The 144179-nt window shown below is 40.8% G+C and overlaps 1 protein-coding gene and 2 long non-coding RNA genes across 13 annotated transcripts; 1 reads left to right on the forward strand and 2 right to left on the reverse strand.

Annotated features, from left to right (window-relative positions):
- Positions 1–8572: 8572 nt before the first annotated feature.
- NR2F2 (nuclear receptor subfamily 2 group F member 2) lies at positions 8573–21553 on the reverse strand. 3 transcript variants are annotated; one of them, XM_054041249.1, is made up of 3 exons: positions 20869–21553; positions 13012–13539; positions 8573–10189 (listed from the first exon to the last, which is right to left on the reverse strand). In XM_054041249.1, exons 1-3 carry the CDS (start codon positions 20909–20911, stop codon positions 9915–9917), a joined length of 846 nt encoding a protein of 281 aa, XP_053897224.1. In that variant the 5' UTR covers positions 20912–21553; the 3' UTR covers positions 8573–9914. The 3 variants fall into 3 exon arrangements, with proteins under 3 accessions (XP_053897224.1, XP_053897223.1, XP_053897222.1); XM_054041248.1 differs by lacking the exon at positions 20869–21553 and adding an exon at positions 15047–16243; XM_054041247.1 differs by lacking the exon at positions 20869–21553 and adding an exon at positions 15047–16243 and having other exon boundaries at positions 13012–13560.
- LOC128844013 (uncharacterized) lies at positions 20133–57112 on the forward strand. Of its 9 annotated transcripts, none has more exons than XR_008446419.1 (9): positions 20133–20280; positions 27775–27804; positions 41885–41967; positions 45795–45889; positions 46991–47233; positions 47714–47845; positions 49908–49987; positions 50797–50860; positions 53874–57112. It is a non-coding gene; the product is annotated as an uncharacterized LOC128844013 (long non-coding RNA). The 9 variants fall into 9 exon arrangements; XR_008446418.1 differs by lacking the exon at positions 53874–57112 and adding an exon at positions 52023–52543; XR_008446416.1 differs by having other exon boundaries at positions 49908–50860.
- An 8274-nt stretch (positions 57113–65386) lies between these two features.
- LOC128844015 (uncharacterized) lies at positions 65387–116038 on the reverse strand. Its single transcript, XR_008446420.1, has 3 exons — positions 115957–116038; positions 96945–97014; positions 65387–65401 (listed from the first exon to the last, which is right to left on the reverse strand). It is a non-coding gene; the product is annotated as an uncharacterized LOC128844015 (long non-coding RNA).
- Between the last annotated feature and the right edge of the window lie 28141 nt (positions 116039–144179).

The following is a 144179-nucleotide window of genomic DNA, read 5'->3' on the forward strand; positions in this document are numbered from 1 at the left end:
AAATGGAAGAATGAAAGGGGAAAAATAAATTAGAACTTAAACACAAAACGGTGAAGGAAGGGTAAAGTGTGAATGTATACAGAAATAATTGGGGGAAATGAATCTCTGAAAACTGGGCATCCAAATAGGAATAAATGCGAAGTTAGGGACATTGGAGAAATAACTCTCTGAATTCTGTATAGTTTCTATAGCAAGAATTAAAAAAAATAAAACATCTGGAGGAAAACTTGCATTGGCTGATCGTTTTTGCAGTTTGATTTTTTGCAACAAGTATCCCAAGATGTAAACTAATTGATTCTGGAGTTTCTTGGAATTTATCCAAAGAGCAATATAGTTTTAATTGTATGTTGCTTAAAACTCCATTTCTTGAACAGTGTGAAACAAGTCATAAAAGTCATAAAGCGTATCGCTGTTTTTCCCCCCCAACCATAAATACTCAACCGACACTTAGAAATCTTTCTTAATACTCCTAAGGGGTACAAAATAATTTCAAAGACATGTAACTACATCATAAAATTGGAAACCGTTAATCCGTTTTAACTGATTTAGAAGGCAGTTATGATTTTTTGAGGGGTGAAGATAAAACCTATTTTCAGTCTCCCACGAACAAGCGAGATTTCGAAATGTATTTGAAAACATGCATTCTCTTCGGATTCTCGCCTGCTGAAAAGGAAATAGATTCCCTCTTTACAAATCATCCAAGAGGCTCTAAAAAGTATTTGGATGGAGTTAAATACGTTTGAAAGTTTATACGCATGTTTCTGATCCCTGACTTACTAACCCCAGCCAGCAGCGATAACCGCTAACCAGCCAAAACCAACCTTAGGAAGCCAACTTTTCCAATTAAGAATAATATATTTTGATCATTAGAGGCAATGGTTATAAATAACAGAGTATTTCTTTTCAAAACACGATAGAGGATTCATTCCCTTTTCCCCCTACACGCCCACGCTTTTCGTGTCTAAAAGTAGCAGGAAAACTATGCACCGGATAGAAAGTGAAATGTGGCTAACACAGAGAATTCATTAATTATTGTAAAGGGTTTGGTTTGGGCATAGGAGGGAAAAGCAGCAAGCAGAGACCTAGTGCATCTTTGTAGATCACTTTGGCGTTTCAGAGAACGATTCAAGCTGGAAATCTGTAAAATCCACGTAAACCTTTCTCTTCTCACTACTAGCCCACCCTTTGACACAGCTGTATTGAAGTTTGGGGCTTGAAGGTCCTTGGAGGTCTCTGAGTGTGACAGTACTTAGAATAGCGGGTAGATGGCACAATTTTCTAACATTTAGAAAGAAGAACCCACGCTGGGAGCAATAAGTCCATTTAAAAGCCCTTTATTTAAAAGGAACAAAGATAACTGACAAGCAAAGTACAGAGACATCTCAATGAAATTTCTAGAGAAGAATAAAAACTCTCTGCAAAGGAAAATACAAGATCTCGGCTTTTTAAAATAAATGTACAATACAAAATAAAATCAAATAAAAAAGAACTCTCCTAACGCGTCGATGTGGTTCATCGAATGATGTATATTTAATTCGGGTGTCCAGAATAATTAAATATGAGCCGCTATGGTCAGAAAAGAAAGTAAGAAATTAAGGTTAAATGTTTCAGAATGAACACAGCTGTAGCAATTCCGTTGTTCAAACTCCACCAAATCAGCACAAACATCTTTCGGGGGAATCGGAGAAATATGGACATGGGGACAGAAGGGAACATCTGAGTTTATGATACAGCTTCTAGAAAGCGGAAAGAATCTGAAGTTTTAAAACGATGGAGAAAATTGTTCAGGATTTGACAGTTCCTGAATTAAGGTGGCTCTTTTTCTTTCTCTCTTTCACATTTGCAGGAATAGAGGCGTTCAGATAAAAGGTGGGGGTTGACTGAAGCAAGAGTTAAGCACATTGAAGTGGAAATTTAAACAGAGGTACACGAAATCTTTTTGAGGAGATCGGTTTCCTAAGAGCGGGTCGCAAATATTTAGGGAGAGATACATAGAAAATGGAAGGTTATTTTTGCCCCTCTTATCGTCCGTCTTGTAGTCGGAAACTCAACGACTTGTGATACCAAATACACACGTCACCGTCATTTTTGCTAAAGCAAAGGAAATAAGCAAAAGGGGGGGAAAGAGAAAGTGTAAAGCAAAGCATAATTACGCATCGAGATACAGTTTATTATAAGCTGCGAAACACCACTAACCATAGTCAGCGAAACATCTTCCAAAGCAGAGAAACAGAACTCGTGGCTCCGTTTATTCTGAAGAAAGAAAGAAAGAAAGAAAGAAAGAAAGAAAGAAAGAAAGAAAGAAAGAAAGAAAGAAAGAAAGAAAGAAAGACCGAATTTGGTTCAGAATATGTGGCGTTGTAAGAAATCAGTTTCCGTATAAATAATTGTATTTGGGTGGATGCTTTTCCGACTTATTTGTTGAGTAAATCTCTCTCACTGCGCTGAAGGCGAATCCCTGTTGATAAATCCATCATTATCGTTTGGAAACAGGGAGACAGCAGCGCCACTAAATTTATCTTACATTTGTAGCGCTTTAATAGACATTTATTAAATGCTTTTAGAGAGAGACATGGGGCGCCTGATTACATCCTAGTTATAGACAGAACATAAAGACACACGTTAACACCCCAATTTACTAGAAAAAGAAAAGAAAAGAGAAAAAGACAAAGTTTTGGAGTAAAACTACCACATAGTACTCATAAGCATTTTCACATATGACCTAAATACCATATTTTCCTGACCCGTCTCAGGATTCTAATAATGGCATTTATTTGTATGTATCAGACAAACCTATGTATATTTTTATTTCGGTCTATAACATCAGACGATATATGACCATTTGCAATAGACTCATCACACTCTTTCACACAAGCCCCCACCCGCCTTCCAGCTTTTAACTCTCATTTCAATCTTCTTCAACTGAAGAATCTCCAGGGACCTAGGCAAACTTGTGTAAAATAGTTAAACCAAGCGTGGTTCAAAGAGGATTGCTGAGTTCCTCTCACTGCCTTAATAAACCGAAGGGCCCACTTCAAAGAAAACACACTGGAATCCAAAATCAAAATATTGCAAAGGCTCACATATATGGCAGAGTTGAGACAATTTATTCCGTTTCACGCGTTGGTTGGGACGGAGTTGTAAACACTTCGCCCTTCTTTTTGTGGGAATCCTTCATTTTGCCTTGTGCCTTTACATTTCTTATTAGAAGATCCGTGTTTTACTAGCGTTCAGGTAGGTTTTAAAAGTCGCCTCTTCAGCTGTCCCCAGCTGAGATCTGATCAAATTCCGTTGGCATTGCTACCCTTCCACCACTCTGATCCCACGTATATTTCCTGATCTTTTTTTATTAGAAGATTACTGCGGATACTAACTCTCTCTGTGTGTATGTGTATAATATGTATTGGTAGGGATTCTAAATTCGATTCCCAAGAATTGAATACTCCAGTATAGAACAAGTGGCTATATTGACTAAAATTCACACACTAGATTGGAGTTTATCCTTCTTAACACACTGTGGGCTTCCTTTAACCAAAGACTTGAAGCCTAAAACACACCGCCGGTATCCGAATCTTAAGAAAATACTCAAAAAAGGCCCTCCTCCCCATATCCCCCCCCCCTTTAAAGAACACTTCCGCTACCTAAAAGTTTCCATAAGAAAATAAATACAAGTGACACTGTGCTGGGGGAAAGCTCATTAGTTCGTTGTCCAACCCTGATAAAAGAACAGAAGTGCAAATTATGGAGTCCAGCTTCACACTCTCTGTCAACTAAAATCAACCCAGTGCAAGCTTGATTCAAATTGCTGCTAACTTGGCCCGCAATTCTAACCCCCTTCTTCCCCTACCTCCTCCTAGTAGAAAGGATATTCGGTGGAAAAATATTGTTCCAAGGAGGGTAATGATCAAGCTTTACATTAGGAGGTCTGCGCAAACTCATTTCCCCAGCAGTAATCCCAATCATTTGAACTTGCTGCCGCAATGGAAGGGCTTGGGAAGGGGGTGGGGGAAGTGAAGAAGAGAACTCCTGAAATAACATATTCTTTCCAGCAAGGTAAAAGAAAAGCGGGCCTTTTGTTTTGATAATTAACTCAGCCCAAACTAGGAAAGCAGATGTGTTTGCTTAGCTAATCATAAGACACGTTTCTTTCAAAAAGAACTCTTTTTGGAGCTTGCAACTGGGGAGGAAAGAGAAGGGTTCCATTTTTGTCCTCACCCCTCCTAATATCATATAAACGCTTCCGAATACCTCGATGGGAAGAGTCAACAATAATTTTAATAATCAATCAATAATAAAAAAATATTGGAATCTCTCTCAAAACCAAGCCAGGCCCCTGAGCAAGCGGTCCTCCGAGCTACCACGCCAGAGCTGTTGACGTTTTACTTGGGGGGGGGGGGGCAGAGGGGAAAAAACCCACAAAGTTTTAATGACACGTATGACATATTAAATCGGGCAGTTTTACAATTGGGTTTGAATGCGATGCTAACTGATTACAAGTGCGTTATCAAAAGGACGATAAGATTTATAACTTCGGGAGCACAAGCCTCTTGCTTTAATGACAATAGATGTTCAATGGGAGAAATAGAAAGAGATTTTGTTGTCCCTGTATTTACATTGACGGTAGCATCCAAAATAGCTGGGACTTGGAAATCCATAGGCCAAAAATACCTTTATGGTCACCTATTAACTAGTGTGTTATTGACACTTTTCCTGGTGCTTCTTATTCAATCCCCCTGTCGCCTACGATTTAAAAGCACGTTTCCCCCTTTCCCCCGCTAGGTATTTTTGTTGTTGTTGTTGTTGTTGTTGTTGTTTTTTGCATATCTGCGCTACACAAAAAGCTGCTCCCCCATCCTCCCTAAACCAACACATTAAGCAAACTTAAAAAAAAAAAAAAAAAAAAAAAAACTAGGGTCCTATTACAAACCAACGCCCAGGACTAACTGCTTTAAAATTACTGCATAATTAGATTTAGCTGAATTTCACCATTAATTAGGCAGCCGCACTGCGGGGAGCCTTTGAAATCTGAGAAAATGGGAAAAATCATCTGAAGCACGTTTTTTAAACCCAACTTCAATAAATCATGACCAGGCCTGAATTTCTCCGAGTCTCTCTTGCCCCTGTACAAAGCGAAGTGAAGCAAAGGATGATTCGCAGGACCCAATAAAGTTTGAATTAAAAAAAAAAATCCATGTATATTTTTAAATCCTGCTTGCTGTCAGTGGCATATGACACGGGTTATGAAGGGTCTTGACTTTTTTTTTTCAAATGAACCTTCAAATGAACCTTCTTCAAATGAACCCCTCCCTTTCTCTGTGAAGAACAAGCCCTGATATAACACCCTGAAAAGATCTTATTTTATTTCAATGGCCATTGAGCTGAAGAAGAGCAAAAGCTTGTTTGGGAGAGATTCTTCCACAGGTAATTTATATTCAGCCTGTATACCATCTCTGGATGGAAGATCTCTCTGCCGATGTATTCATTTACCTACACGTGTCTGGCTAGAAGTCTTCTAATGCTCTGACCCCACCTATACTAAAGGATCTCTTTTAACTCCTTCACTAAACGCCAGGGTATGCAAATGTGCTACTACCTACAGCACATGAAAATACCAAACACAGTTCCTGTATGAATGAGAATTGATAGGGGACTGTCTTTGGTGCTGGGTTTCTTTCTTTCTTTCTTTCTTTTTTTTAATTTTATAAATTATTCTGCACCTCCCCGAACACACACACACACACACACACACACACACACACACACACACACACACACACACACACACATTTTCACTACACGATCCAGGCAGAGAGATCGGTTTCTGATACCGGCTTTCAAACCTGTTCGTTAGAAGGGGAGGGAGTGAAAAAAGCGTGCATTCAAATCCACTGTATGGGGAGGGGGGGATGGCTGGAGAGGGACGTTGTTTAGATCTGATTAGATCCCTGCTTGTTTAATTACAGAATCAGTTCGGACCTGCATTTACTTGCTTCGCTGGGGAGTTTTTTCAGGGCGGTTTTCTGGTTGCAGATGGAACGGCCCTTCGCTTTGCCTTTTGTTTTCTTGCTGCCTCTTTTATTTTTTGCACCCAATGTGTTTCCTATTACTAAAGCGCTGGCTTTGCTGAGTAGCTCAGCCCAGGCGCTTGCATTGCACTACTGGGAGACGCCATGTTGGCTGAGCGAATAGGACACCAAGTCCAAAGCAAGCTTAAAGGCATACTTCCACACGCTTCATCTCCCCTCCCAAACACTCCCCAAAATGCCACTTAGCGCGCCCATCCAGGGCCCGCAGCCTTAGAGGAACCGGTACCCCCGCGCTCTGTGGGGAGGGTGAATGTGGAATTATGCGCCGCGCCGGCGGTGCAGAGCACTTTGCAGCCAGCGTTTTCAACTAAAGTGCAAGCCCCCCGCTCGGTCTGGTACGATCCTCAATGTCTGTCCTTTAAACCGCTTTGTGTTAACTTTAGAGATAAACCTCCCCCTGCCCAGACATGGGGAGTGGAGCTAACTGGGAAAGGTTTGGAGGTAGGGGGTAGGGAGGGGGGGAAAAGTCCTTCTCGAGACACGTTTTGAAAAAAGTGTCTTAAAAGCAGCGATCGCCTCTTTGCTTTTACTATTGTTGTGGTTCGCGTGGGGCTGTTTGTTTCCCTTCCATCCCAAGCACTGGTGGAGGTGGGAGAAATAGCGAACTCAGATCAGATAAAAACCCCGCAAAGGGGGGGGGGGGGGATAGACACTTAAGAGGAAAGAGTCGCCATGTTTAGCAGTTTTTTTTTTTAAGATCTCGTCAATTTCACATAGCACAAGCCTCTCATTCTCAGCCCTCCTCTTTTGTCCAACTCAGTCGTTGGATAGGTCTTTTGTTCTAACTCAGCATGAAAAGAAAAACTTTCTTTAAATGCTATAAACTTAAACCTAATGCAAGTCCCTAAACAAATCCTCCTCTGAGCTTTCCAAACATATATACATGGGGTTTTTTGTTCAACCCTGGTGCATTTTCCGTTTACTCTTATTCTTTGTGAACCAAAGATACATAGATCTCTATATAGAGCTTACAGGCTTTCAAACATTAAAAAAAAAAAAACAGGGAATGTCTTTTGATTTAAAATCACAAATTATAATTTAATGCTAATAACAATGTACAGCAAACGGTTGCTTACAATAAACTAACACAAAACAAACAAGTAAAGATCCGTGGTCTTAGCTGGAATAAAAACTTCACACACACTCACTCACATGTAGAGCACTTGCAATAGAAAAAGCTAAATCTAGAGGTCAGCAATCCCCTTCAGTAACACACGCACACACCCACACTTTATATATTTATATATAATCAGCCGTGGTTCAGGTGTAAAACTGCTCAAATTCACAATTCTATATATAATTTTTCCCCGCTCCCCCTCTCCACAGTGGGTCTAACTGGAAGGAAGATCAGGGTTTAATCGACTTTACAGAATTGTCTCTCTCGCTTTTTTTTTTTTTTTTTTTTGAAACCACAACATGGTGTAGTAACTTGTGGTAGAGGGGGTGGGAAGCCTCACACAAGGACAAAATTGCAAGCTTTCATATACAAAGCATCTGCTATAGACCATAGGTGGGGGACGGGACACACACACACACACGCACACACACACACACACACACACACACAAAAGAAAGCAACCGCTTTCAAAATCAGAGCACCCTGCTTCGTGTCTTTCCTTCCTTCAAATTGTATTTGCGATGACAAGGGATAGGAAGTATTAAATACACAAATTGTGTATCCGATCCTGCAGCACTTACGCAGATAAAACTCCCACTGATCTGAATGGGACCTTTGCCGGCGCGAGTATTCCAATATAGGGCCCTGCAGATATATGTGTGTAAGCAGAGGTACACATACATTCACGTATCCCAAATGTAAAATATGTTGACGACCTCTGGTCAAGCTTTCACTGGCCAATTTTTTTTAATCCACTTGCTATTAAATATACATTAAAAACAGTCTCCTCAGTCCTACAAGCTAAGTCACTCCATCTGAAGACCTCTCAATGACAACGATAGATGGCAGTTACAGAGTATTATAAAAAATCACACATGCTTAAAGAAAACTCATTGCAAACAACTGACCTGTATTTACAATACTGCTATTACCTTGCTCCAGTGATCTTGTGCGTGTATGTCAGAAATTTACAAAAGATTTTTCCTCCCATTCTGATCATAAAATAGATACCGATCTTCAGATTTCTAATACTTTTTCACAACAATACCTTTCCTATGCAGGCACTTAAGTGTGACAAAAATAAGGGCCTTCTCTAGAAAATCCATTTTTAATTAACAGGAGGATTAGATGAATGGGGGGGGGGGGGTAATGGTTTACCATTTCAATATAGTACTTCCTAAACCAAAGATAAACCATGAATTTAAGTCCCCCAACCCCACTCCCGAATTAAACAGGTAAATACACTACTATAAGTCTGCTACAAACTTATTGTGATAAGTAAACAAATCAATTGCCTATGGATTTATAGGACTACAAACTATAGAGAAGTAATGTGGTTTCTGAAAGACATTTATGACAGCCAAACAAGTTTCAGATATCAAATAATATTTTAATTTCTGAATACTTTCAATTTTCCTTGGAATATAACACACAAAGACTCGACCAAACAGTTCAGTTATTATAACTTTTACAGTATACAGAAATGTTGCACTTAAAAAAAAACCTTCAGTTTTTTTAAACACAAAACTGTAAACTCTAAGATACTGAATCAATCACGTTATCTATAAGTGCCAACAGTGTTATTTTGTCATGCTGATTTCAATGATATTTTTTTTAAAAAGGGAAAATATCAACAATTATTATAATACAAAGGGCTTGCAAATATACAAACAGATAGAGGAGTTTAATAACAATTCATGAAGAACTATGTGGAACCCAATCCAAATTACAAAAGTTCACTTTGTTTTTTTTTTTTTGTTTTTTTTTTTTGTTTTTGTTTTTAGTTTTTTGTTTTTGTTTTTTTTAATCAAAACCATAATGTGTCTTGGACACAATTCATTCTACCTACAATAAATCCCCACAGTTCATTTTCTGTCTGAAAATATCAAAAACCTAGTTTTTGGGGTAGTTAAGTGACATGTGGTTCATTCGGGTCTATATAATTATAGCTCTCTCTCTCAGCTTCAAGCTAAATTTTGGGTCACCACCTCTAAGTGCGCTTCCATCATTGTGTTGTTGAGGGGTTTTTTCCTTTTCTTTTCCTTTCTTCCTATGATACTTTCGTGGACTTAGTTTTAATTCTTTCAGAACATATATTTTAAGGATACACATTTTTTTAAAGAAGCCAAGATTATATCAAAAATTATTATAGAACCACAGAATAAACTGGTTTGAAACCAGAAAAATACAAAAAAGAACAACTATAGGTACATAGACACATAGGACAATTAATAATTTGGAAAAAAAAGACTTACTTTTTTCCATTGCTAATTTTCTCCAAATTTCTTTTAAAAGCACTTTCAGCGAGATATTTTTCTTTAAAAAGTTTACCCCATAAAAGAAAAAAAAAAAAGAAAAGAAAAAAGAAAAACCCACCCTAATGTATTTCCTTCCTTCTTTCTTTTTTTCTTTTACTTTTCTTTTCCCTTTATTTTTTAAACAAAAGAAATGATAAGTAGCAAGTTTTTTTCTCTTAATGACACGGGAGTTTTTAATGCATTCTGTAAAAGTTCATTTGAGAGTCTTTTTTTTTTTAATTCACAGTCCATTATTTTTTTTCCTGTCTTCTTTTAGCAAACTTGTAACATCCTTTTACATCCTTAGCAGAAGGAAATATAAGCAACCACCAGAACCCAAATGTCATTTGCTTTCCTTTCCCTCTCTTTCATCTCCCTTCTCAATATATATATTTTAATTTTTTCTCCAATATTTTATTGAATGGACATATAAGGCCAGTTAAAACTGCTGCCAGACAGTAACATATCCCTGATTAGGGTTTCTATTGGGGTTTTACCTACCAAACGGACGAAAAACAATTGCTCTATGACAGAAGATGAGACAGTGCGCAGTGAGGGAAGACGTAGTAATAACTTCCCGAATCGCGTTGGTTGGTTGGGGTACTGGCTCCTAACATATTCTTCCAAAGCACACTGTGACTTCTCCTGTAAACTTTCAACATGGGCTACATCAGAGAGACCACAGGCATCTAGAAGAAAGTTAAAAAAAGACAGAAAGAAAGAAAACAATCAGTTTAAAGAAGATTGTTTTAAAAAACTGGTAAAATTAGGCGTAGATAGTGGTTGATCATGTCGCTCTCAGAGCTAAGCATGTTTTTAGCAAAAAGTGAATATATATATATATATATATATATATTCCACCCTTCGGAAGGGTCTACTCTAGAATCAAACCCAGCTTCAAGATCTAAGGGTTTAATTGCACTACTGACCCAGGCGTTAATACTGAGATGCTGGGAAAGTGTCATTTTATTATTAATTATTATTATTATTATTTGCAAAGGTTGAAAAGCATGCGGGGGAGAAGCCACTATTTTTCCCACTCGGAAAATAATTGTGAAGAGTCTCATCATATGGCTAGAAGGAATAATAATAATAATAATTATTAATAATAATTAATAATAAAACTGGCCCAGCAAAGAATAATGGCGCCCCGGTTCCAGCAATAGATTCTCCCCCAAAGAAGACAACGCGTTTTTCTTCAGTCTTTGAAACTGATTTAAGTGGCCCTTTAAAACTGATCTTGTCAGTTTAGCCTATTCAGAGGCAGCCATGCAAACTGTGATCTCTCTGTTCATTTGAGCTGTCTCTCTCTCCCCCCCCCCCCCACTTCTTTTTCTTTTTCTCACTTTTTCTTTTTTTTTTTCTTTTAAACCCAAATCCTCTACAAGACGAAAACTCCCTGATATGGTCTGGACATTTTTCTGATACGCTAAAATACAATCAGTTCCCTTTAAATCAGAGACGTCTGTACTGAAAGAGCACAGGTTGTGACCTGACCTCTCTGTGGCTTCTTAGGCTAACACATGCATATTCTGTGAGTCATTAGGACCCAGATTTTAAATAAAGAAAAAAAAAAGGGGGGGGGGATAAAAAAGCAAACATCATATGCATCTATGTGTGTGTGTTTTACATCATTGAGCGTTATTGGGGCGCCTGAGAAGCCGCATGCATAACCTTATATTTGCATGTGTGTATTTCCACAAAATCAGATAACAGAAACCTTTATCTAGTTGGGAGGCAATTTGCATGCCAGGCCTCACATTTTGCAAATAGTAATAAATTTAACAGTTACGACAGTGTCGGACGATTGTTTTCTTGAAAGGCTAAAAAGGTGCTCTTTAGAAATCCAGGATTTGAAATAAACTCATCAGGGTTGTGTTGGGGAGTGTGTGTGCTGGGGGTGGGGGAAAATCCTAGATGAAAATTTGAGCGAGGGATAAAATGCATCCTTGACAAATGACAGGGAAATAAAATAAGCATCCCACAAACAAACGGTAGATTCTGCTTTTCCTAGGGCTAGATGCTCCCTGCTAATTGATCACCTTAGGACTTTACCACGAGTAATTTGAAAAAAAAAAAAATTTTACGTGTAAAGCAATAATATATAAAAGGAAGTTTAGGTCACGACCCAGAACCTGGACAAAGTCCAGAAAATGACTTGGTTCCCCAGACCCCCTTTAACACAACAAGGAATGGATTGTGAGTCCTCCTCCCCCCACTCCACATAAACTACATTTTTTTTTCTGTTTCCTGATATCAGGCTTTAAAAAACTCCGATGAGTAATTATTTTACAAGTCCTGCTTCCATTCATATGTTTATCACGTGGCCACTTTCCCAAGCTTTCAAATTAGTTACAAAAGAAATCATTTAAGAAAACAAAACCACCTTAATCCAAAACTTCTAGAGGTCCAATACAGTGTGTCACCGGATGCCGCCTTAAAGTTAGCAGCCTCGACAAACGCAGTGCACAAATTAGAAAGCATATATTTAAATATATATATATATACATATATATATATACATATATATATAGCCTCCAGAGTTAAAATCAAGTCTATTACTCACACAGGTTAGACTACGGTGCAAGTTAATTAGATTTCACAATGCATTCAATTATTGTTTTATAACTCATATACTATTTATATGCTGAAAAAGTTGGCACGTATTTTCTACTTTTAATTATCTAAGAAACACCTTACTGCTTTGATTATTTCCTTCCAGAGAGAGGCATAGCTGTGTAACCATCGAATTAAATTTTTAAGCCCCAGCTAAGAATCCTCTCCTGTTACTTTTCATATTATTACTATGTATGTACTGGAGAATTATCTTTTACAAACCGCTACTTACTTTGGACCCTACAACTCCTGCTGGGTCTAACTGCAAACTTTCCCCCTTAGATCAAATGATACAGAACTGCTCATTGCCACATTCTCTTTAATTCAGAGACAGCTCTTTGGGAAATCTGATTTATTTTATTTTATGGGATAGAAACGAATGTATTTTAAATTCAGCTTTGCATGCTTAACTTTTTTTTAATTCACTTTTTAATCTCGCAGGACTGCTGTTGTTGTTGTTGTTTCGCGGTTGCCCATAAAATGATCCTTCTTTTTTTCAAGTGGTTTCAGGGATGGGAAGCCTTGCATTTAACAACATCAGACAGCTTGTGCTGCTGTTCGGATTGGTGTCGTTAAATGCCAGAGCTATACGGTTAAATCAAATATTTTCACTAGGGAAGGCAGAGGCTCACATGTCTTATTGGTGCTCAAAGGTCCCCCCCTCCGCCCCCGATCATTGTTAAAACTATTTGAAGGCTCCCTGTAAGGGTGCTTATAGGCCAGGCCTTCCTTGGAGAAACACATCCCATTTTTCTAAAAGGACACATGTAGCAATGATTCTAGTGGGGTTTCCAGCTTCTCACACTTTGCCAGAGTGAACCGATTTCAAAGGGGCGGCTGGGGAGGGGAAGGGAAGGGATGGGAGGAGGGAAGAGTGCAAATAAATGCTGCCTACCTGAGGTGAAGAGGACTATGGCCTTTAAACAGCTATATTCTGCAGAGTCGACATGCAATGCTTTCAGTTTTTCTACTTGCTCTTGGAAGATTCGTATGTGGTCCATAAAGGCGACCACTCGGTCAGCAGACATCGGCGAAGCGTGGAGGCCAGCAGCGGCCAGGAGAGGAGCTACGTGGAGGGGCATGGAGCATTGGGCAGCGTTGAGCACAAATAACTCGCTCCAGGTCAGCCTGAGGAGGGCCACCTGGTCTGTGATCTGGAGGTCTGGGAAGAAGGGGATATTCCTGGCCCACTCCACCGCACTGAAGAGCATCCTGGCTGCCAGTTCACAAATGTTCTCGATGCCCATGATGTTGTTGGGTTGCATGCATTGACTGCCAAAGCGGGAGGTTGGGTAAGGTTCTGCTCGCAGAAGAAGGGAGATATATCCGGATAGGTAGGAATGGCAGTTGAGAGGGTCCCCATTTGTCAAGGCGAACTGACCATGAGTTGGCTGTGTGGGTGGCATTCTGCCCCTCTGGACGGCTGCAGTAAATAAAGAAGAAACTACAGCAATTAATACCTGAATTGCTACGATCCTTTTCCAATCAAGTTCTGCTTTGTTTGTGACCCTGGGTAAAGGCATCTTCGGGGGGACATGCATTTCCCGGACAGAGTTCAGCCTGGGTCTGGTTTAGGGCTCTGCAGTTCCTGATTAAAGTAAAAGCAGCAATAAAAGCTAAACAAGGCTCTGTACATGCCTCAAGGCTGCTGCTCTGAACTGCTTTAAGGACACTACGGATCCTCAGTTCCTAAACACACAAGAATTCACCCCCCCTGCCCCCTCATATGTACCGAACGTCTGTGTGTATGTGTGTGTGTGTGTGTGTGTGGAGGGGGGGGGAATTCCTCTTCATTACAGCTGATATTGCTTATTGATTTAGGGCTGCAGGGCGGGGAGGGTGCAGACACCTTTCAAAACACAAAGTGCTCGTCCCAGACAGCATTTATTGACTATTCAACAATCCTTTAAAAAGGTAAAATCCCCCTGCAACAGAGACGGGTAGATACAGCCATGCGACGGGCGCGGGTTATTATTTAAAAGCACCTTTATCAGCTGCTCGTGGAAAGTGGGCCTTTCATTTTGTTCATAAATTTACATGGTGACAGCGAGAGAAAAGGAGAGGGAAAGGGAATAATAGCCAGAGATGGAGAAAGAAGGGAGAGTGGCTGAAATGTGCGGGGCTTCGATTTGTTATTTAGCAGATAACAAGGTTAGTGACTCTTGCAGACACACAAAGACAAGCCTGGCAGTCCAAAGCCCCCCTAACCCTTAACCTACATAGCAGCGTCCAGACACAGAACACGCCATTGCAAAACTGGAGGCTCAGATTTCTCGTCTAATTTTATATCACAAAGACTCGATTTGCACGGATCAAAAGCCCCTCAGCTACTTCTTTCTTTCTTCCATCTCCTGTCCCTTTTACCACATTCTCGCTGTCTCGCCTGGGGGGTGGGGGAGAGCATTACAATACTAAAAAGACGGGTTTATTTTTAAAAATCAGACTGAGAATCCATAGTGGAATGCAGAAGAACCCTGCAGTAATGCGAGTTACATTGCTACAGTAATTCGAACCTCCTGTGTAAGGGTGGGTGATGGGGGTAGGTATTCATCTATCTATCTATAAATTCACACACGCACGATTTGGGGGTAATGCTGAACATGCAGGAGGAAACATTAAAAAAGTAACCACGCCTCAGAATAATCATCTCCCTCCTTAAACAGCTGAACCTAAAATAGCCACTTCCAATGAACCTCCATCAGCCAAATCCCACACATCAATGAGGAGGGCAGGAGAAAGCAGGCAAGTCCCCCTCCCCTCAACATCTCTTTCTGAATTAAGGGAAAGTTTATCTCACTCGCTGTTTATTGTTGATTTGGCTTTTTTTTTTCCCTTAAAAAAAAAAACTAATTTGTTTGAAGGGGAGAAAAGAAAACCAGAAAAGCAAAATGCAGTGACTGAAAATTGGAAAACAAATGAAATCCCAATACCTTCCCGTCTCATGCCAACTTTGAGGCATTTTTTGAGCCGGCAGTACTGACACTGATTGCGGTGGTGTTGGTCAATGGGACAGTTCCTGTTGGCACGACACGTATAGCTCAGGTTCCGTCTAACACTCCGCTTGAAGAAACTCTTGCAACCCTCGCAGGTAAATTGGCCATAATGTTTGCCACTAGACTTGTCCCCACAAACCACACATTCAATGTGCTGCTGCTGTTGCTGCTTGTCTCCTCCTTGGCTCTGCTGGCTTGGCTGGTTGGTCTGGGCTGGAGTGCTGGGGGGCCCTCCTTGTCCCGGGGTTTGTGGTGTGTGAGGGGCCCCAGCTGGTGGTCCTTGCACTGGAGGGGGTTGAGCAGGTTGAGTTCCCTGAGCTCCGGGTACATCGTCCTGGGGGTCTCGCCACGCACCAACTACCATTGCCATATCTATTGGACACCGTTTCCAAACTTCCTGTTCCCCCTTTATTTTTAAAGTTTGTTTGCTTTGCTTTCAGATCAGCTTTGCAGCAGTTTTTTTCTCTCTCTTTTTTTCCCCTTAAAAAAGGAGAAAAGGGGGGGTGGGGGGGCAGAAAAAAATGCCAGCGAAGGCGGAGGACGAGGGGTGTTGGGGGGGGGCAGATTGCGAGTCGATTGTCTGGCTTAAAGACAGAAAAGTAAGGGGGTGGTAGGGGTAGGGGGGGAGAGAGAGAGAGAGGAAAAAATCTCTTCAAAGATCTCCCTCTCTCTCTCTCTTAAAGCTGATCTGCTGCAGAGGAGTTGAAGGAGGAGAGGCGAGTGTCGGGGGGCCAGGTCCAGGGAAGCTCACAATCAGCCATTCAGGAAAGCCATCAAAATAAGAATGGAGAAAAGGTTAAAGATTACACACAAGGCTTGCAAAGACAAAAAAAAAAAAATTGCCCCACTAAAAAGACTTTTCTCGGCGCAGAAAGCGGAGGGGTTCGCTGTAGTTTTTTGAAGTCCAGGTTGTGGAAACATCAACCGAGATCGGCTTCGCTTTTTTTCCCCTCTTTCTTTCCGCTGCTTCTTCCTCTCTCTCTCTTTTTTTTTCTTTTCTTTATTTTGCTGCTGCTTCTCCTCCTGCTGCCGCCGCTGTTGCTGCTGCTGCTGCTCGCTGCCTTGTGCCGCGTCTCCTTCTTTGCAACTGGGGCTCTTAGCGCAGTTGGTTCACACAACACATGGGGTGGAGGGGGGGGGGAGGGAGGGGGAAGGGGGAGGTGAAGGGAAAGAGTCAACTCTCCAGCTTAGAGCTCAGCCAGTGATAATGATAAAAGAGGAGAGCAGGAGGAGGAAGAGGAGGAGGGAAAGACGGATCACAACCTAGAACACAGCATCATTCTTCATGCAAAAAAAAAAAAAAAAAAAGCAAGACGAGAAGAGACACGGGAGGGACAATCACCCCCCCCCCCCGACCACCAAAAAAAAAAAAAAAAAAAAAAAAAAAGCAAAAGCAAAAGAACTGAGAATCAAAGTGATCAAATATGCTAAGAAGGGGGGTTAGGAAGTGAATGCGATTGATAGGAGCGGGGCTGGCAGAGTGGTGAGTGCTTTCTCTGCGATCAGCTCACTGAGCTCTCTATATAGTGAACTTTGACACGACTGCTGCAACTTAGCACACGTTACCATGGCGACCGCTCGCCTTATAAGGCAACAGACTGTGTTTGACTGGTCCAAAGCTCCCGGACCTCCCCTCGCCTCTCATTGGACCGCTCAGCCTTGTGCTGGCTGGCATGGCTGCCAAAGCAGGCTGCCCGGTCCTAAAGGGAGAGCGGTTCTCGGACAGCTTAGAACGGAGGTGGGGGATGATTTTTTTTTTTTAAATATGATCGTTATTATTATATCTTTGCACTTTCCCTTTGCCTGAGTTGCAGGGTCTTTCAAAAGACTGGGGGGAAATAAGGCTGGAGACCCAGATAAATATCCATGGCAAAGTGAGACTGAAATAGGCTTTGTAGATCTCAGACTTTATTAACTCTTTGATCAGGCACGAGAAAAAAAAAATCTGATCTTATCATCACCTGTAAGCCAGAGAGTTACATTACATGTTCCTGTCCCCTATTGTGGTGATAATGTCATAAAATAAATTCCTAATGGATTTTTTTCGGGGGGCGGGGGGTGGGTGGGTAAAAATAACAACTTCTGGGTTAAATAAGGTGATCGGATGCAATTCTTATAAATCAAAAATTGGGGAAGGAGTGCTTTCAGAATTGATATTCTTCAGTGACTACCTTCTCCTTTTTAGGGTTAAAGTTTCGCAGGTATGTAGATTTAACTTTTTAATTGCTCAATCCGCGAAGAGGATGCTGACAAAAAGATAACTGTGTCATTCAGATGCTGCAGTTAAAAGACATTATCATGAACCTTATTCAACATCATTAAAAAACCCCTCTAAAATGGAGTTAGCTGTAAACTATAATTTCAGTATATGCAACCCTAGCTAATTATTGTCAATGATTATTTGCAAAGGTAGAGATACCTGTATTCATACCATACACATTAGTGAAATGTCTGTGTGTATGCTACATATATATTAGATATACATCTATCAATATATATAGACAGAGACATCAGTGAATATGGTACTTGATCACAGAATAGTTGAGTATAGACTTCATTGTTTCTTGACTGCGCTGGCATTTCAAGAACCATTCTTTTCATCAAACACCCAAACATAAATTGGAAATAATTAGCATACAAATACACACCACACATGTCTGAATATCTATATATCTGAACACATACCCACACATTTATTCTGAGTTGCATAGTGTTTACAGCAATAGCAATGATTTAATCAAGTACAGCATATCCTACATTCATTGAGTATGTTGGAAAAATTCAGTGCTGTTTTCCAGAATATGAATTTCTTTTCTTTGACCAGAAACCCAGGCGGGTTGGTCATAACGCAATGCATTTCTAGCTATTCAACTTTATTCTTTTTGTTTTAGGCTAAGCAGAAATTCACGGATAACATACAGGGATGCGGTAGCATTGTGACTCGGTAGCACAATCCCTGTACTATATATGGAGCAACTCTAAATAGGTAACCGATCTAAGTACACAGGGACAATTGTTTATATCCTATTGAACCTGGGTACTAAACACCATAACGGAGATAGTTAGTTTATTTCCCATTGAATAGCTGCAGCAAGCACCAGAACAGGCAAACGCATGGATAGCTAGCAATTAATTTTAAAATACATAGATAAATGGACAGGCAGACAGTTACTTCTATACAAATATACACATACATATAGACACAAGTCTGAGATAGGGACTTATACACATATAGTCAAACTAAGTAGAAACATGGGGACCCAGATGCACACAAACTATATACAGGATTCATTGCTGCAGCTTTCCCCCTCCACACACACTTTTTCATGTTGCCACATGCACACCCCTTCTGCCGCAGAAATAATATATGTCTCTAAAGCCGCAGGTGCTGAGATGATTGGAAAGTTGTAAAAAGCACCTAGATTTGACACTGTCCTGTTTATAAACCTGGAATATAATAAGATTCCACCAACAAAGATGCGCGCCTGGTCAATTTCAAAGGCAGGCTGTAGAATTCCAATTGATCATGATGTAGCAATATAAACCCTTAACTTAAATAGTGATCGAGGGGGAGATAGAAAGAAAGGGGTTGGGGGAAGGGACCTTTTACGGTTAAAATGTGGAGAGCTGCCTTATGATTTCCAAATAACTCAGACATTAGGGGTCACACATTTTAGTTGAGAATATAAAACATAGTTGTTGACTGTAGTTTATGTGGCATGTCTTGGAAAAGGTTTCCTCTCTCAAATCTTATAAAGTGTACAGGGATAATTCATCATCTAAAAACATGAACATCTTAACAAATGCAGAAAGAGCGTTTATTTTTTTTAACAGCGTCCACATTATGAATAGTTTGAATATGTGATCTACCTATATATTCTTAACAGCTCCAGTATATTCGGATTACTCAAACCATAATGAAGAATGCCCCAGCTTAACTATTTGCTCTTCGAGGGATACAACAATACAACTGTCTATTAGGTGGTTTCCTATTTATTTGAAAACACCTCTGCGATATAGGCTGATGTAGAATAGATGAATATAATGATGAACTACAGCTAATTTTGCTGGATAATATTTGAAAAATGAGCGTATCGCTGATAGATGAAGATTCTAAAATGTCCTTATGGGAGCTGAGTCACAACAGAACAGTCATATTTGGAAAGTAGGATTGTATTATTAATTATTACTGATTATTATTATTATTATTTACAAAAAGAATAAATCCCTCCTGCCATTTTACTGCAGATGTAAATGTATTTTAATGAGCGGGGGGCGGAAAGCTTTATTTTATTAAAATAAAGTTTGGGATAGCGTCCGTGTAAATCTTTAGGAAAGAGGGGGAGATCTGTTTTTCTGGCAGAAACTTGCCTAATAGTCCTCTAATTCTGTATAGATTAAATCGCAATAGGAATACAGCATCGAACAAATACCGAGTTTCACTCTGAACTCAGTGGAAAGCAGTTACGTCTAACAGAATGCAATGAATTCCTCTTCTCCCTGAATGTAGTATGTGTGTGTTTTTCTCTTCCACCACACTGAAGTTCCATGAATAGGGAAAGTGGCTCCTATTGTGTGACTCTGAACTTCCAAGTCAATGCAATTTTTAACCACTGGCTTGTGGTACTTTGAAAATCACCAGGAGCTGTCAGAGTTGGGTCCTCTGAAAAATTTACAGTGCTAAATCAGAGCATATGCTGTGAGAGAGGGAAAAAAAATTGCTTAAGATTGGAGCAAGTACAGTATCTGTCTGCCCCCTAGTGTAAGTCTCTTATCTGCCTAAAATTCAACTTTAAAAGAAAAGGATCTCTTAAAGGGAAACGACTTTTGGCTCACGTATGCATACGAGAATGAAACTTCTGTGCATTTTAATCTGATTAATTCCTAAGGATTTAAAATTAATTGGCTTGGACACTCCTAGACGGACAGTTAGATTTCTGCATCAGGGTTTCTCCAAGCCCTGTGTTGAATAGGTATTTTTAAGCGGAGGGGGGGGGGGGGGGGACGGGACTGGTTTGTGATTTTTTTTTAAATGAGAAGCCATGCCTCTCATGCTTTTGTCAGAATAGAGCAGTTTTGCTGCTTAAAGTCAGATCTGCACCTTTTGCAATAAAGAAGGATAAATCTTTGCCTTAAAGCTGCAGACCAGCTGCCAACCGCACCTTCCGATGGTGAGTATATATTCCTGCTTCTTACCATTGTACTTGCTTAAACAGAAATTGTTCCTGGTGGGAGAAAGATGGGTTCTCAGCGCTACACATTCAACCTTTCTCAAAATAATAATAATAGTAATAATAATAATTAATAAAAAATGCTGCCAACTTCCCACGATTACAAAATTCCGTGCAGAATTCCTAGCACTAAAGTAGGAGACTTGGTTCCCCTGCATCCTTAATAATCAGTTACTATAACAAAGTAGAATTAGTCGGTTACTATAACAAAGTCCCCTTTCAGAAGGGCTATTCGTTCTTCACTCTTGTTTGAAATGACTTTGATGCACGTTTGTATATTAGCTTTTGAATCTGATTTGGGTCGTTTTGTTTATTTTTACTAAAGGACGTGATAACTGATGGTGCTGTAATTGCAGACACTGGGTCTCTTCCCTCTCCTCCCCCCACCCCTTCGAGCAACCCACGTAACCTTAGAAACGATAGTTTAATACGTAAGTTATCTAACAATTGTTTTTTAAAGAGAAACACAAGATCACAACACATTAAAAAAAAGAGTGAAAAAGAAGAAGAAACTATAAGTAAACATACCAAAACCATATTTGCCTTGTTCAAGGTCCCAAATCGCTTGCATCTTCTTTTTCTACCTCTCCTTTAGTTTGGCAGGTGAAACAAACAACCAAAAAAACCGCTGTTTGCCCCCCTGAAAAGATGTGCGTTGGGTAATTAAAGAGAATCGCCTTCTTGGTGTTTACCTAAGCGATTGTGCAAACTGATAAAAAAAAAGTAAATAAATAAATAAAAGAAAAAGAGGCTACAACCTTCGGGGGGTAGGGGGAGAGAAAGAAGCGAGTTGAAGGGAATAGATCTCCCCCAGCCTAAAGGGAAGTGCTTTCCGTGTGTTATTAGCGTTCAGCCTTGGGGGGGAAAAAACAACAACTGAACACTCACTCTAACTTTGCACAGACAGGGTTTGAGGGAGAGCTTTGTACATAGCTGCTTAGGAATGTGCGCCTCGCCTTTAAGAAGAAAAAAAAAATCCACCCAAACCCAAGGTAGGAGATGTCTTTGAGTGATCCTTGTCTCTCATCTCATTCCTTAGAAGGAAGAGCGTCTTGCTACACCTTGTTTGGAGCTGAAAAGACCCGAGACTTAAAAACCAAACCAAAACAAAGGGGAAAAAAATCCCCAAAACCCACAGCCCCCCTCGTCCATCCGGAAACAATATAGATAAATAAGAGTGAAATCTCCTAACTTAGTGAGTGTTGTGGTCGGATGTGTGCACCCGATTTCAAACCCGCCAAGAGAAAAACCGCAAACAACTGCAGGCGAGCGAGCAACACATGCACAGAAAGGGGATTGGGGCGGGGGGAGGACGAAGAGATAGTGTCCTGTTTAGGGTCGGTAGGGAACGCAAGCACATGCTAAAGCAAGCTGGAAAAGAGTCGGAGCTAACCGGGAATCCCTCTTTCTCTCTGCCCCTGAGATCCCAGCTAGAAGGAGTTACTCCACAATTTTTTTTTTCATTTTAAAATAAATAAGTCCATCCATAAAACCCGCTGGAATGATCATCGCTGTGCTAATTAACCCCCCTAGAAAGACATTTCCCCAGCCCGTCACAAACAGGGCAACTTTAGAAATGCAAAGCGCGGCTTGGGGGGTTTAATTTGTTCATTTTTTAAAATTTAAGGATCCTGTTGCGAACCTGCTATTACGCCCATCCCCGACCCACTAAAACAGTCCTTCCTCCTTTCCTAATGAACGAGACGCTAGCGCAGGGAGAGTTTGGGACAATTTGGAATACATTATGCTGCGATTGGCAGTCTGGTACAGTTTTAAACTTAATGGATTCCTGCTTCTTCCTTTTTGTTTTAAGAAAAGAATGAGGGGGGAGGGGGAGTAAAGGGGGAGGGGCACACACGGACCTTTTATTTTAGGAAGCTGTTATGGTAAGAAGTGTGTCAAACTTGACAAATGGAACAAACATTCTTCCACTCTTACTTGTCTTTGCCTTAAAACAGGAATTAAGTTAACCACAGTTCTGAATGTTAATTGCATGTTTACTGAGCTAATGAAAATTACAAATGGGTTTTAGCACCTCAAACAATGATGAAAAAACGATGAAGGCAACCATCATCACAGCCTGGGGGGGGGGGGGAAGGGGGAAGGGAGCGGGAAGGAATAAACGCACAATATTGACCAGAAGGGTAAATCTTTTAACTGATCATTAATACCCTAACTCTGGTCTACACAAGTTTCCACTCCTGTTAAGTCTGATCAGTACATGGGAGATGGAGACACAGTTCAGTTGAATGAATTTTTATTATTGCCATAGGGACATTCAGATTGCCCCCCCATGCTGTCCTCCCTCCTCCGCAAAATAAACCCCTTACGGGTGAGAATTCCTAAGGTGTGCTGACAAGCATATGATACATAGTAAAGTAATTTCCTCTCTTAGCCCACGCCTCCCCCTCCCCACACACTATCTTCCCCAAATGTTCCTTTTCTATCAATCCCAAAGCTGGGAGGGAGAGGGGCAGAGGAAGGGAGAATTAACCCTCCCCCCCGGTTTATCCTTGCAATCCAAGGAGGAAAGGATGACCTAATAATTCAGTTTTATGATAACAATTTTCATGCTTGAAAACAAACTGCCCAATGAAACCTAAAGGAAACAAGGAAGAGAGAGATAGATTGTGGACTATACCTTTAAGGATTCTCCCCCCCACCCCAAGGTGCTGTATGGAGGGGATTTAATTAAATCGGCTAAAGATGTTTTAAATCTAAAATAAAAAAATATTTCCAGGGAGACGTTTTCCCTCTGGTGTGCAGCTCAGCGTTTGAAAACTTTGGCCCAAGTTGTAGTGATAGCCGCAACTCTGCTCTCCCGGGGTCAGAGGTGAGGGCTATTTTAACCCTAAAAGCCTGCGAATGACCAAGGTTGAAACTAGGCTTGCAATACTAATAGCCATAATTACCTCCACTCATTCCAGGGGCATTCCTGCAGAAGAAATGTTAGACGCTGGGTAAGAATATCTTGGGGTTGATCATTTTTTTAAAAATAACAGCAATATCAAGGAATTTCTCAAAGTGCTCCATTTGCTTGTGGGATTGGAGCCTTCTTTTATTTTTTTTTTTGCAAGCATTCCCAAGGCGCTAGGTCTTTGTCTTAGAAGGAATGGAGTGTCTGAATGGTGTGAAAGGGACAGAGAGGGTCGCTTCAAATCGATTTTACTTGTCCTCTCTGTCTTTTCGGATCAACGCCCTTCAATGGACACATAGGTGCTCTTTCAACCAAAAACTTGTGCAACATTTTCTGCCTGTATTGGTGCTAAATACAATAAATGCTGGGCAGATTTTTTCTTCTTCTTTCCAAAGCAGAAAGCACCCTAATTAAATTGTTTTATATGGACAGTCAAGACAGACCAATTAAGTATGCATTAGTATAAAGATATATTCTGGAGATAATCGCTCTATACAAGATGTGTAAAGATTCTCCGGCAGAGAGGGTGTAACACCTTTCGATATGGATCCCCCCTCTCACCCCCAGTCGTCTCCTTTACCTGAATAAGGCACTGGATAAATTAGTTAAAAGCCATTAGGTAAAGTGGTTTATAAACAAAGTTAACAGGTGGATGTACTCGTTTGTATAGTAGAATATTTAATTGTAGTACACATACGTAATATACAGCTATATATTCATGTTATATATATTAATATATAACTCTATATTATATATGTGCAGTAGGTGTACTGCAATTATATATATATAAATGCAGGTAATATTCAGCTAATATAGAGACAGATGACTAAATACACACATATAATAAAATATATAGCTGTGTATAAAATATGGATCATATAAACACACATGCTAAATATAATACATGAATACGTATATATAATTATGTATTCATGTATTATATTTTATACACACGTGCATACACATACACCTATCTATACACCAGTATAAACACTGACACATATTACATACTGATTTAATCATTTACAATAGAAAATATTTCACATTCCAGGCACGGGCTTTCCCTGGGAAGAAATAAGAGATCAGAAGAAGCACTCATGAACTCCTCTTTCTGGCCATTTTAGTACCTTAGAGAAAGCTCTCTAACGTGGATAGTTATAGAAAAATAGGGTTTAAGATCTAGTCCGTTGTTAATTGTTTTAAAGGCAGTTTCCATATTCCAGCCTTCACTCATTTTAACCTATTAAAGGGGGTTGGGGGAACATAGCCTCAGATTGCTAGGAGAAGAAGCGTATGGATGGATGTGAAGTTCTTGAAGCACCTTGTATTCCCAGGCACTTCCGAACAAACACGCTGAGCATGACTTTGCTAGAGAGTGAAACCCTTATAGCAAGAGATCCTGATTCCTGCACAAGTGGGACTGAGGAAACAGACCCCCTCACCTACGTTCCCCCCTCACTCGACATTGCATTGTAAAGCGAGGAGAGAGAAAAAAGAGGGGGTACAGAATGGCAGATGGAGTGTGTCTGGTGGCTTGCTCGAGATTCATTTTACAGCTGCACTTTGAAAGGGTTTAGAACATCACAGGGAGATAGGAGATATGGTGATGCGTAGGTAGTTTAATGTCAAAGTAAACCGGTTGAGAACAGACAATTTAAAACCCTGTATTTCTCTCTTTACTGGGTACATTCGAGGACAAATCATAACATACTGTAGGAGAGGCAAAGACCTCATCTAAAGGAGCTCTCAGCAAGTCTCCTCCCGGACAAAAGTCCACCTCCTGTTGGGCTGGGTATTGATCAGGAGAGGAGCTGAAGATGTCACCACACTAAATATTTACTGATCACACACAAATAGCCGGGACTTGAACGATTTTCTCCTGTGAGGAGAGTAGAGAGAGAAGGGTAAATCATTTTATTAGTGTGTATAAAGCAAAGAGCACACTCTGGCTTGGAGTGTTTTAAGATGTGTCTTCAGCTGGATGAAAGGAGTTAGGGAAATCGATATCAAGTGATTAGGCGACCCAGTAGTGTCAAAGAGAGAGGCTGTGAATTTCATGGATTTGGTTATACCGGGATGGGGAAAAGAGAAAAAAGAAATCGGGAGATTAAAGGGAGGAATCCATTGTAGCAGAACCAATGAAAAAATAATACCTAATCAGCCCGAAGAACGTAAGAAGAAGAATAAAGACCCACATTTCTAAAATGATGCCATCAGCTAGGCAGTGGAATCAGGAACACCCATGAAATAGACGAATAGGAGGAGAAAAGAAATTCTATAAGGAACATACAATTAGGAGAAGGACATAAAAGTTTTCCCCACCCACATGTAAAGCAATGACTAAAACACTGAGAAAATGGTGACAAAAGACATACAGCGAGAATAAAAAGGAGAGGGCTGGAGTAAATGATGGTCAGATTTTGAGATCAAGTTGAAGGGACTTCAGTTCTCTATCTCCACCAGGCAGGAATGTCTTTAATAACAGCAGCTACAGGAAATTCATCTCTGTTGTGAGATTTTAAATCAAGTTTGTTTCCACCCCCTAAAATAAACGTGGTGAATAAAATAGATTTTAGTGTTTAACCACATCGTGTTATGCTGTAATAACAGCTCTTCTAGTATATAATCTACAGATTACTGCTTTTCTAAGGTAACCACAAATGGCATCAAAAGCAGTACTTCTGAAAAATGACAACATGATTAAACTCCGCTCTACACGTAGTATTTTAATTTGGATGGGGATTTTAATGCAGGATCTTCAATTTCAGCAGTTTTTAAAGGACTATTCAATTCTGTCTCAGGTATAAGTATCAATTTATGCGTGGTGGTAGGTTATATACAACTCTGCTTCAGACAGACGTGGTAAACAGCAAAGTATACAAAGCTAGAAATCGACAATGACTCTGCCAATCAACCTTAAGGTAGACTATTTAAAGAGCCCGGTGAATTTTTGCTTAGAATAAATGGTATTTTCGCGATATTAAAGGAACTAGCTGCAGCGTCTATCTTTTCTTTGGGGGGAAAACCCAAATAGGGTGTCACTGAATAGAACTAAGTCAATACGACCGAGGGAAAGTTTTAGAAGCCGCTCGAATGATGCTATTTTCTGAGAAGGATGAAGGGATCTTAAACTAGGAATCTAAGAGCAGGACTGATGGGAAAATGGCTTTTCACTTCTCCAAGTGCTAATTTTGCAAGCACTGAAGTTAGACACAGCTACAAATAGGCAACTGGTTACTAACATCAAAGAAGTGGCCGAGAATATGGCTTTTCATTTCTTTGTATGCCCTTAAACGAAACGCTACTTTCGCCCTAAATAAATGACTGCTGTTGTTATAGGTCTTGGGGAGTGGGATGGGAGAAAGGGGCGGGGGAGAGAGAGAGGGGTATATTAGATGAATTTCATGTAAGGCTATGGGGTTCATACTGCCCTGTTGGATCACTAATGCAACAGGAAACCCCAGGATAGACACAGCCTAATTAACAGTTTTCCATAGCTGAAGCGATTTTTAAGAATCCCAGTGGATTAGACCAATATGTTCAGGTGTGAGGCCAGGAGGGCCTATAACGCCTCCCACTATAATCTTATAACCTCTTTACCTAATTCCTTAGATTGCAGATAGGAAGAGCCTGACCCTCGAGGTCGTAAAGAGCTTGGTTTCATTAACCCTTCCCGCTCCAGCACAGAACCAAGGTTAACTACGCTAATCTAGAGGGTGTATGTGTGTGTGTGTGTGTGTGTGTGTGTGTGTGAGAGAGAGAGAGAGATGCTAGGGAAGAAAGGAGATTGCATTAGATGCAGTGTGGCTGCAAGGTTTAAGAACTCTGTTCCCTCCTATTCCTTTTTTCTCTAATACGAAGGAAAATGGAAATGGAAAGAGAACTGTCTTGCCTGCTTATGTATACATATATACATATGCTATACATACACATGCATAAAACTTATAAATATATGCACACTTTTGTAAAACAATATTTTTGATTGACTTCATTGCAGATTTTCTTTTCCACTACTTTTAAAATGTGGAGTAAATGAAAATATTCTAAAAATGTCAGATATTGCAAAAAGTATACTTACCAGCCCCCAAACCATCACTTTAGACTCCTCTCCACAGTCAAATTATAACTTTTAAAGAAGAAATTTAGAAATAATTCTCAAAATATATTTGCCTGCTAGCACACCTGGCTGATATTTTAATAGGTAGTTGCAGTGTATTGATTCAAGATGAATCATTGATGTTGAAAGTTAATAACTCTCAAATTATATCTACATGCCTATATATATATATATATACACACAGAATAACACTGTAGAAATTTGTATTTTTGCTTCACATTCTCTGTTCTTAAATCTTTTTAACATGATATTGAATTGTATCTTTGAATGCTATCAAACTACTTTTTAAGCAATTAAATTGTTTGCAGGTTTCTATGTATTTCACACAATATTTGTCATATACAAATCTTCACCTATACATTTGAATTGTTTGTTTGTTTGCTTGTTTTCTTTTTCCCAGTATGAAGATAGAAATATGTTAACTATTGAGGTAGGTGGCAACATTTTTGGTGAGTATGTTTAACTATGATCTCTGCGTACATTTATTTTATTTTCAAATTAACAAGATAACTGGAATAGCAAAGAATATGAATGATAACTGTAATATGTTCCGGTCTATTTAACAAGCTCTGATTTTAGAATATAACTATATTTTAATCCATCATTCTGCTAAACAAAAATAAAAAAATGTAACCGCCCCCCCAATAATAGTAATCATTACCTTCGATTTTTACTTGTCTTCCTTTCAACAGACCTAATAACGAAGACTTTCTAGTGGCTTGTGATTTTTAAGAGACAAGTCCAAAAATAATTAGCAGAATCTTAGGCAGTTGAAAGTATGAAATCATATACATTTTAAATATGCAGCTTTAAAAATAACATTCATATCAAATATAAAAAGGAAACCTGAGCTACATTAATTTTTATTTATAAAAATTCTAAGGTTTTTTTAGGGTTTTGGTTTTTTTTTTAAAGCAGAAACAGATTATTTAGGGAAGCAGCTACTACATTCTAGGGCCTGCATTAGGCATTACATAAATAGAAATACAGCTATCAGAAATATCCAATAAGCCTAGACAAGGACAGAAGATGTACACACATAAGCACAGCTGAACAACATAACATGAATTTAGGAGATTTTTTTATCAATTGCATATTTATAGCCTCTTAATTAAAACTCCCCCTCCTCTTAAAGACTGAAGCTTTCTTGGAAATATTTTGAATGCATATTTTAGACTGTGTTCTGAACTGAATTAAGATGAGCTATTTTACACAATAGTGAAATCCTTCTCTGTACTGAGTGTTTAAGAATCAACTGCCTATCAATCTAGGTATACATTTCTTCACATTTCCTCCCTTATTTTTGCAGACACTATTTAAAATGGTGCTCGTTTTGTATGAAAATATAATTACTATTTATAAGAAATTAATTAGTCATATAAAAAAAATCCTATGTGTTTGAGGTAAATTGGACGAGATTTTGTCATGCTAAAGAATTAAACTAAACTGAAAATATTAAAGCAAGGGGATACTAGCAAACAGTGAAAAATGGAAGGTGTGGCCTTTCGTGACAAGCTTGCCTTATATCTAGTGCCAGGAAGAACAAATTTTAAAAACTAGGACCAGTTTTAGGTTTTAATAGGAAACAATTACATACAACTTTATTTCCAGCTACAGTATTTAATTTGATCTAAGTATTGTCTGATAATGAAATAACCCTATTTTGGATTTTAAATATATTGGTGCTTATAAAAATGTTATGGTTTCAATCATATCCTAATCTTTGATATACTTAAGTATTCAACCTTCTTCGGACACAGACCAGGTAGCTGAAGCCAGTGGAGTTATTTCAGTCCCTATATTTACCCCTTTATATTATAGTATATTTTGTTACTAAATCTAAGACGTCTTGCTACAGAGAGGGAAAATAAATTCATAAATCGAGTGAGATCATTTTCAACACTAGCAATTTTTTGTTATGCCAAATACAGTTATTTACTTCAGCCATTCTTTACACTTATATTCAGCAAACATCTCTGAGAGTGACTTGCAAATGCCATTTTGGCACTTTTAAACCTTGTGAAGTTCTTCACCTAAAAATTAATCATTTTGACCGACACTGATCAGTTAACCTCTCCTATGTGTTTCAGATCCAGTTGTAGTGCTTCATAGGGAGATGAAATTGTCATCCCAAACAGTAGAATCTGAGAACTGGGTTGCTTTAGAATGAGAGGGGATTCTTTTTTTTAAAAACCCACCCATAATAGTATGGCATGTCATACACCAATAAAACAGTTTTGATAACATTGCTCATGGGCTTCTCTATTACATAAAGTTTTCTTAATAATAAACAAGAAACTTTATCCCAGCTAAATTAAAATAGGGCAGATGTTGGGTATGGTTCAGATTATCCAGCCTTTCACCTCTTTGCCTTTGGCACAAAGGTGTCTGACTTTGTCTTCATACTACGTCTGTTTCTAACTCTAAAGTATTATTCCTTCCCTAGCTTTCTACTTTTATTTTATGTTATTTTACTGTCTAAAATTCAAAGTATTAATTCAATAACAAACATTCTACTCTTTGGATGGCTAGACCCAGTTAGTGAGGATAAAAGTAATGGATCTGTCGCTTAAAAGAAAAGTAGGAGCGGTAGAAGCTGTTAGATAGCTCAGTTCTGGATTGGTGGTAGATAACGTTATATTATGATGATAGTGGCTTCAGTACAACTGGCTTCCAAGGCCTGAGACCTTTAAATTGTTCCCCTGCAGCATGTGTTCTAAAGGTTACAAATGCAAAAGGTCCCATCACTAGAGATATTTAAAACTAGATTAGACAAAGCCCGAAGAAATATAGTTTAGTAGACAATCCTGAACAGACAGGGGTGGGGACTAGATTATCAAACAAGCCTTTTCCATCAACTGTTTACAAATCATGACTATTAAATTTCAATGCCAGTACAATGTTCTGAAGAAAGGGTACCGTTTTGTCCATTTGAAATAACTAAGTTTAGGCTGATATAAGGCACAAATGGAGAGAGTTGCCAAAGTTGATGTTTGGTATAGTTTTGCATGTTAGAGTTTATAAAGGCTTGGCACTATATGAAAAACTCTCAGTGCTTTGCAGCTGATGATGACTTGACACTCAGCTTAGTAAACAACTGTTGAAGGTTAATCAGGATTCTTTTCTGAACTGGATATTTAGAAGCAGGAAAAGTGAAAGCTGTTTCTTCCCTGGCCCCCCTTCTCTTTTCCAAGGCATTGCTAACTTTTATGATTTTTTTCCTCCTCTTTTACTATCTGTCTTTGTGCCTCAGGGCCAGTGAAAGAACACTGCAGATTCTAGATTGCTTTCAGAGTTTGCCTTTGCTGATGATGGATTACCATGTCAATTTAAACGGCATAGGATTAATTTGTTTCAATGATTTCTCTTTAGGCTGAATGCCAGGCTTTTTTCTATCTCTCCCCTTGCTCTTCAGAATGATAATAATAATAAAACCTTTAAAACAAAACAAAACAAAAAAACCCTATCCATATCCCACTTTAAAGAGACAATAATAGAAATAGACAAGTTAGGTGTAATGTTGCAACAGAGTTATAGGTTTGAGTGTTTTTATCTCATTCTAAAAGGCTGAAGTATACAGTCAGTCACATTAAAATGAAATTGGATCCAACGTTTATTCAATAAATACTTGTCTTGTAGGTAATCCAGAGCAGAGTGCTTTTGACACATAAGGACTTAATTTGTCTTGGATAACAAGTTATTAATATGGCACATTTAAACTTGCCACCTACAATAAGGTCATTTAGATCTATAACATGACTCACAGGATGGTTTTAGAGAACTTCATAGAAGCGGGAAACAAAGTCTGAGACTCTGTCTTAGTTCTAGAATGCCGCTACACATTTATTCATTTTACTCATTGTTTGGCTCTTTTAAGGAGAAAGTTCACTACAAGATTTTTGTGGAAACTGAAGCAGCTACTTAGAGATCAATATGATACATCAAAATTAGGAAAGTATCTCCAGCTTTTCTTTTAAAACACAACTGAAATGTCCAGGTGGAGTAAGTTTTTTTAAATGAATAATCTTTAAAGCTATGCTGCCTCTGCTAACAAACTCATTGCAGGTTTGAAAGTGAAGCTAATGACATTCGGTTCTGAGGGGAAATTCACATACATTTTGCATATACTTTGTCCATGTGGTTTGCAAATTACTTTTCTTTTAATAACAAGCAAGGAAGAGTGAGCATAATCCACCCATAAATGTTATTGCTCTAATTTGACTGTGCAATGTTTGTTCATGTATTAGCTGTACATGTAAAGAGAGGTGTGCTATATGGTTGTGATCTGTACATAGCTGAGCACACACGGATGCTTTTGGGATTGTATAGATTTCAAAACCAAAGTGCTGTGCACTGAACTGTTTAAAAAATTGGTAACCTGGAAAAAGAATAAACTCAATTTCACTCCTTCCTTTCTCCAGGCCTAATAATGCCTGTAAGAGTTGCATTATGACAGACATATTTTGCCTTGTGGGCATGCTATACAGAAGACACGTTTTCAGCCAGTATCTCTAGTTCCACAGTAACTGTGAACTGTATTATGCTGTTTTAAAAGTTAAAGTTTTTGGTTGCTCTCAACATAGTATATTTTGTTTCTATAAGAAATAAAATCTCCGTTTAAGCTCTTTGTGGGAAAAAGGATATTACACATACGTTGAAAAATGCAGGCAAGAAAGGCTAATTGAATGAAAAGAGAGAATTAGGGTAAAAAATAGAGTGCAATCTAGTATCACATTTTCACTAGTGTAACCTGAAATGAAGGTGTCTCAAAGTCCCTAGTGATGCCAGAGTGTTTAGATGTTGGGCACAGATGGAGACACCTATTGAAATGTGTCTGAAGAAGATTAATAGGACTTGTCAGTGTTGGGAAAGCACTGCTTTGCTGTAAATTTCTACTAGCACAAGATGAATTACCGATGAATGCTCAGTTATCAACCCCATCACTATCATTCGACACTAAATCAAATTGAGCAGTTATCTACAATCAGAAAATTTCTTTTAAAAATAGGCATATACCTTTAGGCTGGAACTCTTTAATAAAAGCACCCCGTAAGACAATACTCTCTGTGTTTTGTGTGTCTCTTCACTAAAGGATATATTTTTAAGTTCTCACACAAAAGGCTTCTTTTAAATAATGAACTCCAAGTGCTGTGTAAAATTGGGCTTGTCAAATAACAGAAGAAGGTATTCATAAAATATCAGCTTCATCATATAACATCTTTACTAAGGGCCTGATCCAAAATCTACTAAAGTTAATGGGAGTCTTTCTATTAAGTTCAGTAGGCTTTGGAGCAGGTCCTGTATTTCTGACACAAGGATTTTTTTTCCTGGTGATAATACATAAGTTCCCCTACCTTGGAAGACCATGTATCCTAACCAATTTTAATGCAGAATAGTGATCAAGACTCAGAATATAATAAATAATAATGATAAGAATTAATAAGATAATTAATGATAATAAAGAACATATTTAGGAAATGGCAGCGTAATACAATGAAATGCGTGTTGAATGACTGAAAAGCATTTTGAGTAAGAATTTTCCTTCCATCCTTTACTGAAGGGATAACTATAATGAAAATTTACCAGCAAAGGGACCAAATCTACTAGATCTGCCTTTACCATCTTGATTATTATAATTAAACAATATATTTTTGATTCAGTTCTGAAAAATTTCTTCCCTTTACCCAGGGATAGTAATAATTTTGCCCAGCTGATTTATTCTAACATGTTTCTAAAAAGTCAGCTCCCCCTGGCACCTTTTCATTATTATTATAGATAAGAAGAGTCACTTGTGTTTAGGGTGGAATGCCAAGGAATTTTCCCACATCTGATCTATGTTCCCAAACAAGGGCATAATTCCCATTATGCAGAATCAGGACCTACCTATGCAAATTTTAATAATCATCCAATAACTTCTCAGCCAAGGCATATATCCCTCTTTCCCCTGTCACCTTATCTTACCTGTAGTTTACATCACCTTTTACTAAACATATTACATGCTGTTTACCATGGGCTGCAGCTGGAAAGCCTTCGTGTTTCCCACCCCAAAGCCCCTCACTGACCACCTACAAAATTAATTGGATAAGTAGTAATAGTGGTTTACTTGTTTATGTTCAAATTCTGATTTTCATGAACTTAAGGCCAGATCCTCAATTAGTGTAAATTGGTGACTTTTAATGGAGTTAGTAGCTGATTTACAGCATCTGTTTCTTCTAATTAAACCCTTTAAAAATGATTCCCTGAAATTAGTGGGAGGGGAAGATCCTTTAAATAGGTTGGTATTATGTACAGTATCATTGCAATCTTTAACTTTTCAGCAGGAAACAGGCAAAGAGAATATTAATAAAGTTCAGTGCAGTGAGAAGCTAGCTAGAGTGCAGCATTGGAGAATTATGAACTACTGAGCATAATCCATAAACTCCATTTGGTTACTATAATGCTCCAATCTGTATTTATTACCAACCCACTCTGATGCTTATACAACTAAATTTGCTAGATTTATACACTCTAATGGTTCCACAATGGGAAAAACCTGTGTTCTTTATCTTTCCTTTCCTGTCCCAAATAACTCCTTCCATATACATTCTAGGCTTTTCTAGACCCTGTCTGGGTTTAATCACAGGCTGCGGGACACAATGTGCATTATTAAGAAATATAAATATTTTCAGAAGCAATCAAAGGGTTGAAAGATTGATTCGGCATGTAGATTGGATTTAATTCGAAGCAGCTTTGTTCTAATGAGGACTACTGGGATACAAAGACAGCAGCCGGTTATGGCCACCAATTGGGAACTTTGATTCATTACAATAACCTGTCAAGAATTTCAGCTAATCGCTAGGTACTAAGAAACACAGTTCTGGGGTAGCTGGAGGTCTTTTGTTTTCAACCTCACCCTCCAGAGAACAGATTTACATTTCATATTATCTGTTTTACAGCAATGACAATTATGTCTAATTTCTTGCTGCATATGGGGCCAAATCCTGCAGTCTCTTACGCAGGCAAAACTCCTGTTGATTTCAATCTGAGTTTTGCCTAAGTATGGAAAGACTTGGCCATCAATGAGAACTGAGTCAGTCATAAATCAGCATAACTACATTGAATTAAATGGATCTGCACCAATTTATACTGTCTGAGGATCGGGCCTGGTTAGTTTAACAGTGACTTTCATAGCAGCCTTTTGGGCCAAATTCTGCTACCCTTAACTCATGTAAGCAAATGGGACTATTCAAGGAGGAAGGTGCTACTCAATGTGAGTAAGAGTGGAGAGATCTAGCTCTTTGTTGGCCTAGAAGCTTGTGTATTATTATTTCTGTCCCAACAGAAATTAAACGCCAACAGGGGAAACATAGAAAACCCAGTAAAAATTGATAAGAACCATCATTAACAAATTTATTGCTTTTCCTTTAGACTTCAAAATATATTAGGAAAACTCCTTTGGTGCACAGGGGTAATATGTCACAGGGACTATTCATTTGGGGAATGCAGGACTCTGACAGCTTTACTAAATGTAGTGCATACAGTTAGAATCACAATACATACAGGATCAAACACTGACTAGTTCTTCCCCCCACCATCACTTTGTCCACGCAGGCTGAGAAAGCTTGATTTCTCTGAACTGTTTCACCCATCCACAGCTGGAATTCCAAAGTGAAATGAAAATGGCTTTAAAATCAACACTACATGGGAGCCTGAGAGAACAAGTTTTCCTTTGTTGTAGGGTATAGTATTATTTGCTGTAGGTTTTTGATATACATTCTAAATTAGGCCTGCAAAGGCATGCTTCATCTTTAATTCATCACTCTCAGCTGAAAGAGATTAGCAATGTCTAGCACGCACCCTTCGCATGGTGCTGACCTCATCAAGTATGGCCTGAAATTAATTAGCCTCATTCATTCCAAATGGAAAAGGATAATGGAACGGCATTTTAGAGATGACCATCACAAATTGTTTGCAGCATATTTAAAAGCCCCCTCTCTTTTAAAACTATGTAGATTAAAATTCTTTCCAGCACTTGCAATTCAGAGTTATCAACGCACCAGGAGCAGGAACGGCTCAGTCTTATTTGTGGAACTGGACGTCACATGGTGTGTGTGTACGTGTTGTGTGGCTGTAAAAGAAAGAAGTTTGTCAGTGGCAGAACATCTGGAATTAATTTGATATTTCCAGGTGCTCTGGCATAGCTGGGCATCAAGCACATGATGTTTAAACAGTCTTTTGCTGGATCATTTAAATCAATATGAAATCAGTGTTTCTTTGTCATTCATACATGCAAAGTGCTAACGCAAATTCCAGGTTGGCTTTACAGTCCTACATCGTTCATTATCTAATTAGAAATCAGAGCAGACCTGAAACAGCATTCCTTTGAAGCATCCTGGGCAGCAGCTTGGGATACTTTTATTGTGTGACCCACATCATGTTGCACTCTCCAATAATCTACGGGCTAGATTTTAAAGGTCGTTAGGTGCCTAAAGATGGAGATAGGCACCTGAGTGTTTTTGAAAACCCCACTAGGTGCTTACCCTCATATTTAGGTGCCTAAATACCTTTAAACATCTGGCCCTGTGTCCCTTTCCAGACACTCCAATAGTATTTTAAACGATTGCTGCTGACTCTGTTTAATCACGGAAATACACTGTTTCCCCTCTAAGACTAGTTCCCACGCCACTAACGGGGGATGGATCAAGACAGGCCAAGATTCTGAATATTAAATTTGCTCTCTTACCTAGCCAAATATTTTATTAGGAGACTCAGGGCTCCAAGACTGGTTGTGTAAAACTGTTTTTTAGGGATAAGAGCTCGGTGCCCATGATTTTAATCAGGCCTGGTCTAAATTTTATAATTTCTGCCACTCCCAGTAGCAGTAAGGGAAGAAAAAATCCCTAAATGCAGAACTGGAAATAGCTAAATACTGATCTGATACATCAGGTTGAACTATAAGTCCATTAATTTCAGTGTTCTGGCTCTAACAGTGTCCTGGGCCCGATACACCAGAGGAAGGAGAATATCTTCATAATGCACAAGGCCAGTGCTGAACATGGGGGGAAAACACTTTGTGACATCTGCTATGGCCACCTAATGCCCCAAAACAAGAGATTTAATTACTGATCCTTTAGCACATATAATACAAATATTTGTCCTGCTAATGTTCCCACTGAAGTCCTAGTGAATTCAAGATTGGGCTTATTATTGTTGGTCATAAATGAGCTTGTATGTTGGCCAGCTGTACCCAGAATGAAACCACTCAGCTCCTTGAGCTTCCAAGTTAAGGTTAGCCCAGTAAAATAAAAATAGATGTCAGAAACAGAAAAAGAAGAAATCAGACCGTACGTATAAAGCTAGGGGAAACACAGGCTAGATTAAATTGTTATGTTAGCCGGTGTAGTGATTTAGTGTCAGGTTTTTTTTGTAGATTTTATCTCAGCTCAGAACTGTTTCCTCCTAAATTAAACAAAATGTTGAAGACATGAGAAGTGAATTAACTCAAAGGTGCACCAATCTGGATTCCCCAATCGTCTCATCCCTAATCCACCAACTGCAACAACCTGTCATTTTGGAATATTAAATGTTCCTCATAGCGTTCATCTTTCCAAAGTTCATGTCACAGCCTCTGAGCTGGACACTTGGCATTTACTTTCCTTTTTGGTTTCTCTGTTAAGATCAAGAGACTTCTGATTGTGCAATGAGGTCAGCTTGAGTGGACCCAGGCACTCAAATGGAGTCCCAGAGGCTGGACAGATTTGATGATGAATTTTAGCAGACAGAATCCCTGCCCTCTGCAGGTACCTTCTCTCTCGCTGTCCCCTCTCCCAACTCTCCAGGGACCAAAAAGAAAATGGTGTTTTGTTTAGTTTTTATCATTTGTGGACATTTCATTGGCATCCAGTTATGTGATGTGGCCCCTGGGTGACAAGAGATCCAGTATAAAAATGATCTGGATACATGCTTTTAGGAATAAGTAAGTTTCCAAATAAACTCATTTTTTCAATCCAGCCTTTACTATATTAGTACTGTAAATTAATATACGCTACATTCAGAGATTCAGATGTTTGATTTGTCATAATTAAGTATTGTCTTCTTTCTTGCATAACAGTTAAACAAAAGGGCCTACTTGTGACACAAAACTATTCTCAAATAGGAGCGACCTACTAGTTTTTGATTCCAATCATTCAAGATACAAATTAGCCAGTGATTTTAAAAAAACTAACTCATGATGGTTATTACAATGGATGGCCCATTTTATCTCTGGTGTAACGCCACAGACGACAATGGAAGTGCACTACAGATAAATTTCACTTGTTCTTTTTAATATAGACATCTTGTAATCATCAGATTACTTTTAAGTAATACAATAGGATTACCCAGCTGGATTAAAAAAAACAGTTTTGCATGTACACAAATCATTTGATTCACAAATACAGGAAAACTCAACAACTGTTTTACAGTGGATAGCAACATTAGACTATAATTTAGAACAGTAAGAAAGAAAGGAACCTCCCTCCTTCCCACCACACACATATTCTGCTGTTAGGCAGAATGTAATTACCAACACTGGAATTTGGCCACAACACTATGAGTACACCAAGCAAATTTTTGCCCATTAAAGCAACAATTTACTCACTTTCAATAACAGCATTCATGAGGCATTGCAACAGATGGCTTACATCAGTGGGTAACCTTATGTATGCCTGCTGGCTGCCCTATTCTAGGCACAATGTTGTGAGTTCAAGATGGAGGATCATCCTTGACTCTGAATGCTCTTTTGTGGGTTTAAGACAGCTCTTTAGCCTAGGCAAGGATTTAGGGGGAAATTTTGTTAATGCATACGACTAGAAAAAAAATCTTTTTACTGTATCAGGATCAAAGAGTTATTTGTACTCTCGCTACAAGTCCCGAAAACAAAGCTTATAGGGGACATTTTTAAAAGTACAAAGATCAGTTAGGCATCCAAATCCCGATGAAAGTCAGTGAGAGTTTGGTGCCTAATGACCATGAGTTTGGAAATCTCCCTTTACGGTGATGTAGTGCTATGTCAGGCCTTTTTGGGCTTTGACTCATGGCCTGTTTGTACTTGGCACTAGAATCAGTGACGTGCTGTGGGTTCTCCTTCGTCACTTGTGGCATTACTGAGCCACTCATATCTAGCAAGCATGCACACTGACACAGAAAATATGTTGCTTAAGAGTAGCCATTGTGTGAAGCAGTCCTTTACCACACTTAATTTTCTTTTCTTTATAACACCAACTATTACTCCTTGGGAGTAATTACCAACATTTCTGTCAGTGACAGTGCTAGAAGACCACAGCCAGTACTTAGGGTGACCATAGAATCATAGAATATCAGGGTTGGAAGGGACCTCAGGAGGTCATCTAGTCCAATCCCCTGCTCAAAGCAGGACCAATTCCCAACTAAATCATCCCAGCCAGGGCTTTGTCAAGCCGGGCCTTAAAAACCTCCAAGGAAGGAGACTCCACCACCTCCCTAGGTAACGCATTCCAGTGTTTCACCACCCTCCTAGTGATATAGTTTTTCCTAATATCCAACCTGGACCTCCCCCACTGCAACTTGAGACCATTGCTCCTTGTTCTGTCATCTGCCACCACTGAGAACAGCCGAGCTCCATCCTCTTTGGAACCCCCCCTTCAGGTAGTTGAAGGCTGCTATCAAATCCCCCCTCATTCTTCTCTTCTGGAGACTAAACAATCCCAGTTCCCTGAGCCTCTCCTCATAAGTCATGTGCTCCAGACCCCTAATCATTTTTGTTGCCCTCCGCTGGACTCTTTCCAATTTTTCCACATCCTTCTTGTAGTGTGCGGCCCAAAACTGGACACAGGACCAGATGTCCTGATTTTATAGGGAAAGTCCTGATTTTGGGGTCTTTTTATTATACAGACTCTTATTACCCTCCACCCCCTGTCCTGATTTTTCACACTTGCTGTCTGGTCACCCTACTAGTACTTCCGGCTCCTCTGGCTCTTTTCTATCCTGAAACTAGGCAAACTAATTCGAATGCTTCTAAGTCAAAGATCTGGCTTTGAAGGCTAACTTTATATAAGATGCCTCTCTTGCCAATTAGAGCCCTGCTTATGCAGAGGCCTCACACGCAGCCCAGGGAATTGAAATTACAGGGGCTGTTTGAATTAGGGGGATGGAGGAAAGTTGGAAAATGACTAAATTGGCAACACTGCAACTGTTGACTGATGGGGGAGTTCGGGTGTTTGTGTGTGTGTAGGGAATCCCTGGCCCAGGCAACAGTTGTAGTGCCATAAGCCTAGTTGTACATGGGGCTTCATGTGTTACTTCATGTAGGACTCTATAAGACCTAGACCTAAATCCTTAACTAACAGTACTAGTGAGCTCCCATGTAATAAAAATATGGGCTGAATTCTGCCCATGCCATCCCTTTGAAGTCAAGGGGACAGATTCCTGGCCTACCCTAAGTTCTCCTTTGCACTGCTCCAGCACAAGCCCAGCGTCATGGTGTGCCAATAGGGCAGTTAGGGGTTCTTTTGATGCAGGAGAATCCCTCTGCGTTATGAAGCTGGTTTATCAGTCTTTACACCACCTGTTCCCCTACCGTAGAATGGGAGTGTTCAGGTTTGGGCTGGTGATCAGAAGGGTCTGTGACAGGGACTGGCGGGTGTGGGGCCAGGACATACAAGGCCAAAGGAACTGTCATTCCAGCTACTGCTATAACTTTTGCCAGGTGATGATTCAGCTCCCTGATGACACAAAGGACCAGGGGTGGCAGAAATGTGCCTTAAACTACCTTTGCCTCCTCTCCCCATCTGCCCTTAGTGTGAGCCCAGTGAGGCTGAGGCAGAAGGTGGTCCATTGACTGGATATAAGTTGGGTCTTGTAAGGTACAGTATGAACCAAATAGTTCCTGCAAAAATTAGTATGCTGGGCAGGCTACATCTAACAAATAGGTTTAATATTAGAGATGGGCAAGCCATTTCAGAAAAAATAAGGCTTCACCTGAGCCTCCACCTGTTTCTCAAACTAAACTCAATCTGTTCCTTTTCTATCCATTTTCTGGAGGAAGAAAGCAATGTAGTGGTGTTGCACCATAATGAATCCAGCTTCAAAACTGAAAAGTGCAAGGGGCGCGTGCTTAATGGACTGAAAAATAAACAAATACACCTTTACCCTGCTATAACGTGACCCGATATAACACAAATTCTGATATAACATGGTAAAGCAGTGCTCCGGGGGGGAGGGAGGGAACGGGGCTGCGCACTCCAGCGGATCAAAGCAAGTTCGATATAACGCGGTAAGATTTTTTGGCTCCCGAGGACAGCGTTATATCGGGGTAGAGGTGTACCAGTAAATGGAAAGTGAGTGGCCCATATTTTACACTGAATGTTAACGGATGTGCATGTGCACGTGCATGGAAGACTACTGTGGTCAGAGACTGCTGGAATAAAACTGAAATAAGTCATCGGATAAAATAAAATGTTCTCAGTGACAATCTTAGGGGAACATGCTCCTACCTAAAAATAACACTGGAATTACACACAGAAACACTCCCTGGGATCTGGCAAGCACTTCTAAGTGGGTTGTGCAGTCTGCTCCGTTCTTACAGTAACTGTGCATGTTAAGTAAACACACAGCAGTCACAGAATGTCAGCACAAACAATGGACTGATTAACAGCATAAAATTATGTGGAATAATTTAAACTTTACATATTCCATTTTATATATATTAATGGGCTTCCCCTCCGCCACAAGCTGAGTTGTACGTGGGAACGGTTTGAAAGAGAGGTTGGGAGAATGAGAATTGAAACACGGGTCTACCTGTGACTAGCTCCATAGAGGATGCTGGTATTGCTGTGTGATAGCTCTAGATGCATTAACATTTGTTGTGTTTTCTGACAATGTGACGTCACCTCATTCAATGAGTGTTGGCAAGGGCCAGAACCTCCGCTGGTGTAAATGGATGTAGCTCTAATGGAGCTGTGCTAGTTTATACCAGTTAAGGATCTGGTCCTACTTTTGCTTCTTTTACTCGGTCAGAACACTGCACTGAAATTGGTGGAATAAGAACGGCAGGATTGGGCCCTGAACGAGTGGCTGAGTTAGAAAGCAAATGAATTCCTGCCAAAAAGTTCAGCAATGTTTCAGAAGTATATAAAGTGTCTGCTTTGAAAAGTGTCAAGTCGCATTTGTGACCAATTATCCCAGATGAAGAGGGGCAGACTTATGTTTACACATACTAATCTGCAGACAAAGTTTGAAAATTACAATTCATGAACTTGTATCAATTTTTTCCCCCAGGCCTGGCACTTATGCATGTGCACATTTCCTTATGATTAAAACATTGTTACAAACGTGCACACACGCACGCACACACAGAGAAAAGAAGAGTAAAGCAAACTGCCATATAGCAGCAAAATAATTAAATATTCCAGGATACCAAAAAGATCATGGATCATTGTATGAGTAAAATAGCTTTATCAGCTGGGCTGAAAAATTATGCGTAATGTGTCTGGATTTGTTATTTTTTTCCCCAGCTGTGAAGCCCTTGGAAATAATCCACACAAAAGAATTTCGGAAATGAAAGCTGTCTTTGCCATCTTCTGTTTAATTAACACAGGTATACCAGTTTAACCCCATTTATCAAGATATTATAGATGAAACAGTAACTAATAGATGAGAATGTTATCATTAGGGCTGCAAAGCATGGTTCGAAACTAATCGTGGTGACTATTGCATTGTGGGCAAGATCAGGCTTCTTGACTTTCTGGCCAGGACTCACAGGTTTGAATGAGTTTGTGATTCAAATTTAGGTATGGTTTATTTTTCAATCGATAAAGGTTTATTGGGCCTTATCCCCCCCCTCCAACCTTAACCCTGAGAATGGCAACAGCTTTAAAAACTATCCATCTTTCTTTCTAACAGGTTCCTGATGTTAAGGGCCTGACCTTAAAAAGAGTGGTGCACAGGTCAGGCTACAAGGGAGGATATGGGAGTAAGCTACCCCTGACCTGCAACCCTACCAAAAGCAGCTATTTTAATAGCCCGTGCAGTGTTTTCCTGATCAGCACCTGAAGAGATGCCTTCTAGCTAATTCCCAACATATTAACTCTATGGGCGCTGAATGATATACTGTATCATATATATTTAATTTCCAGCATGGCTGGAAATACTTGATACCGTAAGAGCTAAAATTGCCTTTTAAAGCACCCAAATAAAAGTTCACAGACGCTGCATCTCTTCAGCTCCCACTGACTTCACTGACATTTATGGGTGCTCTGCACATATGAAAACCAGGCCACTTACATCTAGGTGTCTAAATATAGATTTAGGAGCCTAATATCAGCCAGCCAGGTTTGAAAACTTCTGATTTTAAATTCCCTATTAAGGGAAAAGGAGCAGCATGGTTTGCAGGCGTGCAAGCGTCTTTGTCCAGGTGCCTCAAATCTTGACCTAATGAGACTCATCACTGTGGATGAGTGGGTGGCTCAGTCTTCATGGCTCACCCATGTCCTTAACCTCTCTCCTAAGACAGTCAAAAATGGGTGATCACTGTGTCACTTTTTATGGTGAAGTTGGCACTTGTCTATCAGTAAACAGACAGAGATGGCCTAACTCATTTCACACTGGTCACCAAATAACCTCTGGATAGTAATGGCTTTTGGACCCTTACCAGCTGTGCTGGATTTGAACTCATGAGCTAGAAATGAAAGGCAATTCAGCGTGTTGCAAAGCCCGTGGGCCACCCAGTCCCCTGAACAGACACTTCATTAAGATAAATAAACAAACGCTTCCAGGCAGTGGTAAGCAAGGAGTTAAAAAAAAAGAGGAAACATCTGCAATTGTGAATGCTTATTTGTAGCAGCTGCCTTAAAGCAACACTGCAGCTGGCTGCAGCAATGTTGCAGTGGCTGCCCTAGAACGCTTAAAAGCCAGCATGATTTTCTGAGAATTAAAAAACACCAGCAACGTCCATTACATTACCTTTGGCGTTCCCTTCTCGGCACCATTCTGTTCCCGCACATCTCCTCAGGAGGCATATCTGTAAAGCACACAAACCTTAAGAGTGCAGCTAACTAGTGAATTATAAGAAACTAGGTGTTCTAACAGCGTCAAAGAGACCCTGCACCTTGTGCCATCCCCATTTTCCAGGATGAGAGGAGCAATGTGCTGTTGCATTACAACACACGACCTCGTGCCTGAAAAATAATTGCAATCAGTGCTCCAGTTCCCAAACAAGCTCAATGTTTTATAGGGAGGAGAGGCAAGACTATGTAAAAAGAAGAACAGGAGTACTTGTGGCACCTTAGAGACTAACAAATTTATTAGAGCATAAGCTTTCGTGGACTACAGCCCACTTCTTCGGATGCATCCGAAGAAGTGGGCTGTAGTCCACGAAAGCTTATGCTCTAATAAATTTGTTAGTCTCTAAGGTGCCACAAGTACTCCTGTTCTTCTTTTTGCGGATACAGACTAACACGGCTGTTACTCTGAAGACTATGTAAGATGTTCTCAAAATAGTATCTATTATTCTTCTACTTATGTCTGATGAAGCTGTGCTTGGGGCATAATTTGAGTGATGGGTGCAAGGAGAAGATGGATCTAAGTCATTTTTACTCTCCCTCAGGGCATCTCAAGGTCAGTTTAGCCTGTGGAGTAATTTAGAGCGGCTTCAGAGATGCTCTAAAGCAGTGTATCCCAAACTTGGGACTCTGCTTGTGTAGGGAAAGCCCCTGTTGGGCCGGGCTTGTTTGTTTACCTGCCGCGTCCACAGATTCGGTGGATTGCGGCTCGCTGTTCCAAGCCAATGGGAGCTGCTGGAAGCGGTGCAGGCCGAGGGACGTACTGGTCGCAGCTTCCCGCATCTCCCATTGGTCTGGAGCGGTGAACTGCGGTCAGTGGGAGCCACAATCGGTCGGACCTGCGGGCATGGCAGGTAAACAAACCGGCCTAGCCTGCCAGGGGCTTTCCCTACACAAGCAGCGTCCCAAGTTTGGGAAACACTTCTCTAAAGTACACCAGAAACAACATCTTTCTAGGGCAGAGGACTGGACTCGTGACCTCTTGAGGTCCCTTCCAGTCCTAGAATCTATGAATAGGGGTCACTGAGCTGGGCAGGATTACTGAAGCACAATGTGCTCTGGATATGCTCCCTCAGTCCCTACCATGTACATGACACCAACATACATGGCACCTGTAGGACAAGGAGTAATTGGCTTCATCTGCAGCACGGGAGATTTAGGTTAGATATTAGGAAAAATGTTTATAAAGATAGTTGCATACTGGAAAGGGTTAGCAAGGGAGATTCTGTAATACCCATCATTGGAGGTATTTAAGAACAGGCTAGACAAACACCTGTCAGGGATGATCTAGGTATGATGATCTGAAGCAAGAAGGGATGAGCTCTCTAGGTCGCTTCCAGCCCTATATTTCAATGATTCTATGACACACATTGTGAAGAGAGGGCTCTGCCAGCTATATGATGCCCAAGGATTCCCCCTGTGCAAAGAGAATCCCCAGCTGTCCACAAACTGAGCAGCACAAGGTGCTTTTGGGGGATGAGGGAAACTGACAATTTCTTTAAGACACTGTTTTGTTCTTGTTGTCTAACCTTTAGGAAAAGAAAAACACCCCAAATTGCCAGTGTGTAGTTCTCTTATTTGTATGTTATGTGTATAATGCAATACAGTCCAGAAAGCAACTTAGTACCAGTTGTTGGGGAGGAGGAGCAATCTTGCATCCTACCTTCCATTGAAAGGGAGAGAAGTAGAGATACAATGGAAATGTGTACGTTTTTGGTCTGTGTGTCTATGTTGTATACACCCATGGCTATGCCTGAGTCATTTAACAACAAAAGACTTGCAGTCAAAAATACACCTTAAAATGCTGATATCATCCTTGTCTAGATGTTCACAATCAGGCATTGTCACAAGGGATCAAGGGATAACACAGTAAAAATCCAGATAAGATATCCATACAAATGGAAGATGCTGGGTGGACAATAAATGGCATTCAAAGTTCCTTTACTTTACAGAGGAAGAAGGTGGGGGATAAGACAACAGTAACATAAATGCTTTGTGATATATTAGAGAGGCAATGAGAAACCCATGCAACGTTTGTATTGTTATATTGAAGAGAATCCACCTCTGTTGCTTGAATGTACTGAGAACTGGAAACGGATGGGCCTAACCAGGTCACATCCGATAATTTTCCTACAGTCTCACAAGCCAGCACCAATCCAAATTAATTGGAATTGGTCTGGCTTGAATGAACCTGTATTCTCAGACTCAGTCAGAAAGACTCCCCATCACTTTTTCTCTTCTCTGTTTCTGACTGAGAGACATGAGACTCTCTTTGAAGTTTGCATTTGCTCTTTGCGTGATACTTTTATAACACTATGATAGCAACAGCTTTTGAATCACAAAGACTCTTGCTTTCCATTTTCAGCCAATAAGGTGCAAGTTCTTGTTGCCCAATCCCCACCTTCATCCAAGGAACAGGTCTGAGTAATCTATTGAAAGGAGAAAATTAATGATTAGAAGGTAAGCAAGGACTGAAGTAAAACAGGCATATTCATGTGGCAGGAACTGATTAATTTTTATACCAAAAGAAGATTTCAGATGGGAGTTCTCACCGTCTTGGAATTATCACAATGGCTGATGCTTGATTCACTGCAAAGACAAGTACATAATTTATTCACTGTTTAGTATTATTATTAGTTCACTCTGGGATCAAATGGGAAAAAAAGTTGGGTTCTCAAGGAGAAAGCCCCAAATTTAGACACAATTAGAGCAAGAGTAAAATATCAGGGCAAGTGGATTCATGTTCAAGTTGGATTTTCCCCAGTGCAAAAGTTTATCTTTAATCCCCAGCCCAGCCACAAAGCTTTACTTGACCATTTCTTGTTCTATTCAATAAAGCATATATTGTTACCATAGCAACAGCTGCATCATTTATACATCAAATTATTTTATCAGTTCAACCCCTTGAGATTTAGCATTTCACTTGTAAGGGATCCTATAATACACATTAGTTATGCTACCTCTACCTTCTGATGGGTTGAGTAATTTTTTTATGCTATTCGTATTTTACAGTGCATTGAAACATCTCCTTGCATTTTATTTGAATATTTTAGGATGTTGCAAGGCAATAACACAAAGATGCAAAAATAGTTCTTGGCATGTAATATGGACACAACTTACATGCATTACAATCTTTTCTTTGGCAGCTGTCATTCCAGTCTAGATTGTGAGATCCTCACTCACGTCAGTCTCATACCTGTGCTGGCCCATCAAAATCAAGAAGCAAGAAATGGCATAACTAACGTGTACTATAGAAATCAATGGAACTGCTTGGGAGCACAGTTCTACTCAATGTGAGTTAAGGTTGCACAATTTAGACCTCTAGTAAGTGTTACTACTATTGCTACTTTGAACAAACTTTATTAAGTAGTTTTGACTTATTTAAATGCATTCTTTGAAATGGCAATACTACTATTAATATAATTCATTCTTTCTTTGACTATGTGATTTGTCCTATCCTGGGTATCATGAAGGGTTACTCTTGCCCCAGCTAGCATTCATTCAGATACTCAGTTAAATCTTCCAATGGAGATCCTCAGATTTCACTTTATGTGTCTGCAGGTAATACACAGAGGGCTTCCCAGATAATGACAAAGTTGTATGTAGATAGAGATAGCAACAAAACTAGATCTATGCATCAAGACTCAAAGCCTTTCTAACTTCTGGATGGTTTGATGCATTCACTGAAGTCTGGCCAACATGACCTGAGGGTATTTGCATTGATGAGAAGCTTCCAAACATTCTGCCTCCCTTTCCTTCCTCTATCCTCAACAAGTCCTGGAACTACCTCTGAAGACATTTAAGGTAAGAAAGGGAGCATTAATTTTTGTTGTGGGCAATAAGTTAATCTATTTAGTTATATCTAGGATGTAGTATCTAGTATTGTAGCACCGGAGCACAAAACACAGTCATTTTGCAAAGAGATTTCTATAGGAAATCTACCTCTTCCTTAGAGAAGCTTTGCCCCTGTCTCTCTCTTTTTTTCTTTCATTTTTGCTATTCTCATTCCTTGTCTTTGGTTATTGCTAAAAAGCTTTTATAAAACCTGAGTATGGAGAATGGTTTGTTTGGATTCAGTCTTATCCCTTCCAGTACTTTTGTTCCACAGTTGAGGACACAGAAACCAAGAACGCCTTAGCTCTGGCTCCTGTGTGTTTTGTCTAGCCGCCTGCAGGTGCATCATCCCAGAGAAGCACAGCTGTTGCTAGAGGACACTCTCTGATGTAGCCGGGTCTCAGCCCATTTGTGTCATATGATATTTTCTCTCTGTCTTTTCCTGCTCAGAAGGAAAGCTGCTGCATTCTGCATGAGTGAGTTTAGTAACTTCCATCTTCAACTCTGGATACTGAGAACTGCTAAGGCCCAGCCTAGAAATGATGAACACACAGATCATTGTGGCCAGATCCTCATCTAAGAGTAAGTAGTGTAGTTTCCTGTCAAACTATCGGAGGAGGAAATAATTCTTGCCACTGTTGCTTCCTTGATATCCAAGATCAGTGGTGAGTCCAACAAGACCCAAAGGCTTTGTGACTGATGTTCAAGTTCAGTGAAAAACAAATGCAGGGTTTAGTTAGTAAATTCCTTCACACACTAAGACATGCAGGGTTTGTACTGTCTAAAACTACATGGAACTCACCTGTCTCCAGATTTCATCACAAACCCCAAACTCAGAGTAGGTTCACTGAAATATTCACTGATGTTCATAAATCTTTCAAATGAACTGAAGCCGAACCATCACCCACGGTAGATTCTTATGGTTTTGACATTAAGATCAGGCAAAATACACAGCAGATTTTAGAATGAGTTAGGCTCTGAGATATAGGGTACGTCTGATCTATCGGGGATCGATTTATCGCGTCTAGTGTAGATGTGATAAAATCGATCCCCGATCGCTCTGCCGTTGACTCCAGAACTCCACCGTGGTGAGAGGCGGAAGCGGAGTCGACGGCGGTGGGCAGCGGTCGACTCGCCGCCATCCTCACGGCCAGGTAAATCGACCTAAGATACGCCGACTTCAGCTATGCTATTTGCGTAACTGAAGTTGCGTATCTTAGGTTGACCCCCCACCCCAGTGTAGATCTAGCCATAGAGTCCATTCTAAACATGAAAATCGGAGTAAAATGGGGAAGAGTGTGATCCTCATGCATAGAAACCAAAGATAATGTGTTTCAGAAATTTGAAGGCTAGAAGACACCATTATGATCATCTAGTCTGAACTCTTGCACATCTTGGAAAACAGAAATACAACCAGTAATTTCTGCATCAAGCACATAACTTCTGGTGGAGTTATTAGCTCATCTCTTTTAGAAAGATATTTACTCTTGAGTCATAGATCCCTGTGAACATCAAGTTTCACATTTTTCCAGGTTCAAGTAAGTGTGTTTGGAGGCTAACCTTAGAGATTTAAATGTCAATGTGGGAAATCTGTCCTTGCATATGGCTGATGTAGGTATGCAACTGAGGAGAAAGCCAACAGTAGATTGAGACAGAGAAAATCTTATGGTATCCTCAGCAAAATGTCTCGCATTTGTGTCCGGGGCTTTCATGGGGATTGTTTTTACTGTTGTTCTTTTGTGCTTTTGGAGCCACTATTTGGTTTATCTGTAGACTCAGTTAACTGGTGCAGATTCCAGTGGGAAAGACTTTAGGGGCAGATTCTTCACTGGGGATGATTAGGCTGGTGGGCACCTGTGACTACTGAGACCACTGTTGTGGCTAATTTGTGCACACAAACCTGTCCCATTGAAATGAATGTTACTTATGCTCTTAAGTCATTTAGGTGTTTATGAAAATTATACTCTTAGAAACCTAAATGTGGACTTAGGAGAGACTAACTTTAGGCTCCTATTTTTGACAATTTTGGATTGTGTGTTTTCTGGGGCAGGGACTGTCTTATTTGTTGGTACAGTGCCTACGCCGGTAAGCCCTGATCCCTGATTGGGGTCCTTAGGCACTACTTCAATAGAAATAGTAAATAATAATGGAGCTAATTGGCAGAGCTTTGTTAACTTCAGATGCCAATTCACACCAGTTGAGATTCTGGCCCTGTGTTTTTATTCGTCATCTGGCATGATGATCTCACTAAAACTTGTAGATGTGAAGTAATGGAATGAAGGAATGAAATGTGACTTGGGAGATGGTGTTGCCTAGTGGACAGAGCACTGTAGTGGGATTCAGCAGATCTGAGGTCTATTCATGGCTTCGCCACTTGTGTGTTGGCTGACCTGAGACCAGTCACTTTAATCTCTCTGTGCCTCAGTTTTCACATCTGTAAAGTGGGGATAAATGATACTTACCTCTTTGGTAAAGGGTTTTGAGATCGACTAATGAAAAGTGCTATAAAAGAGGTCAATATTATTATTGCAATCCTTAGAGCATGAAGAGGATGGGCTTCTGATGGGGATGATGCATTTAAACAATGGGGATATACATGCGTGTGGGTACACAGACATGGATCTCTATTTGCTTTTGTTTCCAGAGACTGGAGTCCAGGTTTGCTGTCGTGGAGACCAGAGAAGAAGTAACCAAAGAAAGGAAAAGAAACACTGGAGAATAAAAGTACATTTGAAATGGAAGAAATCTACATTTCAATGAAAATACTTTTAAGCCATTTCAGATGACTGAGTGAAATAATTACAAAGTTTGGAAATAGAGAACAGTAGCTTTGATATCTTTTTCTTCTGTGAAGCAATTAAAATAAGCAATTTTTCAAATACTAAGCAGAAAATTGCTAATGGTTGAACCCAAAAGCTTTCATTTCGTTCTTGGGGTCTTTTTTCTTCTAAAAAAAGACCAAAAAATATTAAGGTGGTTTTCTAGATAGATTAATGCATAAAGCAGTTGTTAGTTGGATGTCATAAAAACTACAGCAGCACAGAATAGCCGAGATTAAGAGCCAGATTTAAATCATGCAACAGTCCAGTTAATATCAATGTATAATTAAGAAAAGCATCAGAAGTCTGTAATGGTGATTTGATGGAAAAAACCTCTAATAGGGTTTCTTTTGGAATTTTCCATTTCAATCACTCTTGTAGATATTTAATGGATTTTCTACCCTGTCTTTGGCATTCGCGGGAATTATCTAAAAGTTAAAATCAAGCCCTAAAATGGAACACAGGTAGACAAATAAGCCCATCTGGAGAGCAGTCTTTATAGAATGACAATGTGATCTCACGCTGAAAATTTAGTACAAATGTCTTAAATCTGGTGTGAAAACCCTATTTGCCATATAATCTTAAGCAATGTAATACTAACCCATTTCCTCACCTTTCTAATCCTGCTGAAATTCCCAGCAATTCAGAAATACTAAACTATGGGCTTTTGGCAGGGGCATCCTCACCAATGAATCACATTTCTCCCCACTTTAGGTAACCAGTGGGCCCAAGCCATGCTGAAAAATCTGATCTTTTCTCCTAGGCTGTGTGTGAACAGGTAGGTGTGGTGGGTAAAGATCCTTTTAAATGGTTGCTCAAGACAGAGCATTGGTGATGCTCAGCGCAGCTTTCAATGTAGTTATGCAATTCTTTGAAACAAAGTCAGTTAACTGAGTCTTTTCTAGCAACTGTTCCTAACAGAGGTAAGCTATACTGATAAAACGTGCAAAAGGGGCTTCCAAACTTGTCCGACACACATGGCAGATAGACCCCAAATGGGTGAGGAAACTTTCTCCACTCCTACATAAAAGCCATTCATCTTTAGAGCTCACTATAATTGTGTTCCAGCCCTCTCACATGGAACCCAAATGAGAAGACTGAAATACACCAATACATCAGTTACCTAAGTTTAACATATACATAGAAAAGATAGCATTTCCTTTACTAAAGTCCATTGCAATTGAAATTGCTTGAAGATGAGTAGGTGGACCAGGGGATAGATAATGGGATACAGATTTTCTCATTTCTAGGTCTCTAATCAAGTGCAGCTAGACAGTGATGCAAAAAGTAATTATCTATCTGATGAAAGGGAGAGGTAACACTGTTGGACATATGGGTATGCCCTTGGATGTGAAATCTGAGAGTTGAATGGAAATATCTGTCAAGAGACCTGCAAGGCCTAGTTTGGGTATAAGAGGGAAGAAAAAGCATTTTAACATTAGGTAAATTTAGTGCCATGAAAGATCCTAGGGACAATGGGAGTGAAGTCCTCTATCTTATGATAAACTATTCAGATCTGTCCTATCTGACTGCCTCCTGCTGTCTTCCTCCCATTATCCCTCCCCTTTGTTCCCTCCCCACCTCTTCCCTTTATGTATATTGTCCTTGCCTCTTCTACTCCTGTGCCTCCAATTCCTTTTAGCATCATATACCCTCCCACACTCAAGTATAGACAATATTTTTTGCAACACACGTCTCCATTTCCATTTTTGTATACACGTATATGCAGTAGACTGCAAAAGGCAGTGAAGAATCAGACCCAATATACATCTATGCATCTGTCTCTTGATACATATATACAGATCTTGAAGGTTCCACTACATGGAATATGTAGTGGAACCTTCAAGATGAATGTAACAACAACTAAGCATCCATGCTCACCGTATGCCCAGCTCATCATTTGTTTTTGCCTCTCATTGCACCGTTTGTCTATATTTCAGACTCCTCAGGGCAAGGACCGTCTCTTACAATGTGTTGGTATAGCACTTAGCCCAATGGGGTCCTGGTCCATGAAATGGGACTCCGATCCTGACTGGGGGCTTTGGGTGCCCTCATAATAGAAATAAATAATATGATTGGTAAAGGGGATCTCTCCATTTCCTTTGGCGGGAGAGCCTATAGACTGGAGTTTGTGTAATTGGAAATTTGAATAAAAATATCAATACAAATTTTTAAAAGCACCTGTTGAAATTTCGGGAGGCACCTGCTAAATTGAAAACCAAAATAAATAAAAACCGAATATCTACAGAATAAGCTCAGCAATATAATCTTCCAGCTTCACCCCACCAATGCTCCTCTATATTGTCCTGGAGAAACCAACTTAAGGGATGAAGGTAAAATTCCATTTCCACGTCCTGGGAGAAATTATCCCCATCATCAACATTGGCACCCTCGCTGGTTCTCTTGGCGAGATGTTAGGTTCACCTACGTCATTTTACCTTTTAGAAAAAGGATAGAATAGCCCTACCAGTTTCAGCTTCCATCTGGGAATACTCCTATGCAACTTCTACTCCATAGTCCCAGGCCGGCTGGAGTGATTGCCACCACATGATCACTGTACAGCTGGCAGGAAGAGATGAAACTGCTCATTTCCATCTGTGACATTTCTCAGCCAGGAAGAAAGCTACAAGGCCTCAAACTGTAGGCTGAGAGGCATCAGTGCGGCCACCTGTTAGAGATACTGATAAAGAGAAAACTTGGTAAAATGTAGAGCTGTGAAGAACTGCTAGGAATAAAATAAACTGATAAAGAGGAAGTGATGGTGCCTCCTTACCACCAACCACCATTTACAGCTCCCATCTCAGGTCAGAACCCAGGAGGATAGAAACAAATACAAGCCTCTATGTGAAACAGATTACAAGAGACACATTGGAGGTGTGGATAGCACAGATCAGCTGCTAGAGGCATAGGACACAATATCTTGTATGTTAAAAATGGTGGGGGAAAATGGAAATCCATATGGCCCAATTAGCAGTGCACAATGCTTTTGCTATAAACCAGCACCTGAAAGGCTGTTGTCATTTCTGGACTTGCAAACATATGTCATTTGCAGCCTGATATCTGTAAGTGCAGGCCTCCCTGACTTTGAGGGGGAAAGTCACAGAACATTGAGTTTGCTACAAGGAAATCACATTTCCCGCCACATAATGTCGTAAATAGCAAGAGTCTGCCAAACCCAGATTCAAAGAGAAGGTGGAAAAATTCTTAGTTGATATAAGCCATCATAGCTCTATTGACTGGGGGCAAGGGGGAAAGAACAATTTCCAGCAGCTGAGGATCTGCCCCTGGAACTTAGACTAGTTTCTGTGGAGCTCCATGACATTGGCTCAAATATTTGCCAACATAGGTTAAAGTTGAATAGGTGCCCAGTTTTTCCCCGAGCAACATATTTGCCAGAGGAAAAGAGACTCCAGGAGGTAAGTTCCTCTTTTAATGTGCCTATGTAACTTACAGGAATGGGAACTGTATCAAGTGGAGAATCTATTCCTTGGGTACTTATTTCTTCCAGATTAAAGCAGATTTGTGGCTAATAAATTGTTGAGGTGTGAAGTGGATTTGCACCTCTCCCAAGATGTAGCTGGTCCAAGTGCCAGGGTATCACTTTTCCTTTTAATGTTCAATAAAGTGTTCACAGGCCTGGCGTTAGCTATGGGTATGAAATGCAAATTTATTTCACAGTTTTCTTGTTGCCTGCATGGAAGTGAAGTAAGCATATAAAGGGCCTGATTTTCAGCCCTGATGTCATTGCATGTGTTTGTGCGTCCATCTGCTCACCTACGTTGTCCACACAGCACCGCATATGTGTGCAAGTCTCCAATGACTGGGCATCCAGCCACATCTATGAAATTGTGGAATTTGTGCTCATGCACAGATGTGCACCAACGCCATGCCAGGCCTCAGACCAGAGCACTCAGAATCCTGACGCTTGCGGAAGAAACTGATGGTTCAAGCAATATTCAAGTCATTCTATGGTGCTGATGATTCTCACAAACCATGATACATTTGAGAGATAGCATGATTAGTACCCAGGGCACAAGACTGGGACTTGGGATATGTGGATGCTATTCCCAGCTCTGCCCCTACCCTGCTGTATGCCCAGGGTAAGTCACTTCATCTCTCTCGGCCTCTGATTCTCCTCCTACCCTTTGCCTGTCTTATCTATTGAGGGTGAGATTTTGAAAAGTACTGAGTGAGTTAAGAGTCAGTGTGGCTTGTGCTCTTAATTCATCCAAGCACGTTTACCTCACTCTGTGTGTTACATCTATTGAGATGGCAAGTTCCTTAGTACAAGGACGTGTTTGACTTTATACAATGCCTAGCACAATGACCATTCTGAGATGGGACCTCTAGGTTCTAGTGTAATACAAATATTACTTTTTTTTAAAAAGTAGATTATATTTGGGTAGAATTTTATGACATCTACCATAATGACAGCTAAGGAACTTAATTCTTCATGCCTATATGCAGTACTTTATTATTCCATAACATGGACTGTTTTGCCAGTATTTATTCTGGTGGTGTGTGTACACTACAATTTTAAAAAAGGGTTAAGATGTCTCATATTATAGTATAATAATGGAGTTATACATTCAAATTCCTTATATTTTAAAAAACATACAGTAGGAATAGCTACTCTGAAAAGGCCACTGATTCATTTAATTTGTTAACCTGACTCTGGAAGTTGCCAATACTTGTGCCTCATTACTGGTAACACCTAGATTAATAGAGTTTAAGGTCTGAAGAGACTATCAGCTCATCTAGTCTGACATGTATAACACAGACCAGAGAATTGCATCATGACTGGAGCATATCCTTCCAGCAAAGCATCCAATTTTGATTTGAAGACTTCATAAGATGGAGAATCCACCACTTCCCTTGGTAGTTTTTTCCCTCACTGGTAAAAATTTGTGTCTTATTTCTAATATGCATTTGTCTGGATATAATTCTAGCCATTGGTTCTTATTATGATTGTCTCCACTAGATTAAATACCCCTTAATACCCAGTATTTTCTCCCTGAGGAGGCATGTATACCTTCCACACTACATAATGTAGTAGGATGAATTATGCAATTCTACTGCACCGAGGAACACATTTAGTGCTAACCCAATGCTAGAACAACGTATGCTCCAAATGATGGGATTTGATATCCATGTAATTTTTTAATCTATACAGTGATATAGTACTTATATAAATACGTAACCCTTCCTTGAACACCTCTAAACTACTATTCTCTTCAATAGTTTCCCACAGGAGTGAATCCCATAGGTTGTTCGCATGCTGATATGGCTTTTTAAACTATTCTTGTCTATCCATTTTAAATATATGCCCTTATAATTTCTCAAATTTCCAGCTGTTTTGAACTTGTAGGACATTTTGAAGCGATGTAGCCAATCAGCGTTCATCACTATCATGTTACATTGCTCTATTAACTCTCTTCTTTGTTCAGGACTAGATCATTTTAGGCTTAATTTCTATACACATAGAATATCAACCCCCCAGCCACAAAGCTCTTTCCTGTATCGTATATGTTGTTTTGGGGCTGCAGGGATAAAATGATCAAAACCGAAAGAGTATTTGAAGTGTAGATTCCCATCAAAATGTTTGGGCTAAGTCAGTGGAACTATGCTGATTTATTCCTTCTGAGGATCAGGTCCCAAAATGCCATCAATGTTTTTGATATTGTTCAAATATGCCAAAGCAGCTTCCTTCCAACCCTTTTTAATTGAGACTTTGCTGTTGCTTTTCTTGAGACCAAACAGGAATGTGCATCCAGTATGTTTACCGTTAACGCTAATAGTGGTTTTAATTCACTTTATTTGAAGATAAATATTCTGATATATCCTAAAGTTTTCAGCTTGCGATGCCGCAGTTTTGTTTGAATGTAATTCAGATCTAGCATCTTATGTGGTGAGTTCATTCCAGACAAATGGTTAAACAAATCCAGTGTGTCAGAACTTCAGGCATTGTACTCTGGGGAAAGTCACTGGCAGAATGCATACTTTGGAGCATTTTTCCATTATCACATGGGATTCTTAGCCCTGAGATTGTTCTGCTTGAAACACGCATCTCCTTGGATATTGCATAATAGAGAGATCAGATTTCCAGTACTCTTAGGAATGATTTTCACAAGGATAGGAAGAAACATATTTCCCATTTTGGGAAATAGAAGAAGCCACTCTCAACAGAAAGAAAAGTTTAAGATTGCAAAAGAAACATCAGGTTGGAATGTTATGGAAGTTATATATATCTGTAGCAATCAATGTGGTTTGTACAGAATATCAGTGTAAGTGGCTATTGAATTAAGAGATGTCTTTCCCCTGTAATTTACACTACAAATTCAGTGTAAAAATTCTGCTGTTTCATTGGACTAATTCCATTACCTTACTGAGTGATAGAAATTACATTTGTTTTCTTTAGGCTCTAAAATACAGACATAATAAACCAATAGAAAGAAAAGGAAAAAAAAAAGAGCGATACTGATGTTTTTTTTTAGGGATGAGAGAACCCAGAATATTTGGGTTAGGAAATCAGCTGAATATTTGTTATGGAATTTTGAAGAAAGCCAAACTTTTTGAAGTCTGTGTTCTGGGTTAGACTTCTGTTTGCAGTTCTGAGTTGTGTAATTAAAAGAAACATACAGAGAACTCACATGAATTTTAGTTTCTGCCAAAAGATGCATTGTTCATGATTGTTTTACTAATTTTTGCTTTAACCCATAAGATACTAATATTTTCCAGTCTGACAGCCAAACTAATGCTTAGGAAAGGTATGTATTTGTGGGTGTACATACATGCATTATGTCTGCCACATCTATCCCCAGTGAGACAATATGAGTAGTTGCTCAAATCTGGTCATTCTTTGAAGCCATGCATTAAAATCATCACACTTATATAGTACTCAGGTTACTAAAGCATTGAGAAAGAGTAGATTTTTCTACGAAATTGTTATTTAATATCTATTTGAAGTTTGAAGTATTTGAATCTCTCATTGAAAATGAAATTTATCCCAAATAAACCATTTTCACCTGTATTTAAACGTTCTTCATATCCATTTAAGTCACTGTCCTTTGTCCATACCAAGAGTAGTTTTTCATGATGAAATACAAGTTTAAGATTGATCATCCACTGAAGAAAATGAAACATACATCTCGGTCTCTCTCTTTTTCCTGGTTGTGATGCTTTGGGGTTCAACCCAGATCAGCATGGGGCTCTGTCACTCTGGGTACCTTACATGATATGCTGCAGGGCTCAAGGCCCTGACACCAACAGCCAACATACAAGCATGCAGGTCATCCCCGGCTTTCACCACCCGGCTACTTTTTTTCCAGAGTGACCCCAACACCTTCCCCATCCCAAATTTCCACAAAATTGTCTGCCAATGTGAAAATCTGCTGAGGTTCCCAAAACTGTTAGCTACTGTGACCTCTCTCAGCCTTGGCAAGTGAGTGCTTTGCTACTGCTAAGCTGGGTGGCAACTTCCGGACGCATCAGCTTGGCTGCCTTGTCAGCAAACTCTCCAGGACTCTGCCAGTCCACACCTTACCTTGTAGGTAACAAATAGTGAACCCCAACTCCTGAGTTCCCCCAAGACATCTCCCTGCAGCCCTCTCCTGGAACACGCACTGAAGTTCATTGCTCCTTTAAAGAGACAATACACCGCAGCTCATTAATTTAATTGGGGTTTGACAATACTCTTATTTCAATCATAGCACTTAATTGATTTGTAATAAAAGCAAAACAAGTGTATTTAAAAAAAGGACGTAGGAAGGACCAAGTATAAGGAGTAAAGATAGAAAGGGTTACAAGCCAATACAAGTAAAAATATGCTTCTAAGACTAAAACTTAATTGCAGCAAGTTACAGTCTGGGCCTGAGCAAGTTTCTCACCTCGACTCAGTTTCCAGAGACTTCAACTCTTGGCTGAAGGGGCCAGTGTGCTGTGATTTCAAAAGCTCTGTGCCCTTTAATCCCTCAAGCGATGGACAACTCAAATGTCTTCCCCCACCCCTTTATCACCCCAAAATTCATTCTCTCTATTTCAAGAACCAGGAAGGGTTCCTGCTGTTCTTCCCATCCTGTGACTTTCCCATCCTTCTGCTGATTTGTATGTAAATGGGGCTTCCATTGTTTTGCTTCTATAATGCACAAGTTACATTGAAGACAGGTAGAGAGCTGCTTTCTCTCCTGTCTGGGACAAAACCTGTTTCTCCCTGTGTTTGGTGACAGACTTTAAAGTATGTCAGTTAGTATCCATACTTCCTCACATAGTGTTAATACAGACATTTCACAATGACGTTAATCACCAGTGTGTCACAGGTTTTCATAAAAGACCTTACTTGATTCACTTTTATAATTCAGTAATACTGTAAAGTATCAGAGGGGTAGCCGTGTTAGTCTGTATCCACAAAAACAACGAGGAGTCCGGTGGCACCTTAAAGAATAACAGATTTATTTGGGCATTAGCTTTCGTGGGTAAAAACCCCCACTTTTTCAGATGCAGTAATATTGTAAACAAACAGGTGATTCAATTGCTTATCTTCTGAGGGTCAGACCCCTGTCTTTATAGCCGAGCAAACCTTTGAAATGTATTCTTTGAGAAGTAAGCCCAGATCAAAATTCTCTTTCTGAGAGATGCCATGCTGTCTTCTCCCCACTTGTTAGTTTGTTTACCATGGATTTAGATGTACCTTCATTGTCTCTTCCAGACGATTAGGTTGGTCAGACAAGCAAATACACATTCCTTTGTGTAAGGCAGATTGTGCTTATGCATTGCTTGCCAAACACTTTTTAAGAACATAATTCTAGTACATAACTCTTTGTGGCCACTCCATACATACATATTACACGAGAATATTAATGATCAGTGAGTTATTAGTTTTACAATGATATATTACATGACACCTTTTGGGTATACATCATGACAACCAGCTATTAGGTGTAATGAGTATGACAGGCCTGACAAGTGTTGCTGACACACAGTAAAGAACCACCCATGGGCCTCTGAGTCACACTGGTCATTATCTTTTAATTACTAGCAAAAATAATTTAGTGAAATGGTGTAAATTGTCCCAGCACCATTGTGATGCTGATTTCCATCATTTGAGGACCTACCGCTTGATCATTAAAACAAGAAAAAGGATCATATAAATGCAAAATATTTTATGTTAATTGGATATAGAATATTTTCGCTGTCTCTAATAGATATCCTTGATTAAATTGCTATTTTAAATACAAATAATATGGTCGTTTTGACTTCTGGCGCATGTTTCTTCTGCATAATATTCATTTACTGAACACGTAAAGACACCATGTCTAATCTTCTGAGTTAACCTGAAAATTTAAGGCACAATCCCATGCCCCCTGAACTCAATGGTAGTCTTTCCATCAATTTCAACAACAGTTGGGTCAGGTCAATAGTTCTGATGTATATACAGGCATTTTAAAGAATATGACATTAAAAATATCCCAGTAGAATAACAGTGTACCTTTCATTCAATCCATTACATGCTTGTTCAAATGCATTTTCAGTGGTTTCTTATCCAAAGCCCATTGAAGTCAACAGCAGTTTTTCCATTGATTCCAGTAGGGTTTGGATCATGCCATCTATTTTTTGTGACCTACTATGTTGTGGTAGCCAGGGTTTCTTATTCACTTGGAGGAGTAATTTATGTCTCTGAATTTGAGTAAAGATCTTCATGAACCACCTTTCTCAAGAGGACCAGCCACTGAGACTTAGTTTTAAGTCATTTTTATAGGAACAGCAATGGGGGTTAATGCCCAATAGAAACCAAGTCAGCTAAAGAGCTAAAATATGTTTTACTAGTAACATTGACCCAGAAATGAGAAATGAATTATGGAATGTTTGCTAATGAGTCATTAATTTCTTTATAATTGTTTCCACATTTGGGAGAGCTCTTTTTCTAAAGCATTTAGAGAACCACTGTGGTCACTGGGAGTTTGGATCAGGACCATACTATCTAATATGTCCTATAACAACTCCATGTATTATAAAGGATTTTGTTTTGTTTATTGAGTTACATTTATGGGGTTATTTTATGGTTCATTTAATTCCCCCTCTCCCCCCAAGCTATTCTCTCCTCCTCCACTACTCTTTAAGGTAAAATACTTAAGAAATGAACAAGGAATCTCTATCCACATCAGACCAGAAAGCAAACTAACCAAAATATAGTCAGAAAGGTTAGGTAAGGTCCATTTTAGATCCTCACTCAGGTCTCAGAGAATTGCAAACACTATTAAACTGTATATCTGTGTAGCTGCATAGCTCTCATGGAGTCAGCTGTCCATAACATATTCAGTGTTATTTAAATGCAAATTAAATAAAACTTTTAAAAATTGCTCCCATTAAAGTGCTCTGTTAACGTTTTAAGCCTTTAACGCTTATGGGGCATGACTCCAATTGCATGATTCTGCCACTGGTAGATCTTAAAGAGCTTCTTGATCTTCAGGATATTCACACCTTTGGGATTATTTTTCAGGAAAGGTTTATTTCAACCACTAGAAAAGTTGGCAGCAACTGTTGGGTTTTGGCTGTTTATTTTTAACATTCCTGATAAAACCAGAACAAAACAAATCACATTTTTTATCTGACCTGCAAACCAAAAAGTAAAACATATTGCTATGTGGAAGACTTATTCATTTCTCTGATCAGGAACTCTATGCAAAACCTAAGCTTACTGTTGACATTCTGAAAGGCAGCATGAAGGAAACAAGGGAATGAAGCTATCTATGATAGTGGTTTTCAACCTTTTTTTCATTTGGAGACCCCTGAAAAATTTCAAATGGCGGTGCGGACCGCTTTGGAAATCTTTGACGAAGTCTGCAGACCCCCTAGGGTCCACGGACCATAGATTGAAAACCACTGATCTATGATATTTCTTACTGGGGTGGTATTTCCATGTGGTCCAAGTTTCCTTCCCTAGTGTTGACCCACATGTATTGCATAGTGTCCGTGGTATGTGAAATGGGCCACTTATTTTTTTTTTGCACTTGCATGGTGCATGACCTTTGCCCATGTCAACAAATAAGAACACTGTTGATTAGGTACTAGGATTTTGTATCAGTTTGGATTAAAAAGCAAAGGCGAGTAAGGGTGAGCGTAATGGAATTTTAGACCAGGTGGGCAAGGCAAAGAGATCTGCAATAGCAATATAATTAAAACAGCAGGCAGTTTGTATAAGGGAATGTTTATGTTCAACTGCATAGAGGGTAAAGTATATGCCCCACTGCACACGCAGAACCAGACATAGCAGCACTAGTTAGAACCCCAAGACTTATCACCTGGCACAATCCCACTGTAGTGAATGTAAGAACTTCAGTCTGACCTGTGCAGAGCTTGCACCCAAGTTACATGGTTGCAGGTGACCACATCTTCCCCCTCCTCTGCTGACTGCTGTCACACTGTCAGCAGTGATGACAGAACAGTAGAAAACAAAAAAGGAGCAACCGTGGATGCCAAAACAGTTTGCTCTTTGTGTCTTTACAGTAGCTGTTTCTCTGCCTTGTGAGTAATGGAGGCTCTTGTCTTGGTAGTACATGAGAGAAAGTGAATTTCATCTCCACTTGCAGCCTTCTGGCCACTGATATGTTCCCACTCATCATTGGAATCTTCCTGCCCTTCTTCTTTAACATCACTCGTGGACCCCAGGTTCATCTAACTCAAAACAACCTGGACAAATTGGAGAATTGTCAACAAGTCAACAAGATGAAATTCATCTGGGAAGTAAAAATCAAATTTGTAACTACACAATGGGGAATAATTGGTTAGGTGATAGTACTATTGAAAAGGATCTGGGGGGTAATAGTGGATCAGAAATTGAATAGGAGTCAACAATGTGATGCCATTGTGAAAAAGGCAAATAACATTCTGAGGTACGTTAACAAGAGTGTCATATGAAAGACATTGGAGGTAATTGTCTAGATCTACTCAGCACTGGTTAGGTCTTAGCTGGAGTACTGTGTCTAGTTCTGGGTGCCACAATCCAGGAAAGATGTGGATAAAGTGGAGCGAGCCCAGAGGAGAATAACAAAAATGACAAAAGGCTTAGAAAACTTGGCCTATGAGGAAAGATTAAAAAGACTGGGCCTGTTTTCTTTTAGAGAAAAGAAGACGTATGGAGGACCTGATGACAGTCTTCAACTATGTTAAGGGCTGCTATAGAGGATGGGGGTCAATTGTTCTCCATGTCCACAAGAGCAGTGGTTCTCAAACTAGGGCCACCGCTTGTTCAGGGAAAGCCCCTGGCGGGCCAGGTTGGTTTGTTTACCTGCCGCGTCCGCAGGTTCGGCCGATCGCAGCTCCCAGTGGCCGTGGTTCACCGCTCCAGGCCAATGGGGGCTGTGGGAAGCGGCGGCCAGTACGTCCCTCGGCCCGTGCCGCTTCCCGCAGCTCCCATTGGCCTGGAGCGGCAAACTGTGGCCACTGGGAGCTGCGAGCGGCCGAACCTGCGGACGCGGCAGGTAAACAAACCAGCCTGGCCCGCCAGGGGCTTTCCCTGAACAAGTGGCAGCCCTAGTTTGAGAACCACTGCACTAGAGGTAGGACAAGAAGTAATGGGCTTAATCTGTGGCAAGGGAGATTTAGAAGAGTTATTAGGGAAAACATTCCCACTATTAGGTCAGTTAATTCTGGCATAGACTTCCAAGGCAGGTTGTGGGATACCCGTCATTGGAGGTTTTTAAGAACAGGTTGGACAAACACCTGTCAGGGATGGTGTACATTCACATGGTCCTGCCTTAGTGCAGGGTCTGAACTTGCTGGTCTCTTGAGGACTCTTCTAGCCCTATGTTTATCTGATTCTATGATTTCCAAATGAAGTTACGCATCAAAGGAATTCTCCTCTCCAAATTCAGCATCTTCCTCTGTAGTTATTCTGCCCTATACTTTGTATCTGACAAATACCTACATGACTGTCTTGTTCAAATGATAAATTACCCTTACATGTATGGGCAGCAGTTCTCTGAAGTATGAAGGTAGAACTGTCTATCTGTGAGATGCTCAGTACTGAACAAATTATACTTTGGCTGTGCATCCTGACTCTTCACTGCCATGTCTGATTATTGACCTTGATAATTGGTGCCTCTTCTAGAGAAATAATATTATTTTCTTTGCTGAACATAGATCCACCTCTCCTGGGTTTCTTTCTTTCTTTTGTGATGAATGGCTTTGATGCTATGACAAAACAGAAAAAAGTCCTCCGGGAAAGATCAGAGATGTGTTCTCCTCGTAACATAGTATACTACTAATAAAAGTGAAGCTTATTAAGAGTTTCACACTCTGGAAAAGAAACAGTTCCCAGGCGGTGCAAGGCCTGATGCAAAAACCACTTGGAGTCAATGCAAAGACTGTTGTTGACTTCAATGAGCTTTAGATCATCCCTCTTTGAGTACTGGCCTCATAAGTACTCCGCTCATATGAGTGCAGACCTCCAGGAACATAAGACACTAAGGGTATATCTACACTACCCTCTGGATTGGCAAGCAGCGATCGATCCAACGGGGATGGATTTATCACATCTAGTCTAGACACGATAAATCAACCCCAGAGCGCTCTCCCATCAACTCCTGTACTCCAGCGCCGTGAGAGGTGCAGGCAGAGTCGACTAGGGCAGCGGCAGCAGTCGACTCACCGCGGTGAAGACACCACGGTAAGTTGATCTAAGTATGTTGACTTCAGCTACATTATTCACATAGCTGAAATTGCGTAACTTAGATCGATCTCTCCCCTCCCCCCACAGTGTAGACCAGGGCTAAGACCATAACACAACGCAATAGATGTTCAGAAGCTCAGGAGGCCAAGCAAGAAGATATAATGATAATCAATGTGAAATTTAGTTAGTGTCAAATACTGGAAAAAATCAGTTCCAAGGTCGGGTACTTATAGAAGTATTTCAAATTAAACATTGGAAAGGAGACACTAGATTTTGTCTGACTGGCTCAAACACCATACTTCCCACTAAGAGTCACATGGAGTAGGCTTAATCCATCATGGAATCATGAGGAACAATATAACTTCAACCATGTGACAAATCTCAACTAATCCATCTCCAGCACTGTGAAATGCTGCATTTGGATTATTGATCTGTAGGATAGAAGAGGGGAAATTAATGTAAAATATGATGGCATTTTCACTAATAAAAATACTGGAAAAAATGGCATTTTCATGGAAACACCACAAACCTGGAAAAGGGGACATTTTGGAGGCTTTTCATCTTGAACTGAATGTGTTGTATACTTCTAGTGACAAGACTTCTTACTTATAAGTGTCACATATAGTTAGAAAGATCACTGGAGGGATTGAGACGGTAGTTTTACAGGAGAAAAATGTGCCAGTTTTTGCTGGTGCTATTGGTGAAAATTGGACCTGCTTCACAAATTGTCCCAGAAAAATTTTACAAAGCACAAAGAGGGAATTACACAGCTCTAGCCATGAAAGGGTTTAAATGGATGATAATATTTTCCTCCCCAATAAATTAAAAGTCACTGAACTGTGGAATTTCTCTTCCATCCTATTACCTCCGGCTTCGTCCAGAAGAACCACCTTCTTTGTGTCTAAACCCATCTAAAAGTTGACACTCTACTTATCTACTCAACTGAACCATGCTAGTAATGCAATAATTTCCTTCAAACATTCGTATCAGTTTTATGTCCCTATCTTGGGGTTGCCTGCCCCTTTGAGGGGAGTCCAGGGCCAGTCTACCCATGACAAGTTAATTTAAAGGGAAAGAGTCTATCTAGGCAGCTAACTGACTAAGGAATATCTGGGCCTGATAAAAGGCCATCAAGGCTCAGTTATAGGGAGGTGCTGAGAGAGAGACAATTTCTCCTAAGAGAGAGTAACTCCAAAGTCCAGACCCCAAGAAGGAAGGCTGTGTCACATCTATGCCCATGGGGAGAGACTTAATTAAATCCTAAAAGAAATTTGAAATAAAGTAGAGTCCCCGCAGGGGAATTTTGTCTTACGGAGTTCTTAAGGGGTTCTTAAGGGGCCCTGAGGAAAAGGGAAACTGAGGCAGAGCATGCCTACAGTCCCATGCTAGGTCAGCATGGGGCACCACAGGGTAGATAAGTCCCTCTTAACTTTTAACATACAGTTTTTAAAAAATGAAGTGTGTGTGTGAGAATAAAATTTTGCTTATCACTGTAAAAGAGTAGCTATTGCACAGAGTCAAAGCACTGCATACAGCATTTCAAACTTCATTGCAAGTTTTCCCTCCTTCCCCACTACACCATGACCGATGTCCATCAATCCTTATTTGCAACATCACCTGCTGTTCCGATGCGAGGCTTCTCCTGAACAGAAACTGGAGCAAAGAACAGAAAAAAAATGTTTGTCATTGAACTGAACTGAGAAGAAGGAAGAGGAGAATGATAAGATCATAGCCTGCAGCACTTTGTTTATGAGAACATCCTTCCAGTGATATATGTCTGCACCAGGTGAAAGGATTGTGTCACCCCTAACATATTTTAAATGCCAGGGCTGTCATGCAAGAAGACAATGATTAACAAGTTTAAACAAAATGTGGTGTCCATGTAGTCAGTGTTATTTTCTTAAAGGTTTGCACTTGGTAGTATTGTGTGATAAAATTGTGTTGTGGTCTTCTCTAAAGGAAACTCTTCTCACACAACCTTAATCTTAATAACCTAGTTTGGATTGTAGGTGAATCAATAATGTTGCACATATGCCCATACATATCTGCCACAGGTTTTTCAGCTTGTCTATCTTATATGGCCCTGTTGCGGGGTGAAGACTCACCAGCACAGTGTCTCCTGCTGGTTGTCTCAAGAATTAGCTCTTTCCAGCCCGGAGCGCCCTGTGCAGGCCAGTGTCTTGCCTGCTGCTGGCCCCGTGTCCCTCCTAGACCCTGGTGACCTTTGCCCAGGGGTTCTGCCCACCACAGTATCCCCTCGGTCTGGGTCTCCCCTCCCAGGGGAACCCCCAACCCTCTAAGCCCACCTTGCCTCTGTGCCTACTGCCAGTCATCATCTAGCCCCCGCTCCCTGGGGCCGACTGCAGTCTGTAAACCACTCATCATCGGCAAGGGGGTTAGGAACTACTGCCTTTGCCTATCTCTGGGCTGCCCCTCTGCAGCCCCAGTACCTATTTGGCCCTTTTAGTAAGGCCTGCAGCCTGGGGTTTTTCCTGGCTGGAGCTCCCCAGCTCCCTCTGCCCTTCCCCAGCACTGCTCCATCTCAGGTACCCTTCTCAGCTCCCAGGCAGCCAGGTCCTTCTCTCTCAAGAAGCTAGAGAGAGAGTGTGTTTTAGCTTCTGGCCCACTGCCTTCTTATAAGGGTCAGCTGGGCCTGATTAAGCTGGCCACAGCTGTGGCTGCTTTCCCCATCAGCCTACCTTTTCCCCACTGCAGCCCTCTCCAGGGCTGCTTTAACCCCTTCAGGGCCGGAGTGGGGTGACCACCCTGCTACAGGCCCCAATTACCATAATACTTGAGTTTGTCAAATCTGTAATGTATTTATCCTCACAATACGCTCAGGATATTGGGAAGTGCTATTATACCCATTTTACAGATGGGCAACCAAGACATCAGAAAGAGATTAAGCCACTTGCCCAAGGTCACACAAGAAGTCTGTGATAGTGCTAGGAATTGAACCCAGGTCTTCAGGTATCACTAGTTGGACCATCCTTCCTTTCCCTTGTCTACATCACCTTCCTAGATAGCACCTCCATTGCTATTTCACAGAAAGGGATGGAGAGTTTCCCTCTATTGGTATTAAGTCCCCTGCAATGCAAAGTCAGTATTTGAATCCAAGGCATTATTGCGTTTACTTGAAATCACTCCCAGATTTTCTCTCTCTTTCCTCACTCATGACTGTATAGATCAGTGGTTCTCAACCAGGGTTACATGTACCCCCGGGGGTGCATCAACTCATCTTGATATTTGCCTAGTTTTACAACAGGGTACATAAAAAGCACTAGCAAAGTCAGTACAAACTAAAATTTCATACAGACAACATAAGAATGTAAACAATTTTCCAGTAAGTGAGCTGTGACACTTTTGTCTTTTCATGTCTGAATTTGTAAGCAAGTAGTTTTTAAGTGAGGTGAAACTTGGGGGTACACAAGACAAATCCAACTCCTGGAAGGGGTACAGTAGTCTGGAAAAGTTGAGACCCACTGATATAGATTACTTGGATTAGAGAATTAAGCAGGCATCTGTGGAACCACCTGCCAGACATTCTTTAATTTTCTGCTAGTTTTCAAAGAGGATGGGATATCTTGAAGTTGCTAGTGTGTGTGGCAGAGCTCCGACCTTGTCCCCGTGGGTCCCACTCTGCTAGGCGGTATATGCTAGCCACACGACCCTCCACGTAGCCCTTCTCTCTCTAGGGCCAGGGTTACAGTCTACTGAGCCCTTTTCATCATAAGCCAGCAAGGAGGTTGGTGAGAGAATTCCCACAGTCTCTGTTGTCCCTAAGGGCTTGTTTCAGAACAGTTGAGCCTCCTGTCCTGACTTCCCCTCCCAGGAGGTGTTCCTGTAGTGATGGGTTGGGGGGAACCCGGGCCCACCCTCTACTCCGGGTTCTGGCCCAGGGACCCTAATGGTAGCAGCTGTTGGCAGCCAACCTTTCACTGCCAGAGTTGTTACATTTCCCTGGGCCACTTCCCCATAGCTCTCCTGCTTCTCCCTTCTTCACCCTTACCAATGACTTGAGGGTATCTTCATTAACCAGCCCTTCAGCCGCACTTCCTCTCCGCTGGCTCCCCAGCTCTTCTCTGCCTGACTGGAGTGAGTCCTTTTATAGTATCAGAGGGGCCTTAATTAGAATCAGGTGGTCACATTAGCTTACTGGCCTCACCTGACTCTTTGCAGGTTAATTGGAGTCAGGTGTTCTCATGAGCCTGGAGCAGCCCCTGCTCTGGTCAGTCAGGGAACAGAAAACTGTTAATCCAGTGGCCAGTATATCTGCCTTCTGCTACTCTGCTGTACCCAACTGGCTTGGGTCTATCACAAGTGGTTTACATGGATTGAGAGTGGGCCACTGATGCTTTTCAATTGTATCAGTGTCTTTTCTGAAAATTGGCAAAAAAATGACATCACTGAATTTTGCCTGGTTTCTGAGCATTCACAATTTGTTCATGGTTTATGGGAAATACAGGTAGCCTGGAAATGTACATATTTTTATATAAGCTGGAAATAGAGCCACAAATTGTCTTGGTTGAAGAGATTTAACTCCTCCAATAACTGTGACTCGTCAGTTTCAAATGTGGTGCTGGGCTGCTAGTGGAGCGGCCTTTATTGTCACAAACAATGTATGCTGCTCTGTAGCTATCACCTCTCTGGCAGTTTTCATCACAGCCATTCACCCGATGAACAAAGGCGCTAGTCCCACCATCACCGTTATGTGGTTCCATAACATGACTCAGTGTCTCAGACTAACGGCCTGAGCTGACTCTTTGGAAGGACAGTGTACTCCACGTGATGCTGACTAGGGAAGCAACACCAGGACCCAAGTCAATAGCCTGCTACTGCAGTTCAGGAGAAAGATTTTTGGAGATAAGGAAAAAAAGCAAATGAGTAAAGCTATAGCCATGCATGCTACATGGCACTCAATGCTAAAATGACATCACAGAACGTTAAGAGAAAGGAAAACAGCGGCATTACATCTATGAGTGACACTATGACCAGAGTCAATGGAACCATCATTCAGTGCTATATTGGGAGGGAGCGGACGGGGGGACATTATAAGTGAGGGAAAAGGCTCGTTTGGATGGTCTGAGCATAGGATTTAAGAGCCAGGATTTCCTGAGACCTAATCCCCGTTCTGCTTTTGATATCCTGTGTGGCCTTGGATAGACATTTGAATTGCTCTGCCTTGATTTCCCATCTGTAAAATGGAGATAATACCTGCCTTACCTACTACACAGGGATATTATTTAAGGAGGGTTATTTAATTAACGGCTGTAAAGTTCATTGCAAACGGAAACACCATGTAAGAACTAAGTGTTATTTAATCTTGTGACCAAAAATGGTCTCCAATCTTTTTTAAGCAGAACATTCGTTTTTGTAGGGGGCTCAGTCACACACATGAATACTTACCTTAACTTAAGTCATCAGGAACCATACACTGCCTCTTTAAGAAATAGTTTACTTCTGAACCAGTAAATTTACTACACAAAGCAGCCATTATTTATGCATTCCTGCATATATGGCAAGGTGAAAATAATAGAATAAACATCATATACTTCATTATGATATCGGTTTACACTTCCAGGGTACACAAAAAGAGGCCATTTCATCAAGCTAATTGCCTGAAAGTAAAAGAGAGAGAACTTTAGCTATTAGTCTATTATGGGGCTTTTTTCTTAATCACAAATAGGGGCCGTGTTTCCCTAGGGGGATGTGTATTCTAATTTACAATTGAACTACAGATCAGAGCAATCAATCTTGTGCAGCACTTTTACAGTGTAATTGCTGCAACATAACAAATAAAAAAAAAAAACCTAAGCTGAGTTTCAGCTTGAGGTGGAGATATTTACCAGGCATTGGTTCATGGTGGGAGGGAGAGAGAGAGAGATGCCACAGCCATGAATATGCAATGAGGGCTCATTAGTGCCCCAGTGTTGCCATGACGAATGGCATTATCCCCAGACTGGTGCAGCCTAAACATGAATTTTATAACGACCCATTTATCATGACTTGTCACTTTTTTTTTTTTTTTACTGTACTTTCCACCGGCTTGCACACCTTTCACCATTATTACTTTAGAATCCCTTTCTTTCGCTATTATTTTATTTGGTATTGATTCCCGTCTTCTAAAGAGAAAGTGCTTGCAAACATGAACAAGCCAGTGGTGGTTTAAGATTAACTAGTAGCTTCCAAAGTTGAAGAACCCGTGCAAAATACGTAGGAGGTCTCTGCTCACTTCCTAGTGCACAAGTGTCCTCATTGTCACAAATATCAGCGCAGGTTAGACAACTTTGTCAGTTGTCTCTGCAGAGCAGTCCAGTATTGAATGAGCAGGGAAACAAATATCTTCTCATTCTGGTGGGTGTGACGCATTAATCTGTTTGGTTGCCCTGAGCATAAACTGAAAATATTCCTTCTCAGCCCACTCCACCTGTGTGCATGGTATAAAACTCTGGACCTCTTCTGTAGGATGACTAGGCACTAAATTTGGCAAACAGATAAAACTTCTGGTGTGTGCAAGTATGCGCTGGACACAGTGTCCATGTCATGACACTAGCATCCAGTGATCTAGGGCAAGATACATGAGTGAAATCTACAGAAAAAAGGAATGTTTAAAAATTAAAAGCAATCTGTGCTCTCTTGCCACTTCCCCCTTTCTCTCTTTTGATTGTTGCTCACATTTTACTATTGTCTCACACTTCGGCCCAGTTAACCTGTAGTTAATACATTACTACCTAAAAAGAAGTCTATGTAAATCAAAAGCTTGCACTGGTACTGCCTGGGCTGTATATGTTCGGCGGTACATAAAGGTCTTCCTTCTCCAGAGACATGAATCTGGCACTTTCATGGGCATTAAAATTCACTCTTTTTTTAAGTTGAGAACTGTATGATTATTATTATCCCAAATGCTTTCATTGCTAGGATGCATTTTTTTCTCTAAAGTGTCTCTGAACTTTCACATGAGGTTTCTGGGATATCTACCAGCATAAAAATCTATCTTTGTTGGGTTTTATACTCTTGCTATTTTACAAGGGTTACAATAACAAAGCAAATTATTTCACTTATTTCTGGGATGAAAGTTCATTTTTTCAAACAAGTTGTGGTTTTCCATGGTATCTGAAAACAACTCTCCTGAAATTTTATGTTAGGCTAGTCCAAGGGACATGGGTTCTTTTGTCATAACTCTACAACAATGGTTCTCAAACTGGGGCCACCGCTTGTTCAGGGAAAGCCCCTGGCAGGTCAGGCCGGTTTGTTTACCTGCCCCATCTGCAGGTTCGGCCGATCACAGCTCCCGCTGGCCGCAGTTCACTGCTCCAGGCCAATGGGGGCTGTGGGAAGCAGTGCGGGACAAGGAATTTGCAGGCCGCCACTTCCCGCAGCCCCCCTTGGCCTGGAGCGGTGAACCGCGGCCAGTGGGAGTTGCGATCGGCCGAACCTGCGGACACGGCAGGTAAACAAACCAGCCCGGCCTGCCAGGGGTTTTCCCTACACAAGCGGCGGCCCCAGTTTGAGAACCACTGCTCTATGAGATATTTGAAAATGTTAAAAGTCATCCAATATACCAGTCCAGCAATTTTTAGATTCAGAGATTGGGGCTGTAGCGGTCAAAGTCCCTATTCCTTCTGAAAAATCCCAGCTTTGCTATGATAGTTGTCATGACACCCACAGGCTTCACTAAAACTTTAGTTTGTCAAGGCAACAGTCCATTATCCAAAGATTCATCAAAGGTTTCCGTCTAGCATTCAACAGTCTAGGATTTGGGTGTGAGAAAGTGACAGGAATGGAAAGTTCACCTTTGAAAAGGTATGTTAGACATGTGGCACTCCCTGATATGTTAGACATGTCTCACGGTTACCTTGTGCTCCCCTAGTCTGTTTCCTGTATCCACCCGTGGCCCTTCATCATATAGACATATATTGTAAGCTCTTTAAGGCAGGGACTGTATTTTCTCCCTGTGGGCACAGTGCGTACCACAGTGGAGCCTCAGACCTTGATTGAGAGCCCTAAGTCCCACCATAATGCAAATGACAATGATGATAATGACTGCATTAGTTTAGCTTAAAGAGACTCAGCAAAGAGCAAGGAGAACTTAAAATGATTTTTTAATTAAAAACCAAACCAAAAACCAAACCAAAAGCAAACCCAGAAATGAATGTTAGTATTGTAAAAGGTGCTCATGAATGTAACAGCAGAAGATAACATTTTAATTTTAAAAAGAACAGGAGTACTTGTGGCACCTTAGAGACTAACAAATTTATTAGAGCATAAGCTTTCGTGGGCTACAACCCACTTCTTCGGATGCAAGTGGGTTGTAGCCCACGAAAGCTTATGCTCTAATAAATTTGTTAGTCTCTAAGGTGCCACAAGTACTCCTGTTCTTTTTGAGGATACAGACTAACACGGCTGCTACTCTGAAACATTTTAATTTTACTGTATTTTGTTTGTATTAAGTATGCATGTTGAGTTTTTGTCATAGGTGTCCAAATAGGCTTTTGCAAGTCTAAATATTACCAATTATTTACTCAGTGTCAGTGCTGATGGTACTTTACAGGTACAAAACAAGACAAAGTCTCTAGCACCTGGGAGCTTTATGATATTAAAAACCAGATAATTTGGTGACTATTGGCAACTGACCATTGCTTGGTCTGGATCATCTACTGGGGGGCTAAGAGGAGAGAACATTGTTATAAAAGGTGGAGAAGGAATACAATATATCCTAATATGTTTTTTCCTACAATTATTGTTTGGTCCTTTCTTCTTTTTTTAAAACTGATCATAATTATATTTAATAATCATGATCCATCACCAAGGTGGTGGTGGGTATCTCTGGAGTGGAGATTAATACTGGAAAGGTTTGTTACTGCTTTTAGGACCAAGAAAGCCATATTATGAGCCTATTGCTGGATCTCTCCACAGCATTTTGCTATGATCAATGGTAGAACTCTGCTGCCCTGTTCCAGAGGTGAAGCAGAGGAAGTTCCTGCTGAGATGGTTTTAATCATTCCTCACAGGCTCCATTCAGAGAGTTGTGATGGGCACCTGCTGTTTCACCTCTGTAGCCCTCACTTGTGGAGTCCCCCAGGAACTCAGCCTTTCTCTCTCGTCTTCTGCTCGTCATCTATATGAAGACAGATTTTGGAACATCATGGACTAACCCTGTGCAGATAACACCTAGCTCTATGTGCAGATAACACCTAGCTCTATGTCACCTTCATGTCACACACAGACAGCACAGTCTCTCCAGGCTGAGATGAGCAACTATCTGGAAGAGCAGGTGCGTGAAGATGGATCCAGAAAAGCCTGAAATGATACTTGCAGTGAGAGGGAAGTGTTTAGAAGAACTTGCCACCTCTGGAACATTACCTTCCAATGAGTGTTCACCCTCAGATCATTAGAACTCACATGGACTCATTATTTCTAGATCCCCAAATAGCTGCAGATGAGAAAAGGGTCCCTTTCTACCTAGGGCTGCCCAATCTGACTCCTGTCAGTTTTGGATATAGCCCCAGGGACCTATGTATTTGTGATTTCCAGACATCATTATTGTAAATCTTTGTACCTTGAAATGAAACCATTCTTAGTGGTTCTGAACATAGCAGCCTTTCTGACTGGCAACACAAGTCATAGAGAACTCATCACCCCAATGCTCCACTCTCTACAGTGGTTCCATGGGGAATACTGGGTCAGATTCAAGGCTTTGGTCTTCATCTTCAAAGATCCCTATGGAACCAGCTCAAGTTGCCTCATTACCCTACAAGAACATGACCTCCCACAACAGTTATGTTCCACTGGGACCATGGAGCTGTCAGCCTCAAGAGTGAAACTTGTGCTCGTAGGAAAAAGAGGTTTTTGAGTGACTGGCCTGCAGCTCTGGAACTCCCAGAAGAGATAAGGATGACCATGAACCTCAGTGTTTTCAGTCCAAAATGCAAAATGACTTCTTCAGTCTACCTACCCGTACTGATACTATGCATACCCACATACCTGTCCAGCCCCTTTTGATAGGGGAAGTAGGAGACAGAAAGAAAGGGATGTATTTTTGTGTACATACTTCACTATTTTGGGTAGGAGGAATTTAGATACCCTACTGATGGCTACCATATAAGCAATTAGAAAGACATATAAAGCCAATTTTAAAAGACCATCTTAGTTTAGAAGCTAGGTACCTATTTTTTTCAGTTTCAGGTTCACATCTATGGGTACCCAAATATTTTACTTCAAATTCTGCAATATCTCCTCATTTTAATGCTTTTTTTGAAAAAGGGTATAATTATTATTGCAAACTGTTCAACGGCACTTCTCTGATCTGGAAATGGCAATCATTAAAATAAAATAAAATAAAATAAAATAATTATGTTCTTTAATGTATTTGAAGTGCCAATTCTAAAAATCAGTGTGTGTGTGTACATATATATGTATATTTTTTTTCAAGTCAATACTTTAAATTTATAATAAGCATACTCAAATTTGAGGAGTTGGAGAACAAAACTTTCTTTGTTCTGTGAATATTAGCTTCCAGCAAACTTTCAGTATGTGCTTGTCTCAAACAGGACTTGGGAAATAAGGGTGGGATTTTTTTTTAAATGCACAGTATTGGCCTCACTCTATGCCCATGGAAATCAGTGGAGTTTTATTATTGATTTAAATGGGAACAATATTAGGCCAAAGCCAAGCACATTCAAAAATTCAACCCCAAAAGTATATCTTAATAAAATTATGTACAGATCTAACTTCCACCTGCCACAAAACCCTGAAATCAAATAAATGAACATTAAAAAAAAAATTAGTGACTCATTTACATACATTGGCAAATAGGATCTAAATGTTAAAAAAGCGAAAATCAGAGTGAAAATAATGGTATGGCTATATATAATGCTGTTCAATATTCACTGTCTATATTTATTAAAAAGAGAAAAAAATTAAAAAGAAGAGAATTTTCTATGCATAAAAATAATTCGAAATTTTAAGACTTACAAAAGAATTATTCACTGAGAACAAGTTTGCATTCACAGTTAAGTAACACTTGACTATTTGAGCACCTACACAAAAAAGAAAACCTTTTTGTACTTGTAAAACCTGCCAGACTTTCAGTGGAAATCTCTGATTTATATCTTTGATGTTTCCTTTTTATATACAGATATATCTTTGCTTTTAAAAATGCTTCACAAACAGCTTAGCATTTTTCGCAGTTGTTCACCAGCACCCCAAACTCAATGCCAGCCAATCAGATTGGTAATTCTAATAAACTAATTATCTTCTCCTCTTGATGCAGTTTGGTTGTATTTTAAATCTTCCCCCCGCCACACACCTTTTCCCTATTTGGAACCAATCACATGTTTATTCCCACTTCAAAAACAAACAATTCCCTCCCTCTTGCCCCCACTTTTTAAATGACATCTTCAGTCATTCATGAGTTAATAAAATCTCAAAGTCATCTGGGGATAGATAAGGAGAAAGAAAGAAGAGTATTGTACACATAATGACAGGCTCCCTGCTGCCCCTAAGATGTCATGGGTCAGCCATGTTAAGAATGTGTGTGCCCAATCATCTGCTGATTTTTATCAGCAAGGCCTCAAGCAGAATCTGACACGGGCCAGTTTGGGAGTTACAATGAATAAACAATGACTTCTTGGATTGTTGGCGGCTGTGTGATAGAGTGAGGGGGTTTATATATACTAAAACATGATGACATTAGCAATCAATACACCCATTACTGGACAAGTTATTGGACGAAGAATGCACATGTCTCAAGCTTGGTGCACTTTGAACATACGACCAACAGTGGAAATCCATGGTAGTAATGTTACTTAACCCCTCATGGGCCTGATATGCTAAATCTTATGTTGCCTTGAAGTGTCTCAGACCATGTGATAAAGGAAAGCTTGATCTGATCTATAATGTTAAAAAAGAAACAATCGAATAAACACCCCATTGTTGGAAGGTTATAATTTTCTATTGTGTTTCTTAGGACTTTGCTATAAAGGGGAAAGGAAAACAGACACATATTTTTTGTGTATGTTCCTTTGCTATTATAGAAACATCTCCCCTTCCTCTCAATCCAGCCCATGTCATCATCCTGCGGGACACTTTTGTGAACTCAGAATATCCCGTGTTTATGGGTTGTCCTCTGTTACTATGGAAGTGGTTGCGAAGATGCAAAATAGGTGTTAGAATTCATGCCTGAATCAGAGTAAAAATGAGTGTCTGTGAAAGATCCAATAGTTATTTAAACCACAAATATGCTTGGGGCTTCACTATGCAAGTTGCACAGAGCTCTGTGGTGGTTATGGTGGTGGTGGTGGGGTGCTGCAGAGGGTTATTCCCTCTTGGAGAAGGAGAAGCACAATCCATCCCGAGGCTGCTTGGTGCACCCTTGATGTATTATCCGTTAGGAGGGAACTGATAGCTCTGCACTGTTCCTGTGGGCTCTGAGCAGGGACAGAGCTATGGTCCCACCTCTTTGCTGGTGTTTTGCTTCCCCAGAAGGAGCGAAGACAGAGAGGCTCATGTTTGCAGGGTCTGCTATTGTACTTGGCCCTGGGACAGGCCATGTGAATGGGTGTGGGGGGGAAGAGTGTGTGTGGCCATTCCTATTTTCTGTGCATCCTCATAAAGGAAGATCTCTAACTAGCCCCTGACTCAGAGCCTGCACCTTTAAAATCATTGATGAACCACCTTATGATCCTCATAGAGGACTAACAGGGCATAAGGAACTCCTTGACCGCTGTATGAGGGAGGGACAGCAGCTGCTCCAGCGCCACTACTCTGCCTCCTGCACTAGTGAATGGAGAGTGGCAAGGAAAGACATGGATGGAGCCTGGGCTTTGTCCTTCCATGTGGCAGCCCATGCAGCTGAGCTGGTGCTGAAGGGGGAAGTAAGCTGCTTCAAGGGCTGGCACGGTTTACTTCTCTGTTGGATCAAGGGGGAAGCAGGTAATAGGAGATGCACGTTAAGACATATCACTGTTATAGAGCACTGTCATAAGAGCAGAGTCCAAACTGTGACATGGGCCAGATTCTCAAAGGTATTTAGGCACCTAACTCCCATTGTAATCAGTTGGGAGTTAGGTACCTTACTACCTATGATAAACTGAGGCTCTGAGTCACACTGGTCTAATCCACTCAGGGTTTGTGGTAATGTTGTAATCTGGTCTTTAGAGTTCTGTCTTTGGCTTCGGTGGGAGAGGGATCGGGCTCAAACACAGTGAGAAAAATCACGAAAACCCATTTCCTTTTAGCTAAAATATTTTTAAAGCTTTTAGTGGGTACATTTGAATGTTCTCCCCTACCTGAGAAGAAAGTTCTTCAAAAGTCTGAAGGTGAATTTGACTAGCATATGCCTGAACTACACTGCTACTAAATGGAAACGCTTCATAAAATGGCACCGTTACCTTACATTACAGTAAGTACTGTTTTGTCATGTTTATTTTAAACCCTTAATAAGCCTCCCTCTGTAATTTACAATTAACTTTTTGCCTCAAGGTAACAGCTACATTCACAAAAATAATGGTAATAGACTGACCTTGTTATGAATGGATAACAAGCTGGAAACAATATACTTTGTCACAGAGCATTAACTGTTACTGCTGAAATTGTAAATAATGTGTATAGAACCTGCATGTAAGTGGCTCCCCTTAAAAATATTGTGTCAATTAAACACTTGATACGTAATGTATTATTATGAAATCCATTTAAGTCCACGTATTCTAAGATTACACTCCCAGGCAGCGTTCACTTCTGGGCTGGCCAAAAAATTTTGCAAAGATGGTCTTGCACATTCAGTGGTGCATTTCTACAGCTACATTGTGAGGCTGGCTGTGGAATCTGATCCTAAATGTTTACAAGCTATATGGCCACTGCTGTTATTTGGACTGGTTAATTTTCTTTTTACCAGTTGTTATTACATGTAGTACTACAGTGTTCTACAGTAATGGCGTGAAACACTTTGGGCCCTGTTCTCTGATGCTTTGGGGCTGTTCTCTGCTGATGAAAAGCAGGCTTAAACCAATATTAGGGGCCACTGGAGGGTTACCCCCAGGATCTCTGGGAGATATAAGCCACCATAATGGCTCTCATACCATTCCTCCCTCCCAATCACTGGTGTAGAGGGTGTGACTCAGAAAAAGGGGGCTTTTTTAACACCTGGCTGATCTTTCCCTGTCCCTTGGGACTATTTGCTTATGCTTGAGGGAGTACAAAGTGGTTTGGAGTCACTGTCCTGCTCTCCCACCTGCAATGAGTGTTCATAAGCAGTAGCTTCGGTCTTGGGACTGCATTTCGCAATAGCAGTATGGCAGTGTTCTGGCTGATTACTGCTGGGCATTTACTATTTATAAAGGGAGGGATGACACTTTAGACTAATGCCCACAAATAAAGGGCAGCATGAAAACTACAAGTGCCGAGGCATTAAAATATCTGGTTGCCAGTAGTTAGGGTTACTAACTGGCGAAACAATCTCTGACCAGCTAGCATATATCACAGAAAAATAATTAGCTAGAATTTTACTGGAGTAACTATTGCTCTTCCTGAAAATAGTGTAAATCCATTGCTTTGGGCTTTTAGTTAAGCCACCAGACTAGCACTTGGAAAATCTGGTTTCAGCTCCCAGCTCTGTCCCAGATTCTCTGTGTAACTGTGGGCAAGTGTCTTTTTGCCTCAGTTCATCACCTGGGAAAATGGGAATCACAATCCTTCATTTTTCTGCCTTGTCTAGTTAGGCTCTTTGAGGGCAGGGACTGTATCTTAGAGTGTAGTTGTACAACCGGGCACAATGGGGCCTAATCGCAGTTGGGGCCCATATGCACTGCTGTAATAGAAGCTAATAAATAATAACGACCTGGACAAAAGAATGCACTCCCATCCATGAAGAAACAGATGCATTGCATGTGTAGGACGGGGCAAAAGTCTTTTCTGTCCATATTGGAGCCAAAATTTAATGCATTGCTAGTTGTTAAGGAACCCTTATACGTCCTTCCACCTGGTATTTTTTCCCTGGGTAGCTCTGGTTTCACCTCTGAAGTCTAGTCATATTAGTTGCTATGTATTTTGGTGCCATCCCTGTAAAGATGTGCATTTCTACTGGCAAGAAAGTGAAGGATTAGCAATGGGCAGAGGTCAAGTCAGTCAAGACTTTAAACACGTAGTCGGTTGTAAAAAAGCTTACATTACTGGGAGCTCTTTGCCAGATCAGTACTTTGATGCCAAATGTTAATCCTTGCTGGGGACATGATGGCTTGTAAATGTTATAAGAAAATATCGTTTTTCCTGGAGAAAACAGGCATTTATAGTTAAAAAAGGGGATTATTTTCCCAAGAACATTTGCATTTCATACATACCTACCCTGCTTGAGCTCTGCTTCAGTGCTAATATTTAATCACATCACTTATTTATTTCTATAACTAAAGGGAAAAAAGCATGAGCTAGTGCTTAAAGCGCTGGGAGAGCTAGGCTCTAATTCCCGGCTGTGTTGGAGATGAACAAATGACCTTGGGCAAATCATTTTCACTTGCTGTATTTCATTTTTCCTATCTGTAAAATGGGGATAACGGTACACAAAAGGGGTCCTGTGAGGCTGACCATGTTTGTGACTGTCAGAAGGAAGATGCTACTGGATGCACAAACGTTAGAGTTGCACTATACAAAAACCTCTACTTGCTGCTAGGAAATCCCTGGAAAGAGCTGTCTACCTACTCATGTCAAAATTTTCAAAATGAACAAGTCAATCAACAAGTCAATCAAGATTCATAAATAATTTGGGGCTAGATTGTCACAGTCCATACTCAGCCACACAGGGGACTAATTCCCTGTCTGACTCCTCTGCTTGGCTCTGCTAAGATTGTGGCTCTGGCCACAGGGGAGAAAGCAGGGCCTACTTTTGTGAGACTCTCTCTTGCAAGGCAGTAGGGAAGGAGGAGCAGAGAAGGGCAAAAAATGACTTGCAAGCCAGATTAGGGTCTTGGGTACAGAGTGCAGAGTGAGCTGCCCCGCAAAACATAGTGAAATAAATGACTCCCCCCAAAATTAGAGCCAGTGGGGGACGGGGCAGGAGTTGTGACTTTTTGATTTGCTTCTTTGTCTGCTCCTGGGGTGGTGCATCTATGCACTGCCCCTTACTCAGGGCAGACTGGGGAGTTCTAGTCTGCAGGAAAGGATGGGCCTTTGCACTGGACTGGGACTTGGGAGATCTGGGGTCACTTCTTGGCTCTGTCAGAATTCCCATGGGACCTTGAACAAGTCACTTAGACTCTCTGTGCCTCAGTTTCCCATCTGTATTATTTTACTTTACTCTCTGGCTTTATAAACAATACAGGTCCTTTGCCACTGTCACAATTTGCCCCCATGTCTTTCTGTCACCTCTTTTCCCATTGAGGGTAATTCACATTAAGAGTTTTTAGGTCTTGCTCAATATTATCCCTCCATCTTCTCCTTGGTAAGCCACCATAAGACGGTCCATCCAAGAGATTCTTACTGGTCTGTCTTCTGTCATCCTGGCCACATACCCTGCCCACTGAAGTTGTTGGGATTTCACTACATTTACTCTACTGTGCTCTCCATAGGCCTCCTGCAGTTCTCTCGTAGATCTTCTCCTCCACACATTCTGTATTTGGGGATAATAATACGTTCTCACCTCCCAGTGAGATTGTGAGGATAAATCCATTAGCATTTATGAGGTCCTATGGTGACAGGAACCATATAAGTCCCTAGACAGATAGATCTGATGACACAGAGTCCACAAAAATAATAGAACCAAGTCAGCTTGGGGAAACCTGAGCTCCTAGGACTCACACCACATGCAGTTGGCAGCTATAAAGTTATAATACCCAGGTACAAGAAGGATTCAATATGCTTTTCTATGGCAGTGAATAAGTGTGGTATGCTGCATAGAACTACGTTCTAAACCGTGTGGGTTTGGTTTTGTTATGCAGATGGATTTGTTCCCCTCTTCTCCCTTTGCAATGTTTTGAATTAAAATAGCTTACTCAAGGTCAGCGAAGGCATATGGTCCTGCTCAAAACTTAAAACAAAACATTAGTTTTTACAACCTTTTGTAATTTGGTATTGTATACAACATGGTTATAGACGGAATTTCTGTAATCTTTGCAGTGGGTGACAGAAATATGAGAGCCAAATTTATAAGCCATTTAGTGAAGCATTTAATCAATTTCATGCATAGGAAATAACTCCGATTGCTTTGCTTTATCAATCTTCTTTTCCCTCAGCCCTGCAGTCACCCCAACCTCCAAACGCTTAAAGGCAAAAAATATATATATATGCAAAAATCTAACGATGTACACAAAATGTCAGGAACTTCTGAGGGCTGTTTCAACTTAGTTGCCAGCATCAATAATCCCTCTTGAGGCTGTTAATATATTTCAGAAGGAAGGCAGAAAGCCTAATATTTATAGGATGTTGCAAGGCCTCTTGCTGCAAAGTTATTCATTAAACACCCTTTGCCTAGAATGACTCCCGGACATGGTGTAGAGCTATGCAGATTAAGCTTGTGTCTAGTACCAAAGTGTTTGTGTGTGGTGCCTTTAATCGCTTACAAACATTTTCCCCCCACATCACACTAGTCCCCTACAAACATTTTTTTTTAATTCCCTGCATCACACCAGCCCTCGTATCTCTGTAGAATATGAACGGCGGGAAAACTACGTGACAACCTCAGAAAGACACACGCTGTAATAGGAGCTAGGGATGGCTTTTCTTTTTAAAAATATACTAAGGGTTAGATTGTGACTTAGACTGTGAGACTGCTCGGGAATCTAAGAACCTCCCTTACTCCCCTTGCTTGACCCAGGAATCCCTGAGTGAGATTCTGTTATGCAGGAGGACAGACTCAGTGATCATAACGGTCCCTCTTCTTGCCTTAGAACCTATCAATCTACATGGGCTACATGGACCTTGGATTCAGGCATGTGGAGGTAAATGGGGTGACTTGCCTACTTAATCCCTATATAGAGCAGGTGGGTAGGGAAAGGGAAGAGCTTTGACTCTACCACCTATTGACAATGGGCGTAGGGATAGTAATTGAGTGATGGTGTAGGCCAGTGTTTCCCAAACTTGGGACGCCGCTTGTGTAGGGAAAGCCCCTGGCGGGCTGGGCCGGTTTGTTTACCTGCCGTATCTGCAGGTTCGGCTAATCACGGCTCTCACTGGTTGCGGTTCGCTGCTCCAGGCCAACGGGAGCTGCTGGAAGCGGCATGGGCCGAGGGACGTATTGGCCGCTGCTTCCAGCAGCTCCCGTTGGCCTGGAGCAGCGAACCGCGGCCACTGGGAGCCGCGATCGGCCGGACCTGCGGACCGTCCCAGCCCGCCAGGGGCTTTCCCTACACAAGAGGCGTCCCAAGTTTGGGAAATACTGGTCTAGGCCAGTAGAAAGTTATTATTCCCTTCCCCTCTCCATTGAACATAGGGAAGAAGAATGCCACCTGAGTCCTCTTGAGTTGATGCATTTATGCCCAATTGCTGTACCTGAAGTCCCTACCTTGACCAAGAGGCAGGTCCTAAATGATTAACCCCACCAGCATGTTTTCCTTTTGATCATGTACTATGACATCCTGCATGACACTCTGTTCAGAACAATAAATGGTGATTTTTTTTTAAAGTGAAAAACTCCTGAGGGAGCAAAAAAGACAATCTCTCTCTGCTAAGCATCAGCTGCTCAACTATATTAAAATTAGACAAGGCTATGATCATGCCAGAATGGCTCCTTGCCCTCTAAAATTAGAACTGATAGAATGGTGGGCATAGTACTAAATATATACCTCATTTAAAAATAATGTGCTCTCAGGCTTTCCTAACATTTGAAAAAGTGATCAGCGTAAATTCCCAAAGTAAGATCTCCACCTGCCCCAAACATATTACAGGTGTCATATTCTATATTTTAATTTCATGGAATAGGAGGACAGTCAACAGATGTAGAACCAAGTACTCATAATATATGGTGATATATCTATCTCATAGAGCTGGAAGGGACCCTGAAAGGTAATAATTGAATTGAGTACAGCCCCCTGCCTTCACTAGCAGGACCAAGTACTGATTTTGCTCCAGATCCCGAAGTGGCCCCCTCAAGGGCTGAACTCCCAACCCTGGGTTTAGCAGGCCAATGCGCAAACCACTGAGCTATTCCTCACCCCCTAAATCATAGATTCCCTTTAAGTATTTCTTTGTCCTTTGTAACAAAGAGAGCTAGATCAAGGGACTAAAACTCAACCAGGCATCAGCTATCCTCCTGCAATGTAGACAAGAAAGGAAAGGAGAAGTGCCGTGTTGCAATCTCTTGCAATTTCACCATAAGTCTTATTGTATTTGGTATTTTTCTTTAAGCTCCAACTCCTGAAGTCACAAGGTTAGGAATCTCAGCTTTCATTTTCTTTTAAAATAAGTTTCTAGCTATTATAGCTGAAGATAAAAGCTTAAAAATATAAACCCTAACCCCCACCCCAACATGAAGGCAAAATAAAAATTATCCAATTAAGAAAACAAAACAAAACAACCTCATGGTTTTGGAAAGCGTATGTCATGATTTTTGAATCACTGGGCTTAGCAATCTTGGAGCTGTTTGGCTTTGGGTGGGATCCTAGATTTGAGCAGAAAAGAGAAACTCAGACAAAAGCCCATCACTGTTTAAACATCCTTGATTTGAAGCAGTTTCTATTACAAAGTGGCTTGTTTTCCTGTTTTGAAAACATGATCTGCAGGAACAACACACACTTTAGCAGCAGTCTGAATTTCTAGCACAGCCAGTGGGTGTGGCTGAGTACCCCACCCATGCAGCCCTTCCCTAGGGTGCCTACCGCAGAACTAGGCTAGATAATCACAAAGGAATGCTGGGATCTTGGAGGACTTGGAAGTCTCCATGTGGAAAAAGCAGGGTTGCTGAGAAGGAAGAGTTTTATATTTTCTCTCTGTATGTGTTTGTTGGTTGGGCTTTCAGAGTATTTGTATCATTTTGCAGGGTCTTCAAGAAAAGTGCTCTGATCACCTGAAAAGAATTCATTTGGGCTGACTGGATGTAGAAACACAAAAAAGTACCCTGTGCTCAGTGTGGTTCCTTCCTTAGGGGTGGGGCAAAGAAAGGGTTGGCTCCTATAAAAGCCCAAACCCCAAGCAGGAAGTTGTAGAGGGTGCTTTTGATAGTGTGTTAGGGAAAGAGTTGTTGGTCACTAAGCCTATAGATAGTGACAGACTTTTAGGAGGGTTAGAGTTTATATCTTGTTTAGACTGCTTTTTTATTTTGTTTTTAATTTGGGCATGGGGAGGGTTTGTTTGCAGGAGTGTGAAAGAAAAGTCAGGGCTACCCACTGCAAGTGGGTTGATCCACTTAATGTGAGTCTGTACTTTCTCTACTGTAATTATGTAAGTTCATTAGTGAAACAGATTCCATCATGTTGCTGTGGTACCTTAAAGAAATCTAATGTATTTGGATCTTTCTTTCTTTTCTGAATTTGGGCAACACTGGACCACTGAAAGGACTTTCCTTAAATAATGATATACAAAGGGCATTGGAATGATAAGGAAAGTCTGTTCATGGGAAGATGGACTAGAGAGTGTTGGGCTGGGCTCTCTTGGAAGAAGATACTCTTGTTGAGGAAGTGGAGAGGCTAGGTTCCCTACAAAGGAAATTTTGTGTGGGATGAGGAGTAGAGGGAAGATTTGGTGTAATCTGAGCTATAACCTAGGGTGCTGGTTGACTAGTTTAGCTTCTATACCGTCCTATAACTCTCCGGTCGCTGCTTCTGTCCTTAGCTACAGCGATAGCTCCAATAGTCCCTGGTCCTTCCAGTGAACCTCTAATAAGGCCTCATCTCCCTCTGAGATTCTCCTTTAGGGCAGAACTGATAAACTTATCTTGACCTCTTTTAGAGGAGACATTTTGTTGAAAATGTCATGAGAACAGGCTTTTCCCCAAGAGACTTCTGCTATATTAATTTTACAGTTTAGTTTGTAATATTAGAGCTATTTTGTATGTTCATTTCACTGCTTGATGCCTGTACAATCTGAATATTTAATCTTTTCTTAAAAAAACATTGGTGGCTCCCACTGGATAAATGTCCACATCATAAAAACACTCATAATTATAATTAGAACTCAGTGAGCCCATAAAAGGGATAAGGATTGAGCATGACCTAGAGACTCAACTTCCCTCTTGACTCTAGGGGATGGTTCTACAGGTCAGGGCAAGATGGAGGAATCCTGCATTCTCTTTCTTAGGGACTTGTATGCACTCCTCCCCCACCCCCCAAAGATACTGTCAACACCTCTCAGAGTTGGTAAGACAACTCCCAGCTGTTCATGCTCTCTGTATATGTGTGTATATATATCTCCTCAATATATGTTCCACTCTATATGCATCCGAAGAAGTGGGCTGTAGCTCATGAAAGCTTATGCTCAAATAAATTTTAGTCTCTAAGGTGCCACAAGTACTCCTGTTCTTTTTGCGGATACAGACTAACACGGCTGCTACTCTGAAACCTCACAATCTTTAATGTATTTATCCTTGCAATGCCCCCATGTGGTAAGGAAGTGCTATTATCCTCATTTTACAGGTGGGGAACTGAAGCACAGAGTGATTAAGGCCCAGATCCACATCTGCCCTTCACGTATTGCTAAAAGGAAGAGGGTACAGCTTGTATGAGAAGTCTCCCACGTGGCTTTGGTGTAGAACAGGGTGTTTCAGTATGGAAAAGGTTGAGAACCACTTCCCTAATTCAACCACAGGTTAGTGGGCCTAGATGGAGGAGTTATTGGTGAAATTCTCTGACCTGTGCCATTCAGAAGGCCAAACTACATGGCCTTCTTGCCTTAAAATCTGTGAATTTATGGGAATATGCCTTAGGTCCATTTCAGTTCCAGTAGGGAGCAGAACCAAAAGGATTAAGGCAGACTCCTTAGGATCTGGGCCCCACAGTTAATTAGGGCACAAAAACAAAGCTGGATCACTAAACAGAAGTCAGCAAGAGCACATAGCTAATTGTTGCCAATCAAATTGCTTTTTGCTAGGTGCTCTGGGAGACCAGAAAATGCACCCTGGGTCATGCTGCTTCTCCTTCAACTCATCAAGTCACAGGGTAGAGTGGCGGGAGAAGGGAAGGCTAACCACAACTGGGAGCTATGTTGCTCTACTCACCTATTGCTGTGCACCATGGGCCATCCAACTTTTTTTTTTTTTTTTTTTTTGTGGGAGCGGGGTTAAGAGTTGTCAGTTTTTATTTATTCAGACTCAAGTTCTCTGGTGCATCCAGGTCCGGTGCACTCTTAATGCACCTGTGGTGAGTTCTGATTCTTTCTGGGTGGGATTTTTAAAAGGGGATAAGAGAATGAGGCTCTCATTGACTTTCAATGGCATTGGGGCACCTAAATACCACAGGAGTGTTTGATGATTCCTCCCCCTCAAAATGGCTCCTCCACCCTTACTAACAACTACTGCAACCTGGATTTTGCCATTTTACTGGCTTCTGTGGATTCGGTCTATTTTGTTCATTTCTTGCTAGTAGAAATAAACAAGAAATATGTTTAACAGGAACCACAGACTTTCCACTTTCTAGGGGCGGCATTTACTCCAACCAAAAGAGAGACAATACTTTGAAAGCCTCCATCAAGTATTTTTTTTTTTTTTAGTGTTTACAAAACACGGTATTTTATGGATGTAATTTATACATGGAAAAGAAGAGGGCTATTCCTGTTTTATCTTTATCTTCTACACATAAATAACAAACAACTCCAGTAATCAAAATTTACTACAATTGTAATAGATTTTGGCATCGTTTATGTATTGCAAGGAATGTTAACATAATGTTGACTTTCAGGACTGAGGCCAGGTTTTTTTTTAAACATTTTTTTAGGTTGGAGTCATTATAAAAAACTCACTGTAATTGAGGCTTTTATGACGTTCAAGAAATTAATTCTCATAAATAAAATTTTCTACCTCCTTCTAGTCAGAAAGTTAAAATTATCTGTGACAATGTATGCACTAAAAAGTTGAATACTATGAAAATATTTCAATAATTAATGCATGCACCATCTAGAGCAATTGACAGTGAGGTCATAAACATAATGGGCCATCTGTGTTTGATTTGTATCTGAAAATGCTTAAAGGGATAGGCAGGTATTTCAGGCTTCTCTTGGAAATGTAGATTGGCAAGATTTTTTCACTTTCTCAGAAGGTTGTTGAGCGATTCATTGATTTTTTTTTCTCCCCAAGTTCTTCCTGGCTAAAGCTTTTTAACATACTTCCAGTGGTTGCTGTCCTCCTCAGACCAGGCAGAACAGACGAGTAGGACTTTAGCTTTTCTGTTGCTTATATACAAAGGGTTGTGAGCTGCTCTGTTTTATTCATTTTATATTTTGTTTAATCTATAGAATATGACTCTTCTGGGTTCCAGCGTCATTCCATTAGCACCTATGTATTTCAGGATCCAGTTCAACATGGCACTCCTTGGGCCAGATCTTCAGCTGGTGTAAATCAGCAGTGATCCATGGAGCTGTTCTGGTTTATACCAGCTGAGGACTGCTTCTTGTATTTCTAGTCCCCTGTGGACTTCCCCAGCCTATCCTTTTGGACCTTGTCTCTCTTGTGGATGGACATGTCCATCTCTCAGATTAGAATTACTTTGGCACTAAATTTCTGTGTGGTAATTAAGGGAAACAGAAATGGTAAAGTCATCATGCCTTTGGTAAGAGCAACTGTTTTCTGTGAACTTATCTCCAGGCACTTGAGTAAGACCAATATCAAGCTGAAATGGTACAATAAAATTCCCTTATTTTCACAGGCTCGTCTGGTGACAATCACTGTCTGGTTTTGGTACAGACTGGTCTCCATGTGACAAAAGCCATTACCCTCCCTTTGCCAAATACCAGATGATCCCAGCAAAATCCATTATACCAACCTGAATCCAGAGGAATTGCACATGTAGATCAAGGGCAGTGCACACCTCCAAGAATATAATAATTGCAATTGTATCTATTTAAGTCTTAGTCCCATTTCATTCAAAGGGGGAGGCTGGTGTCGTGCTTAAGACAGCAGGCTGGGATTCATGATACCAGGGTTCAGTACCAGGCTCTGCTGCAAACTTCCTGTCCAACTTCGGGCAAGTTACTTAATCTCGCTGTGGCTAAGGTCCCCGTGGGGTTAATAATACTCAACTTCTCTCACTTTTTGTCTTTTGTTGTTGTTGTTGAGAGCAAGCTTTTAAGGTCACTTTCAATATGTGTATGCGTAGCTCCTAGACAAGGAGTCGGGGATCTGTAGTAGCTGGGACAATGCAAATGGATAATAATAAACTTGCTTCAGAGATAGCATCTGATTTAAAATCAGCAATGCAAGATCATTATCAAATTGTTTCATTTCATTGTTTCAATTAAAAATGTTTTTTTGTACAGTATCTACCTGTTAATGGAAATATCTCTTTTGGCCAACAAATCAACCAGTGCTAAACTCTCTTCTAATTCTGTAGTATTTTGAGAAAAATAATGATGGCTACTATTTTGCTGATTTTATGAGCCAATATGACACTAATATTAGTATATAATAAAAGGTCTTTAAATGGTATTGGCAAAATCATTGGCTTTGAGGTTTCACTAAGCGGCATTGATTAAGAAATGTAAAGGAAACGAAGGTATAGGGACTACACATGCAAGATTTTGTCACTTAAGAAGTCTGGAGTAATAACTATTAGGTCAGTGGCTGTAAGACAATCCTATAAACATGGATTATAAGATTTAAACTGGGGCTTTGCCTCATAATAATTATGTCAGCAGCTAATGGTAATATCTGGTGGGCTGCCCATTCTTACTGCTTCCCCATTTAAAGTGACACTGTCCCAGTTTTTCAGTCTGCATCTATCATAAAGACACATTGATTTCCTTTCTGTGGAAAACACATATTTCTTCCCTCCTGCTAAGAAGATAAATCTGACAGATTTTAATCAAATGTAGTTGTTCACAACTACAGAAACATTTCCAGTGCCACAGATGAAAACAATTTTTGAAGAGGAGGAGGGTTCTCGAAGCCAAGTGTATTCGGAGAGTATACCTATGCTAAAAATCTAACTCTATTCACTAGCTGCTAACACTTAATGCCCTATGGGCAGGTTTAGCTTTACTGCCCTCCAACATAATGCCTGTCTTGTAGAGATAACCACGAATACTGCTGTAGTTAAGGATCTGCCACCGGTTCTGTCATAAACTACCCTGTATCCAGGGCTTTTATAACTCAGTCATAAACACCCTCTTCAAGCTAAAGCTTAGCTTACCCAGGCAGACCTGATTCTGATCTCAGAAAAGCAGATGATGCATGTCCCTCTGTCTCTTGTAAAATTATCTGTTGTCCACGAGGAAGGGCTCTTACAAAACATGGACATCACACACGCCCAACTCCATGAGAATTGGAAGCAATGTTTTAGTGAGAGAGTCTTTCTTCCTTTTAAAATGGTAAACAAGTTGGCTTTACTCTTTTATAGTGAGAGGAATCTAAGTTTTCCAATTTCAGATGAATTTTTGTTCTAGTCTAACATTTTAGATAATGTGTTTTTTTTTTTAAAAGAAATTTGTTGGGCCACATTCTGATCTCATTTGTAAATCTGAAATGCCTTTTATGGTTTTAATATTACTCCAGATTTACACCACTATAAGTTAAATTAAAACCTGGCTCCATGAAGATAAGGAGCAATAAATCTGAATAGGGCCAAGATATAAGGGAACCATGTAACATAGCAGTTATTGTGACTGAGCAAGAAAGAAAGCTAGCTAGTAATATTGTAGTCCTACTAAGACAATAGCTTTCTATCCCCATGATATTGTAGACTTGGCCCTATTTATAGTAGTAAAAAAGACAACAGTGAATACAAAGCTAGTACACATGTATATAGTAACTGTTTTCCATAAGAGTATGTACTGTGCATTTGGAAATACGGCATGCAACACCGTTAAATTCTACAGTGGAATCAGAATGTGATAAATCTAATCCGTGTTATGGATTTATAGTAAAGAATTCATAGTACAGCTGATGTTACATGGTCTGTGTTGTGAATGACTATTATAAATAAGGTAGCAAATTTCACGTGCTGGAAACATATTTTTTAGAGAGAAAGAGAAGCCTGGGAGGTATGTTAGCAGAGTCTAACAATCCACAGGGCGTTGGTACACTGCTGGCAGATAATTACCGGTGGAGCATGGGGCACCCAAGATCTGTATAAATGGGAGTAGAGAGCAGTTTCTTTTTTCTCATCAAGGATTTGTTTGAAATGCACAGGCCTCTAACAATATGCGGCGAAAGGAAATAGTGGAAAGAGAAGAGAGAGGAAACGGATCTGAGAAGGAACAAAAAGTAGGGGAAAGGAATAGCAACTCTAGAATGTAGGAATGGCTGAACCAAAGCCCTGGGTCTGAACACCCACCACATTTTGTGAATCCAAATCTGGATCCCCATCTACATTTTGTAGCTACTCCTTGTCCTGACAAAGGCCTGAATCAAAACTATAGATCTTGAAATCCTCACCACTATGGTAGGATGAGGGTTAAAAAAATCTGGATCCTGATTCAAACATTGCAGTTTGGGCCCATTTTTAGGTAAAACTAAGTTGCCAAATCTTTATATCCCAGTCAAACAGATCTAAATGGCCAATTACAAGGTGGTGCAAGGGCTTGATCCAATGCCAATTCAACTCAATGGGTGTTTTCCCACTGTGCATTAGATCAGTCTCAAAACACTGCAGTGCTTGTCTTGCCTCACTTAAGGCAGAAGCCAATTGCCTCTGAAGTCAGTGGGAGTCTTTCCATTGGCTTTAATACTAACTGGATCAGGTCCTTATGGAACATGAGCAAAGAGAACCTTCTGCCAGTTCAGGAGGCTTTGGGCGTTTTACTGTTCCATTCAGCTACAGAAGTTTGATTTTGATGAACTCCGTTTCCCTAGGGATGGATGGGGATTCCTGGGATAAGATATAAGAAGTCACTCATATCCTTTTGTTTTTTTTTTAAATATTTGTTTCATGTTTGAGAGTGTTCTTGTATTTAATGGTTTGGGGTCTGGACTAAAGTGAAAATGTCAAAATACCACGAGAATGCCAAAGAACTTCAGCCCAGTTTTGAATCCCCAAAAGATTTGTATCGTTTGACTAAGGTTTGCATGATAAAACAAACCTCTGGACATTTTAAAGTTTAACCTACGTCCTGAGATATTCTGATTGAATAGAGCTCTCGTATCATATTAGTAATCTAGATTTGGTTGGCTAAATACTTCTTCTGCTGATTTTTTTAAAAACAGTCTCTAGTTGGATAGGCACAAATAACTGTGAGCATAAATGCGTATTTAAATGTGTAGCTACCTGGTTGCACAAAGAAATCAAGTGCTTAGACAGCTAAGTGCTAGCATTTCTGCATCCAATTTTACAACATTTGAGCATGAATTCCTAATGTAGTTGACAGCATTTACTGATTGTGTCCAGCTCTTAAAGTCCCTTCTTATGTGTTGGTAAAGTGCAGGAAGACGAGTGCATCCATTAGGCTGTTACTTCCCCATGTGGGTAGGGAATAGGCCAACCTCTCAATGTGTCAGCCAGCACAGCTGAGCTGGTGCAGAAGAAGGAATAATCTGTGCCATTTGAGCAATGCCAAAAGACCTGGTGTTGCTAACTTCATCCATGGGAGAAGGGGGAACAAGGATCCAAATTCTGACATTCTGAGTCACATTGTGATCCCTGGTCTGTTTCTGACTTTAGTGCAGCCATGCACTCAGGGCTTGTGATAACTCAATGATCTCGCCCTGAGGTAGCAATATCAACCCAACCCTTCCACTTACATTTTCTTCACACATTTAAGAACTGTTATCAAAAGTATGAATGTTGGAGGGGGGAAATTGCTTTTATTCACTCATTCTACATTGATAATGGAGCATTAATTTAAATCAAGATCATTTTTGGCAATGAGTCAGAAGTAACCCTCAGCCAAGGCCAGTCCGACCTTTGCTATTGCCTAGCGTTTTTGCTTGTGTGTGTTTTTGAGCTCTTTACACATTATACACTCCAGCCAGATCATTAAGACCTCATGCTTCTTTAGCTTTAAGCCAACAAGTTGATCTTCTGGTGATCAAGCCTTTTCACAGGACACTCCTGTCATTATGATTCTCCTTTCTTCAAGATCTCAAGGAAGATTCTCCTTTTAGGAGTCTATTCTCCCAGTGATTTGTGGTGGATTTGCACATTTAAGTCCCATCAAATGTGCACAGAAACTCCCTGCACAAATCCCCACCTCCCAAACATAGCCCATCTCTATGCTTCACTGGGAGAAAAGACCCATTAGTGTTTTAAAAAAAGTAAATTTCAAGGTTTCCTTTCTAAGCATTCCAATGGCTGAGGTTTATTCATTTCTCCCTTTTAGTTTATTGTGCGGCACCTTGAGTTATTTGCATGATAACACACCCTATAAATGGATTATATTGTAACGTATTGTGTTGGGTTAATGCTGACAACTGCTTGGTTTGGATAGCAACTTAGATTTTTAGTTTCTGATGTGCCGTTCGGAGAAATTCCTTTTGAGGGGCATGAGGCAAAGCAGAAGGGAAGATAAGGAAGAGCCAAAAGTAGGAGTAAGTTGTATGAATAATATTAGGGAATGCTGGCACTGAAAGGAGAGAGGAATACATTAACTTCAGACACTCTGCAAACCGGGGAGAATAAACTCAACAAAACGAAGTTCCTATCCAATAGCAATGAATATGAATTTACTCTCCTACCTTTTCCCAGGATAGCAAATGAACTTCAGTGCTCTTTAGTGACAATCTCTCGTCTATGACCAGCACAGCCATGCAGCAGCTATGCTCAGAGTGTCATGCCATTATATCCTGCCTATTTATAAACTGAAGTCGGTCCTCTAGAGAAGCACTATATTTTCAGAAAAGTGGTGAAAGGAAGAAAAAATCTGCTGGCAAAAAAAGGTTAGAGTCCTCTTAGACTTGAATTTGACCGTGTAATGAGTTCTGGTGGGGAAGGTTTTGTAGCCTAAGCATAAAGTGTGGAAGATATAGACTCCCCTGGAGTTTAAATCCTGGCAGAGATGACTTGGCCCTTCTTCCTTCAAAAGTCAATATCCTACAGTGTATCTGCCATCAGTTTATTTTGCTGTGAGTATTTCAGGGGATATCATAGAAGCAGGATCTTACTGTGGGCACTAAGGAGCTCACAGACTTTGAGAAACTTTGGTGTGAAAGATGCATAAAGATGCTTCTTGTTATTTTATGCTGGTGGCAATGGATTGATTGACCAATTCCAAATTGCATACAGTTCTTCAGCTTGAATCAACTGAATTGTAATTCGACCAAAGGGCAATGCCCACCATTTTCATGACAGATCTAATGGGTTCAATCCTACACGGCGCTGAGCACACTGGCTCTCCTCCTGCAAAGCCATGAGAATATGTTTAACTTTCAGCATGTATGCGTTCCCACAGAAGTTGATGGGACAACTCACATACTTGTAATTAAGCACATGCCAGACTACTCAGCACTTTATTGTGTCAAATAATTTTTTCCATGGCTTAAAGGCAGAAGGCTAATTCAGAAGTGGAAAAGTGTGTTATATTCCTTAGCTCGCCTGCCCATTTTGTCTTCAGTTAAAATATTTAGGAGGTACAAAGTACTTCCCTCGTTTAACTAAAATAGCTCTGTCACTTGTGAAATGTAGTGGTAAATATATTAGCAAACTGTACTTTAACTGTAAGGGTTTAATGATGAAAGCTGTCCAATTGCACAAACTTCATACTGTCTTTAAATTCCAAATAAAGTGCTATCCAGAATTACTTTCTTCCAGTTTCTTGACTCAACACAGGCATAAATACCATGTTTTCCAGCAATTAAAAACTAAAACTAAAAATGGGTTCTTTTGGAAAACGAGGAGAAAGGAGAAGCCTTTGAAATTATAAAGTGTAACTAAACTATTGTGCCCTGTCACGAAATGTCTGATCCTGTTACAGCGCCACTGCATGTAACCAGAGTACTTTAAAGAGAACGTGGAATTCTGTGTTTACTAAAGTCTACATAGCCCAGTAAAAAGATTTGGCTTCTACACATCGTTTATCAAAAAAGAGCTGCACAAAAGGATGGACCAAATTGTGTCCCTGATTTGGTGCAATCTCATAGATGTCACTGGCATCACATTGATGTAACCTAATTCTGCCCTTTTGGATGTATAAATGTTTAGACAAAGCACGTGATTCATATTTTGTTCTATGAACACATTCCCTAGTTAAAATGTTTAGACACGGGTTCTCCTCTTACCTACCATGGTGTAAATCAGGAACAACCCCACTGAGTTCAGTGGAGTTACACTTGTGTACATGTGAGAGGACAATCAGGGCCTAAATCAGTGTTTCTCAAACTGGAGCCACCGCTTGTGTAGGGAAAGCCCCTGGCGGGCCAGGCCGGTTTGTTTACCTGCCCCGTCCGCAGGTCCGGCCGATCGCGGCTCCCAATGGCTGTGGTCGCTGCTCCAGGCCAATGGGAACTGCTGGAAGCAGCGGCCAGTACGTCCCTCGGCCCGCGCCACTTCCAGCAGCTCCCATTGGCCTGCAGCAGCGAACCGCGGCCAGTGGGAGCCGCGATCGGCCGGACTTGCGGACGGGGCAGGTAAACAAACCATCCTGTCCCGTCCGGGGCTTTCCCTACACAAGCGGCGGCCCCAGTTTGAGAAACACTGGCCTAAATCTATTTGTTGTGCATGAATGGTCTGGTTCTCATGTCTGTTATTCTGGTGTAAATCAGGAACAAATCTACTGAAGTCAAGGAAGCCATGTAATTCAGGAGTAACTCCTTTCAAATTAATGGCTCTGATTCTGATCTCACTCCAATTCTATGTTGGTGCAGCTTCATTGACTTCAGTGGTTAGGGTAGGGTAAAGATACTCTTGATTCACATTGGTGTAGCTGAGATCAGAATCAAGCTTGAAACTTTTAGCATCAGTTTAATCTAGAATGTTTTTATGCAGTTGTTGATAATAAAAGACAAACTTCCTTTGAAAGATAGAAATAAAATGACCATCCATCTACTAAGACTTCAGTAACAAATTGTTTAAACTCTTTACTAAAAGAATATTTGTATTTCCACAAGAAGTTTTGAAATCTGGAACAAAATGTTACCTGTTGGCCAGATGCTGATCTCAGCTACTCATGAAGAAATCCAGATTAACTTCACTAAAACCAATGCTGTTACTCCAAATTTGCATAATTGTAATTGAGATTCCACTCTGGGCTAGCTAGCATATTTGAATAATTATTTCATAGGAATTACTGAATCCTTTTTTGATTTAAAAATGTTATTGGATATTTCAAAATGTTAAAAGGCCAGAAAAATACAGTTTTAATCACAGCAGTGCACAAAAGGGAGTACAACTCATAAGAATATTTGGCATATATGGAAACAAACAAACAAAATAAAGCAGATTATGCTTTCTTCCATTTGGCTCATTCAGTCTGTTTAGAACATAAGAACATAAGAATGGCCATACTGGCTCAGACCAAAGGTCCATCTAGTTCAGTATTCTGTCTTCCGACAATGGCCAATGCCAGGTGCCCCAGAGGGAATGAACAGAACAGGTAATCATCAAATGATCCATCCCCAGTCACCCATTCCCAGCTTCTGGCAAATTACACACCTTTGTGTTATTTGGTATGACTATTGTATCCATTGAGAGAGCCCAGGATGCAGTAAACACATTACAAAGAAAATCAGCATGCATTTGAAATTAAAATGAAATTTAGCATATTGTTCAGAGAGATGCAGAATGATCTAATACTACCGTTATCTGAAGGAAACACAGGGTGATCAAAATTGATAATCATTCCTCCATTGAGGGACTGATAAAACTTTAATTAAGATAATCTACTAGAAGGTTACAATGTTTCATGTGCGACTAATTATGACTGACAAAAATATTAATTTTAACAAACATCAATTTGTAAATTGCCTGATATTTGTATAATAAAAGACACACGTTACATGTATGTCTCTCTCTCTCTCTCTCTCTATATATATATATACACAGACACACCATTTATAGTAAAAACATCTGGATTTTTAGATACCCTATAACATTTCATATAAGGTTTTCTAATGTCAAACCAATGTGTATAAATATTGTACTATTTTTTGTTATTATTTGTATTATGGTAGCACCCAGAAGCTCCAGTCATCAACCAGAACCCCATTGTACTAGACCAGTGTTTCTCAAACTGGGGCCGCCGCTTGTGTAGGGAAAGCCCCTGGCGGGCCGGGCCGGTTTGTTTACCTGCCGCGGCCGATCACGGCTCCCACTGGCCAGGTAAACAAACTGGCCCGGCCTGCCAGGGTCTTTCCCTACACAAGCGGCAGCCCCAGTTTGAGAAACACTGTACTAGATGCTGTACAAACACAGAACAAAAAGATGGGTCCTGCCCCCAAAAGCTTACTATCTACGTATAAAACAAGAGATTACCGATGGATACAGTCAGACAGAGGGAAGAGTACAATTAAACAATGAGACAACTTTGGTAAGTATGATAGACCATGGTATGAGCACCCCAGCATCCTAACATACCATCCGAACATTATGATGCTTTTTGTAGACATGTTGGAAAAGGAGAGTTTTAAGGCGGGTTTAATGGAGCATAATAACTTAGTTTTGCAGATGTTCATGGGGAACTCCTCAGAAGTGTGAGGGGCAGCATGGGATAAAATATGAAGGTGCTTGTTTGAAAATGCAGTAAGTGGGCAGTGGAGGCTGATAAGGATTAGCTGACCTCTCGATACTGAGTGAGAGCTGAGAGGCCCTGAAGGGCCCTGAAAGTAAAGACAAGTAGCTGATGTTTGATGTAATAGAGAAGGGGAAGCTAGTGGAGGGATGGAAAGAGAGAGGTGTTATGGTCAAAGCGACAAGCTAGGGAAATGATTTTGCAGCAGCATTCTGAATGGATTTGAGCAGTGCAAGTTTGCATTTGTCTAGGCCAGACAGAGAGGGATGTTGCAGTAATTGAGACACAAGAACCTTGGTGAGAAATTTAGATATCTGGATGGACAGCGGCTGGTCTACACTACAGCTGTAAGTTGACCTAAGTTACGCTACTTCAGTAAGTAAGTTATGTAACTGAAGTCAACATAATGTAGGTTGACTTACAGCGGTGTCTACACCACGCTGAGTCGATGGGAGATGCTTTCCCACCAACTTACCTTACGCTTCTCGGGGAGCTGCAGAACAGGAGTCGACAGGAGAGCACTCTGCCTCTATCATCTCCTCATTCTATAATACAATAAATATGTATCTTTATTTGATGGAAATATCCTTCAGTGTAGTGATTGAATTAATTTGGCTAAGGTGACAGTGATCTTTTGCTCCATTTTTGGTTTTGTAAAGTGTGGTTCTGCTCTGAAGAAATGGCATTGTGCATTCCATGTTTGCTGCTCAGTGACTTTCAGATCATATGTGCACTCTTTTTATAAGTAACAATTGTTATTTTTCTAACTGATCACACTACAAATGCAACTTAAGATCTGAAAGTCAAGCTGTGTTCTTTCTGACTCATGCATTATCATCACTAGTAATAAAGATTCTATTGATCAGTTTCTGCCTGTCTCTCACTCCTAAGGCTATGTTGGCTCTGCCATGCTATAAAAACTTTTGCCCCTACAGTTTGTAAAAGACTATGACTCTGAAAAAAACACGGGAGTAAATCTATTGAAAATACAGGTGCTATATTACACAGTCTTTTTTTTTTTCAGAGTAGCACTGTACTTTGGGTTCTGAATGAAGTTCACAACTGAACCTCAGAGACGGAGAAATTGAACTCTGTGCAGAGGCTTAACACGAGGCCTATACACCACTTAAGTTCTATAGAAACTTTCAGACGATGGCTCAAGTGGAATTTATCATGCATCGTCATTGTGTGGGCCATTTGCACAAAGTGAATTATACCCACAGTACGTTTAAAAATATATATAACAGCAAGTCATATCTTTTCGTTGGCTTAGTGACTATACTTCATGTACTTGCCTCATCACCGACTGGTTCTATCTTTGTTTTTGAATGTTTCTGCAATATCATTATCACATGGCTCCCCATAAGAGGCCTTCTCCATTTCAACAACTGATCCTTCATCAGTTAATCTTGGATTCTCAATTATGTTTATTTCATCTTGACCTATGTCGTCTTAGTTGAGTCAGAAAAGACCACAGCCACAATCCAATCTGACAAGATAAACTGTATAACCAAGCAAAGTAAATGATTTTATACTAGTATGCTCACACTTTTATTAACTTACTACTTGTCTGATACATTCTTAGCAATAATGTATGTAATCAACCGTCTCAAATTGCGAGAGTCCGGAAGAACTTTTGTTCACTATGCCACGATGAGTGTAAAGGCCTTTAAAATGATGAAAATCAATGGCCTAGTTGATGTATTGTCCAGATGCATTGTTGTTGATATAGTGAACTGATATTACCATAAAAGATCAATTTTGTCTTGAGGTTCTCTCACCTGTGCTGATTGCCACATTTTTCACATATTTAAGCTATTGACATTCAGTAAGACGCAATGATGTAGGTTGGTACCCCCGCCTGATGTTTGACTCCAGTTGTTCATTTCTAGCCACAACTTCAAAATTATTTTGATAATTATGAAAAGTGCTGAATGACCTGAATCTATGAATGGTGCCTCCACAACCAAACCATGAATTATAGCATTTTTACTTAAATTGGAACAAAACTTAATTTATTATTATTATTTTATTATATTAATAATAAAAACTTATTTCTAAACCAAAAATTTTCATGATGAAGGCATTCAGGTTTTCAAATATTTCCACTTTTTTCTTAAAACCAAACATTCTGAAATATTTAATTATTGTTTTTTTCTCCTTTTTCACTATTTTTTCCATTGTGCCACCAATTGCAACAGAATGAATTATATATGTAGGGTTCTCCCCACCCCGACTTTCATTATTATCATTTTTCTGGTTTCCACTCTGACTTTTACGAATCTTTAAATTTGGAGAAGTTACATAATGGAAAAAAAGAAAGTCTGTAACATTCCAGAGTGGCTGAGTTAGGTTCAGTTTTCCTTCTGCCACTCTAACTTTTCCAAAACAAAACAAAACAAAACTCTGGATATCCTTCCTATCTATTGTACCGTATACCAAAAAAGGGAAAACAAGAGAAAAATGGACAGAAAGGGGGAACAGTGAAATTCAGAATTTAGATTTTGTTGTGAAAAGATTTGAAAAAATGTTCCATTTTGAACCTTACAAAATGGTCATAACTTCAACATTTTGATTTTTTCATGAAATTGTGTTTTCCATTTTTCAACCAGCTCTTGTCTTGAGATTGAACTGTTTGCATCACTAGGGTTATCTCAATTCTGCTTGGCTTGGATTCTTCTTTTACAAGACACTATCCACAGCTACACTGTGTGTCTCTTCTGAATTAATTGTAGTTTTCTGCTGCATATTTTGAGTCTACACAAGTCTAATGTACATTGGATTCATCAATCATTGGCTCCATGTATCACTAATGCTAACTACTATATAAAGTGACTCATCCCCTAATTATTCCAAATACCAAGTGAGTACTCTTGTGACAGGACAATATGAGTTTGTTTGGCATAGAAATGACTAGTATAAAGTGAACACTGACAGAAGACTTGCAAAATGATCATGAAAATGTATCCTGGCACAAACCACATTCACCCATCTCTACTATGATGGTGATAATGGAAGAAAAATTTAATGGTAGTTCACTTGCTCATTAATAAATTACCCCCAAAGAACTAGCATTTTCTTAGAAGTCATAACTTGAAAAATCAGACAATATGGAAAATACGGTAAAATATTACAAATATTAAAATAGTTTGACAAACTGATTAATAAACAACCTCATGAAGAGTCTCAAGGCAAATGACCCACACAAAGGGTTGTGGACAACAATTTTTGGAGGGGGCAGGAGGAGGACTTATCTCTTTGGAAGGAGGGGGCTTACACCTTCTGATTGTATTTGATTTTTCAATATTGTAATTCAGAATAATAATGATTAGGATGTTACCACTTTGTACTTCATTAGCAACTTCCATTTGTTAATGAATGCTACTTTGATCTATACCAGAGGGGTGTCAATGTAATCATGCCCATTTCATAAATGGGAAAATTGAGGCACAAAAAAGATTAAGTTGCATACCCATGGAAATACTGGAATTTGGACACACCCAGGAATAGAACCCAGTAGAATTGACTCCAGCTGGTGTGAGAGAGCCACGAGAACATTCTTTCTTTTACTTTATATGCAGAAGATGCTTGTTGTTTTTAGTGAAATCAAGACAAGGTGGCTATCCAGTTGTGCCTCATTCAAACGTCTGAACATCAGAAACAACAATCTATTTAATCTTTCTTTTACATTAAGGCTACATGTTGCATGCCAATCATGCCTGTATAGAACTTAAATCAACCATACATAGCATAGTTGTTCTTTCCCTTGGATTAAAGATATATGACTTCTATTAATCCAGTTGGTGATGTGTTAGAGTAATGAAATATCAGCCTTATCAAGTGAAGTGCTAATTAGACAAACAGCTCTATAACCCGGTGTATTTTTCCACAGTTTTACACAGCTAGATGCTGTGGTATTGCCCAACTAGAGCATTGAAACAGAGAAACAACTGACATTTCTTTATTTTAAGCACATATCCTGACTTTCTGGAAAAACCACAGAAAATATATAGTTATGGGTGAGGAAGGATGGGCTGGCAGCTAAGGCCATGGATGGAGGGTCAGGATATCTGAATCCAATTCCTGGCTGTACCACAGACTTCATGTGTGACCTTGGGCAAATTAGTTAATCACTCTGTGCCTCAGTTTCCGATTTGTGAAATGGGGATAGTGAGCCTTCTTTCCTCCTGTTCTTTGTCTGCCTTGTCTATGTACAGTGTCAGCCCTCTGTGGAATGGACTTTTTCCTACTGTCCATACGTGAAGCATCTAACACATGATGCTCTGATCTCAGTTGGTCCTCTAAGTGCGATTATAATGCAAATAATTAATAATAATGGACCAGATGAAAAATCCCTGCAACTATCAAAGATACTGTGCAGTCACTGAGCCCATCTCCGATATCTCTGTAGCTAGAGGTTAGTGGGAAGGCATTATTTGGTATTGCCACATATAAATTCAGACTCTCTTAAAGGCTATACGGATACTTTAAAAACAATAGACAAAGCTTTGCTTGTGAATCTAAAATATTTTTGAATGTTTCTTTTCATTCACTGCTCCAGATATGACACTGTCCATCTCATTGTCAGGAAAGAATGGAAATGCCTGCCAGAAAAATCACAAATCAAAAGAAAATGGCTTATGAAGCAGAGATGTCTTTTCCAAAGGGTCTCAAATTATAGAACAATCAGTGTGGGTGGGGTAGATATTATGAACACCTACCTGATCTTTGCAGATACTCAAGTGGCCAGATCTAAATCTTATTAGTATCAGTGGAAAGACTTCCATTGACTTCAGTTGGACTTTGCATCATTTATATCTAATCCTTGTATTGAACAAGTCTAGTCCACTTGGAACTGTTAGGACTATTTTTAAGCAAGTTATTAAAAGATATTTAGACAGAAATATCCTTGGCCTGAATGAATCACTTTCTGCATCTAATAGTTTCCCCAGAACCTGTCAAAAAAAATCATCAAAGGCTAGTACTTAGATAAACAATATCAAGATGCTTGAGTACTAAGCAGTGATAACATTTTACCTTTGTTTGCTGTGAGAAAGAGGGTTGTACATAAGCCCCACAGAGTTTTAACTTTCACCAAGTTAAATAAAGGTTTAGTAAATGGCATTCATGCCCTTTTAACCCCCAATATCCAGAGTGCATCCTGTGTGACCATTCATTACTTATGAAATGGCTGTAATTTATACCAAATGGGGTAGGTGAATTCAAACAGAAAGATACCATCAATGATAAAAAGATAACACTTCTCTGTAACAGATGCTTCATTTTATGATGGAAATGGGGAAGCTGAATGCTGCAGGTGCCGGGCTGACATTAGGTCTGTGGAGAATCATTAGAGCCTCCTTAGAGATCTAGGTTTACTCTGTGTTTAATCAGCCACAGTCAGAAGAAATGGCTTCATTTCAGCTTGATGAGAGCCAGATTACAAAAGGAAGATAGATGGCCAATAAGGTTCATTACTATAAGCATATTGTCTTAATTTGAAGAAACAAGCTGGCACCCTGTGCTGAGGAAAAAGTAAAGTGCAATATGGCAAATATCAAAACCCAGTTATTTCAAGTCTCTGTGCTCCCCATAATGAGAATTTCTTGGTTGTTCTTCTTTTAACCAATATAATTTTTTAAACAAACAAACAAACAAATAAAAATGCAACACGCCACCAACTGCCAAGTTCCTCATGAGATTCCAGTGCTTTAGGTTCCAAAAGGCAGAAGCTTCTTGAAATATTTTGCTCATCTTAACAATTCTCCAGACTTATATATTTGAATTGACTGTTGATCAAAAAGGTCTCTGACCATAGTATGAACATATACTGTCTAAAAAGGTCGAGGTGAAACCATCTATTAAAACCTCCCAAGACACCCACAGTCCAGCTGGACCAATGAAACTGTCAGCCAATATGGGGATGCTTGTGCCAGCAGGAAAAGGTACATTCAAAGGAGGTGGACCTAGACCAATGAATGCATTCCCGCAAGAGACAAGTACCTCTCTGCTTTCAGAACTAAATACAGAAGTCCTTTCTTTTACTTAGCTTTCCCTCAATCTGTTCTTTGTTATTTCTCTCCCTCACAAACACACACACAAAATTTCCCTATAAACTAAACAAGCTGGTTCTTCTACAGGCCAGTGTCAAAGATAGGGCTATTGTTATTTTGATTTTGAAAAACATGGGGAACTTTCAGATAATGTGATGGGGACAAAACTATTATTACTATTAATAGTTTATTCTGGAGGAGCACCTAGAGAGGCTCCAAGCATGTTGGGATAGGATGGTGACAGGCACTATCCGAACATCTAGATCTTGATTTGCAGAGGTGCTGAGCACTCACAATTTCATTTGAAGTAAATGGGAAATGTGGGTGCTTAGCGCTTCTTAAAATCAGGACAGTAGTAAATGCTCCAAAGAGATTACAGTCTAAGGACCTGTTCCAATGGCGTAGTTTCCTCTGACTCAATGCAGTTTGGATCAGGCCCTGAAAGATAAGAAGGTGGAACAAATGAAGTAGGGCTACAGAGGGATGGGTAACATTAATAATCAGGTATCAGAGGGGTAGCCGTGTTAGTCTGAATCTGTAAAAAGCAACAGAGGGTCCTGTGGCACCTTTGAGACTAACAGAAGTATTGGGAGCATAAGCTTTCGTGGGTAAGAACCTCACTTCTTCAGATGCAAGTGAGGTTCTTACCCACGAAAGCTTATGCTCCCAATACTTCTATTAGTCTCAAAGGTGCCACAGGACCCTCTGTTGCTTTTTATTAATAATCAGATGTTTCAGCATAGTCTGTGTGCACAATTTGTAGGTGTAATAAGCAGGAATCACAATATGCCACCTGCTTAGCTGTTATCAGATGGCAGATTTCCATACACATCATGGCAGAGGGGAGTTTTAAGGAGGCACTGGAGGGAGGATACTGTGGTTGCTTTATGGAGCTCGAGGAGGTGTTCTCAGGCAGCATGAGAGCATGAAGGTGCTTAAGGGAGAAGTGGATAATCAAGGTTGGCAGAGCAATGGAGGGGGTTGACATCACACTGATATAACGGGATGGACAGAACGGGGCTAAATTGTGAATTGGCTTTGAAAGTAACAACAAGAAGTTTGTATCTGATGCAAAGGAGAAGCCAATGGAGAGTCTTAAAGAGGAGGGTGATGCGGATAGGGCGATGGGCCAACCAGGATGCTTTTAGCAGCTGCATTTTGAATGGAGTTGAGGGGGATGAGGTTGCTGTACTCAGGACATGAGATGATCATCTAGAACGTCTTGATAGATAAAATAGAAAAACAAAGGATAGGAGTATCCTCCAGTTGTCACTCGTCTATTATAGATAGTCCCATGCAAATAGTACGCTATCTGCCATTTTCCTGGTGTCCAGGAGGGCTTTTCTGCTAACTTCCTTGTTTCATTTCTTTCAGCTTCTAGTCATTCAAGATCTCTTAACTCAATTTTACACTAGTGCAAATATGAAAGTGAAGGAATGACAAATGATTTACACCGTGGTAAGGGAAGAGAATCAGGCCTTTTGAGTCCCTTGAAACATAAAGAATATGCTCACTTTCACCTCACCACTTTTGTTTTCCTAACACATCAAAAAAAGGATCTCAAGCTCTAGCAAGAACAATAACATTCATTTGATCCTCACATACTTTCCAAATGCCTCCTAGTAAAAGTAATAGCAGCCCATGAATAGTTACACACAAGCAAGTCTTTTTAAACAGTTCTGTACATGTCACATCTGTGGTTTTGCAATATACGTTGCATCTCCATGGAGAGAAACCTTTAATTGTCCAACCCAATAACTATTTTATAGCTGTACTGACACAAAAGAGTAGTGAACTGATCCCTGAACTGCTCATAAAAGTGCATTTGCACAGACTTCTCTATGGAGTGAGCTGAAGATGCCTAGATAGTCTAATGTGAATACATTATCAAACCTTACCTTTACCTAGGCACGTTGACCACATTTTTCTGAAAACGATAGGCTGAAACATTCACAAAGTGGAGACTTAAGAAGCTTAACAATTGGTAGAAATATTATCATCCACCATCGTGGTAACATTATCCAGTCATTCCCACCCACAGACATATGCATGCATGCTGGATTTAGGCTTAGAAAACTGCAAACAACACCATAAGTGTGTGGTCCTCAGTGTCTGAGGATGAAGTGAACAGAAACGTTTCAAGCACGCTAGCTGAAAGAGGGGTGGGGGAAGGGAGAGGAGTGGATTTCCCTGCCTCAGTGACAATCATCTCGCTTTCTACATACTGCTAAACTATACTTGCCAGGTATGGCTTTTATCCTGCCTTCTGAAGAGCAAACCTTTTGCCTTTTGGAATGCACCAAATAGCATGCAGTTTAAAAAATATCACCTGGTGAAATATTCTCAGACTTCCTATAGGCCCTTCCCTCCCCTCCTTGCCACTTAGCAATTACTTAATTTAAATGCTGTTATAATTAATGGTGAAAGACCAGATCCTCAGAGCTCTGCACCCAAGCCGGAGAGTGGGGGGACACTGACAGCTTTCTGCATTTTGCCCCACTCCCCAATAGCGGTTGGATCCTTGGCATCAATTAGAGCAAGTTCAGAGCTGCTTTAATTTGCACCAGTTGAAAAGACTTGCTAGAGGTCATTCTGTTGGCACAGGATTGCTCAACACTCTGGCCATGCCTGCTTCTGTCCCTAGGATGCCCATCGCATTCTGCAATGCCCGGAGAAGATGGGCAGGTGGGGTGGCGTGGCATACAGTCAATTATTCCAATTTTATGCCACCTGGGATTCCCCAGGAAAAGAGGCCGCCCTGTTAGGACACCTCGTTGTTCCCTTTTCATTGCAGCAAAGGGGACAGAGTGTGTGTCAAGCCTGAACTGTCTGACTTAAAGTTCTTGTTTTAAAAATGAAGCTCAACTTTGCTTTTCTGCAAATCACTCCTATGTGACTCAAAGGGGGGGAAGACGACAATGTAAGTGGACAGACACCAGCTTATTAATAAGCTTTGGGCAGGCTCAGCTCTCTCGTGTATGTGCAAATGCCAATGTTAGCATTGGAAATGCAACATCATTGGTTTTGGATAGAATTTCTGCCACCAAAGGGCCTGTAAAATCTTGCTCATGTGCACAGACCTTCCTCAGTTGAAGTCAATGGGTAAATAAGGGTTATTCACAGTGAGTAAGGTTTTTTTTTTCTCAAGGCTGGGACTTTATTCAGTGACACAATTAAAGAGATACCACTTCTCACCTATGATGGGCATGGGGCATCGCATTAGATTCTGGCAAGAAGGTGGAATTTTCTTCCAAGCACATCTGCTGTCTGTGGACGACATTCAGTGGAATAGATTTTTTTCCCCCTCAGCATACGCACATGCCAAAGCCTTCTTGCGAAAAGTACTTAATGTTCTACAGCATGACAGTCATGCGGTGCCTGCCAGTGCAAAATGAACACCCTTTCTGGGATAGTTGCCATTTGCACTGGCACCAGATCCTAGTGAAACAATCATGTTGAGGCATTTTACACATGACAGTGAAAGTGCACACATGTGAAGCGCTCCTAAGTACAGTGCTGCAGATCTTGGCACACTATTTTACATTCTGCTTAGCAATCAAGTACACATGGAGCAAGAGAATCCTGTGCCAGTGACAGTTGCAAGTAGGTGGAATTAGTACCCACATAAGCAATATATTTGTCAGCAACCTAGGGAAGAATGTGCACCAGTGTTCACTCCAGATAATATCCCTGCTGGGATTTCTGGATATACCATAGTGTATTGTGGCCTTGAAGGAGGATACTCCGGCAATATGGTTCTATCCACCTATCTGATCATCAATGTATATCTCACTTAATCAGTTCCCTGATTGCAGGAGACAAAGGAGTTGGCAGAACTCCCTCCCTCCTATTCTCTGTCTGTGGTACACAACGCTTTAGTCTTCTGAGGGTTGTACTACTTTGGTCTAATTTGGGTTGTTGGGTGACCTGTGCTATATCAGATTAGATGATCTGGTGGTCTCTTCTGGCCATGAACTCTATGACTCAGTTGGGTGGTACATTTGAAGAATTCAACAAAAACACAACATTTTCCATTGTGGATCAGACCACTGGTCCACTAAGCCTCCAACAGTGGGTATACCTCAAGTTTCAGAGGAAGCAACAACCTAAATAGATAAACACCCTAGAATGTACCTAAGACAACGGTAAAATGCTTTACAGGACGGAGTCTTCCTGACCACTGCAGAACATCAAGTTTGTCATGAAGCATGAAGTTAGATTTTCCATATACTGGTCTGTATGGCTACCCATAAAAGCTGAAATTCATCCCTCAACTGGCATTAATGGGTTTGCCAAGGATCATTTCAACCCATAACTAGTCAGAAAAATTAAAATTATCCAGCTCTACTTAAAATCCTGCTACAGTATTTGGAGACTGCATTTTTTTTTCACCTCGAGGATATAGAATAACTTATGTAACAGTGAGGATACTGCAAGGAAGAGGGAAATCTGTACCAGTGGCGAATGGTTCCTGGAGCTAGTTACTCACTCAAATAAGAGATTGTAAAAGAGAAAATTAATATATTTATCTTCCAGAAAGCTGCCACTTTGTATGTTTGGATCCACAACTTCATTGCTGGGTACCTATTCTGTTTGCTGCTGTAGTTATGTCGCATCATTTCTTTGCTAGAGAGAGAGGAGAAAAAAAGCTAGTAATTTATGACTCTATATGACATGTCAATAATTATTTCTGGAAAGACCCTAACGGTAGACTCGAGGACACTGTAAGATGACTCATTTTACCAGAAGACAGATATGTGTGACCTGAGCTTTATGACAGATGTCAAATATATCGAAGTGTGATATGAGGAAGATCATCTTATTGGCAAAGTAATGAGAGGCCACTGAGAAGATTAATGCTAAGTCTGACTTTTGTTGTGTGTTGTGTCCCCATTCCCCATTTTTTCTGTAGGTGAGACAGAGGAAAGAGAGGGATTGCCCATGGTCTCGGGTAGACCTGATGTGAGAGAAATTTGGATGTGCAATAATCCCGGTCAGTGTGACACCTTCCTTTCTACTGGGAGAGTTTAAAAAACAAACAAACAAAAGCACCTCAGCAGAAATAATCCTGGCTTTTGATAAATCTGTGGCTCTGCTGTATGTGAGTCCAACTCACCAAAGAGTGTGGCCCTCATCTTCCAAGTGGCTAGTGACTTTGAGTGCCCAAGTTATGACACCGTAAAGGGGTCTTATTTTCAGAACGTGCTAAGTACCCACCTCCTGAAAATGAAGCCCTTTTGTCTCAAATTGGTCATGGTCACCCCAAAATGGAGGCACCCAAATTCACCAGTCTCTTTGGAAAATGTAGGCCCAGGACATTTTTGTTTTCTAATGATAGCACAATGACACTTTCTTTTCAAATCTGGGACATTAGTCCCTGGGAACAGCTGAGACACCTTATTTGGTTGGAGTTCCTTGTTTATTACTGATCTGCACAGGAGCTGCGTGCTGTTGGCATTGCTGCTGATTCTCCCTTGAGAAGGAGAGAGAGAAACAGAGTTCCTTTCAATCTGACTTCTAGAAGGCACTCAGATATCACAGTGATGGTCATGGCACTGCAGCCTGGAATAGAATAGAACAGAATAGCTCTGGCAGCCGGCCATGCAGTCTAACGGTTTGCACACTAAACTCCTTCCCCAGCAGTGTTAGGGTTCTCAGATTACCACAATATGGTGGCCTTCAAGGGTCATGCCATTCCATCTTTCTGTTGGCAAGCACACCCCCACATCTCTTTTCTCTTTCATGCCTGCTTATCCCCAGAGGAGCAGAGCTCACGAAGATGTCACCTTGAAATAAGGACACTGGACTTGCACTTCTATGATGGACGGAAGGCTACAGAATAGGATGACCAGATATCCCGATATTTGGGGCTTTTTTTTTCATATGGGCTCCTATTGCCCCCTACCCCCGTCCCAATTTTTCCCGCTTGCTATCTGGTCACCCTACTACAGAATGCCACGTCGATTGCAGGAACGCTAGGGGAGCACAACCCGTTCAGTATGACAGGCACAGTTGTGTCCTTTCTCATGGACGGTGTTTAATACAAAACATTGTGTTTGAAATATGAACCAGCCCTTGCGTTTATAAAAGATGGTCATTTGTGTAGATCCCCAAAAGATTAATTACCCCACTATTCTGTGCTTCTGCAGGAAGGAGCTGTTATGAACTAGTGCTTAGTTCTGACTGACTGTTCTGAATGGCTGGGTGCAAATCCTGTTCCTTCATCTTGTGGCTTGATAAAGCCTGGAATGCATGTTAGGGTACTGAGAAGTGGAGCTGGGTTAAATTTTTTGGCCTCCTCCGTTTTTTTTTTTTCTTTTTTCATTGAAAAATGCAGATTTGTGACACTGGACTATTTTGTGAATTCATGTTGTTTTTTCCCCAAATTGTTTTGGTTGGGGGCAAAAATGAGGAAAAAAAATCAAAATGTTTTGTTTTGACATTTTCGTCTCAAAATAAACTCTTTTGAGATGAAAATGTCAAAACAAAACATCTTTTGGCTTTTTGATATGCTGGACTTCTGGGAAAATTTCATTTTTGGTTTGACCTGAACCAATTCCCCCCACCCCCCACCCAGAATTGTCAGGGAACTAAAAATTCTATTATTCACACAGCTCTACTAAGGACCACAGTGTGGCTGGTGCATCTGTGGATACGTGAATCCACTGGTTGCACCACTCCACAGGGTTGGAGATGCAGCTGAATCTGCCCAAAGGCAGTAGTATTGATGGTGGAGCAGTTTTGGAGGAAGAGTTTATGGTCCAGCAAGCTATCGTTGACCTCCTATGTGCACAGACAGGGCTGTTTTCCTATGAAACAGAGGTGTTTGCACATAATATCAATGTCAAAGTGGCAAAATTATATACTTCAATTAACTGAGCTGGTTTTTTTAGTCCTCATTTTTTTATCTGCGCCATTTTATTCTTTGTTTGCACAGCACAATGGGGTCCTGCTCCATGACTAGGGCTCCTAGTTGCTACAGTAAGACAAATAAATAAATAAAAATAATATATGTCCTGCTTCTCTTTTCACCAGAGACATTTTTGTCACTAAAGTGAGGTTTTTTCAAGCTGGAAAATATGAATATAAGGCAAGGCTCTTGATGAAACGGAGGGTACTTCTTGACTAAACCAAACCAAACCAAACCAAAAGTTCTTTCAACAGAGCAGAATATGTAATACATAAATCAAAATCAAGAAGATCATGTTCAGGGTTTCACCAGGAATAGGACAAGTTTCTTTCATTCAGCTCCAGTAGTGGCACGAATTTAACTATATTGTGTTAGCAGACGCTGCTATATTAATTAAAAATGTAGTTTTAATTATTTACCCTACTTGGTTCATACAAATCTCAGTAGTGTAATCAGTGGGCTTCCTTAAGGATTTTCTCAGTATTCAGAAATAGAAAGGGTTTGTCTTTTCACTTTACTTAGGAGTGTATTCAGACTCTGCTTTTTTACTTCCAGGTCACCCGTTCTAATCTGGCCCAGTTGTGTCAATAATGCTTAGCAATCATATAGTATTTCTATATGTGCAATGCATTGTATGGATCAACTAATTAATCTCGCAAAACCCGTGTGAAGTAAGAGGGAACGTATTATTATCCCTATTTTACAGATGTGGAAACTAAGGCAGAGAGCTGACTCATTTAATATTAATATATGGAGATATGCCTATCTCATAGAGCTGGAAGGGACCTTGAAAAGTCATTGAGTTGAGTCCAGTCTCCTGCCTTCACTAGCAGGACCAAGTACTGATTTTGCCCCAGATTCCTAAGTGGCCCCCCCAAGGATTAATCTCACAACCCTGGATTTAACAGGCCAATGCTCAAACCACTGAGCTATCCCCTCCTTAGAGGAAATGGCAGAGACTGGAATAGAAATCAGGATAATCAGACTCTTAACCCTGCACTTGTTCTTCCATGAGTAGTTATGTCTGATGGATGATTCTTCAGTGGTTTGATGTGCTGAGATTAGTTCTTGCAGCTGAACATAGTAATAAAAAATTTACAAAGAAAAATATCATTTTTTTTATGATGGAACTTTTCTTTCTTTTTTCTCTTACCAAACTGAATTAGGACACTAAGGGGTCAAATTCTTGTAATTTAATAGGACAATAGAAGATGAGTTTGAGAGCCTTAGCAAACCTTGAGGGTCCAGCTTTATATATTCTTGGCATATATTTAGTCAAGTGTTTACTTTCAGCACAAGTTGCGTTTCGCACTGCAGAGCAATGGCCTTGTTGCAAACAGCAGAAAGAAGCTCAAAGCAAAGAGAAGTGGAGGGAAGAAGTGGTGAGGTTAGAGCCAAAGAGGCCTGACAGTAATATTCTGTAGCTCACAGTTGTGGGAATCTCAGTGTTTGCTTTGTTGGGAGCATGCAGGAGGTAGACAATGTTCAAACTCTATCTCCAGCCCATGGTGAATGGTAAAGAGTGGATGAGGAATTCTTGGTTTTTCTTCCTTTGTCAAATTCTCTTTTCTTCCGTTTCCAATCCCCTCTCATCTCCACACTTCACTTTTTCTCAATCAGACGAAGGAGTCTTCTTGAATAGAAAAAGCTGCATCATCTAAGCTGTTACAACATAATAGAGAATGATGTAACTCTACACAGCCTGTCGTGTACCCTGGAAGTGTAATTAATAGGTGTGCTCTCCCCCTATCCAAGGCAGGTGCTTGACTGATACAATTTGGGATATCAAATACCAGCCTGAATTGTTTGTTGTGGGTACAAGTAGCACAGGTAAGAACACCTGCGAACCAAATACTCTTTATGAATTCTGGCCCTCCTTAATTATACACTTTCTGCAAACAGTCAGTAAAAAAACCCCAAACATAAATGATCATGTAGCTTGAAGAATCAGACTTCTCCAATGATACGAGGCAAGCCTATATAAAAACATGCTTTATAAACCAGAGTCATCAATGTTCCAGGTCCTGCAGCATGGATTTCATTGAAAATCAAATGCCCTTTAAGCATATTTTCATGACAATATATCCAGTATCCCTTTCATTATATCCCCCCTCCTCTTCTCCCCTGTTCTATTTCTGGTTTGACCACATGTGAACCAAGATTAAATGATTTAGACACCTTTTTTTTCCCCCCAGCATTTGCAGTCTTCTACAAAAGTGGTTAAAATGAATTTTAATATGTTGATGGCACTTATTGAAGAGCTTAATATTCATAATAAATACCCCTTGGAAGTAATCACTAGCACATCCTTTTGACAGAGGGGTCAAGGCTGCTAATGACAATAACTACTGCAAAATGCAATTCAGTCAATTACGTTAATTAAATTTCAAACTCTGTAATGTCTTCCCATTTATATAGTAAACTAATAGGGGGGAAAAGAACACCATCTTTATCTACCTCCATTTATATCTCCCAAAATGTTTCCTTATGTTTTGTTTTAACATTTGCAGCTCTCACCAGCTTCTCAGAACATTTAAGATAATTATGGGCTTGGCAAATAAAGCTTATTCTTCAGCAAGAAAGGTTGAGATTTTCTTTTGAATGTTCTTTTATCGACTAAAAGCTTTTGCTTCACAGATCCTAATCTGGTATTTACAGACTAGCTTATTTTGGATAGTGCCGGCATTCCAGCGTAAATGATAGAAGTGTCTCCATTTCAGCGAATCCTTTTTTAATTATATTGTTTGAAATTGGAGTCAAAAGGAACACAGCTGTCTGGAGATTTGAGTAGTATACAGGTTAGAGTATACATAATGAACTCATGAGAAATAACAGCAGCAGAAGTTCAATATATTTTGTGTCTAAGGTATTTTACACTACGGGCCAGATCCTCAGGTGGTGTAAATTGCATAGCTTGATTCTATATAGGTTCTTACACCACACTCATCACAGCAGAATCTGAATTCCTACTGACTCCAATTCATATACACCAGCAGCAGATTTGACCCATGTTTGTAATGGAGCAATAATGTGTAAAATTAAAGCCCTACATTATCTGGAACATGCATGAATTAAATTACAACCAGCAGTGACATTCCTACTCTGAATTCAGTAAAATCAATAACATTGTTCACATGCACACAGTAAGTACTCCTGTGAACATTTGTAATGATTGTTTTCGAGGAGGCTACATGACTTTAGTGACTATTTTAGTGTCGTCTATCTTTTGGGGAGCTCCTTATTTTGCCAGTAGTATAATCTTTGTGATCAGCAGCAAGTAAGGTTTGAAAAGGATTCCCCTAAGCAAATGCATTTGGTTCTGAAATACAGACGGGGGCATTTTCTTTGCATCTCTGTGCTTTCGCTGAACTCTTGTAAACTGCAGCAGTATCTTCAGTGGGCTCCCAAGTTCCCTGACAATGCTATAAATTTCATTAGGAAGATGAAGTCCTACAGTGCAATTAACTCCAAAAGTGGTACAAAGCAATAGCTTGGAGATACTGGCCTACAGTACTTAGCACTTAACTCTGAAATTCAGATAAGCCCTATCAACTCAGGGTTGTGTTTAATGTTCACTCCTGCTTATATACCGCAGACACAACCTAGCGGTCACAGTGTTAACACTCCCCAATATCTATTACAATTAGTTTTTGATTAAGAGGCCTAGCATGGCTTTTGAAGCCTTTTATGTTGTGTCAAATGGCTAGTGATGGAGTGAGATGCACAGACACCTCCCAGTAACAAAGCATCTTGTAAAAGGTTTCAAGTGAACTATTTTATCATCCTAATGGAAACCAGATGACTCTAACTCCCCCTTTAATTTCAACTATTTACTGAAGAGTCCTTGTTTTGAATTACTTAAAGATTTATTCTAAACCACTATCTCATGCATTAAGAATCACTAATGACAAAGCCATTTCAAGTGGAGCAAAGCTTTTAAAGACAACTGTGACTATGCCAATGCATTTTATTCTTAAGCGTATACCACTTTGTAATGCCTTTGCATTTTTATATCTCTGCTTAAATTTTCTTTCTGATTATCACGAACACAGCTTGTATTCAAACATTTTGACGCTGCAGTGGAGTGTCTAGTTGTGATGGTGATAGTCAGTGGTTTTATTCCACATTAGGATAATTGATGACAACAATTTGGGCCTGATCCTCCACGTTGGGCCTGATCCTTATCATAGACTCATAGAATCATAGAATATCAGGGTTGGAAGGGACCTCAGGAAGTCATCTAGCCCAACCCCCTGCTCAAAGCAAGACCAATCCCCACCTAAATCAACGAAGAGTATGTCCAGATTACCTGCCGTATCGGCGGGTAGCGATCGATTTATCGGGGATCAATATATCGCGTCTCGTTAAGACGCGATATATCGATCCCCGAACACACTCCCCATCGACTCTGGAACTCCACCAGAGCGAGCGGCGGTAGCGGAGTCAATGGGGGAGTCGTGGCCGTTGATCCCGCGCCGTGAGGACCCAAGGTAAATCGATCTAAGATATTTCGACTTCAGCTACGCTATTCACATAGCTGAAGTTGCATATCTTAGATCGATACCCCCCTCCCCAGTGTAGACCAGCCCCAAGAGTATCAGAGTAACCATTGTTGACTTCAGGAGAATGAGAAAGGGCTGCAGGATGAAGCGTGTAGAGGAAAATGCTGTTCTCGGTACACAGTTCAATTATTTCAACTGAGCAGCGAGATCATAGGAGGAAAACCTTGGCCACACTGTGTTGGTTACTTCATCGTAATGGCTGGCATTAGCTCCCAGGGTTCTAGCGTTCCCCATCTGGAGATGGAAGGACTTCAGGGTGGATCACCTATCGCTGCCCCTACTCTTCTCTGGCCTATTCTTTCCCTTGGCCCAAGTCATTCCGCACCTTGCTGCACCGGGAGTCATCAGAGACGTGGGCTCTGCCTCCCGGCTTGTGCAGCAGAACTCCACCATTTCCATTCAGCCTCCCCCACACAAAGAGCAAGGCTCCCCCGCATGAGCCAGGTCATGAACTGTTTATCATGATGTCACGTAACGCTGTTATTTACATCTGTGTCAGGATTTTATCATGCGTATTCTCCCATTCTCTGTGGAATGGCCTTCTCAGATATTCCAAGCAATACAGCTAAAATATTTTGTACGCAGTAACCCTATTTGTGTCAAACAGTAAAAGATTTCTATATATTGAAATAGTATTATGGTGCTGAATGGTATTAAAGAATACCATGGATAGTTTAATGAATATGGAAAATTGTAGCTAAATTAATATCGAAAGAAACACTTGTGTCAGGAAAGAAAGAGGGAAAGAAATAAAACTTTAAGCATGTAGGAGTAGGTCATGTATTAAAGTATAACCATTAAAAATGTTTTGAGAAACCAATGATTACTCTGAATAAACAGAAGGCATTGTGCTTTATTTATAAAAAACACCCAGCAAATATTGACTTCTCTTGAGGTGGATATCAAGATTTATTGACCCTTTGGGACAATGAATCTTCAGAGTTACAGAAACAAGTAGTCAATATGTATTGTTATGAAACAGTCATTGCAAATGTTTTCACTGTAAATCTCTCCATTCGGTTGATGGATTTCAAAAGTCTGACTATTTTCCCTTTGAAACCAACATCCTATAATATGTGGAGATGTACTTTAGCGGTACAGGAAAAACAAAGAAACATCTGTTTACGTCCTGCAAGGGGACAAATAACTGCTGCCAATTAGGATGCCATTATTTATATATGTGATCTTATTGGCTCATCAAAAATAAATAATATTTGTCATCACCAAACTCAGAAGCATATCCGTTAATTTCTACAGATGATCTAATTGCGTGATACTGTTCCATACTTCACAGTTATTGACTTCTGAAGTTGGACTTCAGAAAGTTACTGTCTCTTTACCTTGCTGCTATCAGCCAATTGCGAGGAATTTTTTTTTTTTTTTTAATGTTTGGGACAATACTAGTTAGAGCTACAGATGGGCCCAGAGCTGGTTCTAGGTAGGGATGGGTGAGCAGAAGTAGCAGCTGGGGGGTACTGCCCAGCTTTTTCTTTCTCGACTATTTGGGGCAGGGGATAAGAGGGGCATGTTGAAAACATTTTCTGCCCTAGCCTGCAAAATGGCTAGAGACGTTCCTAGATTGGCCTTAACTGCAAAGTTCAGATTTGGATCCAGGGCTTAACAAATTCCAAATTACAGAGGTACATGATAATAATAAGTAATAATGGAATACATCACACATTATACCCTGAGATCTAAAAGCACATCACAAACATTAATTAATTAAGCTTCACAACACCACTTCAATGCAGGCAACTATCATCTACATTTTACAAATGGGAAAACTGAGACGCTGAAAAATTAAATGACTTCCTGACGGTCACACGTGGAATCAATGGCAGAGCTGGAGTGAGAACTCAGGTGCACTGATTCTCAGTCCCTTGCTCCAACTACTAGGCAAAATTGCCTCTTACACGTCTTTGAAATTAGTGCTCGGAAAGTCAATTAAATACAGAAACTTACTAGAGGTCAGATGTTGGCTGCCCCTGAATGTGTGCATAAGGGAGCTGGAGGACACAGATACACCTGTACAGCTGAATTAGAGGGCAATCGGTTTCCCTGTGCTTGTCCTCCTTGGACTTGATCCAAAGCCTATTGAAAGCAGTGGAAAGATTCCCACTGACTTATGCACCCTTTGGCTTAGTTCCCTTGGCTGCCAGGTTCTGGGGAGCCATATTGTTGGCCAATCCCCTAAAGGGGCACAGTAAGAGTGTGTCAAGGATGCTGGCCCTCTGTACGCTGGCTGGTGGTCAGAAGCTGGCTCTAAGGGGAAAACAGGCTCACCTTGTTAGTGTGCTCTCTCTGCAGATTTGCCCATAGGCAGCGTGGTCTCGTTTAAAAGCTAAGAACTGTGCCTAAGTAAACTATACAGATTGCATCGTTAACATCCTGGCTGGGATGATTTAGTTGGTGTTGGTCCTGCTTTGAGCAGGGGGTTGGGCTAGATGACCTCCTGAGGTCTCTTCCAACCCTAATACACCTCTACCCTGATATAGCGCAACCCGATATAACACGAATTCGGATATAACGTGGTAAAGTAGCCCTCCGGGGGGGGGGCGGGGCTGCGCACTTCGGCGGATCAAACCACGTTCGATATAACATGATTTTACCTATAATGCAGTAAGATTTTTTTGGCTCCCGAGGACAGCGTTATATCGAGGTAGAGGTGTATTTTATGATTCTAATATTTTTTTCATGGCATCTTGGGCCTGGAATTGGCATCCTTTTAAAATATATTTTAAATTGAAATAAATTTCTGACCACACCCATTTATAACACACTTTGATTTTTTACATACTATGCAAACGGGCCCTGATAAGGTCTCATGGGATTATAATATGGGGAAAGACACTTTATCCAACACTTTCCTATATCAACCCAACCATATTTGTCAGCCATTCCTTTCTCCCTAACCATTACTGGCATATAACAGCACTCCTGGTTCACCAACCCAACCATCAGAAATCTTTTCTGCTGGGCGATGTAACATGCCATCTACTTTAACTCGATGCTTTGACCCCTTTTATTGTTCTCTCTCTTTCCCTCCGCTCCGTTCTTCGTTTTGAATTCACCTTTTAGCTGATGCTAGATGTTATTATAACATAACCCAACTTAAATAATGTAATTTTCAAGATGAGTATGTCATACTGGGTACAATGCACTTAAGATTCAAATACATTTTTTTTTTATTGTGACTGTATCACACTTGAAAGTAACATCATTTATCTTTACAAATATTCATCCACACATACATATAGAATCTAATATATAAGTATTATAATGCTTACCATTCAGTCCCTTGTGAGTATTCATTCCTCAAGTTTTGCATCGTTTTTATTACCAGGAAGAAAACCCATAGGGCTGGACAGAAAAGCCACAGTTGAGCTGAAGAGCTAACCATAAATGAACAAAAATCTCACTCCTCAAGGCATATCTGAGAGAGAAATGCTGAGAATGCAGGTGTTTTTTTTTAAAAAAAAATCTTAGTAAAACTTTTACCATTGGCAATTTAAATACATTTTGCTGAGAATCAATACACAGCTTCCGTGATCATCAATAGGATACTAAACTCCAACATTTATATGTTTTAATATATATTTTTCAGTAATGATCTAAAGGAGGGGCTATATTTAAAGACACAGAAGTTTGGGGATGAAATCAATTCTTCATTTCATATTCTGCGATGTTGTCAACAGAGAGCATTGTGAGCTCAGGGTAAGAATCAATTGCAAAATATATAACTGTGCAACACTTTTTATCAATGATTTGAATAACTTTACTGTGGCTGCCTGAAATAAAAAATAATTTGTTGGGAAGGCAAGGGAGAGAAAGAGTGAGAAATTAATGTCTTAAAATTAGGTTTCCTCTAGCTTTAATTCCAGATGCCTTTAAATATTGGTCCTTGCCCTTCCCAAAGTTACTTCTATCCACTATTTTCATGAGCTTGCTGTAAACTGCTAGTTTTCCGGGGTTAATTATTAATATGACCTGTTTATGTACTAGTTATCCAGCTAACCATTAATGTCTGTTTACTCATTGATGACCTTTGCAACTGCGTACCAGTCTCTTGGCCTGTAAATGTCAACATTTTTTTAAATAATCGAAATGCTCTTCATATCTTGTGACTATCTAACCAGCCCCTTAAAGATTTTTTTTATTTAATGGAAAAACAAAATGTAAATACTGTCATTTTGCAAGGATTACAAATCACCGAATTTTAAGCGAAGGGCGTTTAAGCCAAAAGGTCCAAGTGAGAAAATCCAGAAGAAATAATTTCACTATAAAGTTCTCTCTCTTTTGTACTAAAAACCAAAACCCACCCAACCAGCACTAAAGGACCGGGACCTAGTTCTGGGGAATGGAACACATTTTTCTCAAAATTTCATTAAGCACTTCCACATTCAAAGAAGTCTGCAGGATTTATCTCTAGTTAGGCAGTCAGTATACGTTAACCCTGACACTGGCAAGACATTTCTAATCCACACACTCTCCTCCTAATGGCTAAAATTTAGATTAGGCAATACAGCTGGATTAAGGCAGCAAAGGGTGACCTTAATTTTACCCATCACTGCAAACTGTGTATCTTTGGGTTTTGTTAATTACATTAGCCTAATTTAAACAGACAATCAGAAGCCCAGTTAAAAACAAAAAGGAACGCATCCCCCCCTAGAAATGTTGTGTATGATGGTCTCTCCCTAGCTGTTAGCGAGATTATAGAAGCAGGCAGCTTTTGTCTTCTTTGGTCAACTAACATCCTTGACTAGGAAAAGCCCCATTGAAATATTATCTTTGCAATAACATTTACAATGTGTAGATTTGAAACCGGCTTTTTACTGAAATATTTTCAAATATTAACATCTTCTTGTCCATAAGTAAGAGTGGGGGCATTTACAGAGATTACAGTTTTGAGATATGCCGTGCGGGTATGTTCACATTTTCTCGTCCATTGAGTTCTAACTTCAATAACATTTGGGGGGGTTTATGAGCTACAGCCCTGAATGCTTACTGAGTCTGTCATTTCATGCTGAATTTATCATATAGAAAGTAAACTGTGGAGCAAGCTGTCAGAAGTCACTGTATCTGCAGTCTTTGAGGATTTGGATTGGGACTGGGTGGGAGGTAAACTTTCTAGATCTCCGCTCTGAGCTGCATAGACCATATTGTTTTTGTGAAGGAATTTGGCTGGGCAGTAACACATTTCCTTCAAACAATATGCTTCTGTACAGGATGGTTATACAGTACTTCGAGCATATCAATGCCTCTCAGGTTTTCAGTACTGAATGATAACTCACCTTGTCTTTCTCAGTGAGGTAGGTAATAAATAGAAATCTGGACTAGAAGTGAGACATTCTGACTTAGTTAAATCTTTTGGTGTCCTGGAAAAGACAAGTAGACTCAATGACTATGCCAGCAACTATAGAAAGATTGTCAAATTAAATATAAAAACTTATGTTTAAATAATGGTATGACAAAACCCAAGACAAAAGAGGAAAATCAAAGCTATGCTGACATTGTGACCTGAAATCACCCAGCTGTGGGGGAAAAAAAAAAAAAAAGATGTCCTCTAAAATGTGTATTATTGTCCTGAACTTCTAAAATAGAGATTGAGAGGCTAGATTTGGGTAAACCCATATTAACCTAGACACTCAAACAACTGGCTATTAAGGCATTAATTCATGCTGTGTTCCCACTATACTACAACCGCTTCTTTTTTAAACAATTCCACAGTTCGTTTGCCTAATATGTATGCATAAAAGGTAATAATACTAATATCTTACACTTTCAATAAGCACCCTTAATTAAGCCTCCAAAAATTCCTATGAGGTTAGATAAGTGATATATTGATATCGCTTCACACACCACTGCAATGTTTCAAACACAACAGTGGTTTAATAATGTACAGTAACACTACACAACAGGACTGCAACTGAAAAAGCATACCACATCCAGCTGAAACTTCAGGGAGAATTTAGGTAGAATGTGATTATTTGTACTGGAGCTTCTCCAGGACATTGGGTTAACTCCATGTTTCTTACAAAACATATTATGGGACCTTTAATAAACCTAAATGGTAAGGACTTAAAAAAAATATCTCATTTGAAAGACCTTACCCCAGCATCCTTTACTATCATGCTAGGGAATTCAGTGCTGACTCAGAGGACAATTCATAAACTATAATATCCAGCACCATTTCCTGCAGCAACTAGGTCTTCCTTGTAGGTCTCCTATCTAAGACTGACCTAGCTTGACATACTTTAGTTTGTGAAACAAGGGCCATGGCTCATATGTAATATTCCTCTGGGAAGCGGTGTTCTAGCTTCATCTACTTTCACATATGAATCAATGATATATTTAATCAATTTTTAAAATGCATACTATCTACATGATTCTTATTTGATAGACTGGAACAGCTCTGTTTGCTTCATAGGTAGCCGGACAATTATTTTCCACTATAAAGAATATAATATTTACCCAATGGACCAGAAAAACTCCTTCATAGCCACCACTCATCCCATTATGCCAACATATTTAAATACATCGAAGGCCAGGTTTTGCTTGCCTTACTCATTTTGCAGCCAGTGGGACTATTTGTGCAAGTAAAGTGATCAGGAGTTAGCCCATATATCCCACCAACTTCTAAGACTCGTTTATAGATTTACGTATAATAGCCTGAGGTGAAGACTTTGGGCAGACTTAGAGCTTCCATGATTATTTTTTTTATTTGTCTTGTGTCCTTCAGCTCTTCTGTCTCCTTCAATGGGAGAGTGGATTATTCAGCACTGTATTCTGTGCTGTGCAGGTAGGAGATGTCTTAAATATCTATATGCTGACTGGGTGAGTGGTTAGAGCATGATTTTGTTACATATACAAAAGACCAGGAGTAATTTCCATGATCATTATGTTCCTGCAGGTCTCTCTCTGTGTGTGTGTGTGTGTGTGTGTGTGTGTATAGTTCCTGCGGAAAAAAATAGTATAATTGCAGAAGACAGGAGCATGAATTCTTACCTCTGGATGTACACTATCCTTTTGTTAATTTGTTGAGTGCCAACAATGTGCTTGATGCCACATGGACCACAGAGGAGATACGTGTTCATATGATGTGAGAGAGCCCCTCAGCACGTAACCTGTAACAATTTAGACTCCTTAAAACTCCCTGGGCCTAATTTTATCCTTCAGGACATGAGTAACACCCATTGGCAGCATACCAGTATCTGCCATTTATGTGAAAGGATGGAGTCCCCTGACACTAAATTACTCCCATTTATGACATGTATCTTAGACCTCCTTTCACACCATTTGTGTACTTCACCGATTATCTCTGCTCCCAGGAGTTTACTGCCTTGGAAATCCCATATTTGGCATCATGGGAAACATGGATCATCTTTCTCTTTAGTTCTCTTTGTATCTTCTGTTTATAATATGTACAGAGATTCAGAGCCTGAAATTTAAACACTGTAGCGATGAACACAATGTATGTTTGACCCATTGTAGTGTTTCCATGAATAAGAAATGGGGTCCTTCCAGGCGGGCTCTACTGTTTTTGCCGCCCCAAGCAATGTGCCGAATTGCTGCCGTAGACGGCGGGGGCAGTCCATGCGCCGTTAGGGCGGCACATGTGTTTCCAAGGCGGCAGCAATTTGGTGGCAGCTTCTATGTTCAGCTGCCCGTGGTGGCAATTCGGCGGCAGCTTCTGTCTTGAAGCTGCCGCCGAATTGCTGCCACCGTGGAAATGCGTGTGCCGCCCTAACAGCGCACGGACTGCCCCCGCCGTCCTGGGCGAGAATTTGGCGCACTGCTTGGGGGCAAAAACACACGGACTGCCGCCCCTTGCAGATTGCCACCCCAAGCACCTGCTTGGAAGGCTGGTGCCTGGAGCCGGCCCTGGGTCCTTCAGATGTCCTTCCTTCCTACTTTATCTCTTTGTCATCTCTCCCGCACAGACTCTCCTCTGTAGCTTGGATGTACATATGGTTCTCTGGTCATTTAGAGTGACCACACCAGGATCACCAATCATAGAAGTTAAGGTGGAGGAAACTATGGCTCACCAGTTATTGGGGTTCATTTATCATTTGGATTCAAAATGTTTGATCAAGAATCTGAACGTGTTATGGGTAAAGTATTGTAGTGTCTGATGGTGGGGAAACTGCTGCTTTAAATCTAAGGAGGTTGCTTGTTCTTCTGATAATCCTTCTGATAACCCTCTCTGTGGTTCCTCCCAGAGTCCTACCCTTTCAGAGGCAGCATACCTTAGGCACATATTTAACCTACCAATCAGTGTGCCATCCCCAGCTCCTGATGTGCAGTTCTGTTCAATTCCAACACAAGGATGGGCCATGACAAACACTAAATTCCCCAATTATCCTACTCTGATCTCTTCTCACAGAAAACTTGTTCTAACCCAATTTTAGTCTCAAGGGGTTTGTATATAGAGAAATAAACTTTCATTGCAAAGTTTGGACCTGGGTCTGAAATTTCCACAAGGTCCAGAGCTGGTGTCAGCTCAAACTGGGTTCTATCTGGATAAATAGCTGAACTGGTGGGTGCTTCTCTGAACAGGACCTTTGAACCAACTGAGGTTCATCCATCACTACTTCAAATAAGAGAGAGAGTCCCTTTTAATTTAAATTGTGTGGGAATCTGAGTTACACTCCATGCAACTGAATAAAGCAGAGCAGAATTCTGCTTGTCACTGTCTATGCTGGACCCTTTTATAGAGCATTTGTACCTGTTTGCATTCTCTTGAGCTGAACTGACTTAATGATCCCAAAGGGAAGATAAATTGGGGAGATTTAAAACACAAAGGGCCCAGAACAAGACAGCTGGCTTTGCCACACCTTTCTTGAAAGAAACCCCAGTGCAGGAAGTGTTTTGGGCAGGCAGGGGTATGTCCTGGGGAAGGAGAGGGTGTACCAAAGGCAATCCTGCACCCCAACTGTTTACTGCATGGCCCACAGAGGCCATGACAGATAGACAAGTTAGGGCAGTCCTAACCAGCACCTGGATAAAGAAAGCACAAGCTTCCCCCATCTCCCCATGTCCATCCCCGCCCCAGTGGAGAGCCCAGCACATGGCATGAATTTGTCCATGAGAGCTCTATGATCATGTAAGATGAATCCATCCATTAATGTCCATCTGCCCGGGGTCATTGAAGGGTCTGTTAGAGATAATTAGAGGTCTGTTTTTCCTTTAAAAGTTCTAGTCTGTTTCCCTCCCTATTTTCAAAACACCCTGAAGTAGACCATACATCACAATGAGGTCAAAGCGAAAGGAAGAAAAAAAACAACAATCCCTGAACAATGACAGTTTTCATTTATTATTGAATGCGTTTTAAAGTCACCAGTCATCATCAAGAGAAGAATGGAGTTAGATGCCTGACAAGGAAGATGCTCTGTGCAGAAGCATAATGTTCAATTCACTGCCAAGGCTGCTGACTTCAGAAACAAAAGGATAATATGTGAAATAATTAATTCCCTACCTTGAAGGTAAAGTGGCATCAGAATTACACTGACTGTGTTCAGGGTTTTTTAAAGTGACTTCCCTTTTGCTAATTTGGGCTTAGTAACATCAAAAGTTTTCAAGGCCTCCAGTCCTGAAGTCACGTGACTGCACCAGAATCTCAACTTACATGAGAGATGATAAACTTCTTTTTTTTTAATGTATGTGAAGAAAAACTTGAAAATGTGTCCTAAAGCTAAAATGTCTGCTTGATTGGGGGTGGGGGGGAAAGGGGCACAAGGTGGAAGTTTCGCCTAGGGCGCTTTACTTCCTTGCACCAGCCCTGGCAGGGACAGGGCTATGTGAGGGAGTTTTGTGGCGTGTGACCAGGGCTCTATATTGCCTGAAGTTTTCTTTTCTTTTCCTTTCCTTTCTTTTCTTTTCTTATGTTGTCTATTTAGGGAAGATTCCACAATCCTTACTCATGTCGAGCAATATCTTACTCCACTAATATCAGTCACACTGCTTGTGGAATAAGGTACTACTCACTTTGACTAACGGACGTCTTTGTGGAGATGAACATTCATAGATGTCATTAGATATGATCATGAGCTTGAAATCTATGAAACGACTAGTACTTGTGGAGCAAGATGCTACTCAGTGTGAGAAAGGGTGGCAGCGTCTAACCTATGGATTTGTAAACTTTCTGTGCCAGGCATCTGTCTCATTATAAGAAAACAATAAGCACAATCAGAAAGTTAAAAAAGTCTAATTATAGACGTCCGTAAAACAAGCACAATTTGAAGGAACTGTAATAATAATAATAATAATAGTCAAAGGACAACATTTATAGATGATGTACAATAATATTACTGTGTGTGAATGAGTGTCAGTAATCAAACATAGTCAACGAGGAGCAGTTTTTAATGCTCAGAAAGTGTTTAAGCTCAGACAAACTTAAATATTTTCCAAAACAATTTATATTTATTAATGGCTACTACAAAATCCATTTACCCGTAATCAAGTGAAACTTAAGGGTGCTGGCTTTCTTAAGTGCCTAGAGTCAACAATATTAAAGTAAATAGTGGAGGACATTCCAAGATAGTATTAACACAATTGATTTATTGATGATTGCACAATGGGAGGTTATCTTTTGTTAATTGACTCAGTAAATAACCTCATAGGCGTCACTAGTAGAAAAAAAATCTATTGGGTATTGGAAAGTTGACAGGGTTTAAAAGAGGGTGAGGGAGCTGTTACATTCCCTAAACAGTTTGCCCACTCACTCAAATAATAACACAGAGATAACTCCTCTGACCAGATGAAAGCACTAAGATACGTCTTGGGAGATGCTAACAAGAAACCAAGTGGGATCTGATGTGTGCCAGGATGGAAAGTGAAGCCCTCAAATTCTGGTGGCTTGTACCATGTTGCATGTGAAATGCTGAGATTTTTTTTTGCACTTGATTTCACATAAGCATGGCAAATGGAGTTGTGATTTTGGAGCTGTCCCTAACACAGAAAAAAGCTTCAAGAAGACACATTTACATAAGGTATGCTCTATGCGCATCAGACATACCTTATTTGTTCCATAACAATTTAGCCAGCCAACATTTCTCAAAGGCACGTTTGGAAAACCCAGCCCTTTCCCTTGCTTTTTGCCCTTCCCCCTCTTTCCCCGTTTCACTCTATTTTATTTAGTGTTTGTTCAGCAAATGCACAGGGCTGTAAGTTCCTGATCTATTGAAGCACTTAAGCACGCGTGCCATCCTACCAATGTCAATGGGGCCACTCGCTCAGATTAATTATGCATGTGATTAGGACCCAGATGTTTAAAGCTACTTACGCATTGGCTGTGCTCAGCATTGCAACACCTAACTGACTTAGGAGCCTAAATCTCATTATCAGAAGGATTTAGGCACTTTGGAGCCTAAATCTCATTGGCTGTCAATGGGATCTTGACACTTAGCTAAATACCTTTTAAAAATCTGGGCCAAGTGCTTTGCAGGATCAGGGCTTAGGTGTTTATTACTATTATTATTTGATCGTTTCATTGTAGGTCTGGCTGTCTCATTTCTTCAGTCTTGTCCAATGTGCACATGTCCTCAGACTGAGTTCTCTGGGCCCGTTCCTTGTTGACTTCATTACACCTATGCCGAAGGACATCCCCACATTCAATACATTTAAAAGGATTCTGTTCTTCTCTTTCTAAAAATAGCCTTCTTCCCCTTCTGATTCTGCCTCTTTTTGCTTAATTTTCTCGTGTTTTGCCTTTAATATTCTCCCCCACCTCTCCATCTCTCTGATAGTCCCAGTTTCTGCAAGACACAGGGGGTGGGGTGGAGAATATCAGGGAGCCAATTGCAGCTGCTGGAATTTCTAGCTAATTCTATATGGACACCAGCCCCAGAATAGACGATAGCAGGAGAGAGGCTGCTCTAATTATTATTGTCATTTATTACTTGTATTAGGGTCTACCCCAGCTGGTGACTTCCCTCAAAGAGCTATGTTGCCAGCTGGGAATTGCTTGAGTTCAGTAGCACTGTTGCCTTGTTCTTTCTGACTCCTAGCATGCTCACTAAACTGGGGCTGGGAAGAGAGTTAGTGGAGGAGCTGGGTACACTGGTCCTTTACATACTGGAGATTCTCCTGCGGTGGGGGAATCTCACACTAAGGAGCTATGCCATCAGGTTCTCATCTCTTTGTGCCACCTGAAGGGGTCAAATTGAGGAGAGAATCTGGTGCTTTATCTTTTATTCTTTCACGTTGGTTTCTATTTCTTTTCTCTTGTTAAATCTCTTTTTTTCCCCTTTCTGCCCTTCGCCTTCATACACTCTATTTCTGATCCCTCCATTTCTCTCACTCCCTCCTTTTCCCTCCCCCAGCAGCCCCTTAGGACAGGGCCAGGATCAATCTGGAAGCTCTCCTTCACTCAGCATGGACATAGGACATATAGTCGTTTGCTCCTATTTCAATTGCACTCAGCTGGGAGCAAACATCACTTCTGCTCTTGTCTGAGAGCATCTAATAGACATCTGGGAAGGAGGAGACCCTGCCTATACTTTGGGTAAACAGCTGCCGAGGAGGGAACATGACTAACTAGTGCTTTTTTACCCGTGGTCTGTAATATGTCAGGGGATTTAGAAGGGAATTAACTCCCCTCCAGCTTATGACCCTCCGGAATCACCTGCACCGAGTCATACTGCTTTCCATGTCATATCAACAACCTAATGTGCAAAAATCAAACAATCTGTGCCACTTTTTTAAAAGCGTGCCCAGACTGCGGGAACAAAGGAACTCCTGTTTCCTAATCTCAATAACAATTAAGACATCAGATTAATAGAATCTTTAAATGCTTTGACGGATGCATGTGGAACACTCTATGTTTGCATTACCATAAAGCCTATCAGCACCCTTAACATTAAAGGTCACATTCGGGAACATAAAATAACAGGGCTGCAAACAAGACCAAGCTTGCAGTCTTGTTGTGAAAAAATCATTGTCATTTCTTACATGGCCAGTTTTTGGAGCTGCTGGTCAGCTTCATAGGACCTGCACTTTACCCCTGAGAGCCATTTCATAGGCATGGACTTCCCTGGCGTTAAGGAGCATGTCACTCTATCTCTCCCGCTCCCCGCTCTTCCTCCTCTTACTTCTTATTCCCCTTAGCCCATCAGCTAGGTTGGGTTATCATGCAAGCATCTGCCATCTTCATCTGTCTGAGGTGGCACTAAGGTCCAGTTGCTTACTATCTTCTTTGATGCAAGCCATTCGTTCCTTCCTCAGCTTTCCCCAGGTCACTTTCCTACCACCCTCTCCTGCCATGCTATCGTCTCCAGGTTCTCTAATTCATCCTCTGCATATTGTTTTCACCTCTTCCAAAAGGGCTGAACCTCCCCAAAAGAGCTGGGATGGAAGTGTATAAGGTGGATATCTGATGACTTTAAAAGCACCCAATAGCTCAAGGCAGCTGGGGCCCTTTAGCCTGGGAGCACAGACTGCTTAGGAGAAGGAAATTTCTGATCACAGATTCCCATTCACGGGTTAAATGCAGCCTGGTGTTGGTCAGCAGAGACACCAGTCCCTTCTGTTGGTGGTCCACTAGGGATATGGCAACAAGGCAGGAAGAGAGCAAGTAAATACTTAGTTTAACTGGGGAAAGGCCCTCTCACTGTTGTATATGTCAGGAACGCCAACTGATATATTGTAGTTCTTATTGGTGCAAGGTGACTACTTCCCCCTTCTCCTTCCTTGACTCAAAATTGCACTCAGTGGTTCACTTAATGAATGTAATGCCCTTGCTAATAGGATTGAACCACAATGCCTATCCTTTAACTTGGCACCAAAGCCCTGTGTGCATTTACTTTTAGCTGGCTATTTTAAAATGCTGTCTGCCTGGTAACTGTTCCAGCGTCTGTTCTCCCAATATTCTGAGTAGTAATCCTCGGAATTATCCTGGATCAGACATAAATGAAGAACTTGTGCAGAGGACTCAAATTTCTCTACTGGGTTGTAACTCAGGCCAGGATTAAATGCCAGCATTTATAGCGCCCCTGTGGAAGTGAGCATTCTGAACTCCAAGGCTGACTGGATGTTCCCCTTGAAATATTTAATGTTCAAGTATTGCGGGGATACAAACATTAGAAATCTCTCTGGGGAACAAGCCTAAAAGGTCACTATTTTGGGGAGGAGTAGCTAGAGAACAGTGAACTCCAAACACTTTCCTTTGTGGGAGAGAGGGGAAGCAAAATCTCTTATTTGTCCTTTGCTTCCAACCATCCAACCTCCTGTGACCCATCATTTGTCCATTGCTCCTTGTGACACTGATGAGCTACCTCATTCACTTTCTTTCCTAGCCTGGTGTGAGATCTATGAAAAGAGCAGCAGAGCTGATGGATGTTTGAACAGATTGGCAGGCTCCTGTCAGTGCCCCTGCAGGACGACAGTAGAGGGACACTCAGATTTTGGCTTATGGTCCCTCTTTTGCCTTAGGATTCTCAGAGATAATGGCCCTTAATCAGGAGTCAGGAAGCCTTAGTATATATACTGCAGCATAACAGTACTTAGGGTAATGTCTTTTCTCTTTGCTTCTTCCACCTCCTCATATATTTTGTCATAGAAACTCAGGAAACTCTTCCTCCCAGCAACGTCTCTGTATTTGTCCCCTAAACTGAAATCACTCAATAAAAACTGTAAGTGATCAAATTTACACCTCTGCCACCTGCTCCAAGAGTTCGGTCATTTCACCGACCCAGTGTTTCAGCACAGCAGATGTCCCTGCCACTATCTTTGACCTAATCATAGCACTTACGACCCACATGTTTCTTGGTCACAGACCAGCACAGGGTCAAAAGTATCTTACAGACCAACCACTATAGCTTGCGTTAGATCCACAAGAACAGTGTGTGAAATTCCTGTTAGGTTCAGTTTCTCCTGACCTGCGAGGGCCGGGATAGCTGAACTTCATAATCTGTCTGAAGCTTTTTCACTTCCTTGGCACTGGCAGTTCCTTGGTGGAAAGAACAGGGGGCAGAGATGGGGGCGGGGGCAGAGGGAGGATGTGCTCAAATTCTAAAATCAGATGACAGGCACAGGTGCTGGCTGTGGAATAGTGCTGCAATCCTATGGCATGCACCACAGAAATCACAGACTGGCCTCATTCTCTAGCTGTTGTGAAACACAGATTGAGTGTCAGGAGTTATGACTGTGTTGTAAAACTGTAAACCTGACCGCATACATTTATTAAAAATTCCCTGTCACTTTCTGTAAGAATCTGGGAGGTTGCTAGTTCAGTGTCCCAAATTGGGTAATTGCATTTTACCTTCTTAATTACATTCCCTATTGTTTATCGTTGGGCACGTTAGTTTGCACTTTCTCCCCGAACCCAAAACTGGCCTGAATCAGAACTCTTGATCCACAGACCTCTAAAATATGATGACATTTGGATCTGGATCCATATCTATTGCTAATCCCGTTTCCCAGACTTGGGGAACAACTGCTTGGGTGTCACTGGTGAAAATGGTTACCATTAACCCCAGAGGCTGCATTTCTGTGGAAAGTTAAGTGATCCCTATTCACACAGGTCCAAATATTTAAACAGTTGAGGCTTTCTGCCTGCACAAAATAATGCCATGTGCAAACTCTATTTTTGGGTGTACCAATTGAGTAGCTGTACGTACAAAGAATACTATTGAACTTGCAAATGGACAAGTGGGTCTATAAATGAATGCATAGTGTGTACAATATTTTTCACACGGACTTTCACTTTTCTTTCGATACTGTGTGCTGCACAGTTTGAAGAACACTTGTGAAAGTTCTGCTACTGAACTACTTTCCAGAGTTCTCGCATCAGATATCACAAGCCAAGGCTCTGCTTAGGCTCCCACCAAAATAAATGGCAAAAGTCCCATTGGCCTCCATAGTTCAGGATCATACCTTAAGCATGAGATGGCTAGATCGTTGGGTTTAACGGGTAGTGATCAATAGCTCCATGTCTTATTGGCGGCTGGTATCAAGCGGAGTGCCCCAGGGGTTGGTCCTGGGGATGGTTTTGTTCAACGTCTTCATTAATGCTTTGGATCAGTGTTTCCCAAACTTGGGACGCCGCTTGTGTAGGGAAAGCCCCTGGCGGGCTGGGCTGGTTTGTTTACCTGCCCTGTCCGCAGGTCCGGCCGATCTCAGCTCCCACTGGCCGCGGTTCACTGCTCCAGGCCAATGGGAGCTGCTGGAAGTGGCGGCCAGTATGTCCCTTGGCCCACGCCGCTTCCTGCGGCTCCCATTGGCCTGGGGCAGCGAACCGCGGCCAGTGGGAGCCGCGATCAGCCGGACCTGTGAACGCAGTAAGTAAACAAACCGACCCGGCCCGCCAGGGGCTTTCCCTACACAAGCGGCATCCCAAGTTTGGGAAACATTGCTTTGGATGATGGGATGGATTGCACCCTCAGCAAGTTTGCAGATAACACTAAGCTGGGGGGGAGAGGTAGATACACTGGAGGGTAGGGATAGGGTCCAGAGTGACCTAGACAAATTGGAGGATTGGGCCAAAAGAAATCTGATGAGGTTCAAGAAGGACAAATGCAGAGTCCTGCACTTAGCCAGTCGGTCCCAGCCTGCAGCAGTGCATGGGATTCTTCCGTCCTAAGTGGCAGTTCTACAGAAAAGGACCTGGGGATTACAGTGGATATGAGTCAACAGTGTGCTCTTGTTGCCAAGAAGGCTAACAGCATATTGGGCTGTATTAGTAGGAGCATTGCCAGCAGATTGAGAGAAGGGATTATTTCCCTCTATTCGGCACTGGTGAGGCCACATCTGGAGTATTGAGTCTAGTTTTGGGCCCCCACTACAGAAAGAATGTGGACAAATTGGAGAGAGCCCAGCGGAGGGCAATGAAAATGATTAGGGGGCTGAGGCACATGACTTATGAGGAAAGGCTGAGGGAACTGGGGTTATTTAGTCTGCAGAAGAGAAGTGTGGGGGGGGATTTCATGACAGCCTTCAACTACCTGAAGGGGGGTTCCAAAGAGGATGGAGCTCAGCTGTTCTCAGTGGTGGCAGACGACAGAACAAGGAGCAATGGTCTCAAATTGCAGCGGGGGAGGTCTAGGTTGGATATTAGGAAAAACTATTTCCCTAGGAGGGTGGTGAAGCACTGGAATGCATTACCTAGGGAGGTGGTGGAATTTCTATGCTTGGAGGTTTTTAAGGCCCGGCTTAACAAAGCCCTGGCTGGGATGATTTAGTTGGGGTTGGTCCTGCTTTGAGCAGGAGGTTGGACTAGATGACCTCCTGAGGTCTCTTCCAACCCTGATATTCTATGATTCTTCGATTCTATGAGATGGGATAGATCAGTACTGGGAGAATAGGTTCATAAGAAACTCTCAAGTAATGCAAGAATGTGCTTTGCTAGACACCATTCTTCCTTCTATGACAATACCAAACCACCCCAACTCTGCTAGGAGTGAGGCCTGAGGAGGTGCTGTCTTTCTGATATAACAGAGGCATTGAACACTATGGTCATTTAAAAAAAATCCCACAGCAGTTTTCTTTACAATTGACAGTTGTCCCCAGTGTCCTGGCTAAGTTCCAAATCAGATCATTACATTCTTTCTATCTACGTTTCCTATACAGTTTCCACTGGATACAGTATTTTTCTTCACTTCCTGTCTTAAACTGTTGGGTAGTCTTACTGCATGCTGTTAAACAGAAAACACATTTCCCTTCTCTCGCCACTGCTGGCTACATTCCAGTTGTGGGTGCAGTGATCCCTTTAATAGTTTGCATACCAGTGTGGTGTTGGTAAAGCACTTCAGCTCATTTTGACATGCAGGCACTATATAAATGGAAGTTCGTATTAAATCAATAAATAATACTAGTGTTAGAGTCTCACTGTTAGAAATGCTAATTTTCATCTTTGTTGCCACTTACACAACACGGAATTATTTTTCTATTTCCTTTATACACTTGATGTCTGAACAGACTATCAAAATGGATTCCCTTGGAAAATTTTATGTCAGCAAAAAGTTTTTGGCATAAGAGAGACCTTCCAGGTTTTAGAAGAGAAACTGCCCTTCTAGGAACTCATAGCTGTTGTGGCTACTATGTAAATCTCTTTATCCAATCAATCAGACCTGAAATAAAATACACTGAACTGATGCTTGGATAGCATATAAATTCCAACTCGCTTGAGGCCTAGTGAGTTATAATGCAGAAAAAGGATTTTTCATTCCCCATTTGTAAGATGATATCTGCTGGGCTCATTAAGTGAAAATATTTTAGGGGCCTGCGCCTTTACAAGGTAAACTGGCTCTATTGTGGAGGAGAACATTCACTGAAATAGTTAACATGGCTCATCTGATGACATTAGCTTTGTAAGTAATTTCCATGATGTCAAGGGCACACTGGAGATTAAAGGGGGATTAAGGTCTACTTGCACAGTCAAAGCATCAAAGTAAATTGACTTGACTTGGCAGGCTGCACCTAAAGTTGGCGAGTTTTCACTAACTAATCATATAAAGCCCAGGTTTGTGGTGCTAGTTAGACTGCACTTTCACAGAGGCCAGGAAACGTTAATCTTTCAAGGTGGGAGGTTGAAGGGGTTGGGAAAGAGGAGGGGAGACTGACAAGGAGAATTTTGCAATGTCAGGGTGCCAAGAGGTGCTAAGTAAAATAATGACCCTATTTTACTAGGGAAGACTGTGTTTTAAGAGAAACCTGTTGGATTTCTATCCAAAAGTTTTTTCCCCGGCAAAGTTTATTTTCCACCCCCTTTTCTGTCACAAAATGCAGTCTCCTCTTAAAAGATCAGACCTTGCACAGGAACTTCACTAAATAAAGATGAGTTTATATTTTAAAAAGGAAACAGCTGGATTGCAAAAGCAAGGGAGGTAGGCAGCTCTTGTTTCATTAGCTAAGGGAAACTCGGGCCCCAGAGGAGAACAACTGGGATAGCAGCCATGACAGAGAGAAAAAAAGGAAACAGAAGATCATAAAGAACTAATAATGAAAAATGGAAAGTGAGAAAGAGCCAAGAAAAACAAGCAATAAATAGATTAAAGAAGAAGAAGAAGAGGAAGAATAAATGTAAAGCAAGAAAGTGGGGAAAGAACAGGACAGATTATGCATTTTATTAAAACAAAAACTGATGATTCTGAAAACCATTAGGAGCTCAATGGAAATTTTAAAGTGTTAACCTTTTGGACTCAGAGCTGATTGCTGGATATCAATCGTGTACTTTGTTTCAGTATAAAATTGGAGGAGGAATATTGCTGGTTATCTGACTGTGGTTTCTTTACCCCCTCACTTGAAAGAAAGTGATAAGTTTAGATAAATAGCAGAATCTAGGCCCCTTCCAAACTGATGAATCAGGGTTCTCTTAGAGCACCTTATAAAACTTCTATCCTATGATTGTTTAGAAGGAGCCAATTAAATGTTTACCTATGCAGTAATCAGTGGATGCTGATTTAATCGGCGGGGGGGAAGCGGGGGGCATTTATCTAAACAGTTTCAGATGGAGGAAGAGTGGAGATCGAAGGAAGAGAGAGTTAGGAAGAAAAACAGATACTAGTCTGTCCTTCGTCTTGAAATCTGTTCATTGGGATAAAATATACAAACACAGCCAAGTCCTCACCATCCAAGAAGGAACAGATTTTTTTCAGCAGCCCTTCAATTAGATCCATAATAATCCTGCATTTTTTATGGTTTACACATGACACCTCAACCAGCAGAAATGGTGCTATTCTTTTAATTTGTACTGTGCTCATTTGATTTTAATAGGAATGGTTGTTTGATGGGGGTAGGGTGGTGGTGGTGGTGAGAATGCACTTGGTGATGCGTAGTGGAATGTACATTAATCTTGTTAATGACAACACAGTTAATGGCTGGCAAAACATTACTTGTGAATTAACCTTTCTCTTGTGCAGGCTGTACTTGAGAAATGGAGCCAGGACACTGAAGATATAAGGAAAGTGCATGAAGACAGGGATACAGGATTTCCTATGATTTTATGTTGTTCTTAATTAGGAAGCATATTGGCAGCAAATGCTAACATGTGTTAGGATGTTTAGCTGTAGCCAAATAAATGTTTTCTATTACAATGCTGAATTCCTTGCCTAGACGGAGTGCATGCTGTTCTGTTCATGTCTTACAAAATCCCTTTATAAGTCATCTCGGTGGCCAATTTTCTGTTGGCTCATGCTGCAAAGCTACATTGAACATATGCACTGGTAATCCATAAGGGTCGTTCTCCTCACTTGTAGGTCAGATAGAATAATTTTTTGAAAAAAGATTTTTAAAAAAGGAAAAGGGTGGTAAGTGAGGAAGCTCTTCTGAAATGCTGCTGCATTCCCGCTGAACATTGGCCCGTAGTGAACATGAAGTAGGGAATGGATGCGACTGGCTCTCTGCTGTCACATGTTCGTAACATGTGCTAGGCAAATCATTCATAAGGAATCATTTACCTGACAAAATTTGCCTCTTTTACTCTTGGTAAATAGTCTGCAAATAGATTGTCATTTTTTCAAATCTATTTGTTATTTCAATTTTAGGTCTGGTCAACAGATTATTTGAAGGGCAGTATGTTGCAAAGACTCACAATTGAGAACTCATACTATTTTGATTACATGTTTATGTTTCTGGCCTGGATTGGTGTAATCTTTTTTTCTGGCGCAAATACTTCCCATTATGAATTTAGGATTTTCCTTCTGCAAACAGTGTGGCACATTTGCTTTAAAATCACTATTTTTGGTGAGTGTTCCTGGCAGCAAATTCATTTGATGAAAACATGGAAAGTGAATTTGTAACACGTGTGAATACAGTCCCTCAGAGAATTTTGAATGAATATTCCCAGATTTTTTTCTAGCAGAAAAAAATGCCCAGCATAGGTTTTTGATTAATTTTGAAAGGGGGAAAAAGAAAGAAAGAAATCCTAATTTTAAAATGGAATTAAGCCACTAGGACAGCAACTTCTCTTCCCATGCAGAACCCTTCCCCAACATCACACACAATTTATGGTAATTGTAGGATATGTGCGTATATGCACAGAAATCTTCATTTATTGGGCTAGATGCAGGAATCACTGACTAAAATTCTCTGACCTTTATTAGGAGGTCAGACTAGGTCAGTGTTTCCCAAACTTGGGACGCCGCTTGTGTAGGGAAAGCCCCAGCGGGCCAGGCCGGTTTGTTTACCTGCTGCGTCTATAGGTTCGGCCGATCGTGGCTCCCACTGGCCGCAGTTCGCTGCTCTAGACCAATGGGAGCTGCTGGAAGTGGCGCGGGCTGAGGGACGTACTGGCTGCCGCTTCCAGCAGCCCCCATTGGTCTGGAGCAGCGAACCGCGGACAGTGGGAGCCGCGATTGGCCGGACCTGTGAACACGGCAGGTAAACAAACCGACCCGGCCCGCCTGGGGCTTTCGCTACACAAGCGGCGTCCCAAGTTTGGGAAACACTGGACTAGATGATCATAATGGTCCACTTTGGTTGGACCTAACATCTAGTAATCAGTATTTGGGTTCAGGTTAATTTCCAGTTTTCTCTCTATTTTGACCCCCCCACACCTCCATTTTCTTCTGGGACCTCATTTCTAGCCACTTTCCTCCCTTTTCTCCAACATTTTGAGCCACCCTGAGACTCCTGCCTCCAGTCCTAATTTCATGGCATTCCCACTATCCCAAAATCCACAGGGAATCTCATCTCAAACAGCATTCCAACAGCTCTGTGCTCAACCCCCACATGACTGTTCAGGCCCAGCAGATGCTGAAGCTGCCTGATGTTCATGATCATTATTAGTATTAAAGTAGCACATAAAGGCTCCAACCAAGATCCAGTGTTAGGCTGTACACACCCAGAGTAAGAGACAGCTCCTGCTCTGCAGAGCTTACAATCTACGTAGACAAAACAAACAAAGGGAGTATTATTATTCCCATTATTTACAAACTGGGAATAGAAGTCACAAAGGAAGTATCTACCGGAGCTGGGAATTGAACACAGTTTTTTTCTGAGTTGTCATCTAGTGCCTTAGCTTCCTTCCAGCTTCTTCACTTGTTCTGAGCAGAGTCTGATAACATGGTATTCAATGTGGCGGCTGGTCTACACAAGCAATCCCACTGTTAATACCAGTACGGAGCTGCACCAATGGTGCTTGGATTCTACACGCTGAATATGAACCCAACACTGTAAAAATTGCCCTGCCACCCTATACTTCAAGCCATTGTGAAGCCATCTCCACGGAACTGACCATGAGGGACAGAGGAAGGTGTGCCTCATGTTTTCCTTTTTCTTCTCCTTCACATTTAGCCATTTAACCAGGATGCTTGCGTCTACTTTTGCTTCATGATTTAGATCAGCTGTCATTATTCATAAAATAATCATTCCCAATAACACATCAAGCCACCAAACCAAGTAGAATTTAGTCGTTTCAGCTGCGTTTTAAGTGTTGGGGTTTGCTTGAACCTTAAACTCAAAGCAAAGCTCGGGAAGTGTGGAACAGAGCCACCATATTTTGAAACAAGTCTCTAGTCATTTAAAAACTTCTGGCTCAGAATTCTTCTGACTTGCAGGGTCACATCCCTAGTGTGGAAGCAGAAGGTGGATGCTGTGTTTATGTTCTGCAGATTTGTCTGTCATTGTGATCAACAACAGAACCCAATTTCAGATTTCACTCGGCTCACCCACCACTAGTTCCAATCCCTGTATTTTACGTACATAGACTGTGTGTAAATTTCATATGTTAGGTCGACGAAGATCACTTCCTCCAAGGGAAAAAAGCTTTAAGTAGCTATGCATAGCTATTTAAGGCTTTGGTTTCATTTACCATATTATGAACAGTTCAAGATTTTTATCCATGGAACAGGTACTTTACAGTCAGCTATAATGCCAACATGTCAACGTGCTTCCACCATGTTTTGGAGGGGATGATGCCAGGGTTTAGATAGTCTTTATGCCCATTGAATTCTTAACCTCCCTTGAGACCACAGAGAAACTGAGGATGATGCCACCCATAACTCCTTTGAATGGAGCAACTTCTTTTTTGCTGGAGAGGGAAGGTTAATTTGAGAGCTCAAAAGCCTCCCTTGTCTCATATAGCTAGAACATACAAAAGACCAGAAGAAATCCGGGCCTGCCAATAGTGGTGGGGGTGGAGTGAGGGCCGTGGCTTCAGCAGTGTTACTGAGCATGCTCAGTCTGTGTGACCATGCTCAATACAAGCCAAGCGGCAAATCTGGGGGGTGGCCAACCCTGCCTGCCCCTCCACCCATGCGTCCAAAGAAGTTTAATGGTTGTTGTGTCTTGCTGCAAATACGTCTTGCCTTATTAAAATATCAGTTTATAGTCCCACAGTATTCTTGCCGCCAAGTTAAAGAAGTATGGGCTGGATGAATGGACTGTAAGGTGGATAGAAAGCTGGCTAGATTGTCGGGCTCAACGGGTAGTGATCAATGGCTCCATGTCTAGTTGGCAGCCGGTTTCAAGCAGAGTGCACAAAGGGTCAGTCCTGGGGCCAGTTTTGTTTAATATCTTTATTAATGATCTGGAGGATGGTGTGGACTGCACTCTCAGCAAGTTTGCAGATGACACTAAGCTGGGAAGAGTGGTAGATACACTGGAGGGTAGAGATTGGATACAGAGGGACCTAGACAAATTAGAGGATTGGGCCAAAAAAAACCTGATGAGGTTCAACAAGGACAAGTGCAGAGTCCTGCACTTAGGACGGAAGAATCCCATGCACTGCTACAGACTAGGGACCGAATGGCTAGGTAGCAGTTCTGCAGAAAAGGACCTAGGGGTCACAGTGGATGAGAAGCTGGATATGAGTCAACAGTGTGCCCTTGTTGCCAAGAAGGTTAACGGCATTTTGGGCTGTATAAGTAGGGGCATTGCCAGCAGATTGAGGAACGTGATCGTTCCCCTTTATTCGACATTGGTGAGGCCTCATCTGGAGTACTGTTTCCAATTTTTCCACATCCTTCTTGTAGTGTGGGGCCCAAAACTGGACAGAGTCCAGCGGAGGGCAACAAAACTGATTAGGGGTCTGGAGCACATGACTTATGAGGATAGGCTGAGGGAACTGGGATTGTTTAGTCTCCAGAAGAGAAGAATGGGGGATTTGATAGCTGCTTTCAACTACCTGAAGGGGGGTTCCAAAGAGGATGGAGCTCGGCTGTTCTCAGTGGTGGCAGATGACAGAACAAGGAGCAATGGTCTCAAGTTGCAGTGGCGGGGGGTCTAGGTTGGATATTAGGAAACACTATTTCACTAGGAGGGTGGTGAAGCACTGGAATGCGTTACCTAGGGAGGTGGTGGAATCTCCTTCCTTGGAGGTTTTTAAGGCCCGGCTTGACAAAGCCCTGGCTGGGATGATTTAGTTGGGGATTGGTCCTGCTTTGAGCAGGGGGTTGGACTAGATGACCTCCTGAGGTCCCTTCCAACCCTGATATTCTATGATTCTATGAGAAGAAAACAGACGGGGTCCAGTATTTAATTATTTGTGCGTGTGATTAGCTATCAGAAAAGTTAGGGAGAGGTGAGCCACTTCTCATACAGTAAAAACAGACAGTTCCCCCACCCATAACCATTAAAAAGACTCAGATCAGTTAGTTAAGGAGTCCCTGGATACAAGTGGTTCACAGTTGCTCATGCTCACCAGGCTGCTTTTCTGATTTCCTGATCCCCTAGCACCTCAATTCCCCTGGTCTCCATTTACTGTTCTGTCCCCTGGCTCACTTCTTTCCAAAAATCCAGCTACTCTGTACTGGGCTGTAGTATCACTAGTTTGAAATCTTGTCGGAATGGAGGATGCCCAGGCAGGATTGTGCTGCAGAGCACTCAAAACTTGGAAACAGAGACTCCAAAGTCAGCTGCACTCCACAACATAAATTCAAAAGTCAGGTGGGGGTAAAAATGTGATTATGTAGAGCAAGCACGGATTCATGTAGATCCTTGGATTCAGCCTGGCATTCGGCAGGGCTTGAATGCAGAGGAAGGAACTGTCACTCTGTGGCGGACTGCACTGAGCTGCTCTGGTGGAAGGAAGATCAAGAAACAGTGTCTAGCAGTGTTTCTCAAACTGGGGTCGCCGCTTGTGTAGGGAAAGCCCCTGGCAGGCCAGGCCGGTTTGTTTACCTGCTGCGTCCGCAGGTCTGGCAGATCACGGCTCCCACTGGCCGCTGTTTGCCGCTGCAGGCCAATGGGAGCTGCTGGAAGCAGTGGCCAGTACGTCCCTCGACCCACGCTGCTTCCAGCAGCTCCCATTGGCCTGGAGCAGCGAACCGCAGCCAGTGGGAGTCGCGATCGGCCGGACCTGCGGACGTGGTGGGTAAACAAACCGGCCCGGCCTGCCAGGGGCTTTCCCTACACAAGCGGCAACCCCAGTTTGAGAAACACTGGTGTATAGGGGGTCCTGTGGCACTTTTAAGTATTGGAGCATAAGCTTTCGTGGGTGAATGCCCACTTCATCAGACGCAAGTAATGGAAATTTCCAGAGGCAGATATAAATCAGTATGGAGATAACGAGGTTAGTTCAATCAGGGAGGGTGAGGTGCGCTGCTAGCAGTTGAGGTGTGAACACCAAGGGAGGAGAAACTGCTTCTGTAGTTGGATAGCCATTCACAGTCTTTGTTTAATCCTGATCTGATGGTGTCAAATTTGCAAATGAACTGGAGCTCAGCAGTTTCTTTTTGGAGTCTGGTCCTGAAGTTTTTTTTGCTGTAAGATGGCTTCCTTTACATCTGCTATTGTGTGGCCAGGGAGGTTGAAGAGTTCTCCTACAGGTTTTTGTATAGTGCCATTCCTGATATCTGACTTGTGTCCATGTATCCTCTTGCGTAGTGACTGTCCAGTTTGGCCAATGTACATAGCAGAGGGGCATTGCTGGCACATGATGGCATATATAACATTGGTGGACAACTGCATCTGCTCCAGCCCCTCAGACAGAGACCAACACCTACAAGATCTTCACCAAGCATTCTCAAAACTACGATACCCACACAAGGAAATAAAGAAACAAATCAACAGAGCCAGACGTGTACCCAGAAGCCTCCTGCTACAAGACAGGCCCAGAAGAGAAACCAACAGAACTCCACTGGCCATCACCTACAGTCCTCAGCTTAAACCTCTCCAACGCATCATCAGTGATCTACAACCCATCCTGGACAATGATCCCTCACTTTCACAGACCTTGGGAGGCCGGCCAGTCCTCGCCCACAGACAACCTGCCAACCCTAAGCATATTCTCACCAGCAACCACGCACCGCACCATAACAACTCTAACACAGGAACCAACCCATGCAACAAACCTCGATGCCAACTCTGCCCACATATCTACACCAGCAACACCATCACAGGACCTAACAAGATCAGCTACAACATCACCGGCTCATTCACCTGCACGTCCACCAATGTTATATATGCCATAATATGCCAGCAATGCCCCTCTGCTATGTACATTGGCCAAATTGGACAGTCACTACGCAAGGGGATAAATGGACACAAGTCAGATAGCAGGAATGGCAATATACAAAAACCTGTAGGAGAACACTTCAACCTCCCTGGCCACACAATAGCAGACATAAAGGTAGCCATCTTACAGCAAAAAAACTTCAAGACCAGACTCCAAAGAGAAACTGCTGAGCTCCAGTTCATTTGCGAATTTGACACCATCAGATCAGGATTGAACAAAGACTGTGAATGGCTATCCAACTACAGAAGCAGTTTCTCCTCCCTTGGTGTTCACACCTCAACTGCTAGCAGAGCACTTCACCCTCCCTGATTGAACTAACCTCGTTATCTCCATACTGATTTATACCTGCCTCTGGAATTTCCATTACTTGCGTCTGATGAAGTGGGCATTCATACACGAAAGCTTATGCTCCAATACTTCTGTTAGTCTTAAAGGTGCCACAGGACCCTCTGTTGCTTTTTACAGATTCAGACTAACACGGCTACCCCTCTGATACTGGTGTATAGGATTATTTAAGATAAGTTTGTGGTTCTCTGACATGACTTGAGCCCCATTTCTTCTTGTTCCATCTCTGAGATGAGTTGTCAGAGGAGCTGGAGTTGACTCATGGAAGTTGGAGAAGCAGGGCAGTTGGAAGAATTTCTAAAAGGTTGGCTGAGGAAGGAAAGAGTCATGTGGGCCCGGAGGATGTACGAGTTGAGTTGTGTCGAGTAGCTCTGGTGTGTGGGAGGTTGGGACCTTCACATCTGAAGTTATGATTCAGTGAAGCATCCAAACTATAGAGCGCTTATTCAAGCCTAACCCCTTTTTTAGGATCACTCATTAACAGGGAGGAAAAAATGTCACTCTTTCCATCAAAAGATAAAAACAAAATAGTGAACTAAAGTTCTAAATGATAGGACTGTTAACATAATACCTTTTGTCTAGAATAAACTATAAACACACATAGGCTAGGTCTACACTACCCGCCTGAATTGGCGGGTAGAAATCTATCTCTCGGGGATCGAATTATCGCGTCTCGTCGGGACGCGACAATCGATCCCCGAATCGACGTGCTTACTCCACTAGCGGAGGTAGGAGTAAGCGCCGTCGACGGGGAGCCGCGGAGGTCGATTTTGCCACCGTCCTCACAGCAGGGTAAGTCGGCTGCGATACGTCGAATTCAGCTACGCTATTCGCGTAGCTGAATTTGCGTATCTTAAATCGACCCCCCCCCCGTAGTGAAAACCTGCCCATAGAGACAATGGAGAAACCCCTGTAAATGTGTAATGGATATCCATATTTTTTGTTTTGTTTTACAGTTTTCCACTATATAACGTAATCCTTCATAAAAATGATATTTTCAACAAAAAGGTTGGCAAAAGAAACAATTGATAGTTAACGGAAGGATGGGATTACAGTACTGCGCTTTTGCTGTGAACAGTGAAATAGAAAATGAAAAACATTCGGGGCATTATATGAAGCCCAGCAGTCATGCTCCATATGGTTTGAAGAGTTGAGCAATGCTTGACAAAGATTTTACAACTTCATTTGCTTAACATTTGGTATGATTGCTTTGATCTAGCCCTCCCAGCCCATTCCTGGCCTGAAAAACACGAGGCATTTAAAACAAAACAAAATCTGTTTTTATTAATGTAGCATTTAATATTGATTTTAATCTTGTGTGTTGTTGGTGTTTTAAGATGCAGTTTTGTTACCATCGAGCCTTTTCAAGGATTACCTTGTGGTTACGGCAGTGGATTGGAACTAGGGAGATCTGATCATCAACTCTGCTACAGACTTCCTATGTAATTTTAGGCAAGTAATTTAATAAAATAATAATAATTATTATAATAATAATAATCTCTTTGTGACTCTATTCCCCACCTGTAAAATGGAGATATTAGCACTTCCCTACCTCCCAGGGGCATTTTGAGCATAGATACAATAAAAATCGTGTCATGCTCAGATATGATAGTAATGAGAGCTAACTAAAGACCTAAGGTGGCTAGATGGGAACCATATACATAGGTAGATAGGAAAGTACTGTAGAATACTTCTGGAACAATGTGGAGTATAAATAAAATGTATTCTCAGTCCAATAATACTATATGTTTAATAACTGTTTTGTGTTAAAAAAGTGTAACACATATGTAACACAGTCTTCAAAGCACTTTAGAAACATTAAGCAATCTTTATGGCACCCTTGTGAGGGAGGTGTTATTGTTGCCATGTCAGAGACAAGGTAATGAAGGCTCAAAGCAGTAAAGTGAATTTCCTGAGGAAACAGATGTCACTGCTGGGTTTGGAACACAGAATTTCCTGGCTCCCAAACCTGTGCTCAGACCATTAGATCATGCCCTTCCCTTTAGTTTTAATCAACTGTTTCAAATACACACACACACACACACACACACACACTAAACAATGCAATAATTATCATTAGACTGATTGTTCTGCAATAATCATGTCTCATCGATACTCCTCTAACTAAACCATACTGCTTAGTTGTTTCCCTACAGAAAAAGAGATTCATATTCTCCCTCAAATACATGTGCACAATTTGCATACATTGTCACCATATAACCCCTGGATTGTGGAGGAAAGAAAAAGTGTAGTCTAGTGGTTGGGACAGGTGAGTAGGAGTCAAAACTTGTGGAGTCTGTTCATGGCTCTGCCACTGAATTTTTTGTGTCCTTGGGCAAGTCATTTAGCTCTCTTAGTTTGTAAATTTATTAATTTATTAATTATATTTGCAGCAGTTCTCAGAAGACACAACCTGGGATTGGGGACCCAATGTGCTAGGTGATGTGCACACATATAATGAAAACATGGGCTCTCTCCCAAAGATCTTACAGTCTAAATAGGGATATGCTAGTAATATTAAAGGTAGTGAATATTAAAGTTGAAGTCTGTAGAGAATTTGAGATCAGCAGGCAGTGGGTTAGGTAAGTGACAACCAGCAAAGCTGAGACCTAGCTCTAAACTTTTCCAAAGTTTAAGTGTTTGGATCACTGATTTTGGTTCATGTTCATCTATAAGTAGTAATTGTTGTTTTTTATGATAGGAATTGACACACTTTCTAATACAAAAAATCCTGAAACATCACTTTTCATTCCATTTGGAAGAGTCCATAGCAGAAAAGCATTCCTTGCAACTCTCTTCTTCTATTTGTGGGAGCAAGCCCCCACATGCAGAACTCACATTTGTCAGTATTGCAAATGGCATGTCCCATATTAGGTGGATAGAGTATCCCTGGAGGTATGTTTTGTCTCATGGACTCACTACACTGGAGAACACTCAGCTGGTTAATATTTCATTTGGATTCTTTTCTTTTTTTTCTTTTTCTTTCCAACCATCTATGTAAACTCATATACAGCCAGTCTGGTGTTGGGAGGTGATTGCCTTGCTGTGGATTAAGGATACATTTCTGAGTCACTACTTAGGCACTTCAGAGGAATAGATTTCAGACCTGAAAGAATGCATTGTAAACAGAATAATGTGCTTTCAAAATTAGCTCACGTACCAAATTATGTATTTACTTAATACTCCTTAATGGCTTTTGAAGAAGCCATTAGGGTTTATTGCGTAAATGGTATATATACCAAAATATGTATTTAACCTAGATAGGGCAATTTCCCCTTGCTGATTCCCCCCCCCCCCTTTACAAAGTTTTATCTTTGTCACCTTTTTAAAGTCTATGTTTTTGAAAGATTTTTCCCACCCCAAAATAATATTGTTTTGGATGGTGTGAGGCCTCATTAGTTCTAATAAAGTGTGGTCAGCTATAATTGGTAAATGGGCTAAACTTGCTTTC

This window comes from Malaclemys terrapin, chromosome 10 (assembly GCF_027887155.1).
Source record: "Malaclemys terrapin pileata isolate rMalTer1 chromosome 10, rMalTer1.hap1, whole genome shotgun sequence".
NCBI lineage: Eukaryota > Metazoa > Chordata > Testudines > Emydidae > Malaclemys > Malaclemys terrapin.

Coding starts and splice junctions, on each gene's coding strand:
- NR2F2 (XM_054041247.1), bottom strand. CDS start 15,479: ATGGCAATGGTAGTTGGTGCGTGGCGAGACCCCCAGGACGATGTACCC. Junction 13,561..15,046: donor AGTTGGCATGAGACGGGAAG/GTATTGGGATTT, acceptor TAATTGCTGTAG/TTTCTTCTTTATTTACTGCA. Junction 10,190..13,011: donor CATAGTCCTCTTCACCTCAG/GTAGGCAGCATT, acceptor ACTTTCTTCTAG/ATGCCTGTGGTCTCTCTGAT.